This window comes from Mus musculus, chromosome 11 (genome assembly GCF_000001635.26).
Source record: "Mus musculus strain C57BL/6J chromosome 11, GRCm38.p6 C57BL/6J".
NCBI lineage: Eukaryota > Metazoa > Chordata > Mammalia > Rodentia > Muridae > Mus > Mus musculus.
The window spans coordinates 52,560,053-52,704,231 of NC_000077.6; the positions used below are offsets into that span (position 1 = coordinate 52,560,053).

Here is a 144,179-nt window from a genome sequence, read left to right on the forward strand (position 1 = left end):
TAGTTACAAATGCCTGATGCCGAAAATGATCTGCCTAGGACCATGGGATCAAGAGCCATGGGCTGAGCCTTCTGAAGTCGTGAACCAAAATGAATCCTCCTGGGGAGGGGAAAACATCCTCCCATTGCTGTTTCTGCCTGGTATTTAGGTCTCAGAAAGAAATAAAGTAACTATTACACCACACCCCCAAAAGGTATGTCTGGATACTTATCTCCTGAGAGGACTGACTTATTTGGGACAAAAAGGTCTTTGAAGAAGAAGGTAAAGATCTTGAGATTGAATGACCATTTTAACCAAGTTGGGCTGGGTGGGGCAGGGGTAGGGAGGGAGGGCTCAGTGTATAAAGCACTTGGTGTGCAAGCATGAGAACCTGGGTTGAAATCCCCAGCACCCATGTAAGAAGCCAGGTGTGGAAGTGTGAGCCTGTAATCCTAGCATGGGAAGATAAAGACAGGAGGATACATAGGGCTCACACACACACACACACACACACACACACACACACACACAGAGAGTCAAGAGGGATTTAAGGAGAAGACACAGACAAAAGAGACATTGATGGGCCCATAGAAGGAGAGGTTGGCGTGAGGCAGCCACAAGCAAGGGGGTCTGAATGTCTCTGGAGCACTGGTTCTCAGCCTGTGGGCCATAACTCCTATGCATCACCTATCAGATATCTTGCATATCAGATATTTACATTGTGATCCATAACAGTAGCAAAATTATGGTTACAAAGTATCAATGAAATAATTTTATGGTTGGGGGTCACCACAACAGGAGGGACTGTATTAAAGGGTGGAAGTGTTAGGAAGGTTGAGAATCATTGCTCTGGAGACTGGAAGAGGTCAAAGATGATTGTCCCTGGAAGTCCCTGCCTGGTCCATGGCCTGCAGGATTTAAGAGTCTCTAGCTGTAGAACTGTGGGAGAGTAACTTCCTGCTGTTATGAACTACTTAGCTTGCAGTTATTTTGTTACCACAGCCCCAGGAAACAATTACAGTGGATCAACATGTGTCAGGACCTGGGGATTTTTGTTCCCTTACAATCAAGGCATTATCATTTTGAACATTAGAGGTGGCCTTGGTGGTGGCCTGGATGTGGAGCCTCAGTGCACTTTCTGATGACACGGCTAGCACTATAGTGTCTGTGTCCTTCTCGAGCACCCAGGGGTCCCCAACTGTGCTGCACAGTGAAAGCTGACCTGATGTTGCATGTATTCTTTATGAATGGATCTTGCTCAGCATGGGGGTTGCCCTTATTTTTGCCTGGGGGGATTGGCAGGAACTTAGTGCTGCTTTGGGTTGCCTTACCCGCAGCTGACCTCACAAGAGGGTTAAAAATAGCATCCAGGGATGGACTCGGAGAGGCTGGAAGTTGAAACACAGTCACCTGATGACAGCTGAGCACAGGGGAGACAGTGTGAGGCTGGGAGCCATTGCGTCTCCTCTGCTCTGATGATAATCGGAGCAGGCAGATGTCTCCAACAGCTGCGGCTAATGGGCTGTCAGACAGGACTGGACCAGCCTGGGACATCCTGCATGCTCCCTGGCGCAGGTCCAGGCCAGATGGAGGGTGCTCAAGCATGGGGCTGTTGGAAGGATGGTATTGGCACCTACTTGACGAGACTATACCCTGTCTGGCCCAGTGAAGCCTCATGAAGAAGTAACCGTCATCCCAAATGGTTTTATTTTTCCATTTGTGGGAAATGGTCATTTGAATTATTGATGAGAGATTAAAAGTAAGCTAATTCAGCTCAATTTCTCCGATAGACAAAACTATTTATAATTAACCTGGAAGCAAAGGTCAGGGAGGAGGCAAGCGGCTGCGCGGGCAGAGGAATGGAAATGAAGGGCGAGTTTGTGTAGCCGTGTAAAATGTTTGTGGACCGTGGTTGCCGAAAAGGATGTAGAAAGGACTTTGTGAGTCGAGTCTGAGGTTTGTTGCCACATGAGAGACCTTTAGCTTGGTTTGGAGACTTTTCTGTTTTCTCTCTTTGAAGCTTGGTCTTGCTGTGTAGCCCAGACTGCTCTGAAACTCATGGTCCTCTTGCCTCAGCCATTCGAGGGATGGGATTATGTGAGGGAGGGCTCACTAGGCTTCAGCCTCTTGGAGACTGCTTTTCAAAACATACATTATTCTTTTTACTTTTATTTTATGCATATGGCTGTTTTATCTGTATGTGTGTATATGCAGTGCCCAAAGAGGCCAGAAGAAGGTACTTGATCCCTTGGGACTTGAGTTACAGGTGTTTGGTGAACTGATCATGTGGGTGCTGGGAATTGAACCCAGGTCCTTTGGAAGACTCCTCAATGCTTTTAACTTCTGAAGTATTTCTCAAGCCTCATGTAGTAGGCTGTCTTCTTTTTCTTCTCCTTTTCCTCCTCCTCCTCCTCCTCCTCCTCCTCCTCCTCCTCCTCCTCCTCCTCCTTCCTTTTGGTTTTCCAAGACAGGGTTTCTCTGTGTAGCTCGGGCTGTCCTGGAACTCACTCTGTAGATCAGGCTGGCCTCGAACTCAGGAATCTTCCTGCCTCTGCCTCCCAAGTGCTAGGATTAAAAGCATGCACCACCACTGCCTGGACGATGACTCCTCCTCCTCCTCCTCTTCTTGTTCTTCTCCTTCCTCTTCCTCTTTCTCTTTCCATTTTTCCTCTTCTTCTCCCTCCTCCTCCTCTTCCTCCTCCTTTTTTTCCTCTTTATCACCATCATCTTGATAATGTATGTGTGCATGCTTGCACAAGCTGCCTCACAATGTGCTGCCTCCTCCACTTCATCTTGAGACAGGGTCCGATGTAGACCAGGTTATCCTTAAACTCACTGTGTAGCTGAGGCTGGCCTTGAACTCCTGATCCTCCTGCCTCTACCTCCCAAATGCCAGGATTACAATTGTGTGCTACTATGGGTGTCTTCCAGGTGTGCAACTGAGGACATTCTTGGGAGCAGATGCTGTGGAGAAGTGCCAGGCTGGGTCACACAGGGACTGCAAGCCAGGAAGTTCTTTCTTCATCTTATGGGTAGCAGGGAGTCACTGAAGAGTCTTGAGTAGGATAATCCAAATATGGTAAGATGTGCAGAGAGAGCAGGAAGTGTGGTGCTAACAGTGAGGAGACCGTGCATGAATTCTAGGAGCCTGTGGGTACAGGAAGACAGGCTATGGAAATCAGGAATGCCAGATTCCAAGTGTCTTTTTGGAGAGTAGAGGGGGTTTGGTGGGAAGGGAAGATTGAAGACAAGTGAGCACAAGGCCAGATTTGGGCACATTTCGAAGTCAAGCCTGCTGGATTTCTGATTGACAGCAATGACTTTCCTTCAAGACGAGGTGCAGGATGAAAGAGGAAAGCTGATATGACAAAATGCTAAGAATTATGTCTTTGATGTATGAACACTCCCCGCCCCTTTGGACCCTTATAAACAGAGTTCACACCAGGGTCACTAGATGGGTCCAAGGGGAACAACTTCAATATCAAGAGGTCCTCCAAGGTAGATTTCCTCTTGTAATTGCGGGGTAATTTCCATTTTGAGGGGTTTGGCGTTGCCTCTGATTAATTGTTAAGTTAGCCTTTGGAGACCTCAATTTCTATGCAGCATTGACCGCTGTCTGCAGATGATCTGAGCAGAGCCCAGAAAGGTCCTTACGATATTAATGTAATAGTTTTGGCTCATTACAGGACAGTGTGTTCTCAGAGAACTTGGGTGCCTCAGCTGTGCCCCGCCCTTGTTCTCTTTCTCCAGGCTGATAAGCTTGGCTCAAGCCTCATTCATGGCCTCTACCCCGGAAGCTTTCTTACAATGATGTGAGCTTCTAAGTTGAGGTGATAGTGGTGGTACTCCTCTTTGTCTTCCCTAAACTTGGTGCGTTTCATTGGGTAACATCCAGTCAGTGGGCAGTGGAGTCTGGATTTGGCTGTTGGGGTCTTTGGCAAGGTGGGTTATAACTCTGAGTACCAGGAACTGGGTCACAAGCAGTGTCTTTCAGTTATGTATGTATGTTTGTATGTATGTATGTATGTATGTTTGGTAACTCTTGCATGTGTACATGTGATGTAGGCATGTGTGTGTGTGTGTTTGTTTGTGTGCATGAGTGCATGCTCACACATGCCCTCATGGACGTGTAGATCATGTTGGTGCCTTTCTCTATTTGCTCTTGTATTTATTTTTTGAGATAAGCTCTCACTGAATTGGAGGCTCGCTGATCTGGCAGTATTACCTAGTGGTCAATTTAGATGGATCTTCCTGCCTCTGTCTCCCTAGTGCAGGATTACAGGTATGCGCCACCATAGTTGGCTTTTTATATGGGTGCTGGGGATCTGAACACTTCATGCTTGCCCAGCAAGCAGTTTACCAACTGAGCCAGCCCTCAGCACATTGGAATTCTTTTGTCTTTCTCAATCTTTCTGTTCTTAAAATGTTCATTTAAGAAAGCAGAGCCGGTTTCTTCCCACATGCAGTTGAAAATGCCTGGTATGGTCTTTCTAGCTCCCCTTGTGACTGGGTTGCAAGAAGGCACCATCTGGATTCTAGACTGGTGTGGATGGCAGCAATAGAGTGAGCAATAGTCTACCGACAGCACCCTAAAGAGGTGTTGGTGGCTGCCGTGACATTGGTGGTGGCTTCATGGGACCAGGTCTGGAACGCTTGTGGAGATCTGTCCTTGGTGACGTGATGCTAGGCCTGTTCTCTGGCTTCCTGGTGGCCCTGGAAAGGCTTCATTAGAGTCACGTTTAACAGTCTGAGCAAGACTGTTTCATGGTGATGTCGTGGTCTTAGTCTGTGGAATATCTAGAATCTCATTATGCCTATGTCCTAACTCATAAGGTTACAGAGTCTTATCAGTGGGTTCATTTTGTTACTGCCTGAATCTTTCGCTGAAAAATTAGATTTCCCTCTTGGAACAGCAAGTAACTTATGAATGCTATTTTTTTTTAAAACTCTGTGGGCCTCCATGCTCTGCCCCACATTTGAAATTTTCACCAAATTGAATACTTGTTGATCATCTAGTTAGTATCACTTTTTTCAGGGGGGGGGGTGGGGCTGGGAGTCAGGGTCTCACACTGTATCCCGGGTTGGTTTTGAATGCACTATGTTCCTTGGGCTGATCTTGGGCTCATAGTGATCCTCCTGCTTCAGCCCTTCAAGAGATGGGATTTCAGGTAGCGCCACCATGCCTGCATGGCCTTATCAGTGTCTTCTAATAGGTTTCTTTTCTCCCTCTGTTTACGAGCGTGAATGTTATGTAAAGTCTTTACTTGGGGCACAAGTTAAAGAAAGAAATCCTCCTGGTGCAGTTATTGCAAGCCTCTCTTTTAAAGGAACATTGATTTTTATGTGTGTGTGTGTGTTCATATGTGTACATATATGGAGGCCAAAGGCTGACCTTAGGTATAATCCTTAGGATTTGGAGTCTTTTGTGTGGGGTGTGCTTTCAGCCCAAAGGAAGCAAAGCCATGTTGTAACTAAGAACACTGCTCCCCTCCTCCCAGCCATCTCCCCCACCCCTGTGTTTGGTAGCCCTATAATAGCATAAACAATGACAAGCTTTATAAACATCATGAATGGGGAAATTTGCCTTGAAGTTCCTCCTGGGATCAAATTTAAAGGCTCGTTGTGATGAAACTGAGGTCAGGAGGGAGGCTGACATCAGTGGAGAAAAATGCAGAGTGACAGCTGCCCCCAGCCTGCAGAGCTGTCTGAAGAAAGGACTCTGGAAATAGCTGCTGGGGAGTGACCCTGGACTAACCCCTCTAGACTGCTAACCCCAGGGGCTCTGGGACAGGAGCCATGTAGTGTTGCAAAGAAGAAAAAGGACCCAGAGCACGAAGAGCCAGGTTTGAGTCTCCCATCTGCCATTTACTATAGCTGATCACCAACCACATGACAAATGGCGCTGGAACTAATAACGCCTGCTCAGGCTGCTGGGGGCATTGAAGACAAGGATATATCTGAAGGCAGAGTGGGGCTGTCATGCTGTCATCGGATTACCATAGAAGACCTGGCTGGGGACAGTTTATATTGGATTACCCACCCTAAAATCTTCTTCATGTTTAAGACCCTATCACTTTGAAGAAAACAGTTTTCCTTATGTATAATCAGAGTTGGGAGGCTGAAGCTGGAAGCTGTGCAGGCGTCATCTAGACTCTAGAACAATGTGCGTGGGCAGCTGCACATTTCCTCTGGAGCTGTGCATGTGCTGTGATTTTCTTGGGTCACCTGAACCTGTCTGCAGCTCCAACAAGGCGTGTAGCAAGCAGACGTGGAAGGCAGAGAGACTCGTAAATTAGAGCCTTCGACTCAAGGAGGCCCTCAGCCTCGGTGTCACTCGGCAGCCCGGGGCCCAGTGAGGTGCCAAGACCAGAGTTAAGCAAAAGGTTGCTTTGAGCTCAGCTGAGACATATCTGTACTTTCTAGCCACCTACTAGGGAGCTGAGGCCTACAGCTCTCAGGTGCCATCAGGACCAGTTATCTAAGAATCTGTCAGATGTTTTCTCTCAAGGGCTCCACGCTATGTGCTCTCTCTGTCTCTGTGCAGCTGGGGGCCAGACTGACTGACTGACTATTTTCAAAATGAGGTTGACTCCCACTTCTGTTATAGGTGGTTCTTATTTTAGTGGCTCCCTGTGCTGACCCTTCCCGGGGCTGGAGGGAGTTGTGTGCTGTGCACATGACATGGGGACACAGGGACACAGGCAGGATTGGAGCAGCAGCCATGTCTGCATGTGGAGTAGGCGTATGAACGAAGGGCTGGGGCAAGTCTGTTGAGTTCTAATCCTGCAGAGAGATGGGGAGATGGCTCAGTCAGTAAAGATCTCGCTGCGTATAATGAACATAGTAAAAATGCCTTTTTAGACATGTATACTAGCTTAGTCAGGAACCCCACTATACCCAAGGCTGTATCTGATAACCAGAACCCAGTGATGTCACTCACTCAAGATAACCAGTCCCATGATTAGAACTCCACGATGCCTACTGGACAGTATATAAGCAGAGACTAAGAGCAATGCTCTGCTCTGCACATTTTCAGAATTGCTGGAGAGATGTTACCTTGATCTGACCTACAACTAGAAAGTCTTCCCAGGGATCCTGATGCTGGCACTGGAGACTACCATGAGGGATTAGACTTGACCATCAGCTAAGATATGTCACACAGCTGAGCAGCCTTGGAGAGATAGGCTTAGGACTGTAGTTAGGAACGTAGAGTATGAACTTCCTGTGATGACCCTCAGTGTAATAAAATGGAACTTTTGTTATACCAACTAGACATATCTACCTTCTTTCTCAAGACACGGCACAAATGTAAACCTGAGTTTGAGCCTTAGTATCCACATAAAAAGCCAGGTGTGGTTGTGGATGCTTGCAATCCCAGAGTTGGGGGAGTGACCTCTGGGATTTGCTGGCCAGCCAGCATAGCTGAACAAGAGAATTTCCAGCCAGTGAGAAATTGTGTCTCAAATAAGAAGATGGGGGAATAGAGAGATGGCTCACCTGTCCATACCTCTTGGTGTTCTTCTGAAGGCTCCAAGTTCAATTCACAACTGCCTGTAACTCCAGCTGGCTTCTGTGGGCACCCAGAGATACATGCATACACTTACATACTCATAGACATGTGTATCGGTGAGTTTAGCTAAGCCACACTGCTTTGGCTCCTGGCTGGTTGTATTGCACCTGCCCAGGAGCAATCTGGATTTGAGAATGAAACATGCATATGTATATGTATATGTATATATGTATATGTATATATACACACATACATACACACACACACACACACACACACACACACACACACACACATATATATATTCCTCAGCCCTATCTCTCCTCGAAATTTTTTAGAGAGAAGGGCTGCTGCTGGTTGTGTGCGCGCGTGTGTGTGTGTGTGTGTGGGGGGGGGGCACTAAGCCACGTGCCTGCCTGAGATGAGCAAGTTCTCTTTGTGCACACAATTGTGGCAATGCTTTCTCCCTAGAGGAGTCTGCGGGAGTGAGATTTGGTGTGTTGTTACAGAGAGTATAGTGCTGCACAGATCTGTTCGTTAAGGTAGATTAGACAAGGAGCCACCCCTGGAATCAGTGGGAGATGTCTGCAGCCTTCTGTGGTTTGAAAGCCTACGCAGCCACCACCGCGCACTGTACAAACAGGCGGCGGAAGCTGGCTTTAATTTTCTGTCCACTGGGAGCTCCCAGCAGTGTTTCCGTGGTGCAGAATCGTTATTTACAATGAAGCACTCACGGGAAAGTAGTAAAGTTAATGGAGGTTTCAGTGGAATTAGCCTTGTTAAGTTCCCTAGTGACACAGCAGGCTCCTTTCACTAGCAATCGTATGCAGCAAGGAGACAGGGCTTAAGGAGGGAACAGTTTGGGATGTGGGTAAAGTGGGGAGGGACCCGAAGCATTAAACCATAGGCCTTCTGATCCTGGCCTATGGCTGAGCTCTGTGGAGGCTACCTCCATGCAGATCACCTTGGCCAGCCTTGCTGTGTGTGCCAGGCCCCCTGACAGTGTCTGCAGAGAGGGGCTATGGATTGTATAGCTTGCTCTATAGTCTTTCAGGAGGGCTGGGAACCACTGAGTACAGATGGGACATGCAGGTTGTTTATGCATGCATCCTTTGAAGGGGCAACATCAAATAAAAGACAATTCACCAGCAGGGCATGTGATGTGAGAGTCTTGGGTCTAACTTTTCCCAGGCAAGACTTCCATGTGCATATCCAATTTCCTGGGTGTAGGAGCCAGGCAGATGTGTGTTTAAATTGGATTCTCCCAGATGACCTTGGACATGTTATATAAGCTCTTGGTTTTCCTTTTCTCTGTCTCTAAAATAAGGACAGCCACCACATGAGGGACAGAAGTTATTGGGAAGACTTGACTCTGCTGCTTGGGTGCTGGTACTCTTTTGGCTCCTCTCAGCTTCTGTTACCTGTCTATATGCCATGAGGCTGGGCCAGAGTACCCAAACTACATTTCCCATCATCCATTTCTCATCTACTTCCTGTTAGGTTCTCCTCATAGGAGGCCAGAAGGGTTGAAAGCCCTCTCCCTTCCTTTTTTTCATCCCCTTTTTCTTTCATGTGATATCTTCAAAGCAGGGCGGCTGTGGAGATGCTCTGCATACTTTTACCACCCCCATCCCTCACTCACACTTACTACTTACACTCCATGTTTTGTGACACCATCTCCTCCCTTGGTTACCCCCAGCTCTGGGAAAGCTTCTTGTATTTTCTATTCTCTAGACCTTTTGTCCCCCCCCCCCCCCCGACCTTGTAGCAGCTGGCTGTGCTAACCACCCATGTGAAGGACTTAGCCCAGGTCTATTCCCTGCCTGGCTTCAGCTGGGTCCAGTCCATCAGTCACTACAAGAGTCCTGGGATTACACCAGGCAGAGTTCATATATCCTGACTCTGCCCCTCCCTTCCTGTGTGACCAGTGCACTCATATCTGTTTCTGACACTGGGGACAGTAATAGTGTCAACTTTGTGGGGTTGTGGTTGTGGTAAGTGGAGACATGGGCAGAAACAGACACCCAGTTAGCCCGGCATTCTCATGAGCAGCAACATGGCATGAGGACATGCTTCTGCAAGGTATGTTCTGCCACTTTCTCAGGTTAAACAAGGATGCCACTGGATAGAACAGGTGAGGTGCTAGGCTTGGGCTGAGGTATCTGTGGACAGCAGGAAGCTACTACCATGGGCAGCCTGGAACAATCTTTGTGCTCCTCGTCGTCGTCGTCGTCCTCCTCCTCCTCCTCTTTCTCCTGTTCCTCCTCCTCCCAGTTTAGCTCAGAGCTCCAGCTAAGCACCAATGACGGGACCTCCCTGGGGTCACCTGGTAGGAGAACTTATAAGTGCTGTTGGCCTTTTCTCTCAGTCCCCAGGGCTCAAACAAATGAGCACGGGTCAGTGCCTCAGTCTGAGGAGCATGTGGTAACATGGCTTTTAGAAGCTACTTAGCCATTCATTTTACCTAATTACCCAATGACCCAACACAACCTATAATGTCATTTTCCACTTGGAATGACACTCACGGGACTTAGAGAGCCAGAATATTTTATCTGCCACTTGACGGCCAAACTTCTAGCACTTGCTCACTCAGAACCCCGGTGGGACCTGGTGGCCCTGGCCCTGCTTGGCAGGTTATCTGACAGTTGCAGGGCCCGGGAGCCAATCGATGGACCATCCTTCAGGTTTTGGCACAGTACCCAGGTCAGCATCCTTGCTGCAAATGACTTTTCCTGGGTGTTTTATCTTTGGAGGCAGGGAGGAGAGTTGTGCTGAACAGACTCAGACTGGTGAGCCTTGGAAGGCTCTGAATCAGCAGAGATGATTCGCATCCTAAGCAGATACCTGGACAGTAGAGACCTGTCTACCTGGCTACAGCCTGGAAGACCCTGACTTTTCCTGAGGCTCCTGGGAAGCCCGCTGCGGCTGTCTGCTACGGCCTCCATCTCTGCTGGGCACCCACCTGCCTCCTGAGTGTGTCTACGAGGAAGGCTAGATTCTCGGGTTCATGCTTCTGTTGGATTTTGACCTTTCTTTTCACTTTGGTGGGAATGTTCACATCTCTGAGAACACAGATTCAGTTTGTTCTTCCGGATTCTAAGGAAACCTCTGTGGCTATTTCTACCTCACTTCCTCCACGCCCTCCTCTGAGCTGTGTGATGGATGTTTTTACATGCTTCCTTTTCTCATTACATTGAACAAATATAGGGCGGGACGCAGCTTAAGGAGAAAGGGTTTGTTTCGGCTGGTTTATTTTGTGGCTTTTCTCTATCATCCTCTTCAGTCTGATGACTCTTCCTCCAAGGTGTGTGAAGGACACTTGTCAGGAGCAAAGGTTTCTCGTTAGCATACTAGTCCCCCCTCCAGGCCTGTCTGCCCCATTTGACTTCCAAAAGAGGACCGTGTTCTTTACATCAAAAAACAGGGGCAGTTTTCGTCTCCTAACCAAGCATGGCTCCTTTATGATTTCTAAATAGAGACTGCACGTTTTGCCTTTTCCCCCCTTCATCCTCCCCACCATGCCCTGAGCCTGTATAGAGACCCAGCTGGCCCTCAGGAAACACTCCTGTATTAACTGCGCTGTCTGAAACTCACTCTCCCAGGTGGGGCGGGGGGGGGGGTCTCTCTTGGAAGGAAGTATGAGGGATATTAATTAGTGCCAGGCTGTGGGTTCTCACTTCAGCAGGCTGTCGCTGTCCTTGCTGGTGACACGCCATGGTTTTGCAGCCCCTGCTGTCGGGTGCTTGCCCCAGGACAATAAGCTTGCTGAAGGATAGGCTTTATTAATATTGAAGTGTGTGATTGGAGCTCACGGTTGCGTCTTGTGTCTTTGAGAAGGAATTGTTTTCACCTCATGTAACTGGTGTGTAGGATTCATCAATCCTGTTAGAAACACATCTGTATTAAAGCCAGTGAATAGACTGTGACAGTCTCCATGTGGACCTGACACTAGGAAAGTTGGGAGCTTGCTTCTGTCTCTTGTCGTGGGGGAAGACGGTTCCTATCGCCTGCACATGCAGCAAGTTCAAGGCACCATAAAGGAGTTTGTTGTGATGTAGAGAAAAGTGTGTGTGTGTGTGTGTGTGTGTGTGTGTGTGTGTGTGAGAGAGAGAGAGAGAGAGAGAGAGAGAGAGAGAGAAACACAGCTCTGTTTTTAATCTTAAGACATTTCACAGAAAGGTTAAACATGAATACCATATGCATCCCAGCTTTGACATTATGCTTGCCTCTGATCTGCCACACACAATGCTTGCTCCTTCATGGCCCCTAGAGCCCATGTAGCAGCCTCCAGCCATGTGTGGTTACTGAGCCCTTGAAAGGTGGCCCCATTCATGTTGAACTATTCTTCAAACACAAAACACACTGCAACTCAAGTACAGCACAGGAAAACTAGACAAAGCAAGTAAAACGGCCAGGGGATGTTTTAGATGGACTGGAATACTGCCTTGCATACGTTGGGCTAAGTCAAACATGCTTCTAAAAATAAAACTTTTACATTCTGGCTTGCACTGGTGAATTATGATCCACTTGTGTGGGGCAGCATGGGGAGTGGGCTGCCCACTTGATGGGCAGGAGGCTGCTGACTTAAACTGGAGATGGAAAAGCCATGCTGTGTCCAGAGTTTGCCATTTCTGGGAAAGAAAGCCTTAGAAAATTAATGCTGTATACAGACTGGAAGGGCCAATATAAACCGACATCCATCTCCAGTGTTTGCAAGGCAGAGTCGCACTATGTAGTCCGAGTTGGCTTGAACTTCCTCTGTAGACCAGGCTGGCCTTGAACTCACAGAGAATCACCTGCCCCTGCCTCTTGAGTGCTGGGAAAAAGGTGCGGGCCATCAGGACTAGCTATATAAACATACCCCTATAATTGACTTTGTTTCTTTGCTTGTTTTTTGTTTTGTTTTGGCTTTTTCCTGACAGGGTTTCTCTGTGTAGCTCCAACTGTCCTCAGACTCACAGAGATCCTCCTGCCTCTGCCTCCTGAGTGCTTGGATTAAAGGTATATGCCACCACCACTCGATTTATTCATTTATTATTTTTATTTTAATGTGAATTGAATTCAGATCCTGTGCTTATAATAAGCATTTTACCCACTGAGCTATTTTCTCAACCCTTACTCTTTGTTCACAACAAGACCTGAGATGGCCACATGTCTAGGGTTTAGGAAACATCGGTGTCCTGGGAGAGTGGCAGACGCAAAAGAGAGCAGGCACACTGAAAAAGATGGCCTCCTTGAAGGAGCTGGGCAGGATCTGCTGTTGTGAAGCTGTGTCATTTGAGCACTGTCTTGGGTTTCCAAGGATGCAGATTGTCTCTTTGAAATAGAATTGCAACTGGGGGATTGGAAAAGTGATGAGGGGACACTTGGGCTGAGATCTGAATGACAAGGAGTTCATCACCTGGAAATACAAAGGCAAAATGCTCTAGGTTGGCAGAGGGGTAAGCCATCGGAAGGGGCACCATAGGTGATGTGTTAAGAGGGACCTGGCAGCCTTGGTGATGAGTTCTGATAGTCTGGGAACCCTGCTTGGCTCCCATGATCACTGTGGATCTTGGAGGACCTTGGAGAGACAAGTGTAGAGCCGGAAGATGAGAACCAGCAGCATTCCTGGCCAGGGCTTAGTAAGTCAATGAGAAATACGCCATGGAGGGCAAAAGAGGGGACCGAAGAATAGATTTCCTCTGCTGGTAGAGCCATCCGCAGGGGCTGATTGTGTGTGCTGTGAGGTATAAGGCCAAGAAACATATGAATCCCAGCTGGGTTTTTTATCCTGAGCACGTGGATGTCTGGAAAGGTGGAGCCCTGTGCTGAGGTGAAGAAGTCAGGGATGGGGATGGAATGGACTTTTCAGCAGGAGGGAGGTAAGAGAGTTAACAAAAGGGTGGTTTCAGAGGTTCCTTTAGAGCTTCAAGGGGAGACACCTAGGAAGATCTGGAGCCGTGGTCCAGTATAGAGTGTAGGGTAAAACTTTGCTGCTGGTCTGTGGCATACATAAATATGGAATTCAGTGCTCCTCACGGGGCACTTAAAGCTCTATCTTTAGATGGGACCTCAGATGAGAGGGTAGATGGGGGAGGGGATGTGGGTGAGCCCTGAGAGTGATCTAGATGCTGAGCAGACAGAGGGAAGCTGGAAAAGGCAATGCAGCCTGAAGGCTGGGGAGCGGAACCTTCAAGCACCTCCACCCAACGTGCCTGGTGGGCTGTAGGGTTGAGACCATATCTGAGGAGCTTCCCGGTGTAGGGAGACCTCAGGGCTGGGTGGGGAAATGTGGAGTGGAGAGGAGGCAGACTGTGCAGAGGCCTACTGTGGAAATAAAATGATGTATCCAGTGTCTTTAACAGAATTCAACGACATTTTTAAAGTAGAGGATTTGCATGGGTGTGTAAGGGAGCCAGGCACAGGCTCACGGGTGCAGGCTTAGAAGTGGCAGAGCATGTTGGAGAAGCAGAATGATGATATAGGAATCTTGGGGCTGGCTCACCTGGCTTGGAGTTCTGGAGAAGGCAAACATCATGTCTTTCATATTTATGGGTGTGTGTGTGGAAGAGTGGGGCTGGAGACTGAGCCCTTAGGAGGCCAGGTTATAAGAACAGGAGGACTGTGATGGCCTGGAGGCTCTGGATCAGCAGTTGAGGAGGACCACCCAGCAATGGCAGCTGAGGACTCAGAGCCTCAGTGGCCAGAAGCCTCTCCAGGATGGTTTCTGCAGAGGGGTCCTGAGTGTGGTTCCCATGCCATCCGTGTCTTCAACAATGGGTGGGGTGTGTGGAGGGAGAGTGGCTTCTATCCATGGGCCTTGATACTCCTGTCCCGCCTGCATGTGTGCTGTTCATTTGTTGGATGATTCATGAGACCCTGTGTCAACAGCTCAGTCTAGTGACATCAGGTCTGTTTGGTTTTGTCTCTGGGCACTTGGTATTCGCAGATCCCAGAACTGAGACTGGCAAGCTATAGTTGTTTACAGTCTAAGAAGCCAACCACGGCTCCTAGATTTGGTCAGCCAGGTGCAAGTCTCACAAAACAATGTCTCACAGTAACACTGGAGTGACTGTGAGCCCTGTATCACCCGCAGGTAGGGCTCCTCCTGACACCCTCTTGTCATTGGTCTTATCTGAACACAAGGTCATTAGGGATTTGTTTCCAGTGTTCTTTTTCTCTTTTTTGGTACTACCTTGGTGTGGGGTGGACACTATTTCCTTGAGTTCCCGAAACTCCAGGTCTTGTGCATTGCACTAGTTAGCTTCAACAGTCACTTTGACCTGTACTAGAGTTATCTAAGAAAGGAGTCTCGCCTGAAGGATTACCAAGATCAGATTGGCCTACAGGCATGTTTGTGGGGGGACTGTCTTGATGATTAATTGATATCACGAGGCCAGCCCAGTGTGGGTGACACCATTTCCTAGGCTGATAAGGATGACAGCTAAGCAAGTGTCTGCCTGTGAGTGAAGCCAGCTAGCAATGCTTCAAGTTCCTGCCCTGATTTCCCTCAATGATGGACTGTGGTTTGGAAGTGTAACCTAGATAAACCTTTTCTCCCCTAAGTTGCTCTTGGTCAGTGCGTGTGTGTGTGTGTGTGTGTGTGTGTGTGTGTGCGCGCGCGTGCATGTGTGTTTAATCATAGCAACAGAATGAATCTAGGGCATTCATTGAGGCCAGTTTGATCGAGGGTGTCATGCAGGGCCAGGAGGAACATGACACACAACACTTGGGGGTGGCAAAATAAATTTGCACCCCTTTTTCCACTCCACATCAGTGCAGCACCTCTGTTACAGTCTGAGGTTGTCTTAGGTGGCTGCTGTGGAGGTTCATGTTCATAAGATCTTTCAAAACAGCTGCCCTTTAAGTGCCAAGCAAGCTGGGGACTGACCAGTCCACCCTTAGGTGCCACTGTCTCCGTCATTTTCCAGCTCCGTCTCTATGTCTGACCAAGCTCTTTTTGGGGCATGCTTGTTCCTTGTGGTATTTGGGTTGTCACATAATTCCCCAAGTCTCCCCAACTTCTCTTCCAGCATGGAGGGGGCAGGCAAGTGAGATCCTACCAGCTTTTTATATGTGCCTTTTAATGACTTTGAGGGACACATGAGGGAGAAGAAAAAAAAAAATCCAGACGGCTCAGTTTCACCACCATGCTTTCAAAGTCATCCTGGAGGATACAAGCCAAGACAGTATGCTTAACTTTTCTCTTTAATTTTTTTATTTTATTTTTAATACTGCGAAGTTCACACAGAAGTCCCTTAACATCTGGGCTTCCAGCTGCAGGTGTTCTCGTTGGTTCCCACCCCACGCTGGCCCTCAAGCCTGGATGGGTTTTAGGACAGGATGATGAGAGCCATGTCTGGTAGCAGTTAATTGGCTTGGACCATCAGGACCTGACTCTGAGCTTTGCCAGATGTATTTCTGATTGAGAGATGTGCTCTATCTGAGCCTGCCTCAGGCTGTGCTCCGCCCCTGCCCACTCTCCTTGCATCTTATACTGGAGGTTCTACCCTGACTCTTTGGAGAAGCCACAGGTCCTTTTCAGTTGGAGATGGGTTGGGTCCGCAGTTACAACATTTATAGAAGTTGAATTCCTGAGGTGGTGAGAGAGATAAATATTTGACTATATTCAGAAGTTGAACCTCAGTAAAGACCTCATATTTACGCTGTAAAAATCAGATGTTCATGGAATAGAGGGACAGCTCAGTTGGTAAAGTGCCTGTCATACAAGCACAAGGATGTGAGTTCAGATACGTAGCACTTGTGCAAAAAGCCAGGCACCATGGTGCTAGCCTGTGATCGCAATGCTTGGGAGGTAGAGACAGGAGGATCCCAGGGGCCAGCCAGCCCAGCTGAAGCAAAGAGCTTCATGTACTGTGAGAGACCCTGTCTCAAAAAAGTAAGGCAGAGAGAGAGAGAGAGAGAGAGAGAGAGAGAAAAAAGAGAAGACTTCTAACATTGACCTCTGGCCTTACACACATACGTATTCATGCACTTGCACGTGCACACACACACACACACACACACACACACACACACACACACACACATGCTGAGAGGTTAGTATATAACCTAGCAAGGATTGGTTTGCCCCCACCCAGGGATCCATCCCATAATCAGCCACCAAACGCAGACACTATTGAATATGCCAGCAAGATTTTGCTGAAAGGACCCTGATATAGCTATTTCTTGTGAGGCTATGCTAGTGCCTGGCAAATACAGAAGTGGATGCTCACAGTCATCTATTGGTTGGAACACAGGGCCCCCAATGGAGGAGCCAGAGAAAGTACCCAAAGAGCTGAAGGGGTCTGTAACCCTATAGGTGGAACAACAATAAAAATAAATAAATAAAGGATTGGTTTGCTACTGTGTGGTAGGAAAGCTCTTTAGCTTAAGGAATTTGTAGTGTCTTGTGGGTGGAGACAAAGATGGGAACATCTGATGTCCTAGTTGCCATGAATAAATATTCTGAGAAAGCACTTATTTGGCTCAGGTTCCTGTCCATCATTGTGGGGATGTCGAAGCAGTAGATCTTGAAGCAGAGAGCAGGGGCTAATGCATGCATGCTAGTGCTCAGCTTGCCCCCTCCACTTTATACATCTCAGGATGTATAAAGCTTATCCTTTATACAGCTCAGGGAGTGGTCCCACCCATAGTTAAGATGGGTGTCCTCAACATCCAGCATTGAAGAACTCAATCAAGATAGCACCCCACCTCCCCACATTCGCTGAGGCTAATCTTAATCTAGAAAAGTCTTCACAGGGTACCTAGATGCCCTCTCCTGAGATATCAAGCTGACAGTTATTTGGCTGGGCAGGGGAGGTGGGTTTTAAGTGCCAAGAACTGAGGGCAGGAAGCCTGAGGACCAGAGGGCTTCAGGGTGGAGATGGAGATGGTCCTTCTAAAAGTGATAGCCTGAACATAAGAAGAAGTCATAATCTCAGCTGGGAGACATTGTCTCAGGTGTGAGCAGTTCCAACCTCAGTTTGTGACTTGGGTTTTCTTCAGTTGTCTTTAGGTAACTCTTAAAAGATACATCATTTAATTGGAGCTGATTTACAGTTTCAGAGGTTCAGTCCACTGCCATCGTGGCTGGAAGCATGGCAGCATCCAGGCAGACATGGTGCTGGGGAAGGAGCTCAGAGTCCTACATCTTGGTCCAAAGGCAACCAGGAGAGACTGGTTTCCAGGCAGCTAGGAAGGGGGTCTCAAAGCACATCCCAGTGCCATACTTCCTCCATCAAGACCACATCTGTTCCAACATGTCCACACCTCGTCATAGTGCCACTCCCCGGGCTAAGCAAACCACCACAAGGACTTTAAAAGTTACTTTTTACTTATCTTTATTTGAAATATTTATTTTCATTTAAAATTATTTGTATGTGTCTCTATGTGGGTATGTGCACATGGATGCCGCTGCCCTAGGATCCAGAAGAGGACATCGGATCCCCTGGAGCTAGAGTTGTAGGTGGTTGTGAGCCACCTAATATGGGTACAGGACACTGAACTCTCAGGCCCTTTGCAAGAGCAGCAAGTGCTCTTAACTGCTGAGCCATCTCTCCAGTCCTACATTGTGTGTGTGTGTGTGTGTGTGTGTGTGTGTGTGTGTATGTACATGCATATGTGCACATGTGTGCACATGCACTATGGTTCTTGTGTGGAAGTCAGAAGACAATTCTGTAGAGTCTGCTCTCCACTTTGACCTTCACATGGGTTCTGGGAATTGAACTCAGGTAGTTAAGTTTGTGCAGTAAGTATGACACCCTCTGAGCTGTCTCACCAGGCTTAGATTATGAAAGCAGCTGCCCAGCTCCCACATCCCAGAGCATGTTAGCTGTAAGAACTAAATATTAGTCTAGGCTTGCTGTTGGGAGACAGGACCAGAGAAGTACACTTCTACTCTCCTAAGGAGAAGCTTCCAGGTTGATGGGATGCTCATGCATATTTATGACGCTCATGCATATTTATGAAACTTAGCTCTCACATGTACGATATGGGTGTGATTGAGGGGGCCATACCTGAGACGTTTCCAGGACACTTGGGCAACTATCCCAACCCGGTGGGCAGAGAAGACAGGGCTTGGTCCAGTGAGACCTGCCTGCAGGCTTACTTGGAGTATTTGCCATCCCATCTGTGCTCAGCAGGTGGCTCCAAGTCCTGCTTGACTCCTTGACCGCTAAGAGCTCAAACTTCCCCGCCTTCACTCTGCAGCACCTAAGGGTCCCTCGGGAAAGAGCATTTCCTGTCCTCCATCTGTCCCCAGCACTGAAGGTCGAGTTCAGGAAGAGTTTCCTCCTGTTGTTTCTTGTCACTGTCCCCATCTGGGTTGCATTCGGAAGACAAATATGCCCAAGTGGGGGGTCGGTTCTCCTGAATTGGTTGCGCAGCTTTTGAGGGGTGGAAGCACAAATCATCAGGGCAAAACATACCGCGATATGGAAGCCTGCCCTTTTGTTTACTGACACACATCTCTGCCTCAAGCTATTTTAAAAATGACTATTTCATTTGCCAGGTGATAAAAGAATGAATAGAAATTTACCTGTGAGCGCCTCTATAATTGTATGCCTATCTGCAGTATGAATAGTGGAAACAAATTACCCACAATGGGCCAACTCTCTGCTTTCCTAGGACTGTGTGTTCTATTCTTCCTGTTCAATAGAGGATGCTGTCTACTCTACCAAATTAGCCAAACACAGATAATGTTGTCAAAGAACAGCTCCATTAGGTTTCACAGAAGCCTGACACCAATATAAAAAGCCGCCTCCCCTCGCACCGTCTCATCTTCAGGTTTTTTTTTTTTCTACGTGACTCAAAAAATAAATTTGTTTTGTGGGCCAGGGATGGTGGGTTTGACAGGTTTTCAGAACAGAAGATCAAAGGAAAGTTAGCTGTGTGGTCTGGGGGGTAATTCCACCGGACGGCATATCCTATGTAGGGAGGCAGGCCTTTAGCCAATCAGAAAGGACCTTCCAAGTGCAGCGTCAGGACCTGGGCCCCAGCTTGACTGTGACGTTGGCTCAGCTTGTGAGTTCAGCCACATGGAGATGAATCAAGTGACTACTACTAAGAGAACACATTAGGAAGAAAACCGAGGCCCAGGTCAGCTGTGGTGGTGCTCAAATACCAACCAGCAACAGGGTGGGACCCAGTTTCCACTGGGCCACTGCGGAACTGGGCAGCTTCCGTGAGAGAGGGGGCTGGGAAAGGACTTCTTCCACAGCACAGTGTAGGTCACTTCACCATTCGCCCGAGCCCGAGAAACCCGAGGGTGAGAATCTTTTTCATTTTGCTTATTTTCTTTCTCTTTTTTCTTCTAAAATACAAGGCACAATGACAGAAAACCTTTTAAAAAAACATTGCCACAACTACACCTTTCTGGTAGACCGGCTCCCACTCTGCACACTTCTTTGCATATGTATAACCCCGCCCCCTCTCTGTGGGGCAATGGACTATGCATAGACAGCCTGGTCTCTAGTGGAGCCTAGGTCTTGAACCCCGATGGAACCCGGTGGGTGGTGATTTTTTTCCACCTACATGGGACAGAAGGCGTTCGATCATGTCTCCTGCCCCTGGCTCCTGTTGAAGTTACCGCTCCCACAGCCCCCACAGGAGAGGCATGTGGCTAGCAGTCGCGTAGACAATGTCCCAAGCTTCTGGCATTCTAGCTAGACTCCTCCCCACAGTTACCTAGCTACAGCAAGATAGCAGCCTACTATAAAAGGGGCTGCTTGGCCCCTCCCCACTCTCTAAGTTTTCTTACTCTCTAGCCCTCCTTCTTTCTCTTTCCCTCCCCACCTCTCTCTCTCTTAAGTTTTTACCTTTCTTACTCTCTAGCTCTCTTTCATCTCTTTCCCTTCCCCCTCTCTCCACGTGGCCATGGCCAGTCTCCTTCTCTATTTCCCCCTGCCTTTCTACAATAAAGCTCTAAAACCATAGACTGTCTGTTCATCAAGGCCCGCTGTGCTTGAATGATGGGATAGGCTTTCTCCTAACGAGCCTTGTCTAATCTCCGGACAGAAGGCCTTCCTACACTACAGCCATGGACGGGACTAAGGACTCTCACCTGCGTGGGAACCACCAAGCACCCCCCACTCCCTCTGCCCTCTTCCCTTATCTCTGGGCTGAGTGCTGCCCCGGGGCCCCTACTCTGTTCTCAGCTCATCTGCTGTATCCAGAGTGGGATGCCGGAGGCTGAGAACCTGGTAGCTGGGGCTGCCCCTTGTCCACCACCTGTTGTGTGGGGTCAGTGGCCTAACATAGCCAGATGCCTATCAGGGGCCCTGTGGAAAGTGTCTGGCAGTCCTCCTGCGTCCACCCACCCAGAACACCAGAACTCTGACAGGCTCTCTTCTACTCCCCTCCTTCCCACACAGCCATGGCCCTGCACCTCTTTTTTCTTTCTTTGGCTGGAGCATGGCACAGGCCTCCCTTATGAAGTATATATACTAAGTTGAGACAGGTGAAGAGGATCTTGGATAATAAGGGAAGAGATAATAAGGGAAGATGGGAGGCAGGATCCTTATGCGGAACAACACACAGTATTGTCCATGTCACAGGCTCTTTCTGTGTGTCTGTTTCCATCTCTCTTCTCTCTGTCTCTTGTTCTTTCTCTCTGTGTCTCTGTCTCTGTCAGTCTGTCTCTCTTTGTCTTTCTCTCTATCTGTCTCTCTTTGTGTGTGTGTATGTTCTTAGCCATAGTATACCTATGCATTCAAGTTCACTTACCTTTTTTTTTTTTTTTTTTTTTGGGTTTTTTGAGACAGGGTTTCTCTGTATAGCCCTGGCTGTCCTGGAACTCACTCTGTAGACCAGGCTGGCCTCGAACTCAGAAATCCGCCTGCGTCTGCCTCCCAAGTGCTGGGATTAAAGGTGTGCACCACCACTGCCTGGCTTAAGTTCACTTACCTTTTTCTGGTGTGATCTTATAATCGTTTGCTCTGTTTCCAATGATCAGTCTTCAGCCATGCTGCTTTGATTGCTATAGCAGGCATACACTCCATCAGTGTTGCAATTTCGGTAGCTCCCTAGGACCATGTATGATGGTTTATGTTGATTGTCCACTTGACGGAATCTAGACTCACCGGGGGAGAACTCTCTGGGACGGTCTGTGACACGTTTTCTAGACTAGGTCAATGGAAGTGAGAAGACCCAGCAGTCTGTGGGCTGGGGATCTGAATTGAGCTAAAAGTGGCTGGGCATGAGCATTCATGGCTCTCTGCTTCCTGATCATGGATGTTCTCTTAAAGTTTCTACTGCTGTGATGAAATGCCACGGTCAAAAAGCAACCTGGGGAGGAAAGGGTTTTCTTGGCTTAAGCTTCCACACTGAAGTCCAGCATTGGAGGAAGTCGGCATAGGAACTCAAACAGGGCAGAAACATGGAGGCTATGGAGGGTGCTGCTTACTGGCTTGCTCAGCCTGCTTTCTTATAGAACCCAGGACCCCCAGCCCAGGGATGGTACCCAAAGTGGGCTGGGTTCTCCCTCATCAGTCACTAATTAAGAAAATGCCTTATGGCTGAATCTTATGGAGGCATTTTCTCAGTTATGTTCCCTCTCCTATGACTCTAGCTTGGGTTTAGCTGACATGAAGTGACCAGCACATGCAGAGTGACCAGCTACCTCCTGTAGCTGCTATTTATACTTTCCCTGCCATGTTGGACTGTGTCCTTGGAACTGTAAGATCAAATAAACCCTTTTTCCTTGGGTATTTTGTTTTAACACAAGTGACTAATACAGAAAATTGGTAGCAAGAAGTGAGGTTGTTACTGTGGTAGAACTGACCATGTGGTTCTTGGACTTTTAAAAGTGGTTTTCAGGAGAAATGTAGAAGAGTTTGGAACTTTGCACTAGGAAAGCATTAAATGCTGTAAATTGAACTTAACCAAACTTTCTGGTGAGGGCTTAGAAGACGGAAATACTGAAAAATGTGGACAGTGGAGGCCCCATTTGTGATGTGTCATGGAGGAACAAAGATTCTGTCAATAAGAGGATGGGAATACTCTGACAAAGAATCTTGCTAGATTCAGCCTGTGTCCCAAGAGATTCAGTGACTTTGAATTTATAGGCAATGGACCAGTTCCCTTGACTGAAGAAGTTCCCAGACAGAATAGCGTTTAGGCTGTGTCATGGTTATTAGTGGCAGCTGGCATCCAGGTCTACAGTGAAGTCTTTCAGAGAGTAGAGCAGAAAATTAAGAAAGATGTCAAGTTTGGTGAGAAGAGATGTGTGACCAACTTTAAAGTTCTGGATAAGGAGAACAAAGATGACAAATTATTTATGATTCTTAAAGAGAGCAATGGAATTAAAATTTGTACCTGACACTCTGAACAGGGACAACAGAAAAGGTACCCTGAGGGTACGATCCCTCATTGAAGGCTCCGCCTTGTAAATATGTAAATTGATTAGGAAGGAGAGAACCTAAACAGAGATGTTGTTGGAGGGGTTCCATGCTCAGGAGCCTCCTCTTAGCACACAAAGGCCCAGGAGACTGTGGTTCAAGGGGACCGACCGTGCTCCATCCCAAGCTGGCAGCCCAACTTGGCAATATTGCCCAGTTGGTACTAACCTTGTTTTATAAGCATTAAAGAAGAAGGGATGAGGAGTTGGAGGGCTGCCTTAGTAGTGGAGAACACTTCTTGCTCTTCCAGAGGACCAAGTTTGCTCTTCCAGAGGACCAAGTTTAGTTCCCAGCACTCATAGCCCATGGCTGCTGGCCATCTGTCACTCCGGATTGTTTGGATCTGATGCCATTTTTCTAACCTCTTATACACACACACACACACACACACACACACACACACATAACAAATGTTCATACATACACACATACACACCACATGCCACATGTTCATACACACACACACACACACACACACACACACATACATGGAAGTAAAACTTACAGTAAATCTATTTTAACAAGATAAAACATTGACGGGGTCATGGAGTCTTGGATCACAGTTCCAGAGGGCCACTGAAGCTAGTGTGTGGCAGAATCCCTGCAAGGATGACATGGGAGAGTGTTGTTTAAAGCTGAGAGATCAACCCCAAGACACAACAGAAACTTTAGGTTGACGAAGATATCAAAACCATAGAATTTCTTCCAAGGAAAGTTGAAGGCACAGAGTAGAGCTGGTTGGAGAGAGGTGACATGTGTGCTGCAGGTGGCTCTTTGGAGCCTGTACAATTCCATCATAAGCCTCACATGCTGGCTACAGAGCTGCAGGACTTGGTGAGTTTTGGTCTTGCTTTGGTATGATCACTCCTTGTTAAATCTTCATCCTTCCCTTTTGGGATGATAATGCTTTCCCTGTGCCACTGGTTATTGCAAGCATGCAACTTTTGATTATTTTTTAATTGTTTGGGGGCTCACAGTTAAGAGATTGCTTGAAACTCAAAGTAGACTTAACACATACTTTAGAACACCTTGGAGACTGTTAAGGACTGGGAGGGCTTTGGAAGTTGTATGGAAGGCATTTTTGTATTCTGAGAGGGCCATAAGCCTACAGGAGCAGTGGATGGAAGGCTGTGGCTTAAAGTGGATATGTTTAGGTGTCAAGTTGACAGGGTTTGGTAGGCTTATGATGATGTCGGTTGTCAACTAGACCGAACCTAGAATCACCTGGAGACAAATAGCCATTCAAGCGTCTGAGGGGTGGGAAGAACCACCATAAACTTAGCAACACTGTTGTATAGGCTGAGACTCTGGGTTGCATGGAAAGGAGAGGGTAGGCTGGAACTAGCATCAGTCTCCCTCTACTTCCTAAACACAGACACACGGTGGATGTGACCAATCTTAAGCTCCAGCTGCCATGACTTTTCCACCATGATGGACTTTATACCCTTAAGCTGTGAGTCAGAATAAATCCTTCCTTTCCAAAGATGCTTTTGTCAAAGCAAGGAGACAAGTCACCAACACAGCCACAGGAGTGTTGTGACTTTCCCTAGAGTTCTAGGATGGAGCCAACTTTTCATCTAGGCAGCTTGGGAGGAGTCCTGGCCTTGTGGTCCTGCTCACTCCTTTAGACAAATGGAACCAAGAAGCCCTTGAAGCATTTCAAGAAGAACGGGATGGAGTAAAGTGAGGTAAAGGCTTACCCAAGTGCTCGGGGTGGGGCAGGAGGGAGCAGAGAAGATTGAGCCATGTTTAGGAAACCCAGAAGTACAGGAAGCTCTGAGGTGGCTGCAGCTCCTGATGCCGATGGCCTAAAACCTCCGAGCAGGAGTTGCTCAGCGAAAACCAGAAAGCTCCTGGCAAGGCCCCTAACCACCCACTCAGAACACTTGCTTGACAATCAGGGCTGCTTCTCAGATCTCGTATGAGTGCTCCTCTCACATGAGTGAGTGCTCCTCACTGGCAGAACCTCTCTAGAACCCTGCTGGTTGACAACTTGGCACAAGATGATGGGGCATGTTGACTGAAAGGATGAAAGACAGGGAGGAGTACCCCATATAGGGGCACCCCATTCACACACACAAGAGTGAGTGGTTGGCCTGTGGAGAATCCATTCCTGTTTAGAAGGCAATCCTATCTCTCCCTAGGCCTGGAGGAATGGAAACTATGTGTCTTGTATGTAGAACTTCTGATTCCAGAATAGAGGAGACAGTGTGGGAAGAAGTATTTCCTTCTGGGGTGCGTGAGGTATAGAGACTGGTCACAGTGGTGATTACTCTTCTTCTCCCTTCCTGGGCACTGCCAGGTCTATTCACAGGTTCTGTCTTTTCTTTTTTTCCCCCAGTGGCTGTAATAAAACACTGTGATGAAAATAATTTTTATACCATGGTGTAGAAGTCAGAACAGCAGGAACTTGAGGCTGCTGGTCACGTTGCATCCATTGTCAGGAATCAGCAACAGATGCTTTCTAGTGCTCAGCTCATCTTCTTCTTTGTATACAGTGCAGGATTCTAACCTAGGGAATAGGACCACTCATAGTGGGCATGCTTTCTACCTCAATTAGCCTACTCAAGATATCCCTTGATTATTGACAATATTTCAGGTGTGCCTGAAAGATTGTCTCCTAGGTGAGTCTGGACCTTGTTGACAGTGAACACTAAAAGTCACAGGCTCTAAAATTATTAGTCCAGGGGTTAAAGAGGCAAGTTCATTCAGAGATATCTTGGTTGGTTTAGGCAGCTCCTATGGAGAAACACTATATTCTCTGATTCTTGCTTTTAAAGAGCAAATTCAGAGGCTTCCTTCAGGCAAGGCTGGATCCAGCAACAAATGTTTTTTCTTTCTTTTCCCACTTTCTCTGATTGCTTAATCTCCCTGCATTCAGGTGGGCTTCTGTCTTATTGCATTGAAAATGGCTAACCACTTGCAGCTTGGCACACCAGTGGAACGAAATCTTCCTTTAGATGTATGAACCAAGAGACCTGGAAATGATTGGCCTCACTCTATTGTATTCAATTAGATCCATAACAGTAGGGAGTTTCAGTTCTGTAATTGTTTCAGCTTGGACTCACACCAATCTCTGTGCCATAGGCTGGGTCTGGGAGGAGGGGCCTATGATTGACAGCTTTACAAGACCATTAGTTGATGCAAGGTTTGGGACTGAAGGAGAAGGCCAGCTGAGTATCAGCACTTTCCTCTTTCTTGTTCCTGACTGGGAACAAAATGTGACCAGCTCCTCACCGTCCTGTCATAGCTTCCAGGCCATAACGGACACAGCCTCTTTGTACATCTCTCTATTCTGCAGCTCAGCAATTTCCTACTTGGGCATACATTTCTTCAGTCAACATTTACCGAGAATACCCTGAGTGCTCTGGGAGTATCCTCAAACCAAACAAATGAAGTTCTTTAGCAGAGCTGACGATCCGCAGAGGAGTCAGGTACAGGACTAAAAACCAAAGACATCACCCAAAGGGCTGACAGGACTCAGCATCAGTCGCTTTTCTCATTACTGTGCGCTGCAAAATACCCGACAAAGGCCATTTAAGGAAGGTAGATTTACGCTGGCTGGCAGGTGGCGGTGCACATCTTTAATCCCAGCACTCAGGAGGCAGAGGCAAGCATATCTCTGAGTTCAAGGCCAGCCTGGTCTACAGGAGGGAGGTTTTATTCTGGCTCGCAGTGTGAAGGTCCAGGCCATCGGAGTGGGGGACGTCACCACAGTAGGAACTTGAGGCTGCTGGTCCTAGACATCCTCAGTCTTGCAGCTGGCAGAGGGGCTCAGCTTGCTTTCTCCTTTGTATGCAGTGTGGGATCCTACCCCATAGGATGGTGCTCCCCACACAGAAGGTGGGTATGTCCCTCTTCATTTAAACCTCTCTGGAAACCGTCTCACAGACACCCCCTGAGCGGTGGGGCTCCTGGGTAAACCCACCCAGTCAGGTCAACAAGACAATGAAGAATCATCATCTCTGGAGGTGAAGCAGGGAGTGTTTAGAGAAGCCAGGCTGGCTGCCCAGGATGCTAAGGAGGGCAGGAGGATGGGGCAGACTGGGAATGCTGAGGGAAAGGAATGAGGAAAGAGGAAGCCTGAGTGTGGAGCACCAGGTCTGAGGGAAAGTGGCTGGACATATTGATGGAGGCTCACTATCCTAGGGTCCCCACTTGCCACTCCAGTTCTCTCTAGTGTGGGAATACAGTCTGCCCCTTTAGAGTGCTCCACAGTGAACATGAGGGAAATGGCCACTGCCTGCTGACCCATGCCCCTCTGTCTCTGCAGCATCCAGCCCAGCTGGCAGGGCAGGGATTGGCTCCTGTAACTTTAATTTTTAAAAATCTTATCTTTAAGGATGGTTTTTAAACATTTTAATCTTTCTTGTAGCCCACCACCCACACCAGAGGTAGTGAAAAAGAAAGGTTCCAGGGTAGGAAAGTGGACCTGTTTAGAAAGGTTCTTTGGAGCAACTCCCATCTGTGTTGTCTGGAAATCAGCAGTTCAGTTCACAGGTTAGCAGCAGCCGCAGCAGCAGCAGCAGCAGCAGCAGCAGCAGCAGCAGCAGCAGCAGCAGCAGCAGCAGCAGCTCGATCCTCTTGCAAACACTTCACAGATTCACCAGCAGTCCAGTTCTGTACAGTTGTGCTAGCAACATCAGTGACTTGACCTATCAGAGCATCAGTCTTGGCTCCAGCCAGCAGGAGGGACCAGGAGGGACACACCAGAAGTTGTCAGCTGTGCCTCAGGGAAGCAAAGATCAGCGAAGACAAGAGACTCACAAGTGTGGCACAGCTAGCTATACCAGCAAGGCAAGCTCTGTCTCCATCACTCCAGCCCAACAAATGCAGCTCAACTTTGCAATGTAAGGCAGACCAATACATATGTGTTGTTAGCAAAGAATCCTTCATCACATGTCTTTCCACGTGTTTGTTATCCCCGAACATCCTTTCTCCTATGTCTGCTTCAATGAAACATTCCTTCATGAGTCTGCCTTAGTCTTTCACCTGTGTCCACTTCAGGAAAACACTTCTTCACGTGTTTGCCTCAGCAAACCACCATCCAACTGACTTTCCAAAGAACCCTTTAAGTTCTTTGGAATCCTTCAGGCTCCCTTTGCTGCATGTTGAAATGTGTGTCCTGGCACTGGTTGGAGGTGGGGTGAGACTTGGGTTTGCCAGATTAAGGAAGGAAGAGGAGGCAGGGGAGCCCTGCAGGTTTAGAAGTATAGTGGTGCAGGGATGGGAGGTGGTCCGCTCAGAAAGCCAGGCAGACTCTGGCTGGAGTCAGATTGAACAGAGGCTAGGCCAATGGCAACGCTTGTGGTTTTAGGAGGTGGCAGGGTAGTGATGGGGTGGTGACACACCTCTTGATGAGACCAGGGCTGAGAGAAGGTGGCTGGAGGAAAACGGTTCTCTCATGTGTGTTTTCCTCAGAAATTCTGGGTTCAGGAGACCCCAGGGGGAGCAATTGTACACACGGGGTGCAGCATGGACGGAGGTCATGGCTTGGATACCTGTGTGGTGAGGTCAGGAGAGGCCAGGCCTGGGTCCCCAGGCATAAACACTTTTGGAGGTTAGCGAGAGAAGGAACAGCCACCAAATAAGCCTGATAAATCACAGCAGCACTACACCCGCTGCAGATGTGTGCTCAGAGGACCCCTGGGCACCCTGGACCTGTCGCGGGGTGATGGATGATGCTCTTCCCCACCTACCCACCTTCTGCCTGTGCCTGCTTCCCACCGTCACGGAGGCAGTCCCTCGGGAGCAGAGCAAAGAGCTGAGCAGGCTCGCCACCGTGACAGCCTTTTAAAAGTGACTTTTCAAACTTCTTATAATTGTTGATTAAAAGGCCCATTGCCCCCAAAGGCTCTGTTTGTGGCAGAAGTAAAGCCATTTGAGGAGAAATTTCCGGGGAGGCGAAGGGTGCCGGTAAATTGGCCAGGCGGTATTCGCAGCTCCGGGTTTGTATTTTGAAAGCCATTAAAAGCCCCTAAGAAAGGGCTGCAAAGTAGTTGTTTTGAGAAAAGGAAAACCCTTTTGGGGGCGATGATAATGGCAGCTTTGGGGTCTGCAGAGGCATAGGAGGACCTGAGTCTTGGTACAGGTCTGTTCACCTCTGGCTTTGGCCAGGGAAGCAGTTCTTGCGTCTCTCTCTCTCTCTCTCTTCCTCCCTCCCTCCCTCCCTCCCTCCCTCCCTCCCTCCCTCCCTCCCTCCCTCCCTCCCCCCCCCTTGGTCCCTTGGTGAGTCCCTTTCTTTTCCCACCCTCACAGCTGCCTGGTCTAGAAAAAAAAAATTGCTTTGCACAGCACCTTACTTCCAGAAACCAATTCATTTTGTAAATGGATGCCTTTCCCTCTGGCTTCCTGCCCTTCTGTAGGACTCTCAGGACTCTCCCACCATGACACTGTGCCATGACACTGTCCCCCAAACCTCTGTGGCCCATGACAACTTCATGGGCTTATTTATGTCCATGACCCTTCATGTTATGATGTCATACAAGTCTGCAGATTATCCCCAGTGAGGTGAAACATATGGAGAGAGAGAGAGAGAGAGAGAGAGAGAGAGAGAGAGAGAGAGAGAGAGAGAGAGGGAGGGAGAAGAAACCTCAGGGTGCTGACATGGGATTTGTGCTCAGCTGACATAAAGCTGATTTTCTTCTTGCTGAGTGGCCAGGGTGCTGCAGTGAAACTGGTCCTTGGCACCCATGGCCTCTGTCCTGGCTTTGTTATGTGGTCTTAGCAATACAAATAAGAAGAATGAGTAGCATGGTACGTGAGCGCGCACGTGCCTGTGTGTGTGTGTGTGTGTGTGTGTGTGTGTGTGTGGCCTTTGACCTCTCTCTGAATGTCAGGGAGGAGTCAACCAGGAGAGCTGGGCCACTAGAAGCATCCTCCGTCTGAGAGACAGGCAGATGAGCTCACAGAGGGCTGTGGGGCACATAACCTCCCAGGTGAAGGTGGGCAGAGGGAAGACTATACACCTTCCCAGCAGTGAGCTCTGAGTGTCTTCATGTTTGGCTTTGCCCTTAGGGTCATGTCAGGTGGCAGACAAGAGGGCATAGCTGCTTTCCTAACAGGCATATAGGCTGGGCACATGACTGTGGCTGAACCAATCTCTGGTCTGGAGTCTCTCCAAATTCCCTTGTAGGTAATGGGGGGCCTCTGGTGACCTGAGATTTCCTTGTGCTCAAATCAGCTTGGCGTGAGAATCAAGACCATTTCTGGGTGGTGAATCTGAGCCTCCCTGGAGAAGAGGCAGGGTTTCCCAGCTTCTCAGAGGGCCTTGATCCCTGGGGGCTCTTGTGTCTCTTGTTGGAGCCTTCTAAGCTCAGATTCCATAAGGCCCCTTTGGTCCTATAAGAAGCTTTGGAGGAATTACCTGTGGCAACCAAGTGATACTGGAAACAGCCCGTTCTGTCCTTTCTTCCAGGAGATTCGAAAGGGCACAAACATTTCAAAGTAAAAGAAACCTTCCTTAATCCTGTGGTTTTTATACTTATTTAACCACAGATTCTTTTGGGGAGAGGGCTGCAATACAAGGTCTCTCTATATGGCCCTGGCTGTCCTAGAACCCACTATGTAGACCAGGCTGGCCTTGAACTCACAGAGATATGTCTGTCTCTGCTTCCTTAGTGATAAAAGACATGAGACACCACATTAGCTGTGACTACATATTCGTTTTGTCCCAGAAAGTCAGGGGAAATCCTCTGAGAGTCTACACACCTTACTTCCTACTCTCATGGTAACTACCATATAGGCTGACCCACTAGCTCCCACAGTGACCCTTAGGCAAGCCAGTACCATCTGGCTTGCTGTGGCTTCCTCTGAGCTTTGGGAAGGCCTGCTAGAGTCACATATACATCTGCTCACACAGCCTTCAAGGCCCCTTTGAGGGTCTTATCAGGGACCTGTGATTGCGGGCTGATTGCTTCCTGGTTCAGTGGGAGCATCAGGCTGGACATTCACCTTCACAGCCAGATGGAGCTCACCCAGGACCAGGAAGCCCCGTGGAGGGGAGGATGTGAGCAGAAGCACTCCACCTGTCCACTCCCCTGCAGCAGCTCAGGTCCCCGGGCTGTTGGCTGCCTTGTTTTGCATATACTAATAAAATATTAAAGGAAATTCTCCCAGGTTTGAAAAATCTTTCTGTCAAGGTTTGAGGTGATGGTGCATAAATCCCTGGAACGAGAGAGAGGAGGGGAGCAGAGGTATAAGAGGAAGTAGCAGGGCCAGGGATAGCTTAGAGACTGTCATCTTATCCATTTTCTTCCTGCCGACCGAGGAAGCTGGGTCCTGCTGATCCAGAGTCTGGGAGGTCAGTGTTCTGATGAGTGCTTGGGAGAGCATGGATTGGGAGGGAGCCTTATAGTAAGTTATCCTTCAGCAGATTTGTTTCTTTCAGGGCTTGGGTTTTGTTTTTTTTCCTGACTGAGGCAGACAGGTGACCACGTGTTCTCTGAAGTGCGTCTTGGTTGCAAAATAGGATTCTGTTTAAAGCCTTCTCCTCACACACTCCCCCCGCTCCTCCCATTACTACCTTGACTCCAGGGAGAGCAGTTGAACCCATTGACTACTGAGGAAAAAAAAACGAGCTCATAGGACCCACTAGATTGGGGCCTACTGCAACCAAGACAAATCTCAGCTTTGTTGCTTATGGAGACAGTATAGTCTCACTAAAGGGCACTGTGGCCTAGGCCAGCCACATGTCTGAGCTAGGGACAGCTTCATGACTCAACTGGTGATGGATGTACTTGTAGTGTTGTATCTGCATCCTTTTGTGTGGGACAGGGTCTGCCCAGGGTACAAGATGTGTTCCTGGCTCGATATACAAACTCCTCCAAGGTCTCTCCAGCTTTGGCCCTGTACACATCTCTGACTTGGACAGACCGGTCTTGTTCCAAATCAGAGATGATTCCAGAATGGTCAGAGCATCTGTAAGATCTAAATGTGAGCCTTCCTGTGAAACAGCCACCACGTTCAAGGGCATATGCACATGAGTCTGCCTGAGAATGAATGCGTATCTCCCTTCGGATGATTGATGAACATCTCCTGTTTCCGTTTGCCAAGGCGGCTCAGAAGCGCATGAACAGATGGCTTCTTAGGAATTCCTCCAGGGAACTGGGCTTCTAAAATCCAACACCACGTGGAAATCAAACATGCAAATGAGAGAGGAAGTCAGGAAAGGAAATGGGTTGTCTTTCTCCTTTCATGTTCAAACCTAGATACAAGGCTGGTCAGAACAGGGTCTCCAAAATCCCTTGGTTCCTTCCCAACCTCAGGGAGACAAGGCACTGGTTATGGTGACTAAAGCCTATGATCTCAGCACCCAGGAGGCTGCACAAAAGATCTCCAGCTCAAGGCCAACTTGGGTGACATCAGAAGAACGTGTCTCTAAAATGAAAGAGGAAGAACAAACATGGGGCTATGTCTTATGTGGGTGGTTGACCCTGAGGGGCCTCAGAGTGAAGAGATGTGAGCCTGAGGGAGAGGTGTTCAATTCAACACCATGACTTTGCTTAAGCAGCTACATGTTCAAGTCCTGCACTGATACTGTATACAGTTGGGCCAGACGGTTTATGGTTCAAAAACAAAATTGTCAACTCAGAGCTGGGGAGATAGCTCAGTTGGTAAAGTGCTTGCCATGCAAATATGAGGACCCTGAGTTCAAGTCTAAGGCATCTCAGTTCTGGGGAGGTAGACATGGATGGGTCCCTGAGGCTTACTGGCCAGCCAGCATAGCCTACTTGGCCAGGTCCAGGCTAGTGAGACACCCTGTCTCAGATAAACAAGATGGATTGAAGTGGAAATTTCTGCTTTCTTTGGAGACTCCGTTGGGCCATGTGATATTTTTCTGGAAACTGTCTTATGAGAGGATGTTTTTGCTGAAGCAGACACGTGGGAGAATGTTTTGTTGAGAACAAACATGTGGTGTTTTTCTGGAAGCGCCTGGAAAAGGGGCATGTGATGTTTTGCTAGAGTGGACGCTTGAGAGAATGCATGATGTTTGGAAAGGGTATTAATAAAACTCAATATATAGTGGACAATGCTATGTGGGGTATACCTTCCCATTCTTTGCTGGTCATTGTTGGGCCTTGCTGATGCTGGTCTTTGCTGATGATGCTGTGTGGTATTGGTTCGCCTTGCCATTCATTATGGGTCATAGTTTGTCGCAGCTTCATAGAGAGGAACACACTAAAGAACTTCTGGTGGTGTTCCTGGAGATTCTATTCACTTCTGCAGACTTGGGAGAAACTCACAGTTTCTTCTGGATCAAACTGGTACTGCTGATTCCCAACTGGTGTTGCTGATTTGTGAATGGTGTTTGCAAGTGGATCGCGTTACTGCTGTTGATTTGTGTGAACTGATCTGCTGATATCCTGACAATGCAGATTGAATATACTCCAAAGAACTATTTTTAAACCAGTCCACATCCTCCTTTGCCCTATTAACCTCGCCTTTTCACTACCTCTGGTGGATGGTGAGCTAGAAGGGAGGTTAAAGCATTTAAGAACCCTTATTAAAAGTAGGCTTTGAAAAATATAAATCTACATGGATAGCACCTGAGGTTGACCTTTGGCCTTTACACTTGACCATGCGTGTATGTGTTAGTATGTATGTGTGTGTCTCTCTCACTTCTCTGAAAAGCATAACCTCTTAGAGTAACTGGGCTCCAGCCCTGATTTGTGATGCTGAACCTTGATAGCCTACACCACAACCTTCTACTCCCAGAGCCTTGTGTATCCTGATCTGGTTGTTGAAAGGATCAAATGAATAGTGCATTTCAGAGCTCTGTACAGTACTTGGGTTAGAATGCATGCTCCTGAACATATGATGTAATGCTTTGTACCAGTTCCCTGCCCCCTCAGCAGGGTCTTCCCCCAACATGAACAGGATGAAGAGGAGAGTAGCAGACATAGTTTGAGTTTTCCAAAAATTTCTAGGATCGTCATTGATAAGTTGAGCCTGGGGCTGGAACCTTTGAGTTCTTTTAGGAGCCCTGTCTCCACACCAGGACATCTCTGAGCATGTCTGAGGCTGTTCTGAGTGGGCCTCAGTGGTCTTGTTTCCTTTTGTCTGAGCAGAGAAAATATTTACTTTATCTTTAAAGTTTTCTCTTGCACTCCAGGAAGAGCCCTTCTAGAACCCCAAAGACTAGGAAAACCCTATAGATGCCCAGAAGTCTCCAAGGCCAGTCCATCTGTGAGGGAAGGTTCTCCCTTTCCAGTGCTCCGACCTTTCCCCTCCCACACAGAGTCCAGGTTTTATGGCATCATGCACACTCCATGGCATTTAGCTTTTCCTGTTTCTTTCCCCGAGGTTTGGTCCCATTAATGTTTATGAGCAAATAAAACTTGGATTGCTGCTTTGGGCCGTGGGACCACTGCTGGCTCTGGGAGGGATGCCTAATTGAACCTGTTCCTTGAACAGAGTCCTGCTTCCTCCACTTTCCTTGACTTCCACTGTGTTCTCTAAGAATATGGCCAAATATAGAGAAGATGTGAGAGCAATTGGGAAATTTGGCCTTCCTTGGGACTCCGTGTCATCAGTCTGTTCCCAGCTCTGAGTGGGGATTAAAGACAGTGAGATCTGGAGCTGCGGGAGGAACAGAAGGTGTTTGCTGTGTCCAGTCTCAGCCTGGATGAGCAGAGATGAGACCATCTTTGGGGACACATGAACCCTGAAGAGCAGGGCTGGTAGAGGTGAGTGACAACTCCTCATTTCTGTTTGGGGGAGCAAGAAATTGATCAACATAATGCATTGCTTCAAGGATACAAACCTGTGGGATTTGTGTGTAGTGTGTGGTGCCATGTCTCATATCATTGGAGTTATGGGACTCAGGGCTATGCCTGGCCTTTTATATAGGCGCTCTGGATTTGAACTCAGGTCTGTTTGCTTTCACAGCAAGTGGTCTTTCCCACTGAGCCATCTCCCTAACCTCCTGAAGTCCTTTATGGTAATGCTTTTATTCTTTACCACACGTTTCCTTCATTTTGGCTTTCTCTTGGGATCTGTTGCTAGAGAGTCGGTATCTTCTTTAGGTGCCATCATCCTAACTTGCTTTAAATATATGCTGTCTAGTGGATCAGCTGTCTCTGCCATCTACGGTTGGCTTTCTTGTAAGTAGCTCTTTCTCCCATAGAACAGTCTTGGGCATTTTGATCTGCACAATGGGCTTTGGTTCCAGATGAGTATTTTGGAGTTCTTAAGTTATAATAGATAACTTTGGGCACCGTAAGCGCTATAGTTGGGATCCAAGCATGGGTGGGACACACTGTCAACTCTTGGAGGTGTGGAAAAGAGCAAGGTGTATGGGAAGCTTACAGGTGCTGTCACTCTGATAACTGGGAATGGTGTCATTGCCAGGCATTTCCTCAGACATTGCCCAGGCTCTGGTGATGGCAAGGACCTCTGACCACTGGCAGCCCCAGTGATGGTAGGGGACCCGATGCATCTGTTGTCAGACCAGGCTGTGGTATGGACAGACACTGCATGGGTCGAGGTTGCACTGGGGACTACAGCAGTAGTCCTGACAGCAGTATACACAGACGGAATTAAGGACAGCAGGATGATGGTGGGGACCATGTGAACACTTGCTTTCAGTCACGCATTGATACAAATCCATTAAAAGTTTGCTACATTCTGCATCCTACAAAACAGGCACCAAAGTCTCTCGTCCTTAAGGGAGACCCCTCCCCACCCCCACCCTGTTCTGTGTGTGTTGAAGCACCAGTGTTCTGAGGCACCAGGCAACCCAGGTGCTGTGGCTGCAGTTGTCAGCTGATAGGTTCATGAGGGTGCACAGCTCTCCGGGAGACCACGGTGGGACAGCTGTGTGGTCACAGAGATGAAGCTTTCCAGGGCTCTCTGACTCTACAAGAGTGCTTGGACAGAGCTTTCTTCTCAAGTTGCCACCTAGCTACAGTGTAGCTTGGCTCTAGAAGTTGGTAGGATATGGGTGGGCTTCTTCTCCAAAGCCAAGCGACTGTGTTGAGTCCAGGTCAGTTCCTGGTGAGGCTGCAGGCCTGGGTGGCTGTGTGGCAATTTGGGAACTGCGATCATGAGCGACTACACCAGAGGAGCTTGGGCTTTGCCCTATCCCTGCTCACCCACAGCTAGAGTTCTGTGTGGTAGTTACTGGGGAAATTCACGTCTCCTTCTATGCTGTTGTCTCAAGACCTCTGAATCTTACAAGGCTCTAGCCTCTTTCATACTGAGACCCAGCTCCCTCCCCAGTCACTCACCTCAGGCTGACACTATCTACTGGGACTTTGGCTCTTATTTGTGGAGGAGGTGAGGTCTGGGTACCTCTATTCAGCTTTACTGGAATGGATGTTGTTCTTTGGTCCATCTTTTCTTCTTTTGAAACAGAATCTTTCACTGGCCTGGAACTTGCCATGTAGGCTGATCTGGTTGGCCAGTGATCTCAAAGGGCTCTGCCTCCCAGCTCTGGGATTATAAGCCGGAGTCACCACATCTTCCTTTTGGTTTGGTTTGACTTTTAGTGTGGGCTCTGGTTCTTGTGTTTCAAAGGCAAATACTTGATGGACTAAGCCATCTCCCTAGCCCCTAGGAAGGTTTCTTAATGACCACATGGGTCAAGAGAGAGGAGAATGTGAGGTGACTCTGTGGGTTTGGCCTCAGGTGCCAGGATCGAAAGGCTGTAGCTGTGTAATGAGATGGGGTTGCTAAGAGCTGCTTTAGCCTTGGTGACTGTCCTAGTTAGCTTTCTATTGCTTTAATAAGCATGATTACCAAAAGCAACCAGGGGAGGAAAGGATTTATTTCAGGGAAGTCAGGGTAGGTGCTCAAGGCAAGAACCTGGAGGCAGGAACTGATGCAGACGCCATGAAAGGTGCTGCTTACTGGCCTGCTCCTCATGGCTTGCTCAGCCTGCTTTCTTATGTAACCCAGGATCACCAGCCCAGGGTGGCACTGCCTACAGTGGGCTGGGTAGTCCTCTCTCAATCATAAAGTAAGAAAATTCCCCACAGACTTGCTCACAGGACAATCTCATGGAGAAATTGAGACTCACTCTTTCCAAATAAATCTGGCTTGTGCTAAATTGACAAACATACAAAATAAAACAAAACAAAAAATGCAACAACAACCAAAAACAACCAAACCAAAACAATAGCAACAAAACAAAACCCAAACCACCACCACTGCTGCTGCCACCCCCCACCCCACCCCCACCCCCGCTAGTCAGCAAGCACAATGAGGCTTAGCTCCCCTTTGACACAAGGAGGGTAGGTAGCTTTCTTTGAAAGGAATTCTAGAGAAAGGTCCATGCTAGGGCTGTAAATTTAGAGGCTGTCTGCCTCTAAGTGATGCCAGTACCAGAAGATGAGATGAGACATCTGTCCTGGCTGGTTTTGTGTGTCAACTTGACACAAGCTGGAGTTATCACAGAGAAAGGAGCTTCAGGTGAGGAAATGCCTCCATGAGATCCAACTGTAAGGCATTTTCTCAATTAGTGATCAAGGAGCGAAGAGCCCATTATGGGTGGTGCCATCCCTGAGTTGGTAGTCCTGATTCTAAAAGAAAGCAGGCTGAACAAGTCAGAGGAAGCAAACCAGTAAGGAACATCCCTCCATGGCCTCTGCATCAGCTCCTGCTTCCTGATCTGCTTGAGTTCCAGTCCTGACTTCCTTTGGTGATGAACAGCAATGTGGAAGTGTAAGCTGACCCCAGTGGATACCTGTGACTTGCTGGCCGAACAGTCTAAGTGACATAGCAAACCTCAGCTTCAGTTAAAGTCTCAAAAAAAAATGTGGATGAATATTAATCCAGCAACATAGGTGCTCTGAAAACAACCAAAGACCTTTTAGGTCTGTGAGGTAGGGTCTGCCCAACTCTCAGGAGAAAAGCTATTTAAGAGCAGCACAGGAAGAATGAAGGCAATTCAGCTGTGTGGAGTTGAGTTTGGCTCAGTTTCGTCAGATGAGTGCAGTGCAGTGGAGTTTAGTCAGTTCTGTGCAGTTTAGAGTGCTTCCTTTATGCAGTTCCATGCAGGTCCCCAGAGGCAGTTCTACCTGGATAGTTTTACAGAAACAGATTGCAGGTAAAGACAGAAAGAGCCAGAGAAGGAGAAGGAGCCAGAAGATTAGAAGAAATTGCCAGAATTAGTTTGTGTCCAAGCAGAACATTTCAGTGAGAAGCCAAGAGAATCCAGTTTGAATCAGTCATCCTGGAGAGGAGTTTGAGGCAGAACGGCTGAGTTAACCCAGCCAGCCAGAGCTCAGAAAGAGCTAGAAAGGGTGAGCTTATGCGGCAGTAAGCCTCAGAGATGACAATGACATATGGTGAATAAAATTTACTTTTACAAAAAAAAAAAAAAGTAGAGGGTTATAAAAGAAGTGGTTTGACATTGGCCTCCCTTGCATGGGTAAACTCTTTTGCACAAGCACGTATATGTACACCATGTGCTTCCAGGTGCCATACCTCCATGTAAAACACACACACACACAGCACATTAAAAAATCCTCAGGATATCATTAGAACATTCCTTGGCGTGTGTTATGAGGGTATTTCCTGAGGTCATTGGATACTGGGGTCCTGACCCAATGCGTGGATGAATCCCTTGATGGACGATAGGATGTGGTGAACTGTAAGGAGCAGGATCTCTCCGGGGGAAGGAGGTCCCTGAGGTGGGTTCCAGGACTGTCTTATCCCCACTCCTTCCCCCTTTCTCCCTTCTCTGCTTTCTAGTTGCCATGATGAGGAGCAATCTAGTCAGCTCCATTTTCCCCACCATGAGCCCAAATAAACAAGTTCAAGTTTTGAAATGTTCTCAGACTTGCCAAAGTAACTAGTGCAGACATCTAAAAGGTGTGGCCATGATCTGATAAGAGGCATGCTTTTATGAAAAGATACCCCAGGACCCCTCCCACCAGCACACACACACACACAGAGACACAGACACAGATACACACACACACACACACACACACACACGCACAGACACACACACACAGACACACACACACAGACACACACAGAGACATACACACCATGCCTGTGTGTATTACAAGGGTGAGTTTGGGAGAGAGGGACATCAGGTAGTACCTTAATCTTGAACTATAACCTTGCCGAAGTATGAGAAAAGACATGTCTTAGATTTAAGGCACGCAGCCTGTGCTATATTGTTCTGACAGCTCTGGCTAGCTGTGGTACCAGTCTTCTTAACAGCTGCTTTTTTTTTTTTTTTTTTTTTTTTTTTTTTTTTTTTTTTTTTTCTAAAAATGTGTTCTGCCAAGTTGCAGGTCCCTGCATTTTGGTAATTGGTCCCTCAAGGGGACTTCTGCCTTTCCCTCTCTAAACAATTCAATAGATTTGAATGGACCAGAAGAGCCATTGAACAATTATCTAGTGATTAGCTTCCGTGCAGAGTCCAGAGAGGATCGCTGGGAGAAAATTGGTAAATTCCTTTCATTCTTAATAAAACCCAACATTATGTTGCTAATGCCTGATATTAAGAGTTCAAAGTCATCTCTATACCATTGATCTTCAAAGGAAGAGAGTTCCTAATTTATTTGACAGGCCTGAAAATATGTGAGTTGTTGCTCCCTTCGGCTGGGGGCTTTAGGATACTCAAAGGATTTGTGAGGCTCCCAACTCTTGTCATTGCTGGTTCCTGATTCCCTTTGAATCAACAGGTTCAGTTGTAGCGCTCATTTCTCCTGAGCACCCCGAGAAGCCAGGACCTCTTCTGCGGGGTCTGAAACCTTTATTTTCATCTCTAGTCTGGCAAACAGCATGCTTTGATACAGTTTCATAGTGCTTGTATTGACGGGGAGACAGAGACGGTACCTAGCAACAGTCAGACTGTTAAAGGAGTGGATGTGTTCTGGAGGCGGTAATGTTTTCTCTCCCCTTCCTGAGAGAAACCCTCTCTCAATAAAAATGAATCGTCAACCGCTCTTGAAGCCCTATAAATTGATTTCGGCTCTGTCCATTTCAGGTGGCTTCAGTGTGAGAGACCCATATAAATCTCTTTCAGTCAGGGAGTGTTTAAAATGGCAAACTTCAGAGTAAAGGTTTAACAAAAACCATAAATAAAACTTCAGAAGTAATGGAAGTGTTTATAAGCATCTGTGGAATTCCACACAAGAACAATGAGCCTGCTTCCAGTGCCAAGAGATTGACTGAGGGGGTTGTATTTGCTGAGGGAGAGAGCATCCATCTTGATTTGGTCTTGGCTCAGGGATGGCTGAGCTTGGAGAAGCCACAGAGCTGTGATTAGTGCTGTGTGGCTGGGTCCCTGGAGAGAGAGAGAGTTCATCACGGTTGGGCAATGGCTGGTGCCAGAGCACTGGGCCTTGCCAAGGAACAGGACCCTGGGCTCTGTACCTCACTGCATGAATTTGAACTTCACCACTTCTGTTTCCTAATTCTGGGAACTTGAGCAAAGAATGTACCTTCTCAAGCCTTAGTTTTCTTACCTGTAAAATGGGAGCATTCCAGAAGTCCCTAGCTCTTGGGTGGAGACTTCACAGGATAGTGCCTGGGAACTGCTAGCTTAGTGCCTGGCCCTTCATCTCTCTATGTGGCAGCTGCTAACCTTTCACCATTGTCTTTGTCACCACCTGATGGGGCCAAATGGTGCTCCATAGCTGAGCTTTGCAAGTCTCTACTCCCCTCATCTCCCTCTTTCTTCCTCTAGGTGGTCAGTCCCCCTTGCTGTCTGTCCTTAGTTCATTTTCTAAACTTAAGGCTAGGTTTTCTCAGCCTCTGCCCTAGACTTCCATCCCTGCCTGGAACCTGTCTTGCTTCCACAGAGCACAGCTTAGTTTATGTCCCCAAACACAGCTTGGGTAGCAAATCCTTTGGTGGACTTTATAATCGGACATAGATCATTACCGATGGGACTCGGGCTTTACATAATATTTTAGGAGGTAGATAAATTAGATCATGAAAAGTGCATAAGGGACATCAATTATGCAGGAACCAGAAGAATTGTTATAAAGTGATCTGGCCTCAGTCTTTGCCCATGAAACATTTAACTGAGGCCATTAAAATAGAAAACATCTCTTGCTTGCTCCGTATGTCAGGAGGAGTGGGCTGGCCCAGATGCAGGCCTTGCCCTAGGGATGCTGGAAAGTACATGATGGCCTGCTTTTGCTGTGACACCTGAAAAGGGTCTCCTGGGTAGTGTAGGAAACTGGGACTGGGCTGGTTTGAGTAAAGAAGGATCTGGAGGCTCCGGGAGTGTGTGTGACCTGCTGGAGATCTAGGTGGTGGTTGCTTCTCTGGCTCCTGTGACCTAGGGTAGAAAGATGCATGTCTGAACAGTGTGGGAAGAGGGTCAGAGGTTGATGACGACCCCAGGGTTCTCAGGAACCACCCGAAGTGTCATGTTTGCCCTGTGTCCTCCATAGCAGCAGTGGAGTCTGACTCCGGTGCACTTCTGCTGGTCCTGGCAGATCTACCTGACCTTGAGGCTGCCAGTGACCATGGGCCTGTGAGAGAAGGCGTGTGTCATTGTGACCTTTTGGATAAACTGTCCATGCTGCCTTTCTCCACTAGGCTTCTATGATCACAGCTGATCCTAGCCTTGGCCCAAGCTACACTATCTGCCCCTTCTGCCCACCACGATTCTACCATCCTCTTACGGCCCTATGACCATGCCTTTGCCTTAGTTGTTGTTGTTGCTGTTGTTGTTATTCCCTTGCTGTGATCAAATGCCCTTACAAAGGGCAACTTGATGACGAAAGGGTTTATTTTGGCTGGTAATTCAAGGTACGGTCCCTTACCGCAAGAAGGCATGTCTGCTCAGTTTTTTCTTTTTATGTAGTCAAGACCTAAGCCCAAGTCTCCCATCTCAATTAACCTAATCAAGATAATGTTCCTAGGCATGCCCAGAGACTAACCTCATCAGACAGCTTCTTACAGGTGTGCTGAGAGGTTTGTCTCGTAGGTGATTCTAGACCCTGCCAAGTTGACAATCAGCATTAATCATCACAGTCTTGTCCTGGTCCCGGTGGTGTATTACTGTTGTATTACTGGGAGGTGTGTGGGGGTGGGGGTGGGGGTGGGGGTGGGGAGGGCCTTGCCCCTCCTCGCTATAAGCATGAGCTGGGCACATTGGTAACACCTCTGAACCTTTTGGGGGTGGCTAAGGAAGTGTATCTTAACAAGCATTCCTAAGCTCTCTTTCCCTGTGGCACATCACCCCTTGGCTTATCTGGCACTTTTTCAGGACCTGCTCTCTTGGCTTTCAGCCTTGGTTCCCACAGTGGCACCGCTACAGACAGCCACAGAAAGAGACAGAAAGGAGTACCAGTCACTGCAGGACACACAGTCCCGGCAGCATGCCCTCAGTGGGAGAGCCCGGCATGGATTCTGAGATTGCCTGTGTCACTGGAGCTGAAAGTTTTACAGGGGGAGGCGGAGCAGGTGGTGGATGCAAGGGGCAGGTCTGTCCCTTCTGCAGTGAGAATATGTTCCTCGCGGATAGGGTTGTGATGGTCCCCTCTAGCCCTCTTCCTCCGGAACGTCTGTCTTTCCTCCCCCAGAGTCACCGCTTCGGATGGGTCTTACTCAATTCTGCCAGGCTGAGGGAACAAAAGCGTCTGCTGCGTGAAAGTTGCAGGCGTGGGGTTTGGCGAGATAATATCCCCGTTCTGTTGTGTGACTTGGGAGGAGTTTCCTATACTCGGAGTAGGGAAGCCATCTCACGCTGTGTGCAGAAGTGTGTTCTCTGACTAGCATGCTTCAAAGCATTCCACGTTCTCACCTGGGTAGAGATGTGGGCCTGGAGCCTTCAGTCCCACCTGGCCTTTTATAGGTTGGAGTTTAGGAGCAAGGACTTGGTGTTCCTGCCCCCACTCTTCTGTTCACGCATGCATCCCTAAAATAAACTCAGTAGGTGGACAGGTTAGTCATAAATACAAGCAAGTCACCTTTTCAAATGCTAAAGCCCATTTCTCACCAGGGCATGCCCTCCTCACCTACGTTTAATCCTTTACTGTTGCATCCCTGACATGCCTACTCAAGGCAATAGCTGGCATTTAGGCAGAGTGGCTCATGGTGCAAATCCCTGGGCTCTGAGTGCACCAACCCTGCCCCTGAATCTACTCTCCAAAGATAACAGAGTTGAGCATCATCTGGCATGCTACACAGTGTGCACGAGGTCACAGAGCTAGCGCAGGGGGGAGGAGTGCTTGAACACAAGCAATCTGGTTACAGAATAGAGAACTAAGGTTCAAACTATAGCATTCTAGACGTTTCTAAATCACTTCTCAGAATTTACTGGGCATGTCCAAACCGTGCCCATGCATTGGCTCCGATACGCAGGAATGCTGCCTAACATAAAATTGTAAACTTAACATTCTAAGATTTCCCCCCCTCCACCCCCCAGTGCAATTGCTTAGTTCTTGAGTGTAAACTTTGTAGCTGAAAACACTCCTTTGTGTTTTCAAGAGTTTGGCTATACTTAAAACCTCCTAATGTTTTGGGTGTGATGTTTGTGGTAGGGGTCTAGTGAATGACATTGAAAAGCCATGATTAAAGGCTGTGCTTCAGGGAGTCAGTAGGGGAGGTGCCTGATTGGACTCTCCCAGCAGAGGAAGAGAATGGAAAGAGCTCCTTGCCCCCCCTTTTTCCCATAGAGAAAGATCAGGGCTCAATTCACCTTTGCTGTGGCCCCTTTGATTGTCTTCATGATTGGGCAAAGGAAGCCTTCAGGAAATCTGCCCTTGTGAAACAAGGCCTGAGGCGTGTGGGTCGCTCGCTGCTACCTGTCTGCTGTTGTGTTTGACACAGCTGCTGCTCTCTGCTATTCCACGTTTTGGGTTGTGTATACTATGGCTGTGTCACAGTTCACTTGGCAGAGTGCTCCACTGGGGTATCTTCTTATCTAAGATCTCAGAGCTAGCCCATATGCTTGTCCCTGGTCTCTCACAGGGGGCTGAAGAGGTAGAGATCAATGGTGGCTCTGTGGGCTACTTCTGGCCATTTGGTGTAGCTGGAGGTAACATTGAAAATTAGGGGGCACAGTGGTGTGTGCCAGCAATCCTATCACTCAGGCAACTGAGGTGGGAGGGTGGTGAGTTCAAGGCCAGACTGGATTACATGGCTGGACATTGTCTCCAACCAAACCAGATCAAACCAGAAAGAAAAAGAATCAAAGCCGCTTCTTGCTTCCTGCCCCGTGATTGCAGAAGGCTGGGTGGGAGGTGACTGCTGGCAAGGGCTGCATTTTCCATGAGGGAAGAAAGGGGCAGATGAGGAGGCGGTGGTGGCCTGGGACCCATTTTAATCAATAGCAGCAGACGTACCAGGGTGAACTGTCAGTCAATGTGCTGAATATACTGGGTGTCAAATTTAAATGAATGTTGCTCAACTACCAGTGAAACTCAAAATTTCCCTTTAAGTTTGTTGGCACTCACATTTCTCCTTCGGAATGGCCCACCCCTTAGCCCATTTCCCCTAGCTGATACTGAGCCTTTTCCAGCACAGGGCTGCGTGCATCCGAATCAGCCATTTCCCGCTGCATTGGTGGGTCATGGTTTTGGCTGTGTTTACTCCTGTTTGGGATGAACCCAGCTGAGCTTTTCAGAGACCACTATGAAAATTCAAGGAAAATGTTCTGTCCTGTCCTTAATCAAATTTCTTGTATTATGAATAGTTATTAAATATTTTATGTGAGCTTTGTAATTACTGATTAAAGCTAATATCAATAGCCTCAGATAATCAGTGTGTAATGCTAATTAGAAGGTAGCGAGTAAACCCCAATGACTTGTCTGCAGTTTCCGAATTGATGTAATTGTAGCCTGCTGGGCTGGGAGGTGGGAAGGCTGGGTGGATGAATATCTGTGCATGCATTTGTATGTATGTATGTATGTATGTATGTATGTATGTATGTATGTATGCATGTGTTCCTATCTGTGATGAACTGAGGCAGAAGAAACTCAATGTGACAGGGATCACTGTGCTGTCTCAGGGGTCCTCTGGGTGAGCTGAATCCCCCACTCAGCCTCATGGGGACCTGTACCACATCCTTCCATCCTCCAGAAGGTAGTAACTGGGGTAGTGAGGTTTCAGAGTCAATGGAGGGAGCTCTCCAGCCTAAGAGGTGGGATAGCTATCAGTGCTGAGTGCCTGTCCCTCCACTCCAATTCCCCTTCCAACACACAGGCACACGGGCACACACATGAGTGCCCACACACACTTACACACAGATCACAGATCAGATCACACACACACACACACACACACACACAGATCACAGATCACAGATCACAGACACGTATCCTACTGCAGTGAGAAATTGTACTCCATCAAGAAGTCAGGGTAGGGTCCTGACCCTGAGGGCTTTCACTTCTCCACAACAGCCAAAGACATCCTTGGAAAACCACAGAAGCTGGCTGGCAGCTCACGTTAGCCCCCCTACAATCCCCCTCCCCTCCTCACAGTCTCCTTTTAAACTCCTAAGCAAGAGCCAGGAAAGTGACAACCCACTCTTGGGGCCCCTCTTGTTGAGCAGGAACTCTGGTAACTCTTGACCCCACTTTACCTTTGCACTACTTTGAGGCAGTCTCCTTTCTCCATCACTTGGTAAAATTCTTTTGCTTTCTGACTTCCCCATTGTAGTGTCAGATCTTGAGTCCTGAATTCAGTGCTGGCTTCTGACCCCTCCAGGGTCTTTTGCCCAAATTCCATTCAATCAGGGAGAACTCAGTATTGCTTAACACTTAATGTTGTATTATATCTTTTCCACTAAAAACAAAACAAAAACGATATGTGGTAATTGTGCATAGAAGACTCGGTAGGATGATTTAGTATGTCTATAACGTGTAAAGATCCAGGAGAGCAATTGGTGTCTTCTTTGTAGGGATGACTTCTTTGCATTGAAGTTTCAACCTCTTCTCTGCTAGGATTTAATAAACTCTATGATAAGTTATGACAAAGGGCCTTGAACTTATCCCTCCTGTGGTAATTACATTTTGGTATCTGTCTTCTGCACCTCCCCAACTCCCCCACCCCAGAACTTCAAGCTCCCCACCCCCAGCCTCTATGTGTGTTACAATTTGACTGTGACACTTCCCCCACAGGCTCATATGTGTGTACTGTTGGTCCCCAGGCCGTGCTGGTGTTTTGGGGGAGTTGTGGGAAACTTTAGACATGTGACCTAGATGGCAGATATAAGGTCAAGAGGTGGGCTTTCCGGATGCTAGGCCACGCTGGTTCTAGCCTGAGCTCTCTGCTTCCCAACTGTTGATATTACTACCTAGCTACCTCACGGCCCTGATGCTATCCTTTCCCGCCATGACGGACTATGTGCCCCGAGCCATGAGCTAGAATAAAACCTTTCCTCCTTCAGTTGCCTCTGTCTGGTTTTGTGTCACAGCAATAAGAAAAGTAAGCAGTTGCTCCTCTTCCTACCCCCCAGTGGATATTACTCTGCCCTTTGCTGTATGGAACCAGTTTTTTGTGGACTCTTTCTTTCTGGCGTTTTTGGGGCTGAACAGCTACTGAACTTACCCACAGAAAAGGCCCTACCTTGACCCAGGTTGGTAAAAGGCTTTGAGTGTGAGACAAAAAGAAGGCTGAGGGACGGTGGCTATGCTGAGTTAGGGACAGTGTAAAACAGGGTACCGTGGCTGACGGCTAAGAACCAAGTCCTATGAAGTCTTTCAGAGGCTTCAGAGAACAGAGAGGAAGGGAACAGGCACTCACAGCTCATAGAGCCTTCTGGTCTGACTAGTCAGGACAAGTCCTGTTGTCTCTGAGCAGGGCTGAGGTAACATTAGGTGGACAGTAGCCATTGCTGCTTTCCCCACTGAGTGGAAGGGGAGGTAGGCTCAGGCTCTCCAACTGCATGCAGATAGACCTCTTGGTTGTCCTGTGCTAAGCCTGGTCTCCCTCCATTTTTATCTGGTGAAGCTCTCCTGTCTGTGCTTAGGGCATTTGTTACAGTTTTCTGGGACATCTGGTATACCCCCTGCACCTGTGATTTCACCAACTCAGTCTATAAGTTTATGTGATTCCTGGTGTTTATAGAGGTCTGATGGTCTCAATCTCATAATCTTAGTCATCTCATAAGATCCACTGCTGTCATCTAAGTGCCCCCCAGCTTCAAGGATTCTTGTTGCTTTGAAGTCATTCAATTCTGGCTCCTCTGATCTTTCTATGCTTCATCTTCTCCTTGGGAACTAGAGCCCATTTCTCTAAGTAGACAGGTAAATTGTTGATACAGCCTGAGGAGTGGGCTCTGCACACAGGGACACATCACATGCAGCCAATACAGTCTGTGTTTTGTCGGTTCTGAGAGGCAGGCAGTATTTTCTAGAGCTAGTCAAGACAAGAACATATTGTGTACCTGATTAGGGACACTACATTCCAAGACATCCTTTGGTAGGAGAGCAGCTCTATCTCCATAGATACACCAGGCCCCCGCTTTAAAGGCAAAAGTCACTGACACTGGACATATATGTAGTATTGCAGAAAGATCCTCAAATTTCATTATTTAGTTAAAAGAAATGTGGAGTTGAGGCTTGGAAGATGGTCCTATCAATGACATGCTTGCCACCAAGTACAAAGACATGAATTCAAGCCCCAGGATCCAGTTGTGTACAACAGCACTTGCTTATAATCTCGCTGCTGGTAAAGCAGAGAGTAGTAGATCAGTGGGCCTTACTGGCCAGCCATATTAGCTGAACCGCTGGAATTCCAGGTTCTGGTGAGAGACCCTGCCTCAAGAAATAGACAATTACCGAGGAACAACACTACCTTCTGCATGCATATGCACCTGTCTGTATACATGTGTACAAACAGGAACACACATACATGCCCACACACAATATACACACATATAAAAGATCCTGTGGAGTTTTATACTGTCATATAACATCCTATGTATATAACTTTCTTTGTGTACACAGAAACCAGTTAAAGCAGACAGAAGGCTGATTGTCTTAGGAGGAGACCAAGATTGGATATAGTGTTGATAAGAAGAATTCTGGTTCATATTATAGTTTGAATATTCAAAAATATTTTTAAAATAAATATATAACTAAGATTGTGACAAGATAGAAAGTAACTTTTTTTTCCCTGTTTTTTGTTTGTTTGTTTTTGTTTGCTTTTTTAAAAACAGAATCTCACCATATAGTACTGGATGGCCTAGAACTTGCTATGCAGTAAATGGTGGAGGGAAAAACCAACATTTTTGTGTTTTTACAGGGTCTCTGCCTGTATGTTCTGCATTATATTACTCTTAGAAACCTCACTTACATGACAAGCCCTTTGAATTCTTTGGAGGTTTACTCATCCTTTTCTGGCATACATATGTCTTGTATATATTGTGATTATTCATTACTGCTCAATAGATTCAATTAGCAGAATGAGATAAATGTAACAGACTGCTGTGATTTTTTTTCTATAGGCTAACAAGACAGTTAATATGGTATTGTGACAAAATACAGACTATATTATGGCAGAGAACTGGAGAGTTGATGACAGCTGACAGATAAGACAATGAGAGTGTACTGTTGCTGTGCCATGTGCAAACAAGTGATTCTTATTATTTGAATTGACTTGGATCTGTTGGGTCAATAACTGAATGGTAGGTTCTTATGCAAGGGATGATAAAGAACCAATTCAGTGAAGAATTTCATTTCGGCCAACAAAGAAGTTTCTAGAAGATTTTGGAATTCAAAATTGCCACCAGGGAGTGGCACTATTTGAAAGGATTATAAGGATTAGGAAGTGTGGCCTTGTTGGAGTAACTGTATCACTGCAGGTGGCTTTGAGGTTTCAAAAGCCTGCGACAGGGTCTCTCTCTCTCTCTCTCTCTCTCTCTCTCTCTCTCTCTCTCTCTCTCTCTCTCTCTCTCTCGGTCATTATGTAGTTTTCAGCTACTCCTCCAGTGTCTGCCTGCATGCAGCCATGCTTCCCACCACAATGATAATGGACTAAGCATCTGAAACTATAAGCTGTTATAGTACCTAAAATCAGGAACTAACATTGAGATGTTACAAGGTAAAATTTTTATTTTGTGCCTGAGCCAGACTTATGCTCTCCTTAGAAGTAGAGGAATGAAAGTGGCTTAGACCAGAAACAGGGAGAACTTTTTATGCCAAATGAGCAAGTGATTAAAAAAAGATTTTTCAGTTATTTTTATGATTATGGGAAAGGTATACATAATAGGTTTATGATTAGATAGTTAACATACTATGAAACATTTAGTGGTCAGTCAATTCTTGAAACAATGGAAACAATTTATGATATGTAATTCACAAGACTATTAAGGAAGAACAAATAAAGAGACAAACAGACAACCCCTCCACAAACAAACAAACAAACAACCCCCCCTCCCCAAAAAGACTAAGTTGTCCTCTAGCTAAGGACATGATCAAAGTCTAACATTGTTTAACTAAAAAGAAAATAGTTAGCTGTCCCTTAACATGAGAAAACCCCCAATTAAATGCGTTCCTTTATAAGAGTTACCATGGTCATGCTGTCTCTTCAGAGCAATAGAACAGTGACTAAGACAAAAGTTGATACCAGGAAAGGTTATTGCTATGACAAGCCTCACCATGCTGTTTGTTGGAGGAATATGGAAGACTTTGGGACTTTGGACTAGAAAAGTGACTGGACAATTTATGTGAGACTTAGTGGACAATCCTAGTAGGAGCATAGAAGGTAGTGATGCTGAGGGCAATTCAAATCACAGTGGCCTGGTCCAAGAAGTCTCAGACGGGAAGAATATTAGTAAGTGGTTTAGAGGCTGTACTTGTAACATTTTGGTGAGACATGTGGCTGTTTTCTCCCCTTGTTAAAAAAATCTCCCAGAGGCTAAACTAAAGAGTTTTGGATTAATGGTGTTGGCAGAGGAGATTTCAAGAAGCCTAGTATTGACTGTGTCATATGGTTATTAGTGGCCACTCTTCTGCAGATCTATAATGAAAAGGAGGAAGCTATTCAAAGAAAAATACAAAATATACAGTTTGAATAGAAAAGGAGCACCAGGAATGTAATGTTGGAGCCAAGTCTAATGCTCAAGGAGATGTAAAAATTTAAAGAGATGCCTAATGGTGAATAGAATAGGGAGAGTGGTGATCTCAGAATAAGATCCCATTCAGCTAAGCTTTCAATTTGTGAAAAGGAATTAAAGAAAAGCTTAAGCAGCAAGGGAAACCATCAAAGATAGAAAGCTAATGTAGATGCAATTGAACAATAGGGCCATATTACAGCCCCAGCAAGCAGCAGGACTTAGCAGCTTCTGACATAGTTCTGGTTTTAGAGTCAAGGTTACAAGAAAGGAGTTGTGGAATTTCCCTCGAAGGAAAGCCATTGAGGCCAGAAGTGTATCAGAGAGTCCCAGAAAGACCATTGTGTGAAGGCCCCTTCTAATGGAAGCCACAGAATCCTGGCATGTCTACGCATGGAGGTTTAGAAAGGCCATTCTGTGAAGCTCTCAAGGTGAATCCTGGATTCTGTTGTAGCCCCCAATGTTGGATACACCAGAGTTGTGGGATACCTGCCAACGAAAGCTGTAGATTGGGTGTAAAACCAGCCCAAGAGAGAGGCGTGTGTTGCAGTTAACAGAGCTGAAAGGAGTTGGAGACCTATAAAATGTGCTTTGCCATCAGTCACGGAGATGCAGAATTTGGAATGTTTCCTGTTGTCTCTTTGGTCTTTCTTTGCTTCAGTATTTTCCCACTAGGCTCCCTTTCCTACCTTTTAGAATGGTAATGGATATTCTGTGCCAATGTATGTTGGAAGTATGTGATTTTCATTGTTTTAAATTTTGATTTTACAGTTAAAAGATTACCATGAGTCTCAGAACAGACTTCAAACTTTGGACCTTTAAACAGTGTTGAGACTGTGATAGACTTTGGGGACTTTTGAAGTTGGACTAAATGATTTTTGCATTATTATATTGATACAAGCCTATGGAGGGCAGAGAATGGAGGGTGGTGGTTTGAATAAGAAAGGCCCTCATAGGCTCATACAGTTGAATGCTTAGTCATCAGGGAGTGGTACTATTTGAAAGAATTTTAAGTATTAGGAGGTGTGGCCTTGTTAGAGGAAGTGTGTCACTGCAGGTGGGCTTTGCGGTTTCAAAAGCCCACATCCTACCCAGTCTCTTTCTACCTACAGATCAGGATATAGCTCTCATCTACTGCTCCAGCACCTGCTTGCCTGTCATCATGCTCACTATCATAATAATGCTCTAATCCTCTGAAACTGTAAGCAAGCTCTCAATCAATGCTTTCTTTCCTAAGAATTGCCTTGGTTTTGGTGTCTCTTCACAGCAATAGGACAGTGACCAAGACACTACCCAACTAACTGCCTCTTCCCATGTCTTGTGTTTTTTCTAGTATTACCCTGATCTTAGCACAGTGGATCTGAACCTTGGTACCCATTAACATGTTACACTGATTATTTTGGAGGGTTGGGATAGCCTGTGGATTGTTTATACCATCTCTGGCTTCTCGCTGATTGTACCAACAGTTCTGTGGACATTGAGTGTCTACAGACGTTTTCATGTCTCTAGGAGAAAAATCCAAGTTGAGGATCAGTGCTTTGTCATAAGAACCCCAGGAAGGGCACACAGTTTTGAGTGTGCCATGCTGTGACATTTAGGCTTAGACTTTGGGCTTAACCCTAAGCTACAATTTCCATGCATCTCTAGCAATCAGGGCTACTGTCATGAAGTCTTTCTGGATCCTACCGATCATTTGCTCAGGAGTTCATGGTTTTCTTGTGTGTTCCCTTGAAAGCAGTCAGAGGCAGACATTCTGAGGTCACCATTGCTACAAGAATGAGGACATGCAGAGCTAGTGACGTGTCAACAGTGTCTTCTTCCTGCATCACACCACATGGCTTCCCCAGTGATTGTTTGAATGTTGTGACATAAAGGACAATCCTATCTATTCTCAGAAAGAAGAAATTAGGGGTTGGGAAGATGTTTAAATGGGTAAAGCACTTGCCATGTAAGCTTAAGGACATGGTTCCATATCCCGAGCTTTTGTCCCCACCGGCAAGAACACACTCAGGACAACAGGAGTCTTCTGTGGCCAAGCTTTATTGCTTACTTCTCAGGAAGACCCCGGGAAAATGCTTATGCTTATAGCCCGCAGCATGACGTTTCAGCACCTGATGTGGCGTGACAGCTCCAGATTCATTGCTCGCCCATCACCCCACTATTACGCCCCGAGAATGGGCAGTGACTAGGAGTGAGTTCACTCTCGCGCCTGCGTACAAGGCTTGTTTACTAGTTAGACACAGCGGAGGCCAGCGCCATCTTATAATGGCGATTGCTCGCGGCACGGCACGCATGGCTCTCCTCAGCGATTGCTCGCGGCACACACTCGATTGCTTGCAGCACGGCTCTCCACAGTTTCAAATCTCAAAATCCACACAAAAGCCAGACAGAGCAGGTGCACACATCTATAATCCCAATGCAGACACAGGAGGAACTCTGGAACTCATGGGCCAGGTAGCCTAGTGTACAGAGCAATGGACAGCAAGAGAGAGACCATCTGAAACAAGGTAAAAGGTGAGACCCGACACCCGAAGTTTTCTTATGTCACATAAATGACATGCACACAGATTTTAAAAATAAATGAAAGGATCTTATCAAATAAATGAGTAACTCAATTCTTAAACCTCGCTTTGAGGACCCATTTCCTGGAGTCACTTCTAGTAATTGGACATTATAAAATTCAGGAGGAAAATGGTACCCTTAAATAGTTAAAGTGAGTTTGGGGCTGGCATAGGTCAATGTGGCAGGTGCTGAATAAGCAAGCTGGAAGCCCTAGGTCCCACCCCCAGCATCTTGGAAAGGCTGTGTTTGTGGAGGGAGGTAATGCAAGGGCTATTCATAACGGTGTGGGAAGGCTGAACGGAAACAAAGGGGAGCAGGACCTGGGATAAAGAAAGATACATGAGAAAGAGCTGATTCTAGAATCCAGCAGAATCTGGAGGAGGTCCTTCCAGATTCTGTAGCTTTAGGCAGGGAAATAAATGTAGTTATGGCTAAATTGATGCTTGCAAAGAGAGGAGGGAGGATTAAACTCTGATATCCTTTCCGTCCTCTCTCTAATCTTCTGGCACAGTCTACTGGCTGGACTGGAAGCTAGAGGGGAGAAAAACTCACTCATGTTTCCATGTCGGGCAACTCCTACGGTGTCAGCAAGACTGGAGAGAATGGTTATGAATCCATGTAGTCCTGGCTGTCTTAGAACTCACTCTATAGACCAGGCTGGTCTCAGACTCACAGAGATCTGCCTGCTTCTGCCTCGTGAGTGCTTGAGATTAAAGGTGTGTGCCACCACACCCCAGCCATTTTTTTTTCTTAGTGACTGTTTCTTAATTTCTTCTTTGATCATAAAACTTTCTTTGCATTAAGTTCACCCATTGGCCCTCATAAGAATTTTCAAAATTACTGAATAGGCTGAGAACCCTCATGGGGCAGCCACAGCCTGGTAACTGCACAGGGGCCACACTAACCCTTTCTGCATCATTCCAGTTTTAGTCCATGTGATGCTAAAGCGAGCAATGGTCTGGTAACTGCAAGCCCTAGGGTATACCTCCAGATCTACAAACTAACAAATGCTTACGTGGAAAAACTCCCCAAGCCGGGTGTGGTGGCACACACCTTTAATCCCAGCACTGGGGAGGCAGAGGCAGGCGGATTTATGAGTTCGAGGCCAGCGTGGTCTACAGAGTGAGTTCCAGGACAGCCAGGGCTACACAGAGAAACCCTGTCTCAAAAAAACAAAAAACAAAAAACAAAAAACAAAAAAAACCCCAACCCCCCCCAAAAAAAACAACAACCCAAAAAACCAAAAAACCAAAACCAAAACCAAAAACCTCCCCAAATGACTCAATAATGTTTGGGGGTGGGGGTGGGGGCTTGATGACCCAATGAATTTACTGGGATTACTTAGAGAAGCACAAATGACCCAAAGGTACAAGCCAGAATTCCTTTTGGTGACTAACAGGCAGCGATACCACTCAGAGGTCCCAGCCTGGTCAGTTGTGTTACCACTTTTTAAGTTTCTTTAAAATTGAAACATTTTTATCTACACGTGTGAGTGCCTGTGTGTACATATGAGCACCATGTATGTGCCTGATGCTCTCAGTATCCAGAAGAAGGTGTCAGGTTCCCTGGGACTGGAGTTACAGGTGGTTGTGAGCTGCCAGTTGTGGGTGCTAGGAATTGAACTCATGCCCTCTACAGATGCTCTTGAGCCGTCTTTCGGGACCCAAAGGTTTATTTTATCAGCATATGTTAATAGTACATTATAATGGGTTTCTTTGTATTTCAATACCTGTATGAGAATGTCCCATAGGCTCAGATGTTTGAATACTTGGTCTGTAGTTGGCAGCACTGTTTGGGTAGGCTTCAGAAGCACAGCCTTGGTAGAGGAAGAACGCCACTGGGAGGGAGCTGTGAGAATTCAAAGACTCAAAGCTGTTCCAGGTGAGCTCTTTGCCTCTTGCTTTCCCTTTAAGATGTGAGTTCTCAGCTTGCTGTTCCAGCTGCCATGCCTGGATGCTGCCACTCTTCCATCCTGTGATGGTGATGGACTCTTACACTTGGGGAACCATAAGCCCAAGTAAACTCTTCCTTCTATAGTTTACCACGGTCATGGTGTTTTATCACAGCCAACAGAAATCTAACCAACACAACATATATTGTGATCACATTCATTCTGTTACCCCTCCATGCCCACTGATCCTCTTCCCCTTCCCAGCTGGTCTTGGTCCTTCATCTACTTTCATGCCTTTTATTCTTTCTCTCTCTCTCTCTCTCTCTCTCTCTCTCTCTCTCTCTCTCTCTCTCTCTTCCATTGAGTATTGAGTTTGATTAGACTTACTCATAAGAGTATGAGTGAGGAGTTCTTTAGAGGGGTATGGGAAATGCAGCAGAGCTATACCATTGAAGAAAACATCTCTCCAGCCACTGTTGACTGCCTGCAGATCCTCATGGAGGGGCGGGGTCTTGGGTTAGGTCTTCTTAGCAACCACTGAGCATCTATGAGTTATCAGAGAGCAAGAACAGATCCTTGACAGAATATCGATGGATCCAATCTTATGTTAAATTTATTGTATTTTAAGTGTGTGTGTATATATATGTGTGTATTTCTTTTCTCTCTCTCTCCCTCCCTCCACTCTCCTTCCCATTCCTCTCCCCATATATGTGTATGCAAATGTATGTGTATGCACATGTATGTGTACGCACATGTATGTGTTTGTAAACCAGGGGTAGATCTTGTATTTTCCTTGGTTTCTCTCTATTTTCCTTTTAAAGACAAGATCTCTCTCTCTCTTCCTGAACCTGAAAACCACTGACTTTGCTAGACTGGCTGGCCAGAGAGTCTCTGTGCCTATCTTTGCTTTCCCAGCACTGGAAAATTATAAACATGTCACTATACCTGGCTTTTTTTTTTTAAATTTAACATGGATCCTGGGGATCAAACTCAGGTCCTAACATTTGCATGCAAACTCTTACCAAGCCATCTCAATCCGGCCATTTCTTTTTTAGTTTTATATAGTAAAAGACATTTTTAATTTAAAAGTGAGATCAGTATTGTTAAAATTTCTATTAGAATGTTTCCACAAATAGTATTTAATAATACTAATTACATACCAGGATAAATTGAATTTCTCCCCATTTAACAACTGATAATACTTTTATAATAGAAATGGTAGCTAACATTTATTTTTGTTTTCTATATGTGAGATGCCACAATAAGTGCTTGGTAGACGCTGGTTAATTTAATTTCTTTTTAATTAGTTATGCAAGAAAAAGCATGCTTTGCCAACACATAAATTATGACATGTTTGTTGGGGACTGAATCCATATTAAGATGCAGATTGGAATTTAGCAGAGAAGTTCAGCTCAAGCAGAGAGCAGCTGCTTCTGTGACCTGGCGTTTTGCACTAAGGGGGGTTGGGGTGGGGACCACAAATGACTTATTTCCACAATGTTTGCGTTTATGTTTTAAACAACAAGATAAGAGAAAGAGCCTCATGCTGTGTTTTTGTAAGCACTTTGCTATGAATAACATATTGCCTGTGTAGGCTGTTTTTATTACCAACAAATGAAAACCCCAGTAGGGTATAATTGTCACTGCATTTTCGTTTTTAAACATTGTAATTTTGAAGCACTGAAGACTGCTAGATAGATGTGCCATATGTGATCTTGGATCAGATGGTCATGGCTAATCTATGTGGCAAAAGTCTTTTGGGGGAGCTTTTGCATAATTATAATAATTTTTTTACCATCTTCATTAATTTGCTGTATTTTAACATCAGTATCTCATATGCTTCCTGATTGCAACCAATGGTCTATTGTTAAGTGTAAATTAAATAATGTATGACTGAGAATAAGGAGGTTTAAAAAGAGTATAATGATCAAACTCACTATGGCAGTTAACACTTGTTCAGCTAAATTACAAATCGATTTCCAAACTCATTTGTCAGCACGTTCATTCGTCTGATCTCCACAAAGCGCTCTCCCTGCTCTCTGGAAACATAGGGAGATCCTTTATGTTTCGGGCAGTGGGGCTGAAGCTCAGTTGGTGCAGCGTTTGCCCAGCACGCATGAAGCTCTAGGTTTGTTCTCCGACACTGCATAAACCAGGTGTGGTGGCACATGTCGAAAATGCCAGCACTCGGGAGGCAGAGACAGGAGGTTCAGAAATTCAAGGCCGTCCTCAGCTATACAGCAAATTCAAGGCCAGGGAGGGCTAGACAAGACGCCGTCTCAAGGCAACACAGAATCAGGATCTTTTTAACTTTTAAAGAATGAATTCCAGGATTTGTTTCTGTTTAAGAACGAGAATGAAAATCCTTGCTTACGGATGTGACTGTGTGCCGCCATCCGTGACCTTGCAGAAGGTTTGGGAAGGCTCGCCTGTGGCCAGCTGGGATGAGGGGAGCAGCCAGGGCAGGCATTTGTCTTCAGAGTTCAACAGTGTTTCAAATCCTAGCTTCTGATGCGCACCTAGACTCACTCTCGGGTTTGCATGTGGTTTTCTTCCAGATTTAGAAAGTTTTGCCCACAGGGTCTTCTATGAAGCCAGAAGTTGCAGGTAAGGCCAGGAAGCAGAAGTCTGGATGACCCGATGTCTTAGGAGTGGGATACATATCTTACTTGGAGAAGCAACGTGAGTTGCCATAGGACAGACCTAGGAAGGTTTGGATGTCTGGTGTAAAATGCAGAGAAGCAAGGCTGCCTTTCTTGAGTGCTAGGGTGGCCCTGTGCCCTGGTGCCCCTGGTACCCACCCCGGCAGCAGAATTGACTTTGTTGCCTTGAAACACATTTTAAAGCCTTTTAAAATTGAAGCTTTATTCTCACTTGCCTTTTCCAGTAAGAGAAAGCTCTCTGTTCTTTGTGAGGAGATCCAGAGGTAATCTGAGTGTTGCTGGGTGGCTCTGTCTGGCATAGCAGATAAGCCAGGTTGGCTGTTGGCTTGGGGCAGGAATAAGAGCAGGTCTGCTCAAAGATGAGCCTCTCTGGACACATGCCTACAACATCGACAGGATAGTTGCATAGCTCTGATGGCTTTCTTTAATGCCTAGGGAAATTTTGACTCCATCCATCCTGAGAGGCCTCTGGTCTCTCTCTATTCCACTCTGGGCTACAGCTGCATGCTGGGAAGAGTGGCTGGCCCTTGGCTCTCTGGTGCCAAGGTTCTTGCTTTTCAGTGAGCTCATGGTGGGGTGGTGGTGGTGGGTAATCTTCTGTGCATAGAGCCCCCTGCAAAGGCACATGGAGTCTGATGAATACTTCCATCTGGGAATCCACACGTTCGGAAATTTCGAAGGAGGTCCAGACAGCTGGGACTCCTCATCTCTAGGCTGGCTCCCAGGCTGAGACATGACCCAGGCTCCAACACCTACCTAAGTCTGTGGCCCACTCTACTTGCAGCAACCCTAAGACTTTTGAGTGTCCTGTCCTGTCCTGTTCTCTCTGCCTTTATGAAAAAATCAGATTGTCAGTGTCTGTCACCTTTGTGTCTAAGGATTCAGTCACATTTGGTCTTTGCAATAGATAATAAAAATAATACTGTTGGCCAGGTGTAGGAGTACATGCCTGTTGTCCCAGTCTTCAGGAGGCAGGGGCAGGGGCAGGGTGGGGGCAAGGGTGGGGGGAGGGCCAGAGGAGGGAGGGGCTGGGGTAGAGGCTCTCAGAGGTAAGATTGTTGTAAGTTTGAGGCAGCCTGATCTATGTAGAGAGTTCCAGGCTATCTGGAACTGCACAATTCCTTACCCTATCTAGAATTGGAAACAGTTGCATGTGGTTGGAAACAGTTGCGTGTGGTGGTGGGCACCAGTGGCATATACTGCAGGGGTGGAAGCAGGAGGATCACAAGTTTGAGGTCGGTCCCGGGCTACGTCTAGGCTCAGTGGTTAGGAGCCTGCTCTGTGCTTGTACAGGCCCAGAGTTTTATTGCTGGCACCCACACCACACCGGGCAGATCACAAATGCCTTTAACTCCAGCTCCAGGGGTGTTCAACACCTCTAGCTTCCATAGACACCTGAATCCACATACAACACCCCCGCTTCCCCCTCACACCCCAGCTCTCCACACACAGAGAATTAAAAACAATAAAAATAGACCTTAAAAAGCCAAAACCAAAACCAAAACCAAAACCAAAACCAAAACCAAACCCCAGTAACAATAGTATCAATGCAACACTCTTCTTGCACAGAGACACACAGCAGTTAGAAATCTCATACACTCACCACCACCCCCTCCCCACTGGTTTGTCTTCTCCCATTCTACAGAAATCTGCTTTGACAAAGGAGAAATAATTTGCACATCCTGAAGTGCCCCCTGCCTTGCAAGAGAATTCACTGGCAGCTTCCACAAAGCAGCCAGCTCCCTCGGTGCATGTTAAGTGGTTTCCTTTGCAGGGTTTTGATTCAGGAAGAACTTTTCAGGACCGCGCGCATGTGCGCTCCGTGCACACCTGGAGAAAATTGTTAGCCCTAGTCCGAGTGAGAGAAGGAAAGCTCATTTGCAAGTCCGATGCGATCTTCTACCCTCAACTCCCCAGGGTCAGTTAGTTCCCAGGCTAGAATGCAGATTTCCTTTCCATTTTATATTAAGTTACTACCATGGAAGAGTTTGCCTTTGGAATGCAAGAAAGTCAAGATCTGAGGCCTGGGGTCGAATGTGATTAGGCTCCATCCCAGGAATTTGAAAGATCAAGTCAGGATTTGAACAGGACCCATAGGGTGCTCCAGCAACTGAAGTGGACCCTGCATCACCTTTCTCTTTTCTCAGTGGTCTCTAGACTGGTGACCTGGTCTCTGGGGTTCCACTTTGTGAGCTTCAGGGACCAGGAACCCTCTAAAGCCCAAGAAGTCAGGTGGTTTTGTTTGGGCCTGCACCTGCGCACCTTCTTTTAGGGAGAGAGCCCCTTCATCTCCTCCTAATATTTGCAAAGGAGGTGTGGCTGGTTGTTTAGTTGTCCTGTGGGAGGCTCTGAGAGCTGGACTACAGGGATGCAGGCACAAGCTGTGCTGGACCATAGGGATGCAGGCACAAGCTGTGCTAGACCACAGGGATGCAGGCCCAAGCTGTGCTGGACCACGGGGATGCAGGCACAAGCTGTGCATTTGTGTGATGAATTGAATCAGGAAGTGAATGAACATAATGCCTTTAGCTTGGTGGCCTTAGCAGGATGGGAACCTAGGTGGCTTTGCTCCTAGAGTCCTCCCTGTTCAGCACCTTCCCAAATGGAGAAGCTACTCTGCTATCACCTTCCTGAAGGAAGAGGATACTCTGTCCAGCATCTTCCTGAAGGAAAGGGCTACTTTGGTTTCCTAGGAAATATCTGTACTCACCAAAGATTGAAACTGTGCATCAAAGACCCAGATCACTGCAAAAGAAATCTCAAAGCAATAACCGAAGCAAGGGAGAGACAAATTGGATTTTCCAAAGCTGTCTGTTTGAGCCGTACCCTAGAGCCCAGGGAAGGATTGTGCTCTGGCCTGCCCGGCTACCGGCTGACAGGGACCTTAGCACAGAGCACTTGAGAGTGAGTAAGCTGCAGGAAGCAGCTGCCTCGGGCTTGCTTGAGGTGAGGTCCTGGGCCCCTAGGTGCTTCCGTCCCAGACATGCTCTCAGAGATGGCTGTGATGTTGAATGAGGCACTGTATGGAGGAAGGAAAGGGCCATAGGGCTCAGGGTCAGGGTCTGGCTCCTGACGTACATGGATCCTGCCCGCCTCTGTGGATTCCAGCCTCTTTCCTTTATGGAAGCTGATGAGTATCTGCTTTTTTGTCTTCTAGGGATCTCAGCAGAGGTGCTGAGGAGTTGGGACTGGGTTTTTGTAATTTATAAAATGCCGAAGCCAGGGAGCTAGTGGAATATCCTGGCCAGGCCTCTTGTTTGGATGGGTGTGCGTGGACATACTCTATGGCTAGCTGGTCCCGCAGAGGCCATAAGAAAGTCAGTACCCTGGAGAAGCCTGAGCTGTTGGGATTGGTAGGGACAATGGAGAGGCATGGGGGTAGGGGCACTGTGGTGGATCCTGACTTGTGATTCAGGCAAGCACATGAGGAGAGGAGAAAGAAGGAAGAGAAAGGAAGGAAGGACAAAGAGCTCTATTTGGCTTTTGGCTGTAAGGACTCATTCCTTAGAGCTGTTTGGTTTCAAAGCAATGGAAGGTAAGCACAACTGAGCTGGCATGGCCCTCACTGGGCTAGATTGCTAACAGGAATCTTTTTGGCCTCTCCTAGAGCTACACCTGTGGGTGCTGCTGGCCATGGACTAGTTGATAGACAACTCAGTGCCCAAAGTAGCTGCTGATTTCATGATCCCCAGTCCCAGGTGGGAAATGAACACATCTTCATATTTCTGGGTCTCCTGAGGTCTGATGGAAGGCTGCTTGCTTTATGTAGTGATGCTGGGCTCTGAGACCTTTTCTGGGAGAAGAACACAAAAGGAATCACACAAGGGTTTGTGTTGGGATATATTGTGTGAAGGTGTGTGTGTCTGTTAATTGAAATTGTTAATTCTGTAAATTCTGTCAACTTGTTAATTCTGCAAAGAGCTAAAGGCTGGCAGGATCTGGTATTGTTATTTTTGTGGCTCATCACTGGTCTCATGTTCTGTAACTATTTCTTCCTTCCTCACCTGCTTAAGGCCTCTAGAATTGTATCTGATGGGTTTAAATAGAGTTGATGGCCAATAGCTGGGCAGGAAGTGGAAGGCAGATTTTCCAGGCAGAGAGAGGGACTCTGGGAGAAGAATTGAGAGGAGGGAGATTTGCCAACAGACTCTGAGGTAGACAGATAGACCAGAGTGAAGCAGAGGGATAGACCTGGCCATGTGGAAGGATGTAGGACTGGATTAGTCAGGATAGACTAGTTGGGAGACTACCCAGCAAAAGCCCTAAGCTTTAAAATATTAAAAAGACTCTGTATCACCATTTATATCACTGGACAGCTTAAGAAAGCCCCATTATAGGTTTGAGAGTCTAGAAACTTTCTGCTCAGGAGCAGAAGAAATGGACATTGTAATGACAGATCTCAGCCCACACGCCCCTAGGTCTTGACTTGACTGGACCAAATAGTTACAGAATCCTACCTGTTCTCTGCTTACTAGAGAGATGGAGAGATGGTCTGATGAGAAAAAAAGGCCCAGGAATTTAGCTCAGTGCTCTGAGAGATAGCATTCTCTCTCCTTTGGGAGGGATCAAAGAATTGTGGAATCCTGGTGGCAATTGGTGGCCATTTTGTGATCACAAGGGAAGCTGCTGTGGAAACAGCACATAGTGGGTACTGAGGAAACAGCACTTAGTGGGTGGGCACAGCAGAGGAGACCACAGGGGATGGAGCCAGGTGCTCTGAACAGACGGGACTGTAGTCTCCTGTACTCAAGCCAATTCGAGTATACTCTTTCCAAACTCTTGAATTGAGTACTTTCTGATCCTCAAGGCCAGGACAAGTTAGTTTCTGAGGATCATCTTAGTTCTAGAAGTCTCCATTCAACCTGACGTCTCTATAACCTGGGACCAAAGCTGCCAAGGGGCTACCTAGTCCCTGGTCACAGGCGCCATATTAGTCACTTGGCTATGACAAAACTCTTGACAAGAAGCAACTTAAATCAATGAAAGGTTCTCTTCAGTTTATGGTTTCAGAGGTCATGGCAGTCCATCATGGGGGATGAAGGCATGGCAGGGACCAGTTAGATCCCCACAGTGACCTACTTCTTCCTCTATTAGAGTCTGCCTTGTTAGCAACCTTCACAAATACCACCACCACCTTCTGGGGACCAAGTGTTAGGACACAGGAGCCTGCGGAGGACCGCTCACTCAAAGGACAGGCAGTCTGTGTGGGAACCTTTCTCTACCAAGTTCTAGGAACTGTTGCTCATGGCTCTCACATGTGGCCAGGAGGGCCTACCAGATCCTGTTTCCTGGACTCAAGGACTCTTCCTCTACTTAGAGACCCAGGTTGCCTGCCCAGAGGCTGATATCCTGACCTGGCACCTGCTTAATTTAGTTCTGAGAGTCCTTTAAAATCACAGGGTGGCAAGGCTGGGGTAGGTGGGTGGGTGGGGGCTCTTTGCATTGTCAAACACTTGGACTAGAAGCTAATCTTACCTGTAGTACAGGGTTAAAAGCTGGTCTCGATCTGGAAGCATCTGGCTTGAAGATTTAGGTTTGCTTTTTGTTTTCAAATGATCTCTGGACTAGAGAGTACTAGGGCCCCAAGAAAGCACTCTGTTTCCGAATTGTATTCTTGCCTCCCCAAGTCAATTATGGGAAAGCCACCGAGCTCACTCTGATACTTATGATTGCACAGCTCCTAAGCCCCATGCACCAGGGGAAGCCAAACAAATATGCTTCTGTTTTACAGATCCTTAGACATTTCCACAAAGGCTCCCTTAACTGTCTCTGACAGTAAGAAAATTAATAGATGAAGCTGACAGTGTGTAAAATGACTGTGTGTGTGTGTGGAGGTCTCTGAGGATAACATCACGTCTTCACTAGAAATGGCTGGTATGATGGGGATTCTAGCAGTGTTGGGAGATGGATGGGTGGAAAACCTGCCATGGGTTAAACGCTATCATTATGGGCTCTTTCGATCAGGAAATAGCTGTGGAGTACCTGCTTCCTGTGGAACACTGGCAAGGTAGCCAGGAATGCAGGCCAGTGGTGGTTGTAACAGTTCTTTGATCTTGAAGAGCTGCCCACTCACAGCAGGAAGAGAAGGGGCACACACTCAAAGGTGTTCTGTGTTCTAAGAAGCATGGAAGGAGGAAACGCTAGTTGGAAACCTGGGCTTTCTCAGGGGAAAGGGACTTGAATCAGACTTCAAAGGAAATGAACAAATCATTATTTGGAATGGAATTATGTATTATTGAATGAGCCTTGAGGCAGCCATTCATTGGCCAGGGCTTGGAGGTTTTATTTACTGAGAATGTTGAAATAAAATTTATTATAACAAGAATTGGCCTGGCCTGTATTTGTCCTATATTTAAAACATGTAATTTTTCACAGTAACAGCGGAGAACATGAAATTTAAATGTGGGCTTCTTTATGGAGTCTAGGAAATGGCTTCTTCCTGGATGGAATTGCAGTATTGACTGTGTTAGGTTTGCAGGTGATTGAGCAAATAGTATTTTCTATTTGATCTTATTATATTTTAATCACATGGCAAGAAATGTCAGAATTGTACAAAATGAGAAACTTCACAAGCTCGTATTTCACGATACAGCCGATTTGTAGAGAGCTTTGGAAGGGACCTCGCTTGCATTGATTTGCTGTGGTGATCAATTGTGGCTTAGTACTAATGGGATGGTATGGGACCAGCTTCCTCCACGCTGAGCCTGAAGGTCACTTCTCCACATCCCCCTGCCTGGAGCCTGCCACGCTGCTCTGTTTTATGCTGTGACTTGAGTCTGAAGGTCACTGGGTGAAATACCACCTACCTCTGCCTTGCTAACACATCAAACCATCATGGCTGAACAAATATTGCCCTTGGGCCAAGCCATATATCGAGATACCCATTTTTCTTGCTTTTCTTTTTTTTTACTCTCTCTAGGTTTTCCCTCTCTGTCTTCTTCCCAATCTAGGCTCAGGGTTTTGTTGTCTCCATGAGACAGCATGGTCAGGCTAAAGTAAGCCCTTGCCTGAGTTACTGGCTTTTGTTTCTGGAAAGTCCAAACTCTTCCCATTAGAATGGAATTTATGCACAGGCAAAAGTCACAGAATTTCCTCAGAGATCCCACTGTCTGGGAACCTGAAGGGAGATGCCGAGCCCCAGGGACAGTGTTAACACTAGAAATGGGGCTGTAGCTTCAGGATATCATGTCTCTTTATGATGGTGTGGAGATAGAGAGGCCACAAAGATGTCCCTGGCCCATGAGAGGTTCCTGGAAAATAGAGATTCTATCCATTTCATATAGTTCTGTTGAGACTGGGGGTGCAGAGGAGATCATTGTGGCAGAAACTTGTCCTCATAGGGGAATTCTCACAAGCAGGAGCCAGGAATCCCAAACTGCTAGCTGTTGTACCCTGTGATGACCCTTTGACCAGGTCTGGACTTTCCTACATCCTTATTAGAGAGACCCTGATTTGCACGGTAGAGGGGGCTCAACTAGAAATCACACACTACAGTGGCTCACACAAAATGTTCTGGAACTGTAGGTTTGCCAACCTGGACTGCCCTCCCGTGAAGGAAAGGGCACACAATGAAACTCACCTCAATTGAGCAAACACTTCTCACAAGGAAAGATCCCCCCCGTGGCCCATGCCCCACTCTGCTGCTGTGTGGTCCAGAAAATGACCCACGATGTTCATGTTTGCAGTGTTGAATGAGTGAGTTTATTAAATAGACAGCAAGCCCAAGTGTAAGAGTAGATAGCAAATAATGTGTGGGTAGGTAAAAGGCAGAACATCATCCAGGGAGATGCTCGGAACACAGAAGAAGCAGGCTGGGAAGCCCTGTTAGGAAGTCATTTGGAGTCTCCAGGAGGCAGAGTCCCAGGCAGAATGTCTACTTGGGTGTGGCTTTCAAGGAAAAGAACAGGTGACGGCAGAAAAGTGACATCATTGAATCGGAGGCTTGTAGATGTCCAGTGGAAGCTGACTGGGGAAGTTGAGGCAGCTGGCTGGGTTTCCCAGCTGAGCCTTCTCTCCATGGCTGACCTCCCACGCTGAACGTCCAGCTTCCCTCTCCCACGGCAGACACTCTTCTCTCTTAGGACACACAGTCGTGACCTCTGTCGGAGAAGGCTGGCCTCTCCGTCTCAAGGACAGGATACTTTTACCCTTGGGGCTGTTTTGCTGCTCTCTCTCTCCTCCTGTTACAGAACTGTGGTGCTAGCCCATTCAGATGAGGCTAGCCCATTCAGATAAGGCTAGCCCATTCAGATAAGGCTAGCCCATTCAGATAAGGCTAGCCCATTCAGATAAGGCTAGCCCATTCAGATAAGGAGCACTGGAAGACCCTTGACATCAGCATGCTTTGGCCTGAGGTATGGGGATCACCACACTTCCAGAACAGCTTCTCTGTGAGCACAAATAGCTCATGGCAACTTACCAACATTAGGAACATGGCACCTGTTCCCAACCTTCCTAAAGCTGCAGCCCTTTAATACAGGTTCCTCATGTTGTGGTGACCTCCAGCCATAACATTCTCATTGCTACTTCGTAGCTCTAGTTTTGCTACCTGTTATGAATTGTAACGTAAAAGCTGAGGTGCAGGATATCTGAAATGCAGCCCCCAAAGGGGTCTCTCAACCTATAGGTTGAGAACCTCTACTCTAGGTGCTATTTGAATGATAGTCCAGCCTACTCCCTCTTTCAGGGTACTTAAGAAACTGTTTTTTTCCTAGCCTGCTCCAACACATGAATCCACTCACTGCCCTTCAGTCCTTGGTACCACAATGTCTGGATGCCCACTCTTCTGCAGGAATGAATGGTCTAGAACCCCTTTACAGTGCTGATTCTGCCGCTTCCATTCCAAGTCATCTTGGTGTCTACGGTCGTATCTGGAACACTTGCTTCCTTCTACAGACTCATCTCTAACAGGGCTGCTGATCCTTGCAGTCCGTCCCTGCCAACCCTGTGCAGTCTCCTGGGTACCTGCTCTTTTTGTCTGTTCCAGCTTTCTGTAAGATTCAGGGCAGCTGTGGCTTAGCCCACCTGGCACTTTCTGTAGCTAGACACCCGGTATTGTGTTTTCTGTTGTCCTTTAAAAAAGGTGTGCGTATGTGTCTAAATGTGTGTATGTCTCTGGAGACCAGAGGGACATCTGAGCCCCTGGAGCTGGTGTTACAGGTGGATGTGAGTCACCTGTGTAGGTGCTGGGAACCCATATACTCTGCAAGAGCAGAAATTGTTTTAACCGCTGAGCCCCTTCTCCAGTCCCTTCTACCATCCTTTAAAGCAAGAAAGGCATGATGCAAAACAAACATCTTATCTGCAAAAGAATGCAGCAGCATCTATTACAGAAATGGCTAGCTTAGTCACTTACATGTTGTACATGTTGTACGATGAAGCTCTATTGTGTCCTTGCTCCCAAGCTTAATATATCCTGTTGAAGCACTGGAGTTTGTTCAGCACAAACCTTGGGTTACCTTGAGAACGATGGAAGCAGATTACGTTGTAAATGTAAAGAAAACGTCATCTATGTTCAGGGTGTGGTAGTTGCATATGTCATGTTATTAGACCTTATTGCTAAGCTTTAAGGTTATTAGCAAACACTCTCTTTCTCTCCCCCCTCGTCCCTCTCTAGGTGACCTGAGCTAGATCCCCAGTTAAGTTCTTCCCAAAGCTTGGGAAGTCAGAAACGTGCAAAGTAGTGTGCTTAGTGTTTCAAGCTTCTGAACTTGGGGGTGAGCTGTTGTACAGCCAAGATGACGACACCGTGTCTGTCTTTCCTTAATGACAGTAAGGGCTTTCTTTCTATTTGCTATCAATTATGTGTAGACACATGTTGTGAATATCCCTTGGAATTTGTAATGAATCTGCATTGAATTTGTTATCATTTAGGGCCAGAGTGGCATCTTTACTTTTAGTGAGGGGCAGTGAGGGGGAGTATTGTTTCCTTTTGCTCAGGAATATGGATTTAATATTTTTACACACTCTAGTAAATGTGTGTAAAAACTTTTTAGTTTTTCGAGACAGGGTTTCTCTGTATAGCCCTGGCTGTCCTGGAACTCACTTTGTAGACCAGGCTGGCCTCGAACTCAGAGATCCGCCTGCCTCTGCTTCTCAAGTGCTGGGATTAAAGGCATGCGCCACCATGCCCAGTAAAAACTCTTTTATTTGTTTAAAATCTTAGGCATTTTGTTTTCCTGATTGATATATGATATATGATACATGAGATACAATATATGAAACATGATATAGCATACAATATAATATATATTATATAATATATGATATGTGATATACGATATACAAAGTATGATATATGATATAGCATATAATATATGTATTATATAAAATATGATATATGATGCATGATATCTGATATAACATATAATATGTATTGTGTAATATGTATTATATGATATGTCTTATGTAACATATACTATATAATATGTATGATGTGATTTGTATCATATGGCCTTGGGTCTGGGGAGATGTCTCAGTCGGTACTGAGCACAAGGACTTGCATCTGACCCCCAGAATCATGAGTTGCTAAGCCTGAGGAATGAGGACAATAACTGCATTCACAGTGGGTGGTTATTCAGGATGAAACCAGATGTCTGTGCCTCCCTAGCCCAGGCTGCCAACCTTGTTAGTTTTTCCCAGCCGTCTTTCCCAGTCTTTCCATGCAGCCATTGAAAGTGAGCTCCGGCCATTCCTACCCATGTCAGTTTGCATGAGAAGTGCCTCCCATAGGCTCATGTATCTGACACTTGCCCCCCCGCCCTCCCCCCCCCCCCCCCCCCCCAGTTTGAAGTGTTATTTGCAGGAGTGGTGATAGAACTTCTAAGAGACTTGCTGGAGGAAGGACATCACTGGGCATGAACTTTGAGGGATTATAGCCTCTCTGTCCACTTCCTGTGTGAATGGTTGAAGACGTGTTCTCCTTGCTTTCTGCATGGGTTGCCTGCTACCATGCCTGGAAGCTCGTACAGAAAGGTATTCAGGCAGGTGGGAGCCAAGGAATACCACAAAGTCACATGGTACAACAAACCTCACACAAGAGATTTAGTGGGAGGAAAAAAACCCCAGGAGGGCAGCTGCTTCTGCACAGCAGGGAAATGGGTAGAAACAGGGTTTGCATCAGGTTTTTTGGGTGGTGGGAGCTTTCCAAGGTTGGAAGGGACTGGGGGGATTGTGTAGCCTAATCTTTAGCTTGCTCAGTGATTGCTGTTTGTTGTTGTTGTTGTTTCCTTTTTCTTGTACGTCAAGGCCTGGCCATTTTCCCACCTTGGGGCTAGGAATGGCCTTTACAGCCACAGAAAATGGCTCCTCAGATTGGGGCCTGGCAGCTTGTATGCCTTGAGGGCTTACAAAGTTTACCAAGTATACAAGGTTAGCAAAGTTTACCAGGGGGCCTGGGGCAGGGAAGGTTTTCACTTGAATTGTCCTGAATAGCCAACAGTGCCCCTCCCTTCCATTATGGACTTTCCCTCTGAAACTATAACCCCCCCAGCCCCCAGCCCCCACCCCCACCCTTGCTGCCAAAAAACCCAAAAAACAAAAAACAAAACCAGAACCAAAAAAAAACAAAACAAACAAACAAACAAACAAACAACCAAGCAAACAAACCCAAACCCCAAACAAAACCCTTGCATTCTCCAGTTGCTTCAGGTCGTGGGATTTTATCATAGTAACAGAAAAGTCACTAATACACCATCCTCCCCACCAGGCTGAGTGCTCCCTAAAGGTGGCACCACTGGGCTTCATCCACTCAGCAAATCCTTGTAATGAACATCAGACCATTTCTGTTTTCTCAGAGTGTAGCTAAGTACAGGGAAGATAGAAGAAAATTGTAGCAGGGGTTAGACCTGCTAGTCCTTATTCAGATGGGCTATTTGAGTATAAAATACACACTGGATTTTGAAGACTTAATAAGGGAGAAATGGAAATAAAATATGTCCTAATACATACTTCTGCTGAGCATATTGAAATGATCTCTTCACATTCAGAGTTAAATAAAGTAATCCGTCAGGCCCAGCTGTCTCCCTTGGCTGGGCTGTTAGGGGTCACCCAGAGCTACATTGGATTCCTGTGTCCTGTGCGTGTTTACCCTGTGCTGACTCTCAGGGGCTGCAGGCAGCAGAGTGGATACTTCTCAGTGGATTCAGAACAAGCTAAGGATATTTAAGGCTTGTGTGACTTCCACTGAGATTCTGCTGAGAGGAGGGAGTCCCAGACCAAGCCTAGAAGCACTGGGCAGGACAGTGTCCTCTGTCCCCCTTCCCACGGCGGGAAGGGGAGGGAGCTACAGCTTAATGACTCCCACTGTAGAGATAAGCATGACTCTAGAGAGCAAGAACTTGCCTTTTGAAAGATTCTGTCTCAGGACATTGGAGGGCTGAAGATGTCCCCGTTCCAAACCCCAGAATCTGATCATGCCACCTTCCATGGCAAGGGGACTTTGCAGATGGGGTTGAGTTCATGGTCTTGAGATGGGGAGGTCAGCTATCACAAAATGCCTGGGGAGGCTGAGAGGGTCACAAGGACCCTTCTCAGAGGGAAGGAACATCTGTAGTGATCTGTAGTGATGGAGGGATAGGGACCAGCGATAGACAGATAGGTGAATTCACTGTTGGTGTTGAAGCTAGAGGGCGGGGCCTGGAGCTATGGAATGTAAGCTGACTTTAGAAGCAGGAAGAAGCAAGAAGACGTTTGTCCTCAGCTAAGACTTTCCCACTGCCTCAGAAGACTCATTCTAGGTCTGGTCGCCGAGACGGTTGAGATGATAGATCGGTGTTGTCTAAACCACCAAGTGTGTGGTAAGCTGATCAAAACACAACAGAAATGTGTGCTGGCAAAATGGAAGTGACTCTGGACCTGAAAGATGAGCTACTGAACAATTTGGTGGCTGATTGGGGGTGAGGGGTATTGCATTTTTCTGTCATGTCACAAGGGGGCGCTCTCCTGCTCTTTGTGTCTCATTTCCTCGTACATAAATGCAGCCTCTCAGGAATGCTAGCAGCAGCTTTCCTGTTCCTGTTCCTGTTCCTGTTCCTGTTTCCTGTTTCCTGCTACTGGCCAAGTAGCGGTATGAGCTTAAACCCTTACCAGGCAGATAAGGTTTGTCGGGTAAGAATGTGCACTGCTCTTGGAGGGAACTGAAGTTTGGTTCCCAGAATCCATGTCAGATGGCTCACATCTACCCGTAACTCCAGCACCAGGGGGTCCCTTTTCTGATCACCACTGTCACCTGCACTCATGTGCACATACTCCACTTAGACAAACACACACATGCACAGTCACACAGACACACACAGACACACACACACACACACACACACACAGACACACACACACACTTAAAAATAGAATCTTAGCCAGGTGTAGCAGTGCATGCCTTTAGTTCTAGTACTTGGGAGGCAGAGACAGGCAGATCTCTGTGAGTTTGAGGCCAGGCTAGTCTACATAGCAAGTTCAAGAATAGCCAGGGCTATGTGGAGAGATCCAATCTCAATCAATCAATCAATCAATCAATCACTCAATCAAATCTTTTTAAAAATCTTATTAGCAGCCTGGTCTAGAGGCAAAGGTTTGTGATTTATCTACTGGGAAGACTGAAACAGAAGCATCCCAAGTTCAAGGGTAGCCCAGGCTATTAGGTGAGTTCAAAGCCAGTCTCGGCTACTTGGTAAAATCTGGCCTTAAAATAAATAATTAAAAGAAGCCTAGGAATGTAGATTACTGTGGAACACTTGTCTGTTATGTGCAAGGTTCATCTCCCAACACCACAATCCAACAAACATGCAACTCCTCACCTGACTAGCTTATGTATTCTACAGTATTGATACTTTGCACATTATATCCATGGCTGGAGGTTGTACTGAATATACCAGATCTCGTCTGGGGTCTGGACAAGGCAAGGAGGACTACTGGGGCTATGACTTAAGAGCTGGCCTCCAGATCCAACCGAGTAGCCATGCATGATAAGGAAGTTGAAGTTTATCCAAGACACTATGGATGCTCTCCCTACCTCTTCCCAGCCTCTCTTTCCTTCTGCCCCTATGTGGAGGACAATAATACTCTCTATTTTTAAAACTCTAGGCAGATGATAACTGTGACAGGTGAGCTGGAGGCGGGGGCAAGCCAATCAAAAGGGAGGCTGGCATATTCACCTGGGTAGGAGGTGACTAGTATCTCAATGATAGCCAGGGACCTTCTAAAGTACAGCGGTTAGGATCCCGTGAGTTTGGCTGCAGACCTGCTGAGTCTTGAGGTGTGTGGTAGACACAGAGCCTAGAGCTAGCTCTGCTTCAACATTCAGGGCTCATTCTCCCAGCTGGCCTTCAGTTTCTTATCCAATCAGAAGGAAGGGGGATGGGCTCAGACCGCAGGATCGGAGTGTCTGTTGGTTTGGCCATCAAGAGGTCGTGGGTGACCTTGACATGTAGGACTTACAGGAGGGTAGAGCTTGGATGGAAGGAAAGGGAAGCCTAGAAAGCCTTGAAGAAGAAGTTGGAAGTCAGGAGGAGTGGGTTGTGTGAAACCCTGCTGCCCAAGAATGTTGCTACGTGAAGGACCAGGGGCTTCAAGTCTTCCATTTTAACTGAGGGTAAGGAAAAGGTGGGAAAAACAGATGAAAGATGAATGGTACTGATGGGTAGGGGTTAGCAATGCTAGAAACACAGGTGGTGTCCAGAAGTGTCTATTTTGCATGATAGACTTTAAGAGCAGAATCAAACAGATCTTCGTGTGTCCACCAGGTCGAGGATACTGACCCCTAGTGGGAGCTGGGCATCATACACCAGCCTGGGTAAGACCCTTCACAAAGATGCTTGGACCTTGACATCTCCAGCTTGGTGTCCGTGAAGGTAAGGTTAGAAGACATGAGTCTCATTAATCCCATAAAGCTCCTTGATCAGTTTCTTATCCCATCTAGTCAATTTATTTCCAGTGCCTTTTTATTTTATTTTACTGAAACCATTCCAAAGAAGTTAATTCCACGGGCTGTAAATTGCACAGAGAGGATTTAATATGTCAATCAAATTGTATCCATTATAACTTCTGCCATTGTTAGCTTTCTTCTGTGACCATTGTTTCTGTCAAATCCAATTTTCCTGGACAAATATTTGCAGATTGAATTTTTATCAAGACAGTTTGATCTCTCTGCGTTGCTCTCATTCTTGCCAGATTTATATATGTATCTCAGATTGGTCAGTGTGAATTTTTAACTATTATCAGCTCTATTTTAAGGATATTATTTCTTCTAATCAGAGCCGTTATGACTAGGATAACATATGATAACATATTTATTTCCTCACCGACTCATTATGAAATTACAAGGTTCCACTTGGCTCTGCTGTCCAGAGCTGGCTGATTGAATTGTAAATCTCGCCTTCTGACCTGTTTCTGAGTCTTCTAAGTGCTTTGTACAAATTGTCTCCTCTGTTGGCAGAGCACCACAAGTTGGGATTCCCCCAGGGTCAACATGGAGCAGGGGGACTCCCTGTCTGCCTCTCCAGCGGACCCAATGGCTGCACCTCTAACTTGGACTCGGTTACTTAGTTCCCCTTATCCCTACATTAGTTAGTTTCCTCATTACTGTAGCAAAATACCCCAGCAACAGCAGTTTAAGAAAGGAAGTGTTCATTTTAGTTCACAGCTTGAGGGCACCTCCATTGTGATGGTACACTCAGTGATCAGCATTGAAGAAGGAGAGAGAGAGAGAGAGAGAGAGAGAGAGAGAGAGAGAGAGAGATGCAAGTGCTCAGCTGATTGCCCATTTTATCCCTTTGAGATCCCAGTCTGTGGCATCATACCTCTCACATTCAGCATGGGTCTTCCCTCCAAGCCCGACTTCTCTCAACACACTGTTATAGTCTCATCCAGGGGTGTGTTTCTGTGGTGATTTCAAACTCAATCAAGTTGATAATGAAGATTAACTATCATGTCCCTTTTTATTGAGATGGGAACCACAGTTTAGAGAAATTAAGGGGACAGAACTAGAATCTGAGCTCAGGTTTGTCCACGATAAGTTACTTGTCGGCACAGTTAGTTGGACCCACTTGTTACACCATACCAGTCACCAAGGAAATGGCCTCCTAGCTTAAGTTAATAGCCTGTATAATTGTCTATCTCATAGTGCAACTGGTTAGATTCAGAAGCCAAGCACGGTGAGTCTCCTGAGACAGAGGGCTCTAGGATCCTAATCTTGTTTATTTAAGGGAAGCTGGAAGAACATGTCTAAGCAATGCAATCTCATCTGCCAGTTGCCACTGGTCCACCCAGTTCCTGTGGATCTGGGCAGGGTCTCATCTCTGTCTAAGAAGGCATTGAGTGGGCTCTGTAGACAGCTTGAGCCACGTGTTAGGATGCTGAGCAGAGAGCAGGTGAGAAGGCTGCTCCTTCCACCTGTGGTCCAGGTTTCCTGCCTCCGCAGTCTCTGAATTCGAACTCTATTACCTGGAATCTGCTGCGAACCGTGCTGCTCTGTCCTAGAAGCCTGACTGGGGTGATGGGGAAACACGTGCAGAAAAGCTGGGCCAGGTGGGCTGTGCTTGCTGATGGAGTTCCACCACCACCAGCAACAGCAGCCTGGGGACTCCATGCATTTATTCTATACAGCCTGGATGGTAATGAGACAGCCTTATTGCATGCAGATGAACAAGCAGACAAGTTAGCCGATTATAGTAGTCTCTGCAGGGGTGAAGTCTCAGCTTGCAGTCGTCTGGGAAAAGGAAGCCTTACTGGTCACTGGTCACAAACACTGGTCCTTGGACTAGAGGAAAGCTTTGCCACCCCTCAGCCTCATCTGGGGAAGGTTTTACTGCCCTTTCCACGAGTCTCAGGCACTGGAATCCTTGAGATGGCTGTACTCATGTCAACAGTACACGTTCACACAGGACGTCATCTGCTTCCCACACCAATTTCCAGAGAAGCCGAACCTGCATTCAATGTCCCCCAGGGCAGCCTGATTGATTAGAAGCTCAATAATTGTGGAGACTTGGAAAGTAACAAGTCCAGAGCCAAAATATCTTTAGCCCTATAAATACCCATTTATTGTCCACCTCCATATTTGACTTAACATCTTTGTGACCACCACATAAATTCTCTTGGAATGTACAAACAGACCAACACAGACCCCAAAGCTCAGAGTGTCATCAGATAGCTTCCAAGGCCCCCAACAGAGACTTTCCTGCTTTGCTGTGACCCACTGTTTAATGTCTCCACCAATATCAATGTATTTAAAGATTTTATTTTAAAATTATGCAAGCGTATACACACACACACACAAACACAGACACACACAGACACACACAGACACACACACACACACACACACACACACACACACACACACGTTCATTACTCATATAGGCCAGAAGAGGGCATCCGGTGCCTCTGGACTAGAGTTACATGCAGTAGTGACCATACCAAAGTAGATGAGCCATCTACAATGGGTGCTGGCAACAGAAATTTGGTTCTCTGCAAGAGTACTATCTACTCTTAACCATTGAGCCATCTCTCCAGCCCTGTTCCTATCATTTTATTTAAAAACTATCTTGATTTGTGAGTTTTTTGCCTGTTACTATAGAAACCTCATGAAGCTGTTCCCATGTTAGAACATAGTGTTCAGGGTAAATCTAAATCTGTGTTCCAGAATAAGCTATCTCTTGCTCCCTTTGAGGTCAGAGCTGTGGTTTTGGTGTGGACATTTTTGGTCCTGAAATGACCACTGAGGGAGGTCTGTTCTATGTCCTGTTAACACACACACATTTTTTCTTGGTTCTACGTGGGACACTGGCTCAGCACGGCACAGTTTTCTTTCATAACAACCATCCTAGTTCAAGTATAATACTGGGAGGGCTGAACAGAGTTCCCATCTCTTTTTCCCTTCATTGGAGGGGCACCCATCTCTTCACAAAGCCAGAGAGCCTGGACTTAGACCAGGACATATCAACATACTCATGACCTAGTCAGGACAGAAACTGCTGCTGGACCACGGGCTGTTGTGGCTCTTTTCCATGTTCCCTTCTGGGGACATCTGTGGAGTAAGTGCAGATTCTCAGACCCTCCATAGTCCCCCAAAGCTCCTCTGCAATGACAGATCATCACTGCCACGTAGACATTGGAGGGGGCTCCCCAACTCTCCACCTCAATTACCTCCCACTTACTGTAGAGAAGAAAATGTGTTGTGAGTGGAAGAGCCATGGGCATTGGTCATGAGAAAGCCACAGTGCCAGCTTCCTGCTGGTGCCCATGGTCTGGCTGGGCCCTCAGAGGTGCTGGGCTATGGGGTGGGTGTGAGCTTTGGAGCTAGAGAGATAACTCTCTGGTTTATTTTGACAGCTGTCATCAAAATAAGGCGGGATCCTCTCTGCCAGGCTGTGCTTTATTTTCTTCGCAACCCTCTGCTGGCCTAGCATCTCAGGTGACAGATATCTCAGGAGTGTGCCTGAGAGGATACGACTTGCACAGTGACCGCCAGAGCTTGGCAGCCCTTTGCCACCTCTGGAGACTCTAGCCTCCATTAGCAGCAGAGCAGAGGGAGAAAGTCTGCTTGTCACTGACCTGCCCACGACCCTTCTTTTGTTTGATTCCATTAGCAAGGGACCCCCACCACACTTTGTAAGGTGAAAATCTCCAAGCCCATAGCCACCCTAAATGGTTTTCAGTGGAAACAGGTGGTTGGTTAGTGGACGTCTCAAAGATAGCTTTGGGCGGAGGAAGGAAAAAATGGCTGTCACGTCCCCTGAAAACATTTTACAAATGGACTATTTATCCTGGGTAGAGTCTATTTTGTCCGACACCTCTCAGAGAGTCAATAATTCCAGTTTGTTTATGATTATCCTTGCTCCCTCCCCCTCCATCTGCCCGGAGTTTGTGCTTCTTGCCGTAGCCGCCCCAATGAATGAACGAGCATCTGTCTCTCTGATGACGGGCTGTGGCAATCTCAGCTGCTCAATATGGCTAGATGAAGCCAGCATTTAATTCCCTCTCGATGGGGTACTCCAAAGCCAGAGTTGACAACTGTTCCATTGAATACTAGTATTTTACAATTTCCTCAGATAATGATAAGAAATGCTTCCTACTCCTGGGGGAATATTCTTACAGGATGGGAAGTTGATAACTGGGCCATGAGAATGACAAACGCTCCTGCAATGTGCCGAGGCTCCCACTGTGATGAATGGCTGCTGCCTTCTGGGAGATGGAGTTCTTTCTGAGCGTCTTGTGTGTAGCCTGAAGAGCCCACAGGCATGTTAGTGAGGAGCAAATGAGGGCTGCGCCCAATTTCCTGGGGCCACCCTGGGGTCTGAGAGCTTTGGGTAAGAATCACTGGGACAGACGTCATTGACAGGGAGAAGCTTCCAGAAAAGGAGAGTCCAGAGTGCAGGAATGGTGAGCAGTTAGGACCACTGGACGGGAGTTCATGTAGAGGTGGTGGGCGTGCCCAGCAGGGTATGATGATTGATAGCTGGGAGAACAGAAAAGGTGAAGACAACTGAATGCTTTCTGTACTGAAAGTGTAGCAGGGTCCATAGGGAAAGGGGTCACTTGGTTTTCCTTGGCAGGAAAGAGGCTGTGATGATTAATACTGTCAACCAGACAGGATCTAGACTCACCGAGGAGCAAGCTTCTAGACATGTTTCTGAGGGAGTTTCTAGGTCAGGTTAATTGAAGAGGCAAGACCCATCCTGAAGGTGGATGGCACCATTTTGTGGGCTAAGGTTCCGGGGCTGAATAAAAAGGAGGAAGTGAGCTGAGAATTGGCGTCCATCCCCCTCTGCTTCCTGACTGTGGATGCAGCACAGCCCGCTGCTTCAGCTCCTGCTGCCGTGACTCCTGTGCCTCTATGGACTATCCTCTCTGACCATGAGCCAAAACAAAGCTCTCTTTCCTTAGGTCGCTTTTGTCTGGTATTTTGTCCCAGCTATAAGAAAGGCAACTGAAGGAAGGGCTGAGGAAGTCTAGTTTTGGCTTAGAGAACATCTTAGTGCTGTAAGGTAAGTACAGGGTCCGAGCATAGAGGGATCATGGAGGCAAGGGATAACAAATGTGGACCCTATTGTGGGCTGGGCACGGGTCCAATGCTTAGTGGTGTTTTAATAGAAGAATCCCAAAGGTTGCTTGCTGTGATAGGAGATTGGAGCAGCACAGCTCCTTAGAATGTTCTAGAAGTGAAGTTCGTGTTTCCGTTTTAGGTCTTTGTTGGACCCTCAGGCTTCTTCCTTATCTTGAGCCATGACCTCAGCCTGGGATCCAGAGGGGCTCATCTGCCCTCATCTACAATGCTGTTCCTGCTTGAGCCAGCCTTGACTGGTCCCTTCTAAGTCTGCAATGAAGACCAGAACTCTGATGGAAGTAGGGATGTTGAGGCTGGAGCCAGGACGGGCTCTTTGGCTTGTACAGTGGGGGGTGTCCCCAGAGACCAGGCTGGGAGGAAATGGATACAGAAAGTGTGCCATGATTCTCCCTCTACCCAGGGCTTTAATTCCCTCCTGCAGGATTAACCGGTGGAGGGAGCATCTGCCCTGGATTTTGTAGGTAATTAGTAGGTCAGACACCTAACAAAATGATGATTTCTCCGGGGTCCCCCTGGGGTTTGTACATTTCCAGAATTGTCCTCTCCATGTGGCTGGGATCAAAATATTATTTTATTACCTTTTACTCCCACCTCCCCACATAACAGCAGCAGCAGCAGCAGCAGCAGCAGCAGCAGCAAACTTCTCAGCAATCAGTAGTCAGCCACAATGGGGAGGAGTGAACTCCCACAGATGTCATTTGGGAACTCCTGGGGGAGAAGGGGATTTAGAACCCCATTTCCTTCTGCAGAACATATTTAACTTAAGAAGAAAATAGATTAAATACATTTTGTCGTGAGATTTTCCACACGGTCCCCTGAGCTCTAATAGTACCAGGCTTAAGTTGCGTTTTGTGCCCTGAGCCTCCCCATGATACTTCTAAGGCTCAGACTGACACGGTCCTGGGCCTTTGGTGCCTCATCCTTGTTCCTGGCCTGAGGAGGGTGTTGGAGGCTGTGAAAGGGCAGGGCTGGGGTTTCTGCCCCAGTTTTAGATAGCCTGGCTGTGTCACGACATTAAATTTGCCTCTGTGTCACATCTTTGGGGACCCACTCGGCTGTTTCCAGTCCAAAGCACAAGGCCTTTTTACTACCCTTTATCCACCACCTCCATCCAGGATGCACAGCAAATCCCTTATTTAGCAACTGGAAACTTCCTTTTGCCACCTGAACCTAAATTCTTCCCACAGCCCTCTCAGGAGTGGGAAGTAGCTGGCTGAAAGCAGGGCTCGTGAATTCAAAACTGAATACTTGAGTTGACCAGCCACCTCAAAACTCACCTATCTACCAGCCACAGAGCCCATATATCTAAGAAGCATGCTCTGGAATCCCTCTCCTGGACACCTAGGGCCCGGAGGTGATTTGAGGCTAGGGCAGTGACAGAGTAGCCACTAAGTCTATTTCTCAGTACCTCCAAAGAGCTAATGGAAATGAAAAGAAAGCCAACCCAGATCCATTCTCTAAGCATCAGCTCTTATTAGAGCTGATTACATAATCCATCTCGATTTACATGCTCTCTTAAGCTGCTTCTTTAGTTGGTGGTAATAGGTCTTGAGAGCTTTGTGCTGGATTCATGCATGGGGCTGGGGTTGACAGGCGGGGGCCAATTTGTGGTCAGCATAAACCTTGGAGAATCTCTGGTCTCTGCACACTGAAGGGTTGCTATTAACAGTTGCTGGTTTGTGTTACCAGATTTGCGATCAGAATTGGCTGGTGTTTCAATAAAGAATCTCTAAATTACCGGGTGCCACAGACCGGACAGAGCATCGGGTCAGGACTCCCTGGTGGTGGTCCTTCAGCTCCCTTGGCCTGCCGAAGCTATTGAGAAAGTTGGAAAGGGATTTATTTTGTGAAAGGATTATTTAGATGGTAAACTTAGTGCATGGATTGGCTGCAGTGTGTGAAGGTGATGGGCAGTGTCCTCCATGTCCCAACTCCTGGGAGGGGGAAGGGCACGTGAAGCAGGTCCCAGTTCCTAAAGGTTCCTAAAGATCCTTTAGTAGAGCAACATGAATAAAGGAGGTGCCACTGTGACAGGGAATAGCCATGGACTCTAGTGCTGAGAGCTGTAAGGGCAGAACTTAGTGCATTTTCACAGTGCCCCCAGTGGATAGGAGGTGTTACTACAGCATTTCCTTTATCCTCTCAGGAAGGGGTGGGGACATCTCTCCCTTGTTTTGTTTCTCTGGTCTGAGTTAAGCAGTTTAGCAGTTGGCAGTGATCTACTGTTATTTTTGATAGCTGGTTTTGCTATTTTATTGCCTAAATGTCTATGGGTTTCTTTTTGACTTCTTGATGGTAATAGAATAGCCCTTTGGATACTGTCAATGTCTTTAGCAATGCCAGCTTCCTGTTGGCTTTGGTTCTTATTCATTTAGCCCGGGACTAGTGTTTTGCTCTCTGCCAATAGTGGGCCTTCCCACAATGCAGCTGGGTTTAAGTTATCCCTAGAACTGACCTTTCATTTCTACTCCTGATAGTAACGCCAATAAAAACTCAGTGGCTCACCAGTTAGTTGGACATTGGTATAGCAGTTACTTTGGACTATCCTGGGTTCCCTTTCTAGGGTGAATAAATGTGTATGTTCCGAGAAACATAACAAGGGGAAATGTCATATATGAAAGGCAATCTTCCCATATTCAGGAGCCAAACTGAATATTTTTGAAAAAAATTGTTTTTAAGTTATGTGTATTTCTCTATATATGCACACAAAGGTCATCGGGTCCCCTGGATCTGGAGTTGCAGGTGGTTGTGAGCTACCCAATGTGAGTGCCAGGGACTAGACTTTAATCTTCTGCAATAGCAGCAAGCACTCTTACCACCAGTCAGTTCTCCAGCTTCCAAACTGAGGTTTTATTCTTTCAGTATTAAATACAATTTTTTTCTTTTGCCTTGTGAATTAATTTTTTTTCCCTTTTAGAAGTAATGTTCAAACAGCAGATGTCTCTCTGAGAGGAGGACAGAGCCTCACCGTTCCATGAACTTTCATTTATAATCTCCACACTCAAAAAGAGAGCGCTAATCACAGGCATCCTTAAGGGTGCTTGCTGCCTGATGTTCTCTGGAACGATGTGCATATCACACGCTTTCGGATCTGTGATTTGTAGATGTCAAATCCCCTGAAACAGAGTGACGGGATGGTTCCTAGTGCAGGGCCCCACTGTGAATGTCTCAAGGATAATGGGGTTGTCTCAGCTGAGTGGAGGCCGTCAGATGAATTTTCTTGGCTTTATTTTACAAGGTGTTAAAAAACTTGTTTTTGCTTAATGTATTAGCATTCATTCCTCGGCTTTGAAAATGAATCCTTCTTTGAAAGGAGAGTTTTAAATCTGAAATATGAGGCCCGTGTAGCAGTGTTTGAAATCATTAACTGTCCCTTCAATATTAATTGTGGGTACATCCATCACGGGGGAACTTGTTTGCCATTAACGTGAGGGGAGTGCAAAAAGCAAGAGTCTCTGGAACCCCTCCAGGGGTGAGGCTGTCACTCAAAACTTTGTTCTGGAATTGATCCGACCTCAGAAATGGGCTGCATCTATTGACAAAATGACAGTCTGTAGTTTTAACCAAGCTGAGTGTCGGGGGTTTTTAGCTTGTGGAATGGGAGTTGCTTCATGAGGAACCTGCCAGGAAGCTTTGGCCCTGAATGGAGCTTTTAGGGATGGATTTGATGAGCCTGAGGGGGTCAAAGGACAGGGCAGCTATCTCTGCCAACAAGTCTGTTTATTTGCAGTAGGGACCACCTGCAGCAGCGCTTGGGTTGGTTTGCGACTCTGGCTGAGAGGACGTTAATCTGCATATATTATTCGCAGGTACTTGCATTTCTCTGCAGTCTGTCCTCCCTCTCCTGGAGATTTGGTGGCTATCTCCTCATGGGTTCACTGGTGTCCGAGTGGTCAACTCTCCTTGGGGTTGGGACTTTTCATTTTGCTCTTTTTCAGCTCCTTTGCTTGTTAAACTCTAATCTAGGTCTACAATATTTTCTGATAAACGCAAAGTCAGAGCTTCCTCCAGTTGCACAGCAAGCCAAATCCACAGAGCCTCCTGCGAGTGTTTCTAATGGAAGGGCTTTGCCTGCAATTAGGAGCTAGCTTTCCAACTCTGGAAACATTCTGCTCCTAATGGTATGGGCCAGCAATTGGAGTCCTTTTATTTATTTTTAAGTAATTAATTAGTTAACTAATTGTTCTGAAGACAGAGTCTCACTATGCAGTTCAAGCTAGCCTGGACCTTACTATGTAGACCAGGCCGACCTTGAACTTGTAAGGAGCCTCCTGCCTCTACCTCTGGAATGCTGGGATTGCAGGTTTTTTCTACTATGCCTGGCAAGAGTGTCTTTTTATTATTTTATTTTATTTGGTGAGACTAGACACAGATACATGTGCATTTATACAGTAAGAAATAAGAATAAATCTTTAAAATTATGGTTTTTGTTTATGGACTAAGGAACTCATAAAATGTTATTTTCCTGATTCAGAGGAGGGAAGAAAGCTGGGGCTGAGGTTTTAGTCCCCAAAGTAAGCAACCTTGACCCCACTGTGGGCAGAATTGCTCCACTTTCCCTCCGTCCCTCTTTTTTTGATGATCCAAAGAATTTTCAGTAGACTTTTCTATACTTTCCTGGTCTAGGAATATCTAACCTGCCTTTTTCCCTTCAATAAATCCAATCTACCAAGCACCTATTGAGTGTCAGCTCTGTAAAATTACCATGGAAACCCAAGCGGAATCTTTCAAATGCTCTGGGGAAAATTGCTCCCACATCCCGTTGACACTGTAGGGAGATGGGTGCATCTCAGGCCAGGCCAGGCCTGTTCCCCTGCTCGTCTTCAGCGGGAACAGAAAAGGAGAGACAGATGGAGAGGGGTTTCACAAAGCTGATAATACAGCCTTTTGTCCTGGGTAGTGTAACAACTGTGCTTCAAGGGAACCGGGGTGAAAAGCCGAGGCTTTGATTTTGACTGCCGCCAAGAGCCGAGTTCAGTTACAGCTGCCTCTGCCTGATGCTGTCAGCGCCCACACAGCTCTGTGCCAGAGCAGGACTTACAAAGGGATGTCTCGCAGCCTGGTGACAGCCTTGTCTCTAGCACCTTGCAGCACAGCGGGGACCAAGGGCTTCTAAAGATCAAAGCCCCGATTATAGGAGACACTCATCACACAGTGGGAGTCAGGCTCAGCCCGACAGTGAGGCCTTGAAGCCGCTGAATTGTGCTTGGCCAGTTCTTGGAGGAGCCAAGGGACCCCCCATGGCTTGTTTTTAAGGTGACATTAGTTTCAAATGTACTTAGGAAAGTTCTGACTTAATAGAGGGCTGATGGTGGAACTTAGGCAAGAGCTTGCAAGTGACCCCCTCAGTCTCTCTCTCTCAAAATAAAGGGGGCTAAAACCATGAATGATATTCCCTGAGTTAGTTAACAGAAAAATCCATATGTAAGTTTAGGGGACTGATTGACCTAGAGACTGAATGATAACCACTGAGGACACGGTTTCTGTTCTATACCTTCCAGACCTGGTGGGGGTTGCTTGTAGCTCTGACCTGGATGGTAGACACAAGTCACGTGATTACCATTGAACCAGTCGATCACTGGTGGGCAGAAGGAGAGCTTAGGTCTCCTTGGTGCAAGAGTTTGCTTTTGGAGCCAAATGGGAATGGGAAGCTCTTTGGGGGGTGGGGGGGGGGAGGACTTTTTAGGAGGGGAAAGTCATCCAGGAGAGCAAATGACAAGGGGCTGGTAGAATTTCACATGACTCGAGTTTACCGGCCTTTATCTTGCTAATATCTGATGACAGATAACAGTAATAGTAACTTACCCAGGTTTATACTTATCAGCGACTTCTGAATCTGCTGTTTGATTTCAAAGATGCCAATATGTTAGGTGCTTCATGTGAACTGTATCATCCACACTGTCCGCAGAGTCTTATTCCTGTAGTAGCCCAGGCTAGTCTTGAGCCCATATTCCACAGGCCTCTCTCTCCTGAATATTGGGTTACAGATGTGAACTGCGCATCAATCTTTCTTCTTTTCTTTCCTTTTCTTTTCTTTTCTTTTCTTTTCTTTTCTTTTCTTTTCTTTTCTTTTCTTTTCTTCCTTTCCTTTTCCTTCCTTCCTTCTTTCTTTCTTTCTCTTTCTTCTTTCTTTCTTTCTTTCTTTCTTTTTTTCTTTCTTTCTTTCTTTCTTTGCACAGTTAGGGAAACAGAAGTACAGAGAAATAAAGTAACTTTCCCCAAAGTCACAGAAGGCATGAACCGTAGAGTCAGTCCATACGTGAACCCATAAGTGAACTGGACTTGGGCTCTAATGTCTTTGCTTTTCAAGGCCCCACGCCAGAACCCCAGTGTTCTACGTGGTGCAGAGTACTGATTTTCTACCAGCAAATGGCAGGCGCCTTCTCTAGACACTCTGATTTTCTAGAAAGGTGCTATCCAAGTTCCTGGGTTCTAGACATGCTCTATCACTGACCTGCCCCTGGACCATGGTCCTTGCCTTCCTTATCCTCAACACCTCACCAGGAGCAAGAGTGCCGACTGCTTCATGTCTAGGGTCTTTCCCATCCCAATCAGGACCCCTCAAGTCTAAATTGGGCTTTTTCTGCCTCTGATGTGCTGCTTCCTGGCAGAGATGCTTCTCTTCACAGGCTCTTGTTTTGCCCTTAAGTGAAAAGAATATTCAAATATTTCCCTTGCAAATCTGAGAGAACCTGAAGGCAACAAAGGAAGCATGCCCGGGGAGGGATGACTTTCCACAGGATGATGCTCAATCCACTTGAGATGTTTCTGCTCAGCCCTCGGCCTTTGATCTCAGCTGTGTGACTCCTGCTGTTTAGGCAGTGCCCTGTCTGCACACTCGGCCTTGCTGTGCACAGAGTGAAAAACCTGTGTGGCCTCTGCTTTGGAGGGAAGAGAGACCCCCTCTCCATGCTCATGCTCCTTAGAGGAGGAAACAGCTTAGTTTTCAGGAGCTTCTTTTCGTTAGTTCTTCTGCACATGTATGAACTTTTTGCTTTATTGTGTGCGTGTATGTGCTATGGCATGCCTGTGGAGGTCAGAGGACAACTTTTGGGAGCTGGGTCTCTCCTCTTACTATGTGGATTCTAAACTTTGAACTCTTCAGGCTTTGCAACAAGTACCTTTACCTGCGGGAGCCATCTCCCAGCCCCTCCCTCATGTTTATCTGGTTTGGCAGTGAAAGGGCCCTTCCAAGGGTCTCTCTGAGGGCCGAGGGACCTATTGTTCAACATGTTGGGTGCTTTATATCAATCAACTACTCTCCGGGCACCAACCTTGATCACTGCTGACCATGCCTACTGTCCATGCTTCTGAAGTTTCCTCTCCCATCTCTATGTCTCTGTCACTGGCCTTGAAAATAGCTTTTGTTACCTTATATAGTGTCCCTCTATAGTTTGGGGGGAATGTAGTTTTTTTTTTTCCTTTCTCTTTAACATCTGCCTTGAAGTAGGGAATGGCTGTGCTCAGCAGGTGTTCCTGGTGCTATTGGGAAACCGGGACTTGGGGATCATGAGGAGACACTTCTGACAGTAGCTGGGTATGTCTCCCTCTGATGTTCAGCTGCTTAGCAACCCCCACAGTGCAGCCCTGCTTGCTTCTCTGTATCAGTTGGACCAACCACCAGGCGGACTGCCTGTGTCTGTATTTAGATTAAGGAGTTGCTTTTTATGCTGTGTGGACAGCCTAGAGGTCAGAGAGCACTATGGTTCCTATGTGGTGAGGGGGATGCTGTGGGTAGCTTTGTTGACCCCCTCCTGTCTCCAGCTAGTGTTCCCATCCCATGGCTCAGTGGCTGCTGCAATTCTCCACGTTCTGCCTTCTTAAAGACGGGACCTACTTTGCCCAGGGAGTGTTGCCACTTTCCTACCCCAGTGTGAGGGGGGCAGTCCAGGTGCATCTACTCAAGATGAAGTCAACTGTGGGGCAGCTTGTGCTTTACAGGATGGGTCCAGACTCTAGCTGTGGCTGCATCCGACTCCCCCACTCCTACATTCTTTTTCCAGAGAATGTTTGTTAAAACAACAACAACAAACACACAAAACCTAATCCCTATCTTTGGGTCTGCTTTCAGGGAGTCACACCTAAGATTCATGGCCATTGTCAACTAGGACTGTGTCACCAACAGAGGCTTATATAGACAGTTGTTCTAAAGAGTCCTCTTCCATTCACTCCAGCCTTTGCTTCACCTCCTGCCTTACTTTTCTCATTGGTGTAACAAATACTTCACCAAATCAACTCAGAGAGAAAAGGTTTTAACTTAGCTTACAGTCGCAGGGTACAGTCCATTAATGTGAGGAGGTCAAAGGTGGTAGGAGCTAGAAGCTGGTCACACTACATCCACAACCAGCAAACAGAGCTATGGACGTGTGCTAGTGTTCAGAGTGCTTTTTCTATTTTTCTACAATTCAAGATCTCTGCCTGGGGGATGGTGCCACCCACAGTGGGTGTGTTGTCTTACTTCAACTAACTTAACCAAGATAATTTGTCACAGGCATGCCCAGAGGCCCATCTCTCAGGTGATGTTGGGTCTCATCTAGTTAACATATGAAATTAACCATCAGTTTTTCCTTTTTCTTTTTTCTCCTCTAACTTTCTTGCTAGTTCATATTCTTATAGAATACTTAATAATCTGTCCATTCATTTATCTACCCACCATTGCATCTATCCATTCATCCAGAAGCTGGTTTCCAAATCCTCCAATCTAATAGAAGAATCTGGGTGCAGACACTGTTCCATGATGGAGACTGCTTGGTGCCACCTAACTATCTTGGCTGGGCAGTAGGACTATCATTTTCTAGCTCAGAAGAATTCCATCCATCCATCCAACCATCCATCCATCCATCCATCCACCCATCCTGTGTGTTTCATGTGCTTATTTTCCTAGAGCCTCCTCTCTGAGCTCTAGGCGCTGGTAGCAGCAGAGCAGGGAGTGGTTTTTTTTTTTTTTTTGCTTATAAATGGTGTAGGAAAAAAAAAAGGTAAATTTCCTGGCTACTGCATGAGTGCTTTATTGATTACAGAGCACCAATCAAATTAGCTGTCAGACGTGCATGCAGATGGCACTACGCAGAATGGATTTTCTATATCCCTTAATTGCATTATTTCAATCAGCAGGTGAGCATTGCATGGCCTGTAGTGGAGCTGGGGGTGGAGAATGGGTTGGGTTGACACACGATCTGGGCCAGGGCTTGAGTGACACAAGTATTTCAATATCAAGATTGAGGCATTAACAAAATGAGTCTGGTTACTTAATGGATTAGATAGAGGGTAGGGACAGCCTTCAGACAGGAGGCAGAGGCTGTCTCCCCCTCCCTTGGAGTCCAGAGATGTGTTGATCTCAGGTGCAAATAGACTGAGATGACTCTCGTCCATGTTTTGAAAGTGGGATTGCTTAGGAGCTGGAGCAAATCTCAGTTCTATTCACAGCCACCGCTCTTCAGAGTACTCTCAGGACCTCCATAAAGGGGCTAATTACTGCCCCTTCCTATCCTGATTTCATGTCTGTGGCTGTGCTAAACTACTTAAAAAAAAAAAAAAGAAAAACACTTAGGGAAGAAGAGGTTTACTTCAGCCCACAGTTCCAGGCTACAGGCAATCACAGAGGCAGAAGCTGGAAAGAGCTGGCTACATTGTGTCCATAATCAGGACCAGGACAAAGAATGCATGCATGCTTTTGCTCACTGCACATTTTCTACTTTGATAGAGTTCAAGGCCCAGCCCTAGGGAATGGTGCCACCCACAGTGGGTGGGTCTTCCCACCTCAATCAAGACAATCTCCAGAGACATGCCCAGGGGTAAACCCAGCGCCTCATTGAGACTCTCTTTCTAGGTGATTCTAGGTTGTGCCAAGTTGACAGTTAAAACCATCCCATTCCCTCTTTGCAGTATGGGGGTGTTAAAGGTTTAGCAAGCATGTGTGGTTGGTGCCCAATAAATGTTTCTCCCAAGGGCTGTTGTTCTTAGAGCCCAGGTTCCGCTGTAGGGTGGCTGTTTTAATGATGTTGAAAGCAACAAAGGCAGAAGTGTTTCTCAGGAATTCTCTTGCCAGGAAGGGTCAACCTTGGACTTGGCTCTTACTCTGCTGGGGCAAGGGACACATGGCAGTATTTGTAAAGATCCACCTGGAAGAACTACCATTTTTGGGTAGAGATGGGTTTTGTAGTTGTTCCTTCTCTATCACTTAGTGCCCAGAGTCCACTGTTGGGTCCAGTTTTGTGGTGACACAAGGCTCATATGATTATAGATCACTTAACAAAAGTGAAATAGCATAGCCATTTTAAGTGCCTCACTGGGTGCTGATTTACAGCTGTGGTTGTAGGGCTGGCCTCCTTGGCTCCTGTCTATCATGTTTGCCATTCCAGTACCTTCTAGCTGTCTACCTCTGGCCTCTCATGTTATAAAGTCCCCTCTCTTCCCCCCAGGCTCACTCGAGTGCTTTAACCTTTCATGGATAAGTGCAGAACAGAGCTGCCAGGCCAGGGTCAGCTGTGGGACAGCAGCAGGACCCGGCTTGCCGCTTCGAGAAAGAGAAGTTCTTTGGATACGAAAGACAGCTGTCATCATCTCCACCACCACAGCTAAGCTTGGTGGGGTGGGGCAGGCAGAAGGGAGCATGCAGCACTTGCTCCAGTCCATAGAATCATTCCTATCAGTGACCCGTCCTCAGACAATAGAACAGAGAGGTGTTGGGGGTGGGGGTCGGGGCACAAAAGGAGACAGAGGCCGCTCAGCTCAGTCCTTTCTCTATGGCTTTCCCAGATGGGGAATGAAGTTGGGGCACACAACTTGCTCATAGGGAATCCCACAGCAACAAAGATACTTCAGAAAGCTCATAGTTTAAAGTATTGACTCTTCAGAGAGAAAACTCTAAGGACCTCTAATTAGGAAGCTTGTGATAAGTGTGTATACTGTGTTAGGAAGGAGGGAGGATGTGTGTGTATCCCGACATAGACATCATTCATCTATGCATTCATTTGTTAATACAACAGATATGGGAGGGCTTCTGACATGCCCAGGCACGGTCAGGGCCAGAGCTTGGACCGCCCAGGGAAGGATGTAATGAAGGGCTTGAACATGGAGAAGCCATGGGACGAAGGGGCCATGTAGTGAATTAGAACCAGTGATTCACACTGAGAAGTCAAAGCCACCGTCATCAATCATTCAGAAAACAGCTGAGTCTGGCTGTGATTCAGGGCAGCTGTGTGTGGCCCCCTTCCATCAGAGCTATCTGACTGGAGGTGGGAGCGGTGAGCTCAGGGTCTCTGATGCAGGCCCCGGGCTGAACACAAAGATTAAAAAAGAGTGTGGCGGTGGTGGGGTGCAGGGAGGCAGCAGGGAGTGAGAGGCTGAGCCGAAGCTGACAAGCAGGAGCTCGGTGTGCAAAGGGAGTGACTGGCGTGTGGGAGGGAGTGGTCTTTGCTGACTGTTGAGTGGGAGAAAGAACGGAGCTGGTTGGTAAGTTCAGAGGCTTTCTCGAAGCTTCTTACTCTCTTATAGGAACAGGGATGCGAAGAGGCGAGGCGTTAAAGGATGGGTGGAGGGGGCCCTGATAATATGCAGGGAGAGACTAGGTAGTGCTCTGGGCTTCTCCAATTTTACCCAAGTGGTAGCACTGGGAGCAGTGGGGTCCCAGAGTGCGTGGCCATCTTCCTCAGAGTCACCATGCAGGCCCAGCAATGGCTGGTCCTCAGGCTCAGCCTAGGAGCCCCCACATCACCTCCTTTCCTTTCCACGGACCCAGGATGCCCGGGGTAGCTGTGGGTTGTCCACAGATTGGGGAAGCAGGAAACACTAAGGCTGGAACTCTGCTCCTCAGGCTTTGTAGATCCCCCCTCTTGAAATTTTCCTTCCTCAGCTTCTCTCCTTCCCTCATTTAGTAGGGCTGTGTTGGTGGCAGATAAATTTACCAGTTAGCCTGTAGGTGGTGGGGTATTGTGGTGGAGGGATGACTGTCCCCCTGGGGATCTTGAGTCTGAAGCAGGATGTAGGGACTTAGGGATGACTCAGCGCTGTTTCCCTTTGAGAAGACTTGAGCTGGTAATGTTAGCTGGAGGTTTTAAAGAAGGGTGTGGGGGAAACCTTTGCAAGCAACACCTACCGGATACTTGCTGGGTGCCGGGCATTGTGCTGAGCCTGCGACTGCATTGTTTGTTCAGTCCTCTCCAGGCCCTGAATGGGGACCGTGTCCTTGTTCTACTGATTCGGGAACAGTTATATAAACTTGAAACGAACTCTCCCAAGGTTGTGGACTAATCAAGATGGGATCCAAAGCTTGATTCTCTGGCTTCAAAGCCCTTAACGTACATTGTTGTCTGAGTTGGAGGTGGGTGTGTGTGTGTGCACGGGCACACGCCAGACAGCCAAGGGGCTGCCTGTGGTAGGTTCTTGATCATAGATGCTGTATTTGTGACCCTTCTTGTCACAAAAGACCTGACAGAAAGCAATTTAAAGCATTAAAGGTTTATTCTGGCTTATGGCCAAAGGGCATCATAGGACTTCATGGCAGGGCAGAGAGAGCAGCAGACAGCTGGTCATGTTGCCACTACAGTCAGGAAGCAGAGAGAGAACCGGAAATGAGACTGGGCTACCATACCCTAAGGCACTCCTGTAGTGACCTATATCCTCCACAAGTTTCCACCTCCTAGATGGAAACCAACAGCGCCACCATCTAGGGATCAGGTGTTTAAACCTAGGAGGCTGTGGAGGACAACACATGCTAGAACCATGGGTGGCTCGTGCCATCACCTCCTTTTTGTCTGTTGTTTTTTATGGCTCTTCCTTATTATGCTCCAGGAATTGTTGCTCATGGCTCTTGCACGTGGTGAAGAGGGACGACAGAGCCCTGGACCTGAAATGGAGACCACAGCTGTCCAGAGCGCTGTGTCCTGAGGAGGGTGATCATAAGCGCTCCCGGGGCAGCTCGAGCCACTGGGATTCGTGTTCTTCCCAAGGAGCCATTTGTTCTTTTGCTTTTCTGTGTCTCTCTGAGTAAGAGGCTGTCCCGATAGCTTCCTGTTTCTTTTCCCTTTGTACATTTTCCTTCTCTTGCTTCTGATATGCATTGCTTGTCTAACACCCCTCCTTCCTCACCTCCCATCATCATCATCCATCATCCCTGTTGTTGTTTCCCCCCAGTGGTCATCTGGTCACAGACCTCTGTGTCTCTGTTACTTCATACCATGGTGGCATTCCCATGAGGAAATGCCATAAGGACTGTTGGGTGCCAAAGGTTTGCATGCCCTGCTTCCCTTAAGTGAGGGGTTTTCTTTCAGGAACACAAGAGGCCTGTTCCCATTACTGACCTTCCATCCCACCCTGTGCTTCCCTCTTGGAGGCACCTCCCTTAGGGATCACGAAGACCTCCTTCCGGGGATGAAGCTAGGACTACCTTATTCTCAACTCAGACAGCCTGCTGTCTGAGTCCTAGGGCTGCATGAGTCCCCCTAGGGAGGCTTTGAGGATTGCTGTCCCAGCTGAGAAGCACATGCCTTTTAGCTCAGAAATGAAGCCTGGGATTTTTTTTCTCCAGGGGTTTATTAAGGCGCAGTGGGCATTTGACTATATAACGGTTGTCTGCAGCATGCTCACACTTCATGGAGTGCTACTGATGAGCCTCAGCTTGGTCCCTCGTCTGTCTCTAATACCTGCTCATGGGCTGAGCACAGCACTACTCTTTATTGTGACTGGAAAGTCCAGTAGGCTGAGATGTCATTTCCTCTGAGGCCCTCTCCTTACCCTAAGTCATGCTGTGACAATTTCCAGAGCCACCTGCCACCTTCATCCTGGCCCTGTTATCTCCCTATTCTCTGCCTTTGTGCACAAAAGCCACAAAACCTACCTGGACCTTACCATGGCCACCTTCTTCCCACCCCTTCCCACCAGGCTCACAGCAGCTAATGGGGGCTTTCACAGTTGCCAAGGGCTCCCCTGGGGCAGGACTGGCTTATCCATTGACTTTCTTGATACTGGTGGGTCCTGGGAATCTCCAGCCTCTTCATTGTTCCATGGTGCCATATCTCAGTTCTTTGAATTGGATTCATATTTACCTGCCCTTTTAAAACTGGGGAATGGTTTCTGGGTCTAGACATGACAACCGGGGATGGGGTCATGGGTAAGGGATCAGGGAGAAGGAGATAGCCAGCTTCTTACTGGCCTTAGCAGCTACGAGGTCAGCTAGGTCTTTACCCTTTCTGTCCCTAAGGGATTCCTGATTCTGCTCTGTAGTCCCGGGACTATGAGAGGGATTCCCCATGGGATTGTTCCTTCCCAGCTAGATCCATACACCACAATCTATCATGACTGATCCCCAGGTCTTCTAGAGAGAAACAGATGGTCTGCTGCCGCCTGAAGAACGTGCTGACTGAATAAGTTGACAGCAGAAGAAGTGATTGTGTGTCTGTGTGAGTGTCTCTCTCTCTTTCTGTGTGTGTGTGTGTGCATGCAAATGTATGTATTTGTGCACATGTATGTGTGGGTGCATGTATACACACATGGAAGCCTCAGATGTCATTTTTAAGAACTGTCCACCTTGGTTTTAGGGGTAGGCTCTTTCACTGGGACCTGGAACTAACCATGTTGGCTAGGCAAGCTGGCTGGTGAGCTCTAGGAGTCTGGGTTTTTCTACCTCCCAGAACATACATGTATGTTCGCTAGATGGATTTTTATGTAGGTACTAGATGTTAGCATTCCTTCTAGGCCCCACCCAACGTGGGGTTTGAACCCATGACCCTGAGATTAAGAGTATCATTCTCTACTGACTGAGCTAGTTTTGGGCAGAGCCAAGAAGGAATGCTAACACTGGGGGTGAGGAGAACTCAGGTCTTCTTGCTCGTTGAGGCAAGCACTTAATACAACAAGCTGATTCCCCAGCCCCTGGTTATGGTTTAAAACTCATGTTCTGGATCATTTGCTACAATTCCTTCAGCCCTTAGGAAGTCACCATCTTCATTTCAGCTTCTGCTGGGCTCAAGCTAGCTCTCCTTCAGGTCATTGCAGTGTCTTTTGTCGTTGCCGAGTATGCTACCTGCTGGAACTTTTCCATTAGTTTCTGTCCTGCTACTTCTGAAAGCTGATGGCTCTTCAGGTTCCCACATCTTCTTTGTCTGGGCTCTAGTTATCGCTCGATGTAGGGATGTAGTGGATACAATGCAAAGACATGATTGAGAAGAAAGCAATGCTTCCCCACTTGCCACCTGGCCTTTGGATGCACAGTTAGCACGCTGACAAGCCACTGGCTTCAATTTGCAGCTTGGGGAAATAATTCAAACCATAACATTGGGAGGCTTGAGACTTTGAACAGAGCGGAGTTGCCTCTGTTTAAAGCGGCGCTTCATCCGGCATGTGAAAGGAAGGCGCACCTTTCTTAATTTCATTCAGCAGAAGAAAGAATTTTGTTCACACTGTTCTTATTTTCATTATCTGAAGTCTGATTTTACAAATCGAATCTCTTCATACCCCTTTGAAGCTGAAGATGTCTTATCCAGCTGGGATCCTCTTCTACCCTAGGAGACAATGGTACCACCCCTCTTGAGTCTGTTTTTTCCTTGTTTTAGCTCATAGAGCCCAGATATGTGAAATCTCACAAGTAAAAAGGTCCTTTGAAAAAGATGGCCCTTAGAGCCCAGGAAACAGTATCTTTTCTTGTATCTTCCTAGTGGCATATGATGGGATGAGTTCAGTCACAGTAGCATTTTCTGGATGAGAGTAAGGCTTTGCCGTATGAGGTATGGCTCCCTGAAAGAGGACATGAATAGAGATGCTTCCTATCTGCAGGGACGGGGACATTCAGAACTGTCTTGGCAAGAGGAATATTTGCAAGCCAGTGAAGATGGTTGTAAAGTGCTTGTATTGAGAACATAAGGAACCCAGTTCAGATTCCCAGCACCCACGTAAAAGCCAGGTATAGAGTCATGCACCATACCCCACAAGCTTTGGGGAAGACAGAGTTCAAGGTTCAGTGAATGTGATGGTTAAGTTTTCACTGTCAACTTAACACAACGTAGGATCACCTAGCAAGAGATTCTCAATGAGGGTGCCTTAGTTAGGGTTTTCCTGCTGTGAATAGACACCATGACCAAGGCAAGTCTTTGAAGGACAACATTTAATTATGGTTGGCTTAGAGGTTCAGGAGTTCAGTCCATTATCAAGGCAGGAGCATGGCAGCATCCAGGCGGACATAGTGCAGGCAGAGCTGAAAGTTCTACATCTTCATCTGAAGTCTGCTAGTAGAAGACTGACTTCCAGGCAGCTAGAACAAGGGTCTTAAAGCCCATACCCACAGTGACACACCTACTCCAACAAGGCCACACCTACTCCATTAGGGCCACACCTTCTAGTAGTACCACTCCTGGGCTGAGCATATATAAACATCACAGAGGGCTTGTCTATACTGCATGGACTTGTGGGTTAAATGAATTGATGTATGAAAATCCAGCCACCATGGGCAACACCATTCCCTAGGCAGGTGGTCCAGAACTGTGTAAGAGTAGAGAAATTGAACTGATTACAGACAGGCATCCAGGAATCCAGGAATCCATTTCTCTCTGTGCTTTTGATGTAACTAGCTTTCTTGAGCTTCTGTCATTGTGAGTTCCTCACATTAATGGACTTGTGACCTGGAATTCTCAGTTACAATAAGTCTTTTGTCCCCTAAGTTGCTTGGTACCAGAGTATCTTTATCACAGCAACAGAAAGGAAACTAAAACCGTGAGAGCCCCGATCTGAAAAGTAAGGTGAAGAGAGACAGAAGATGTCTCAACCTCTGGCCCTGACACATGCATAAACAGATGAGTGGAGACTGCTCTCCTAGTGAAAGATAAATAAATAAAGGAACATTTGCAGGGTCAGAACATTTGCTGGGCTCTGGGTAGCATTTCCCAGTGTCAGGAAAACCTAGCATCTGCTGGGTTTCAGTGAGGTTTTGATGCGTGCCATGGCTGAGCTGGGTCACTCAACCACTGTAACCTGGTTCCTTCAAGCCTGTTGTCAAGTTTGAGGGCACTGCCTTGCTCATATGGTCTTAGATTCTACATTGGGGCTACATCTCTCGATGGGACTTGTTCAGCCAACAGTGAACAGAATCATTTTGTACCCTGGAGGAGAATGTAGACAGACTCTCCTGGCTATTACATGGTACTTAGCTGGCTTGGTCTAGACTTTGTGTTTCAGAGCAGGAATTGAGGTTGGAAGATGATGGGAAGGGGTAGTTATTCTTTAAAGTTTCATTTGAAGAATGGTGAGTGCTAGCAAAAGTCTTGATCCAGATTTCTTGTTTTTGTCAAACTGGGCATCCATTCTCAGGGTCAACAAAGGGTGTCCATCGGATGTCGGTGAATACGAAATTATCACGATAGTCTGATTTTAGAGTCCTGAAGGTGGCTTTGGTCTCTTTTGTGCATCCCTTCCCTTAAGTCTCATGGAAGGTGCTATTCATCACAGCTCTTACTGCTGGCACAGAGCTCTGTCTCCTCTCTCTTCATGTCAATTGTAGTGTTGCTCTGATCACACCCCTGATGGTCACAGTATGTGGTCCAGGACTCCTTCCCCAGAATCGAGAAGACTCCAACTGCGCACCCAAGCTAGGAGTCAGTATTTGGTAAAAGACAGAGCAGTAGAGACAGGATTTTTGAAGGTTGATTGTCTTTTCGATTAACAATTCAAAATCATGACATATGTGTCTAAGAGATATTCCTCTCCCAAACAAAACAAACAGATCCAAGGAGTGGGAGGCTGGTGGTGATCACAGCTCTGTGCAAAGCGTCATTTACTGACAGGGTAACGTTGTGTCTCAGTAATAGGCCATTTTCCCCATCGCTGCACAGAGCTAACCAACCTCCACTTTGCATCTAAGTTTTCATCTCTGGATCTCGGGTAAGCTTCTTTTTATTTTCCTGGCAAAGTCAACACAATGAAATCTGCGGTACTTCTAACCATCTTTTAAAATGGTATTTGAAATTTCATATAAAACAGGAAGGACAAAGAATAGCTAAAAAACAATTTAGAAGGAGGGTTTATGCTTCCTGATTGGAGGCTCTGCTCCAGCTGCTGCAAGCAGGACGTGAAGACCCTGGCATCAGCTGAAACAGACATGACCCAAACAGAGCAGAGTGCAGGCGCAGACCCTCACATATGTGGTCAATTGATTTTCAACTACAATGCCAGGGCAATTCGAGGGAGAAAGGATAATCTTTTCAACAAATGGTCCCGGGGCAGCTGGATGCTCATGTGGGGAAAAGAAGAGACCTAATTTTCCCTCATACGCAAAGATTAAACTAGATCACAAACCCTTGTCTGGATCAGATTGGCCTGTGAACATGCCTGGGAATTGTCTCGGTTGATAATTGGTGTAGCAGGGCTCAGTCCACTGCGGGTGGTACCATCCCTAAGCAGGGGGTCCTGGGTTGTATAAGGAATCTAGCTGAGGCTCAGCCTGTAAGAAAGCCAGTGAGCAGCTTTCGTCTGTATTTTCTGCATTAGGTTCCTGTTTAAGGTCCTACCCTGACTTCCCTCAAAGACAGGCTCTGATCTGGAGATATGAACCAAATAAACCCAGTCCTTCCTGAGTTACTTATGGCTTATTTTTATCACAGTGTTGGAAAGTGCATTAGACCAAACCAAATATAGATGTTAAAAGTATAAAGCCTTCAGGGACAATCTAATGTGAGACTGTCATTGTGACTTTAGGATAGGCAAAGATTCTTCATCTGGGAATCTAGAACATCAAAACCATAAATTAAGGACAGGCAAAAACCTCCAGTAAATTGGAGAGATGAATCAGTGCTGGAGAATGTGTGCTACTCTTCCAGAGGTCAGAGTTCTGGTCCCAGCAGCCATGCTGAGTGGCTCACAGGGGCCTGTGACTCTTGCTTCAGACATCCTCTTTTGGCTTCCTTGGGCCCCCTCACTCACACGTACACCTTGACATGCACACAATTAAAGATAAGCCTCAAAACCATCAATATAGTCAACTTCCCTGAAATTAAAAGCATCTGTTCTTTTTAAGGCACCATGGAGGAAATGAACAAATGACAGATTGAGAGAAAATATTTTCAGTGCATTTTTCTGACAAAGATTTTTCTTGTACCCATAATGTGTGTTAAAAAAAAAAAAACCCATGACTCAGGCATACAAATAAATACACAATCAGCAAACTGGGCAGAAGGTTTGAACAGATACTTCACATATTTGAATGGAATATGAATGGACAATGAACATCCAAGAAAACACATAACCTTATTAGTCATCAGGAAATACCACAAAGACCACAGGGAATCAGGCTTCTCATTTACTAGAGCAGCTACAGTTTAAGAAATGCCCACTGTGGAGAGAGTACGGAGTAACAGAAGGGTCATTCCTTCATGGTGGGCATGGACTACAGTGAATATACTGTGATCCAGTTTGGAAACTTTTTATAAAACACTTCAAATAAGATACGCTCGTTTTTCTTTCCTGCTTACTTACCCACATGAAATGCAAACATTGTACATTCTCCAGGCCATACTGTCCCCACCTTCAGGAGTTCTGCTGTGTCTGCTTCCAAAAGATCCCCCTAGTCCGTCCTGTTGGCTGTTGACCTTCCCTTACAGAAGGAAAGGATGGAGAGGGCTGCAGATTACCCACGCCTGAGAATCCAGCTTCCTGTCTCAACCTGGTACATGCAATTTTGTTTTAATTGCATCTGGCCTTGGGATGTTGGGGTCCTGGAGGGAAGCTAGAGGTATAGGCAGAGAAAGAATAGGAGAGGGGGGCCTCTGTCTATAAGGCTATTGTAAAGTCGGCACACCTGTTTGGGAAAGACTTTGCTGTGTGACCTTTGGAGTGGTGAAGACCCACGCTCCTGTGAGAAACCCATCACCTATACTATACTGTCTAACCAAATAAACCACCCCCTCAACTTCCCTCCCCATACCCTAAATAAACTCTACTCCAGACTATACCTGTCATATGGCTGGTACCTCAGGGGGAAGGGATGCCTCAGCATGGGCCTGCAGAGACACCCCCTTCCCCCTACACCATATTGTGTCTCAACCAAATATACCCCTGGTTTCTTTTTCTTTTTATAAAACACAACAGGTATGTATGTCCATACAATGGAATATGGTGGCACACACCTTTAATCCAAGGACTTGGGAGGCAGAGGCAGAGGCAGGGGGCAGGGGGCAGGGGGCAGGAGGAGGCAGGAGGAGGCAGAAGGAGGCAGGAGGAGGCAGGAGGAGGCAGGAAGAGGCAGGAGGAGGCAGGAGGCAGGAGGCAGGAGGCAGGAGGCAGGAGGCAGGAGGCAGGAGGCAGGAGGCAGGAGGCAGGAGGCAGGAGGCAGGAGGCAGGAGGCAGGAGGCAGGAGGCAGGAGGCAGGAGGCAGGAGAGGCAGAGAGATCTCCAAGTTTAAGGTCAGCCCGGTCTACATAGTGAGTTCCAGGCTAACTATAGCTACACAGTAAGAACCTGTCCCAAAAAATAAAAGATAAAACCAAAACCACCCAAACAAACACCAGACTAATTCTTGATGTACAGTGTGATGGATGACATTAAAGAGCTTGCTGATTTGAGAGCCAGAACCCAGATGCTGGGTAGCCCAGAGACTTAAGATCGAACCAAACATGAATAAAATGAGTCCTAATGATATCCTGCTATACTCTTAGATGGGTGCCTAGCCCAATTGTTATTAGAGAGGATTCATCCAGCAACTGATGGAAACAGATATAGTGACCCACAACTAAACATTAGGCAGAACTCAGGGAATCCTATGGAAGAGGAAGAGGAAAGACTGTAGGAGCCAGAGAGGTCAAGGACACACACACACAAAAAACCCAAAACAAAACAAGAAACAAAAACAAAAAAACCTACAGAAACAACTAACCTGGGTTCATAGGGCCTCAAAGGCTGAACCATCAACCAGGGAGCCTACATGGGTGGGTCTAACCTAGACGCTTTGTATAAATGTTACAGTTGTATAGCTTGGTTGTCCTGTGGGACTCCTAACAGTGGGAGTAAGAGCTGTCTCTAGCTCTGTTGCCTGCTTTTTGGACCCTTTCCTCTTCTGGGGTTGCCTCATACAGTCTCAATATGAGGGGAAGTGCCTAGTCTTACTGCAACTTGATATTCCGTATTTGACTGATATCCATGGGAGGCCTGCCATTTTCTGAAAGGAAATTGAGGAGAAGTGGACAGGAGCAGAGGGGAGACTGGCGGGGGGCGGGGGAGGGGGAGTACTGGGAGGTGAGGGAGGAGCAGATGTAAAATAAAAAGCATGAGCCAGGCATAATAATAATAATATTGATGATATGGTTCTACCTACTTGCAATTTTAGGCAAAGACAAATCTGATGTTGGGCCATAGAAAGCAGATGGGCGTTGACCTTGAGTGAGATGAGGCACTAAGGACATTTCCGCTGCAGTTAAACCTTTTTATACTCTGACTGTATTTGGTAGTTACATGTAAGTGTACAAATTTGTCAAAACTCATTAAATTATTTGCTGGAATAGGCATGGTATGCAAGCTTAATCTAAGTCAAAATTTTAATCCAAATCAAAGCTTGATCTCAAAACTGAAAAAGTACAAAGCCCATTGACAACATGTTTGTTCTGTCCTAGTGAAATAATAGAGCCATTCTGAAGGAGAACCCCATAGTTCCCTGCAGGCTTTCTTTAGACTTCTGTAGTCAGGACTCTCTCAGGAGTTGTAAGGGCCTTTCTGTGGTGGTTCAGATGCCCCGCCATGTGTTTATCCATTCACCCAGCGCTGTATGTTTGGACTGTTCCTACTCTCTATTTTGGGTAGTTGTCTGTGATAATGAACTCCCAGAGCTTGCTCGGTAGATGGGAGCCACAGGAAGCTGTTTGTAAGAGAGAAGTGAATGGGTCCCTCTTGTTCAGGATACACCCTAGCTAGGGGTTTTCAGAAACCAGGAGTTGTCAAAAGTCCAACTGGCCAGTGGCTGAGGGATAGATGCTTAGATGGATGGGACATCCACCTAAGAATGCTTGGAGGATGCTGTCTACCTAAAAAGTGCCCAGATCTTCTAAAACAAAACAAAACAAAGTTAGATTTTATGATTTTTATAAATAAGTGAATACTCAGGGTTGGTTTCCACTTGAGTACAAACCTCAGATTTTTGGTTCCCAGTGCCAAGGGCAGTATCTGGCCCACAATGGGCTCTCGTGTAACACCTTTTCAATAATGGTATGGATTTGTAGAGTCAGGGTATAAGGAATGCATGTGCCTTAGCCAGTGTATCAGTCAGTATAGAATAGACTTTGCTGTAGTGACAAACATTCCTTCCAGTTTTGTGTAATTCCATGGCCGAAGTGTATCTTTCACACAGAATTGGTTCCATGGCTTGGGGCTGGTGCGTATGGTGGCTACAATTATCGTTCCACACATTCCCCAAAAACGGCAGCTGGTAGGTGAGATTTGGTTAACAGGCAACACCATTTCTGCTGCATGGATTAGGTTCTACTACAGCTTGACTCCCAGGTCGGCACATGGCCTGAGGACTTGAGAAGAATGTGTCTTGCATGAAATGAACCTGTCTTCCTGATGGGCCACATGGAGGTGATGCTTATTTTTTAATATACTTTTAATTATACGAAGCCCTCCTTCTGGGATGCCTCCCATTTCCTTGTTGGGTGAACATAAATTCATCCACATTCTTAGATATGTAGTTAAGAGTTACTTCCTTCAGTGATCCATCTATGGTCCTTGGCCTATGCAGTTAGATACCATCTTAGTCCATCTGTCTTTACTCTAGCAAAACACCCAAGACCAGGATCTTATAAAGCATAGAAAGTTGCCAGATCAATAATAATATGCAGGTATCATGGGATGGGGATGGGTGGGAGCCAGATTAGCATAAGAGGTTAAGGTAGATCATTTAACTGCTTGGCTATTGAGGTGCAGTTTTAAATAAACAATTAAAAACGAGCAAACAAACAAAACCCCCTAAAGAATGGAAGCGTATTTGACTCATGCATCTAGAAGCTGGAAAGTCCAGAAGCATGGTGGGCCTCTGGTGGGAGTCTCCTTGTTGCACGGTGACATGGCAGAGGGCAGTGAATGCTGGCTCTACTCTCTCCTCTTATTTAGCCATCAGTGATGCCACAGAGCCCCATCCTCATGACCTCAGCTAATCTCCCTTGCCTCCCCAGAGACCCATCTCCAAGTACCATTAAGAGAGGAATGTGGGATGAAGTTTTTAAGACATGAACTTCTGAATTCTACATTCAAAGTGCGGCAGATACTTATTAGCTACTTCCCTCATTGCTGTGACCAAGTACACGTCAAGAGGTAGCTTAAGGAAGCAAAGGTCTATTTTGGATCAGTTTGTAGACTCCCCCTGTCCTTCATCATGGGAGAACCTAGGCAGCAGGAGCGTGAGGTAGGAGGTTGTGGTGTTGGCCACTAGGAAGCAGAGAGGGATGAAGAGCAGATACCAAGGTCACTTTCTCCCTCTTTTTGTTTTTGTTTTTATTTTTTGTTTAGTCTCGATGCCAGCCTATGGGATGGTGCCACCTACACTGAGTGGATCTTCCTTCCTCATTTAAATGTCTACGAAAGAACCCTCATAGACCCAGAGGTGCCTCCCTTGTGACTCCAAATGCAACTAAGGTGACAATCAATATTAAGCATTGTAGGATGCTTGTGTATATCCACACCGTTTCTAATATTGCTACATAGCTGCCTTAGAATCCTTTCTCCAGCCCAGAAATTAAGAGTCAGCCCCATGCTTTATTCTGCTTTAAGTGATCCATCTGTGGTTCATTGCCTTTGCTAACTGTATATACGGTTAGAGCTGTCTTCATCCATTTACTCTTTCCCTAACAAATACCCAAGACCAGGCATATTATAAAGAGAAGACTCCTCCGCTGAACAGAGGACTGGGAACATAGTGAGGGCTCAATCTATTGTATTTTCCAAGAACATCAGCTGAACAAACCAGAGACTGGAAGCAAGCAGCTGGAGTGGTGGAGTTAGGAACGCAAACCTGCCCAGCTCAGCAGACAGGTAAAAGCTCCACCAGGACTTTCCTTTTTTATTATTTCAGAATGTCATGTGGTTGGGGCCTATGTCCTCTCACCTTCCATGATGTTAACCGAGGTAGATATTTCTTTACTGGTCTCACAGCTACCAGTTCTCACCGTACCAAAGCGAACCATGTAGCAGTCTCCTGGGCAGTGAGGTCAAGTTCTCTGCACCATGGAGGAGCTCCGGCCCCAGACTCCCCTGAGTACCTGCCGAAGAGAGAAGAGAGATTCGTCTACCCTGAGCCTCCCGAGTCCGTGCAGGGGCATAATGAAGGGAGACAGGATTCATGCGCTCTGGAGCTGTTCCTCTCTGTCTGTGCCAAAGTTCTTGGGTGTATGTGTGGTGCGAGCCTGCCGCTCTCATTTGCAGCCATTGTTCTCTCTAAATGAGAAAATGCAAATGAGGCACTCAGGGTATTGCGCCATAACTCGCTGCATAAAATTCTTGACATCAACACGAAGCTACTTAGCATAATTTCCCTGTTAATAAACTGCCAATTTAGTCATTTAGGTTTCGGCTTCAAAAAGAAGCAACAGTGTCAGGCTGTAGATTTTTTTCCCCTCCCCAAACATGCCTGAGTTTATTATTTTGATGTTTATGTTAAAACATAGGAAATTGGAGTTTACGCAATTATTTGGGAATCTTCTACCCTAATTTGTTTGCTTTCATAGTTCTGAAAATCTTTGCTCATTTGAAAGGCAAAATGTAGGTGTGTTTTTTTTTTTTTCCCCAAAGCACTTTATTCTGTTTGGGATAAAATTTCCATATTTAAAATGACTGAGAACCATTTTGAGGGTTTGACTGAATAGAGTCTAGGCTTAAGGAGCTGAGATAGGGCCATTCCTGCTGTGAATCCATGCAGAGACCTGTAAGGAGATGGGTCAATTCAAGCCCTTGAGGGGCATGGAGCTACAGGTTGGCATAGGGCTCTTGTCTCTGCCATGTCTTACAGCCCCTAAGCTATCCATCCACGTCTGTCTACCCTGCAATGGTTATCTACGGTCTGCTTACCACGCACCAGTCATTGAGAGCATGCCAGGGCAGCACATGCCCAAACAGGGAGCAGATGCCACGAAGGGTATCAGTATCACGCAGCCACACGGAGCAGGAGCGGCACATGGAAGGGAAACTGAGGACCTGACTGGATTCCTGCCTTCAAAAACCTCACAGCAGAGGTTGAGAGGTTTGGCAGAAGTTTTTATGGAGCGCAGCTCACTTGCCACGTTTTTCTGCGTTGTTAAGCTGCCGGGAGGTGTAGACTCAGCCTAATTAGGAACGACATGCAGTGGGCTTTTAGCAGCTGTCCTGGGCCAGACACTGTTCAGCCACCCGCTAATATAAAGCTCTCTCAGTTTGGCGTGAGGTGACTGACTGGGCTTCTGAGCCAGCCTGCCAGAATCTGGGCTATGCTGCTTGCCATACCTGCGCTCACCCATTGATAAAGTGGACCATGCTTTTACTGGTCTTTGCATCTAGGCTGGTGCTGGGTCCACACTGTGTCTAATCTAGATGGGAGGTTTTGTGGTGCTGCCTCTGCCCATGTCATCACTATGAGTCCCCAGCCTGGAGTCTTGCTGGGTCTCTGGAGCTGTATGCAGTGACTTACTTCTTCTGTGGGCACATGGGCAAAAGCCTAGGAGAAGCCAATGTCCCTGTCCACCACCTTGTTACTGTGTCTCTGGTATTCTACCTGGTAAGGCATCCGGTGCCTGATGGGGCTGGACTGTGGGAGTTCCCATGCCTCATTACCACCATCAAACACCCAACCAGAAGCAGCATAAGGGAAGAAGACCTTGTTTTGGCTCGCAGTTTGAGAGAATCCAGTCCACCATGGAGGGGAAGGCATGGCAACTGGTGGCTCCGAGGTGGCAGGAGTGTGCAGCTGGGCCACTTAATTTCATATCTGGGTAGAAAAGGAGAATGTGGACAGGAAGTGGGGCCCAAACCTTGTGACCCTCTTCCTGTAGCAAGGCTTCAGCTCTTAAGAGTTCTTCTGAAACAGCGCCATTAGTCAGGGACCAAGAGTTCAAAATGCAGGAGCCTGGGAAGGAGAAAAGGGATTTCAAACCAACAAAAAGCCAACAGGTCTTGGCCATAGCTCTAGCTCTGTCCCTGACTTCAGTTTGGGGGAGAGAGAGAGAGAGAACACATGTTTCCTAGCTTGTATGTTTCTTCTCTGAAGTCTTCAGATCTCATTCAGGCAGAGACCTAAGATACACTGTTCTCTGTCACTGCACTGTTCTCTGTCACTGAACTGTTCCCTGTCACTGCACTGTTCTCTGTCACTGCACTATTCCCTGTCACTGCACTGTTCCCTGTCACTGCACTGTTCCCTGTCACTGCACACTGTTCCCTGTCACTGCCCACTAGGACCCAGCTGTTTGGTTCATGCAGCCAGATGAAAGCTTGCTGGTTGGAGGGTATATTGGCCCAAACAGGGCTGTTATGGAAATAGAGGACTTTCCTTGTGGGGGAGGGTAAGGCTGCCTGATAGCCACCCAAAATGTGTGGTTCCTTGGCTCATTGTATGAATCCTTTCTTCTTGGGGATCCTGTATGTCTGTGGGATTTTGTGCCCCTTTGACTTTTATCTGTATCCCCATTATGGATGGCTGTCTATGGCACAAAGTTGCATCAATGAGTTCTGGACCTGTCCAGAGGTCAGTAAGACCAGAATAGTTTCCCACCCACAAACTATTACATTTGTTATAATAATTAGTGGGGTTGTAATTATCACATAAATTTTAAAATAAAACTGAAATGAGCATCTGTTCACAAATTTTTAGTTTTAATTTTTGAAAGATAAAACACAATGAATGGTTCTTTTGACTTTTGACTTTGAGATGATTCACCGAAGCCTCTAGATTTAGTGTCTCTTGTCCTTGATCTCTTTGTAGATCCCTGTCTCTCTCTCTCTCTCTTTCTCCCATCCTTTCTTTCTGCTCTCTTTCCCTTTCTTTTCACAGTCCCTCTGCCTCTCTTCCTCACTATCTCCTTCTTTTCTTCCTAGCCTTTCTTCTCCTTCTCTACCTCCTACTTTTCCTCCCTCCCTCCCTTCCTTCTCTCCTTCTTCTTTTTGAAACAAGACCTCACACATTCCAAGCATGCTCTGAACTTGTTCTTCAGCTGACAGCATGACCTTCAATTTGGATCCCCCTGCCTCCTGAGTGCTGGTACCACAGATCTTTGCCACCACTCCTGGTCTTTGTACAGGGCTGGGTGTCTGACCCAGGGCTTTGTGCAAGCCAGGCAAGAACTCTGTCAACCAAGGTGCATCCACAGCCCTGTAGATTTTTTTGTTCAGATATTTAATCATTTGTTAGATTTTGTTAGATTCTTGTTTAGATATTTAAGTATTTGTTAGATTTTGACATCAGAAGCAGGACTTGATCTAGACTTCCTGTGAGTATTGATGAGAGGGTCTTACACAGTGGCTCTCTCTGATGTGTGAACAAAGAAAGGAGAACATGGGACAAGTGACTGTAAGAGTCACATGCCACTCATGACCATTCAGGAATGGAGCCTGGTGGTTGGCCATCCCACACTTGATCTTCTAGGCACTGTACAACCTCAGGGGAGTACCCTTCAAAGTGGCTTCTTTGGCAAATTGAGGCCTCTATGCCAGCTGGGCTTTGTGGTAAATTCTACCTGGAAGGTGGCCAGAGGAGCCTAATGACTTTTGGGCTCAACTGTGTTTGTGACCAAGCTGGATAATTCCCCTAAGAATGGCTATGACAAGTCTTACCTTGGAGCCAGGAGCTGGTCTCAAGGGCTATACGCATTTGATGCCCAATCTCAAAGACGCTGACACTCACGTGTCCTTTAATAGCTTGTTAGGTCAAGTGACTGCCAAGAGTGGGGCCAGGATTTGAACCCAGTGTCCCGCCTCTGGAATGATGCTCCTATCTAGGCCCTTAGCCTTTCTATCTGGGAGCACCACCTCCTTCAACAGGAGCACCAAAGACACAGGCTGCAGCAGACAACCTCATCAGGCCCGTTTATGAAGCAACACAGCGCTGTATCAATACCAGGAGAATGCCATTGATTTTAGTGGCATTTAGATCACAAGAGCCTGTCTGAAGCTGCGCCCCGAGATTTATGCTCCCCACATCCATTAGAGCTAATGGGAAATGCCTGCATAAATCATGAGCTGTGATGGGGAGTTACAGCTCCGAGTCGCCCTTGGTGTATTTTAACTGCCTGCGCTGAAGTGAAGTACGCATCCTTTCTGACTAGCATGCACCCCCTTGCTAGTTTCCTAGCAGAAGCTTGGACCTGGGAAAAAAAGTCCAAAGCCCTGGGCTCTGGGTATTGTGTAGCTGTGTGTGCTCAGGTAAATTATGCAACCTCTCTGAGCTATACTCATACATCCCATCTGGACAATGAAACCCACATCTCAGGCTGCTGTTGCCAGGAGAATTAAGGCCCAACATTCCTTTCCTTACACCATTTCTCTCTCCTTGAGGGACGTGGGTGGGCATGGGGGATGGTTGGGAAGCTTCCAACATGATGCCCTAGTTAGGGTTTCTATTGCTGTGGTGAAACACCATGACCAAGAGCAAGCTTGAGAGGAAAGGGTTTATTAGGCTTATGCTTCCATATCACAGTTCATCATCAAAGAAAGTCAGGACAGGAGGCCAAGCAGGGCAGGAACCCGGAGGCAGGAGCTGATGCAGAGGCCACGGAGGAGTGCTGCTTACTGGGCTGCCTCTCATAGCTTGTTCAGCCGGCTTTCTTATAGAATCCAGGACTCCCAGCCTAGGGATGGGCACACCCACAGTGGTCTGAGCCCTCCCCCCATCAACCACTAATTAAGAAAATGCCTTACAGCTGGATCTTATGGAGGCATTTTCTCAGTTGAGGTTTTGGTTTCGTCCTTTCCAGATAAGTTTAGCTTGTGTCAGGTTGATATAAGACTAGCCAACAAACGTGAGTTGAAACTAAAGGTTTGTATGATATAGAAGTTTTGTTGGTGGGGACAGTGTGTGTGTGTGTGTGTGTGTGTGTGTGTGTGTGTGTGTGTGATATCTTGTGTATAGAGATCAGAGGGCAATATTGGATTTTGATCCTGTTGTTCCATCTGGTTGAGATGGGGCCTCTTACTCATGACTAGTCCAGGCTAACTAATTGCTTGGGAACTCTCCTGTCTCTGACTCTCATCTTGGCTCATATGAGTCCTACAGAACACTATTTCTACTGTGTCTGGTTTTATTTGGTCTCTGGGGATTTTACTCAGGTCCTCTTGATTGTGTGGCAAGTGCTTTACCCACTGAGCCATCTCCCCAGACCATCATTTTCTTCTCTTTAATCTCTCAGTGTTGTGTTCTGTGCCAGCCTCCAGTAGAACCTAGCTGTGTAAAACCATACTCATTCCCCTTTCCCTGAATGCATGAGAGTGTATGGTAACCCCTCCCCGAGAGCTGATTCCTAGTCGGTTCAGACTGTCTTCCCTCAGGACAGATGCTGCGGACGAGCTGATGAGCCAGGCTGCTGTGTTCACTACCCCTGGGACTCACATACAGGTCTGCTTAGCTTTCTTTCAGTCCCCTCTGGATTTCCTATTAGTGCTGAGTCAGGGTGTTCCCACTGTGTTTGTGTGAGGGCTGAATTTACACAACCACCACAGACCAAACGCCTGGCAGGAGGCATCTAAGGAGAAGAGAGGTTTATTTTGGCTCCTGGTTTGATGGAATGGATGACAGGAGATGGTTCTGTGATGTCAGGTAGTTTTGTGGTTCCACAGTAGCAGGAGAGTGTGGCTGGGACTCCTCAGATCTTTGTGAACAGAAAGCAGGGCCAGGCTGTAAACCTCAAGACTCATTTCCTCAAGGCCCCAGCATCTCCACCTGGGGACCAGGTGTTTGCACAGGAGCCTGTGTGTATGTGTGTGTTTGTGTGTGTGTGTGTGTGTGTGTGTGTAGGGGGTGTAGTTTACACTTATATCATAATAATGTCCGGTCAGAAAAATCTGGATGCTTTCAAGGTAAAACTCATCACAAGCATTGCCCTTCTTCCTCTGGAAGTGTAGCCTTCTAGAAATGTAGGCTTCTGGTTTTTTTTCTAGCAGTGACCCAAGAGAGGCTGTGGGTTTGGTACCTGAGGGTTTTGACTGAGAGAACTCCAGGGCTCCTGACCTGACAGACTAAGCCAGATTGAACATTTTAGAAGAGAGGTGGGCCCTGTGAGCATGGTTTGATGCAAAGGGCATTCCCAAAAGTATTTCAGTGCTGGACAAAGGGGAGGTGATGGTATCCTGTTGAGGTGAGACATTCTGCATTTGTTGAGACTTCCTGAGCCTGTCTGCTGTCTTCCAGGTCATAGATGTGAAAGCTGGCCTTCAGAAGACCACTCAATTTGCCATTTCCCCAAATCTGTATGATAGGCTATGCAGCCAGATGCCAACATCTGACAACGGATGCTCTCTTGTTGTCCAGGTTAGCCTTGAACTGGCTACAGAGCTGTGGATAACCTTGGACTCTCAGTCCTCCTGCCCCTATCTCCCAAGTGCTGGGATTGCAGATGTGTGTCACCTTACCTGATTGATGCCATATTGGGGCTGGAACCCGGGGCCTCACGTGTGCTAGGCACACACACTGTCAATTGGGTGTTATTTCTAGCCTTGACCATCCTTTTTAGAAAAGATTATTTATGTGTGTCTCTGAGCACATGAGTGGAGGTGCCTATGAAGGTGAGGCAGGTCCACTGGCTCCTTGGCAGCTAGCATTACAGCCAGTTGTCACCCGCCTCATGTGGGTGCTGGGAACTGAACCGGAAAAGCAGTATGTGCTCTTAACCACCAAGCCAACTCTCCAGGCCCACTGGCCATATTTTTTAAACCACCTCAGTGGGCGCCTCACACAGCCACATGGCTGAGTGATGCAAAAAGAAGAGTAGATGACGAAGGCGAAGGCTGCGTTCGTTCCCTGAGCACACCAAATCCAGGGAGGGGATTCATGTTCCGTGAGGCAGTGCACAAGTCCCTGAGATGGGGGCATCCATTCTTGGTCCAGGTCCAGGGTGAGAAGGTGTGAGAAGGTGTGCACACATGTGCGCGTGCACATTTGTGTATCTGTGTGTGTGTGTGTGTGTGTGTGTGTGTGTGTGTGAAGTTGATATAAAATGGAATAATCTGGGAAGAAGGAATCTCAACTGAGAAAAATGACACTATCAGATGGCTTGTAGATTAAGTCTGTGGGGGATATTTTCTTGATTAATGATTGATATGGGAGGGCCTGACCCACTGTAGGCTGTCTTACCATGGTCAGGTGGTCTTGGGTTGTATAAAAATACAAGTTAAGTGAGACGTGAGGAGCAAGCTGGTCAGTGGTATTCTGCCATGACTTCAGCCTCAGTTTGTGCCTTGAGATCCTGCCCTGACTTCTCTCAGTGGTGGACTGTGGTGTAGACTGTAAGTCAAATCAGTCCTATCCTCCCCAAGTTGCCTTTGGTCATGGTGTCTACTCAGCACTAGAAAGCCAACAAGAACAGGACCCATCATGGTTTTCATGCCACCTGGGATACTTGAATGACACAGGTAGTAGATATGAACAGTTGGGAGAAACCAGGGTGGCTTTGGGGAAGTGGGGTATTTACCATTGGTCTTAGCCAGTGTGCTGTTACTATGAGAAAACATCCAAGAAAGATCAGCTTGAAACTGGACAGCTTTTAGCCCAGTTTCAAGAGGTTTCATTCAGTAGTTAGTTGGTCAACCCTGTTGCTTTTGGTATCATGATGAGGCAGATCGTCATGGCTGATAACATGTAGTGGCAGATCATCATGGTGGATAGTAGGCAGAGGCAGATAGCATGTGTTAGAGCAAAGCTCCTCACCACATGACGGCTGGGAAACAGAGAGACAGAAGGAGCCAACCTCTTTCCATAGGCTCACCTGCAAGGGGTTCGATCATTTCCCAACCATGCCGCAGGCTAGTAACTAAACGTTTACTCAGTATGAGCACTTCAGATCCAGCTAGGGAAGGCTGAGCCTAATGGAGGCAGGATATGGTTGTCTGGCTACAAGTCTCCAGGAAGGATGGTTTGGTCTCATGGAAACAAGTGTGATACTGAACTCTCAGTTCATTTCTGTGGCTGTGACAAGATCCTGACAAAAGCAACTTAAAGGAGGAGGGTTTATGTGGCTCACAGTTTGAAGGTGCACAGTCCTTTGTGCCAGGGAGAGGCAGCCTAAGGTAACATTGTATCCACAGTCAGGAAGCAGAAGGAGCTTGAGGCAGCCAGTCACATTGTATCCACAGTCAGGAAGTCTTAAGAGCTAATGGCTGTTGCTCATCTTGCCTTCCTCTTTTTATTCATGCCAGGATCCGTACCCATGGAATGGTACTATCTGAAGTTAAAGTAAGTCTTCTCTCCTCCATGTACCTAATCTAGAAAATCCCTCATGGACACATCCAGAGCTTTGATTCTAGATCCTATCAAATTGGTGATTAGTGTTGACCATCTCAATGAGCATATTGGAGCTCTCTTACCAAGGACTAAGCATCCCCGAGGGCTGATGTGGAAAGGCCACATCTCCTATGTGGTAGGCTGAATCTCTGGCCCTCACTTCCTAGCCCCACCATGACAGCAAGAAAGGGGATGTATAGGCTCTGTGGGAATTGCTCCCTAACCTCTGGTCTTTCTAGCTTCCTTCGCTGAGCATGCCCCAGGGAGAGCACTTTGGATACCTGCAAATTTACAGAGACATGTCAAAGTCCCTTCATCTCCAAGCCAATAAAAATAAAATTGATGGCCCTCATAAAAATGATTGCTCTGCTCTCAGATGGCTCCTTTAGAGCTGACTGGGTGGGGTGTATATTCTGTAGATCAGCCGGAACCTGATCGAAGTGGGGTTTCTGGCCCTTCAGGTGGCTACAGATGGAGATGCCACTTATTCAAGCATCTGGGTAGTGAATGTGTAGCAGGATGAAAGATGGCATGACCAGGCATCTAATGTATCAAGAATGTAGACATGTGAGCTTCAAGGCTGCTCGGAGGTGCTATGGAGAGGTCTGAGTGCAATGCCTAGAGGGCTGATGATGTTATCTGTGCACCGTGTGTGTGTGTGTGTGTGTGTGTGTGTGTGTGTGTGTGTGTGTGTGTGTGTGTGTGTGTGTGAAGGCTGGAGCTCAACCTTGTATGCCTCTCTCTTCCTCTCCTTTGTGTTTTGAGATAGGGCCTCTCAGTTTCTGCTCAGAGAGCACTGATTCCGTTATGCTGACTGGTCAGCAAGCCCCAGGAAGTCCCCCTGTCTCTGCTTCCCAGCATCAGGGTTAATACAGTGTGTTGCTGTATTGTTTTTTTTTTTTTTAACGTGGGGTCTGGGGTTCAAACTCAGGTCCCTGTGCTCTTGTGGCAAGCACTTCACTCGCTGTATTTTGTTAGGGCACACAAACATCTCTGAGAATGGTCTTTCTGGTACCACAATGGGGAAATATATTGACGCCTATGTTTCTGGATGAAGTGGAGCCAGGCGTTGTGGAGCTCATATCTCAAGCAGAAGTCAAACACAGAGTTTATGCATATGGAAGAGGGCGTAATAGCTGCTTTGATAAAGCTGCCAGCTGCTATCTCAAGACCAGCTAATCCCAGTGACTAGATGGGCTCTCTCATGGGTGAGGTGTTTGATGCAATCTTCATAGAAACTCACCATTTCCCCGTCTTCCCAGCAACTCCGAACGTGGTCAGAATCAGTTTGACACAGGTGCTCTGTCACCTGGACAGATGTCCTTCCTGCTCACTTGGAACAGCTATCCTCACTTTCAGTTTAGCCACGTGTCTAATATGTGGCGTCTAAAATGATTATAAGCTGAATCCCTTTTAACACTCTAGGCATCTGGTGATACATTGATATTGTGATAAGTAATGATGGGCAATATTTACTGAGCGTCTACTGTGGGTTAGAGATTGCCCGGGGAGGGGGTAGCATAGACTATGAACTTCAAGTCTCCTATTCTCATGGAATAGGTGTTCTAGAAACATCACCAGCTTCCCTTTCCCATAGAAACCAAGGTCAGTTCTTTCCTTTTGCCCTGTCTTTAGTGGATCCTTATCAGGGTGATACCCCACATCAGAGGAGTAATACCAAGTCCAGTGTGTAATAGACTATGTGGTACAAGAAGGTCCTAGAAGACACAAGAAGGTAGAAAGAATATTCCCTAGACCAAGGAGATGGACTCAGGGGCGAGAGACAGGATGGCAATGGCCCCTTCCCACCTGACCTTCAGGTCCCCTGATAAGAGGCCTTCGGCTCTGAGCCTTTCCCAGGATGGCTTACCTAGACTTCCCTATCCCAGACAGACAGGGATCCCCAGCTCTTCACAGCATATGAGATAAGGCTCAGGGGCTCCTCCTTGGGTTCCATCTTTAGAAAAGACAGTTACAGAATTTCTTCTGTTTCCTACAAAGCTTACTAGGAAGGGACTTCTATTCAGTCTTCAGAACGCAGCATCTTGAAGGCAGCTCATTTTATCTCTGAGGAAAGAGGATTCTCAGAGCCAAGGGCAGAGGTGGGATTCAAATCTTGAGCTCTGGGATCCAGGGTCTTGTGTGTGCACCAAACTATATGAGTTGTTTTCTGAGTCTTTCCTGGTGTGGGCATCATTGCTTTGTCCTAATTGTTTGGCTCTATTTGGTTTTATTGTTACATTAGGTCCTGGGAGATGATTACATTTCATGAAATGGAGTGATTGATTGACCTTTTGAAATGTCAGCTGCCGCTCCCGGGCTCCAGGGGATTTTGTGAGCCTTGTGTATCCACGCTAGCAAGCTGCTCCTCTAATGGGAGAGATACCAGCAAGGGGGGGGGGGCTTGCAGTGGAGCACCTGAGGCATAAAATCATCCATAGAGCTGAAACAGATCCTGCCTTGACGTGGGGTCAGAGCACAGGAGAGTGGCAGCAAGAAGGCAGGGGAGTCAAGGAGCTGCCAGTCTGTTATTGAGCTGGATGCTAATTCAGTTCCTGACACACTCCTTACAGAAGAGGGAAGCTCTTCTTCCATGGGAACTACCCCAGATAGTTACTTCCTGCTAAAACCATGTCATTGTGGTCATGACCTGCTGATATAAAATAAGAGAGGCCCTCCCCACACCCTTCCTGGACACTCCCAGGCCCTGCATACCTGCTGCATGGGTGATTGTGGTCTGACAAGAGCCCTGTGTAGTCATAATGGCTTCCAGAGACTCATGGATATCACCATTCGTTGGGAACTATTCTTCCTGTTTTAAAGTACCTCCCCTGACTCCTCCTCCACCACCACCACCCTTCCCCAGAGAGCACATGGCTTCCAAATTTTAAGATTCTGTCAGATCAAGAAAGAAGACTAAACTATTTTGTTTCCTGTCGTGCCAATGGCAGTGGCCAGCAGTACATACTTGTGAGTATCTCAGTGTGTGTGCTGTAACACTCACAGGGGCTTGTGAGTATCTCAGTGTGTGTGCTGTAACACTCACAGGGGCTTGTGAGTATCTCAGTGTATATACTGTAATGCTCACAGGGAAGGCTGCCTGTAAAAATAAACTGTTCTGGGAAGTGACATTTAGGAAATTTCCCAACACAATGGTTGGCAATGTTATGATCTGGATGCATTTTGTATATTCCCTCTCCCAAAGGCTTACAGGCTGAGTGCTTGGGCCTTTGCATTGTGTAGTTCTTTGGGACCCTGGCTAGTTCCTGTCAGAGCCAGTTGATGTCAAAAAAAAGAAAAAAAAAGACTAGTCCTTGCCTACATCTCTGTCTTCATCTTTTATTGCATAATGTCTTTAACATCACTCACCCTCATCCATCACTAAGGCCTAGCCATAAGCAAACAGTTGAAGCCACCATGTCTTAGACTGTCAGCCTCCAAACTAAGCAAAGTAAACCTTTCCTCTTTACAAAGGAAACTACCTCAGGTATCTTGTTACAGCAACAGAAACAGACCAACATAATACATGGTGTCTGAAGGCCTCCAGAAAAAGTCTTTACTGTCTTCAGATTGTCCACTCCTTAAGGTGTAGTCTATTTTATTTTTTTCTTTAGAATGCTGTTAAGTCTAGTATCTCAATGTTAGTGTTTTTCTTTTCACTGACATGCTTAACCAACCAGGAAATCCTTTTGGTAGCCATACTTAGTAAATGAAATATTACCAATCAACTTTCCAGTATTGATTATAATAACACCACACAAGTAATTATAAGCATGATAGCCATTCTGACAGGGATGAAGTGAAATCTTAGTACATCTTTTTTCCCAAGTGAGAGATTTATTTTCAACACCAATTGTAAATCAGACAATTGATTGTGGAATCATAGAATAAAATCTGAAGCGGAATATTCAAATCCCTACAAGATACGAAAACAAGTGGCCTGGCTAACTAGGCCAGTGGGTACAATAATGATACACACATGAGTGTAAGCAACTGCTTTGTGATTGGATTTGACCCCATTCCACAGGGGGAAACTGAAGGCTGGGAGCTCATAGCCACTAGGGGAAAACCTATTACTATTATTTTATTATATGGACATAGTCTCAAACTGTCTTCTAAATATGTATCTTTATACACATCAAAAAATGAAGCTCTTAGTCCTCAGCAGAGAAGTGAAGAAGACAGAGGTTAACCAAACTAGTCAATGTGCAGAAAGTAGGTGTCTGTGAGTGCTCAGCTACAAACAGAACATCTGTAGTACACCTTCATACTCAAGGCTCATGGACTATCATGGAAAGGCGGGTAGAAAGATCATAAGAGCCATAGGGTTGAGGAGGACTGGGCAAAAGAGTATCTTCTAGACAAGACAGGACCATGGCAACCATGAACCCAACTGCAGCTATGGTTGTCTGCATAAGACCCGCATAATATCAAGCCTGTCAGCATTTCAGCATTGATGAGGGAGGGGGCCACAAGCTCCCACTACTAGCTGAGGAGATATTGACAGTTGATGGCTGGTAGGGGAAGAACAGTCAGTTTTTAAGGGTATAGCCCCTGGTAGATTGACCATACTCTAGTGTGTGGTCCTATACTCATGTACCAATAGGCAACAGTAATTAAACTTAGCTGCTTGAAAACCAAAATAAGTCATGAATTTGGGAGAGGGTGAAAATATGCTGTGTATGAAATTCTCAAAGAATAAAAAAATACATAATTTTATGGTATACATTTCTTTTTTTATCATGAATCCTTTGAGAAGTTTATACAATGTGTTTTGATCATATTTGTTCCCCAATTTCTCCTACATCCATACTACTTTCCTACCTGCCCAGCTTAATGTCAATTAAAAAAAATATTTCCTTGAATTTTTCTTAATGGAAGTTTTGAATTTTTTAAATCAATTCTTCAAAGTCTCAGTGTCTTGTCTTTAGCCTACCAACACAGTGTTGAGCTATGTTTCTTTATAGCTCTAAAGATATTGAGCATAGCGTTTCATGAATTTATTGACCATTTGTATTTCTTTTGGAAAGTGTTGGTTCAGTTCATCTGCCATTTTTAAAACCTGGGTTACTTGTTCTTTTAGCGTTTTGTTTGTGAATTCTTCATACACTGTTGCTATCAATCCACTGATGACAAGCTGGCAAAGATTTTCCCTTCTATTCTGTAATTTTTAAAAAAAAGATTTATTTATTTTACTTGTATATAAGAGTACACTGTAGCTGTTTTCAGACACACCAGAAGAGGGCATCGGATCCCATTACAGATGCTTGTGAGCCACCATGTGGTTGCTGGGATTTGAACTCAGGACCTCTGGAAGAGCAATCAGTGCTCTTAACTGCTGAGCCATCCCTCCAGCCCCTCTATTCTGTAATTTGTCTCTTCACTCTGTTAACTGACTCCTTACTCTGCACAGACATTTTACGGCTGCCAGTTATCACTCTCGTTTTCAGAGCTGGTAGAGACCTACCTATTCAGGAAGCTATGGCCAATGTGTCTTAATACGGACATGCACTTCCCGAGGCTCCTTATAGGGATGGGTGAGGATCGCTGACAGGAATGTTGACAAAACAGAGCGGTACTCCTGAAAGCCCACCCCATCATGGGTGACAAGTCACAAAACCTGGACTCCCGAAGTTCTCTGGATGGCTTACAGACAGCTCAACAGGTCAAAGTGTCTCTGAAGCAGCTCCAGCTGGTCTGGATCAGCAGTCCTTCCTGTTTGTATAACTTTGGTCAGGGAGGAGTTGTGTGCACACGGTTAGTTTTAGGGCCCTCCTGAGAGTCATAAACTGTTCGATTCCCTAGTCTTAACGAACCTCCCTTTGGGACTCCATGACTCTCACAGAGCTTCTCTCCAGAATGGAAGGCTTCAACTTAACTCACAGGAAACTGCTTTACAACCCTCTTACATCCCAGGATGGCCATGTGTACCACCAGGGCCCCATGTGGCCCATCTGACACCACATTTGGCATGAAGCAGAACCTTCCACTTTCAGATCTGTATTGTGCATTGACAGGTATACAACCTTGGTGATGGTGCCTGACTGTGGCTAGATTGCGGACCTCCATGGAAAAAGACCCTTTGAGCATCTGTGCATTTGTACCATGACATATTTGGCTATGACCTTTCTTCATAGGAACATGAATATTTTGGACCTCTTTGGTGAGGAACTGGGATTTAGGGATGGCATTATAGTGCATGTTAATCTGTCTTGTGTCTCGGTCACTGTGACTGTAAGGAGGCCTGGGAAACATAAGGTTTTTCTCAAGGGATCTCTATTTATTTATTAGGGCTGTACTCATAGAAATCCCCAAACCACCAGTCACTCACCTAAAGCTATTGGTTAGGCCAATTTCTCTCTCTCTCTCTCTCTCTCTCTTCTCTTTCTTCCTCTCTCACTCTCCCTTTCTTTCCTTCCTTCTTTCTTCCTTCTTCCTTCTTTCTTCTTTCCTTCCTTCCTTCCTTCCTTCTTCTTTCTTTCTTCCCTTCCTTCCTTCCTTCCTTCCTTCCTTCCTTCCTTCCTTCCTTCCTTTCTTCCTTCCTTCCTTCCTTCCTTTCTTTCTTTCTTTCTTTCTTTCTTTCTTTCTCCTCCTCCTCCTCTTCTTCTTTTTTTTTTTTCTTTTTAAGGTAGAGTTTCTCTGTATAGCCCTGACTGTCCTGGAACTCTCTCTGTAGACCAGGCTGGCCTCAAACCTACAGAGATCCAATGGCCTCTGCCTCCTGAGTGCTGGGATCAAAGGCATGTGCCACCACCACAGTTTCTTCTTCTTCTTAACAATAACACCACCCATCAAAACAAAAAAAAAAAAAAAACAAAAAAAACAAACAAACAAAAAAGAAATCAAATGTAAAACTTGGTACAAGGGAGCTATGGGGCAGGGGTAGCAGTGATGGGGAGGACATCCCACTTCCCTCTTTTTAAGCCCACAGGGCTGAGCTCAGCTGATTTCAGCCCCAAGCCTCCCTACATCCTTCTGGCAGCTTACTCTTGCTGGTCATGGCCCTGTACTTTCCCTGCTGCTCCATCACCGCACCCATCATAGGACAGCTATCTCCCATGTAAGTGGTGGCTATGTAGATGCATACACAGAATACAGCTGTTTCCCTGCAGGGATGTTGTCCCTACATTGTCTTCAGTGGAAGACTGAGAGAAGCTGGAATGAGCAGAGCTAGTCTTGCCACCAGTGTAACCCCATGTCCTGGAGCAGCCAGTGTCTCTTGTTTGGATGGGCGATTTCTTCCACATTACCAGGGACTCACTTCTCCAGAAGCCTACCAGGTCCTGCAGTGAGTGACAATGCAGGACTCCTGAACTTCCCCACCCTTCTGCTCAGGACCCTGCAGCGTTCTGTTTTATCTGCGACTTGTGTCACACGGTCTGTGTATTGTTTAGGAACTGTGAGCTCTCCCTTTGTAAGCTGTTCCACTTCTGGAAACTTCCCCAGCCACTTCCTCTTCTATTCCTTCTCCATGTGGCCAGGACAGACTGTGGTCATTTGCACAGCCTGTCTAATGTTTTACAGAAATGGCTGATGAGGAATGGTCCAGCCAGCCTGCTACAGGGCTAGGAAGCAGATCACAAGGCCTGCATTCCGAAGAGACTCTCCTGGTATCTGATATGGGCTCTTGTGTAAGTGACTGTCCAAGGAGACCATCAAGCCTGGGGCTGCTGTGGCTGAACCTGACCCTGACATTGTAAATATCTTCTCTCAGCCTGCCCATCTGAGCGGCAGCCTGCGCAGGAGCCCCTTTATGGTGATCTAATTGGAGTGGTAACGGATGTAGCATTCTGCCACAGCTAACAGCGAGATTGGAATTTGAGGAGACGCAGAGACAAATTACCTCTGAATTTTCTTGCAGCCGTAAAAGCTTTTTACTGTATAGTAATTTTCCATTTCTGCTGCAGGCATATTTGCATATTGCTTAACAATTTATCTCCTGTCATTTGTCAGATATTATCCATCTCCAGTTAATAAGCTAAGACAGGTCGTATTAAGACTTTGCAGGCTTACCTCAACAGTCCCGCTGCCCTGTCTTCAGGCCTCCCTGCAGGGAGAGCAGTCTGAGAAGGTTGGCTGTGTGAGAGGCCCTGTCCTCAGCACCTTCCACTCCTTGTCCCCATGTGGACAAGAGAGGAGCCATGGGCAAGAAATGCCCGACCATGGCCTTGTCTCTATTACCTTCTGAGGTTCCAGTATCCCAGCCCTCCTCTGACTAGACAGCATTTGGATGTCACTCCTGGCTCTGGCTTCCCTGGCTGCAGAGGACTGATTGTGCTTATTCCTCTTTGTCCTTGGATCTTCTATAACAGGCATTCTAGAATAAGGTTCATTATCTAACATGTGTACATGCATACTCAAGCACACACACACAATACACACACACACACACACATACACACGTATATATTTATGTGCACACACATACATACCATTACTCTCAAGGCAAGGTTTCCATGGAGCCCCAGTCTATGGAATGGGTAAGTGGGGGTGTCGGCAGATAATAGAGGATGGAGCCCTGCATTCCTGCCTGTTAACATGGACCTCAGGGCTCCCCTATGTAGAGAAGCCCCAAGGTACTTCCTGGACACTTGAGACCCCAGGAACAGAGTGGGAATGTGCCTGGCAGAGTGTCCTTGGTCCTGCCTCTGGCGCTGAAACTTGATGTTTTAGAGTTGTCAATGTACTTGCTGCTTCAGGAAGGGAGCAATAGCATTTCCCAGTTTTTAATTAAGACACTAGGATTATGCTCACTTTGAGTTCCTGGATTGGTGGTGGGTTCTGTTGGCTATTGGTAGACAGATTTTGAGAGGAAAGAAAAATGGTTTGAAGCGGAATGTGTGATTAGATTTGCATAATTGAATTGAAATGGAATTAAAGGGTCGTGTGTTTACACAGCAATGCCTAAAATCAGATTGCAGTGATGGGCGCTCAGTACTAAAATGGGATCCTTAGGGACATGTGAGTATCTGCTTCCCAGAATGTGTAAGAGTGGGAGAGAAGCCGGCCTGGGGGCTGGTCTCTTGGAGTGCCAGAATGGGGTAGAATGATATTGGTGATGATGGTAGTGCTTACCAGGTGCTTCCAGAAACCAGAGGACATACCCTGTGGCTGACATAGATTTTTCTTAGGGGTACTCATGTCACCTGAGCCCAGGCAGGGATCCCACAAAATATGTTCTCTTAGCTATTTGCTGTGCATAAGAATGGGCCATGCACCCTCACCTTAAACCGGGAAGAGCCTGTAAACGACTTCTACTGTAAACATGCGGAGCAAGCATGTGCTTTCTGTGTGTCCACCACCATTCCTATTTATACGCTTGCCTTGTGCTGTCATTCCGATCTGAAAATGAAGTGTCAACGCGTGCCAATCAGAGGATGGGAGTAAGGGAACTAAGCATCATCTGTGACAAGTGGTGACAGACCATCATAGACTGCTAAGATGTGTCCTCTATGGTTAAGTGCACTGCCCAGCAATGCCAGTGTGTGCTTAGCCACTGAGGGACCTGAGACTTTTGTGTGTGTGTGTGTGTGTGTGTGTGAGAGAGAGAGAGAGAGAGAGAGAGAGAGAGAGAGAGAGAGATCTTATCCACAATGTGGAATGTCAACAAGACCAAATCTTGACAGTCTTGATGGAGACATTGACATTTCTCATTCACACAGAATATACTAAGGATCTCTGTGTGTGTGTGTGTGTGTGTGTGTGTGTGTGTGTGTGTGTGTGTGTGTGAAGTTGTAGAGAGACCCATCCTTCAAAGGCTATGAGAAAGAAGTTCCACTCTTTCATCTTTGAGACTGTCTCCAACAGAGTCAAAATCCAGTAAAATTTACACAATTTACAACTGGAGCCTGGAAGTGGCGCCCTCCTGAATACTTGGCTGTCCTCAGCTGTTCTACTTTTCTTGCCCAGGGAAACCTGGGGAATAGGGCAGGTCCCTAACTTGGTGATCAAGAACTGAATTGCCTGAGCTGTCTCCGGAGCATGACTCTTACATGCAAAGACCTGGTACCCACGGTTTGTATGGCTAAGTAAACCAAGGCCCAGAGAGATTGCCTGTTCACTGGGTCAGCAGAATGATGACTGATGTCTCAGGTCATTTCCGGGCTCTATGTTATGCGATTTTTCCTGGACAGACCGAACAAACATCTACTCACCCCAGATAGGACACTGAAGACAGACCAAAGTAACAATTACACCAGGTCTGGGTCAGTAGACTGGGCTTCCAGAACTGTGGGTGAAGGAGTTACTTAACAGGAACACGGGTGACTTTGCATCATCAGGAGGCTCACCCTAGCATGGTTGAGGACCCATGAAAGCTCCATGGAGCACCCTGCACACCTTGCAGGCAACTCCATTGGAGGCCATTTTTATTGCCTAGCCACTGGTTTTAACCTCTTATGTAACCTTGAGGAGAGGGTCTTCAATTTCAGGAGCTTCTGGCATCTTTTGTTTACTTCCTGAGTCTTAATGAGTCTCTTTCCTCCTTCCAGGAAGGGAATGTTTCATTTTAGAGGAAATTGCTATACAACATGGCCATATGGGAGCTCTTGTCAGCTGGCAGATGGAGGTATCATGGCTGGATCTTTTCTCCATCCTGGAATACAGTTAGCCATCCTTGGTGTAGCAGAGGACAAGGCTACTCCAGGTATTCTTGCTTTGGCCAACGGAACATTAGCCAGCAGGATGTGAGCAGAAACTCCCGGTATGCTTTTTGAATGCATGGGCTATCTTGTATCATTTGATATGAGACTTAGAAGGCTCTCTAAGTAGCTGCTGAGCCTGCACAGGGGCTTCAGAATAAGGACTAAGGACAAAAGTACACCTATCGAGACACGTGGAATACAGTCTGGGGCAGGTAACCCCAATGGCATGAGCTAGACTTTCTCCAGACTCCAGATTTGGAAAAGAAAATGCTGTTCAGGGTCTTGAGATTTTGCTTGTTGCATGGTGCAAACTTATGAGCCTCTGTTTTCTCTGTAAACAAAAGTTGGCTTAGGGTTATTGTTGCCATGACAAAACACCATGACCAAAACAACCTGGGGAGGGAAGGGTTTGCTTGGCTTATGCTTCCACGTCACAGTTTATCATCAAAGGAAGTCAGGACTGGAACTCAAATAGAAAATGAACCTGGAGGCAGGGGCTGCTACATGAAGGGGGGTGCTGCTTTATGGCTTATTCCACATGGTCTTTTCAGCCCTTTTTCTTATAGAGCTCAGGACCACCAGCCTAGGAGTGGTACCACCCGAAATGGGTTGGGCTCTCCCAGTATCAATCACTAATTAAGAAATTCTACAGCTGGATCTTAAGGAGGTATTTTCTCAGTTGAGGCTCCCTCACCCTGAGTGACTCTACCCTGTGTCAAGTTGACATAAGACTACCCATCAGTGGTAAGAACAGTCTTCAGTATGGGTACTTAGGCCCCTTCTCTAGAAGTTTCCTTCAGGTTCTTGACTTTGGAGTAGCATCCTGGGGGTGTTGTTCCATGGTGCCGTGTGCCTGCTTCTTGTAGGTGAGCACGGAAAGCATTGTACACAATGGTGGGAAGAGCTGTGTTCTAGTTACTTTCTGTTGCTGTGATAAATGCCATGGCCAAAAGCAACTTGGGAAGGAAATGGTATATCTGGCTTACATGCCTTGTCATAGGCTGTCATTCATGGAAATCAAAGCAGGAACTCAAGGCAGGAACCCAGAGGCAGGAACTGAAACAGACAGAACCCATGGAGGGATGCTGCTTACTGGCTTGCTCCTCATCCCTTGCCCAGTCTCCTTTCTTTTACAATGACAGCTTTCCTGCTCAGGAGTGATACCACACACAGTGGACTGACCTTCCTACATCGATCATTAATCAAAACACTGCCCCGCAGACTTGTTTACAAGCCAATCTGATGGAGGCATTCTCTCATCTGAGGTTCCCTCTTCCCAGCCAACCCTGGAATGTGTCATAGTGACAAAAATAACAACCAGCACAAGTTGTTTTCTCTCTGTGACTTTGACTTTCTCATTGAAAGGTTGAGACTGTACTTCTTCTTGCGCGCACTCAACAGGCCAGGAAGAACGACGCTGCTACAGGATCCTTCTGCACACATTTATTCAGTCCTGTTTCTTCTTTCTCCATATATCTCCCTTGTTTATATCTCCCCTGTTTATATCTCCCCTGTTTATATCTCCCTTGTTTTTATATCTCCCCTGTTTATATCTCCCTTGTTTTTATATATCTCCCCTTGTTTTTATATCTCCCTTGTTTTTATATCTCCCCCGAACCCTGGGCCTCTCACTCTTTTATACTCTCAGTTCCCATCCACGCACAGCAGGCCACGCCGCCTCACCAGGCACGCAGCTTCAGCTAATCAGGGCAGCAGGGGCAAATCTCCACCAAATTGGATTCACCTGTATCCTGGTACACCTGCGCAGCACTCAAGATGTTTGTGTCTTATATGAGGAAGTCAGGTGCAAGTCATATGACTTAGCTGCAGTGCCTGGCACCTTTGGGACTGCCGCCACACCCGCTCCCCACAATTCCCCCTTTTTTCTTTTTTGGCAGAGAGAATGTCTGTAGATAGCCCCCAGCAGCCATGCCCCTTACCCGTCCTTGGGAGACAAACAGCATTGGTTTGATCCCTGTCTTAGGTTGGTGACATGCCCAGGGAGTCTTATCACTGACTACCTCTCAATCATGCCAAGCCACTCCTGGGGAGATTGTGTTTTGCTTGCGGCAGGTGCATCAAAAGGCCAGGATGTTAATTAACCTATGGCCAGATCTTAATTGCTGCAAGCAAGCCTCATGGGTGAAGGTAGAGGTCTGATCCCCAGTGTGCAAGCATAGGGGCCCTACACAAAACCATCCCTTAGGCTCATCACCCAGAGAGGTCTTGGCCAGCTCCCGTGTCGTTTTTCCTGGGGGAAGGGAACTAGGACACTGAACCTTCATGCAATCAGACATGCCTTCCACAGGATGCCAACAGCAAGCTATCCTCTGTGCAGTGCTTAGCCTCGCACCCCACGGCATAACGCAGCATAATTTCTTTTAGAGCGGCAAACCAAATCTGAGGAGATTGTCCCGCCTCCACTGCAGCAAAAGCCTACGCTACCATGGCGAAAGTGCGGACCCGCACACTCTGCACCTAACACATGTGCCAAACACAAAACACACACACACTATAACAAGCATACATCCCAGGGCTCTCATCCCCACTCATCTTCCCTGAAGCAAGGGGTAGATAGCCAGCGGGGCTATCTCTTTAAGGGGAATTCAGGGATCAAAAAGGCATAGAAAAATTTGAATGTCATGTTGAGCTGGTATCGGCTTCTGGAATACCGAAAGGATCTCTCATCTCGGCTCCATCCTTTGTGCTTGTGGGATCATCCACCACATCCACAGGGGCAACTGGATCAGGATCCTCATTCTTGCAGCGTCTCACCAATCTCTCCGGCACCCAAAGAGGTTCCGTCTGGTCCTGTGGAAACACACAAACAGACCCTCTCGCCCACGTCAACACCTGATCTGGTCGATCCCAGGGGAGATGGACACAATACCTCGTGGTGATGAGACCATAACCTCAATCACCTGTGTGTCCATCTGGGGAGTCAATATGAGAGTCAAGTTTTTACTAACTTCTCCTCTGTTGGGCAATGATTTCCAAGCCCTTATGGCAATCTGATTCACCTGCTTAAACACCTGCACTGGATATCCTGTCTGTTGTTGTGCAAATCGACCTTGACCAAGCAGCATATCCCTATCCTCTCTGCCCTGCTTGGTCGGTGAAAATAGGACATCCCAGCAAGGAGAATCTATCCTCTTTCCAGACCTCCGGACAGAAGGTCTGCCCATAGATGGCTGCCGAGGAGGCATAGGGAGGGGGAGCAGAAGCTAATTCACCTCCTCCTCCGCCTCGACTCTGTTGTCCTGTCCTTTCTGTCCACCTGATAACATTGTGTCTCCTTTCTTTTTCCTTTTTCTTTTTAAGCCCTTCTCCTCTTCCGACATACTTTCTTGTTGCTCTGTAAGGATTTTCTGACCTGTCTTGACTGCCTCTACACACAGTTTCAAACAGTAACAGAGTCCATATATCAGAACAAACAAGACCAAAACTATCAGACCTACCCACAAAGGGTCAACGGGAGAAAAAAGCATAACTACACAGCGAGGATCTATTGATCACTACACTGAGGTTATCATAGTTCCTTAACTTGTCCCCAAACCAGGAACCTTAATTTGTCCCAAAGCCTGCTTCCTGGCAACTTTATATTTGCCTCTATTTTATCCGAGGTCCTTCCCAAACTCCTGGGGTCGCAAGTTTCACTCACCGTGAACTTACCCTGCCAGCAACCACTGACTGCTGAAAGTTCTGAACTCGGCGGGGGAGTCGGTTCCCCGTACGGGCCACCAATTGCCACGTCTGCTCTCGACCAGCAAGAACGACGCGACCACTAGTCCTTCTAACAGCAGTTTATTCAGTCCTCATCTTTCTTCTTTCTCTTCATCAGTACCGTTCCCCAGCTGAAGAGTTCTGAATCCACGCCAGATCCTTCTCAACAGTCTGTTTTATGAGAACCTTTATTAACCCCTTCTTCCCCGTTATGCAGTTCTGAATCCTCCCTGTAGCAGGGGGTCTTCGCTCATGCCTGAAGATGTTTCTTTTCCCGGGTTTCTCGTCCCGTCCCGGGTTTCGGCACCAACTGTTACGCGCGCCCCCAACTCGCCAGCAAGAACGACACTGCTACAGGATCCTTCTGCACACATTTATTCAGTCCTGTTTCTTCTTTCTCCATATATCTCCCTTGTTTATATCTCCCCTGTTTATATCTCCCCTGTTTATATCTCCCTTGTTTTTATATCTCCCCTGTTTATATCTCCCTTGTTTTTATATATCTCCCCTTGTTTTTATATCTCCCTTGTTTTTATATCTCCCCCGAACCCTGGGCCTCTCACTCTTTTATACTCTCAGTTCCCATCCACGCACAGCAGGCCACGCCGCCTCACCAGGCACGCAGCTTCAGCTAATCAGGGCAGCAGGGGCAAATCTCCACCAAATTGGATTCACCTGTATCCTGGTACACCTGCGCAGCACTCAAGATGTTTGTGTCTTATATGAGGAAGTCAGGTGCAAGTCATATGACTTAGCTGCAGTGCCTGGCACCTTTGGGACTGCCGCCACACCCGCTCCCCACAACTTCTATTTGATTTCTTCCATGGAGCTGTATACGTGCACGTGTGTGTGTGTGTGTGTGTGTGTGTGTGTGTGTTTGTGTGCGCGCGCGCATGCGCTTGATATGTACCCATTAAATTAAATGTGAAGGAATGGGCAGAACCTGCCATCTAGAATGTGCTAGAACTCAATTAGAAATCTGTGTAAAGCTGAGGGTAATGACTTGGAGATGAGTCCTGCAGCTACCAGAGTTCTTTTTTGGTTTTTGAAGACTTTTCTTCCCCAGTGACAGAGACAGATGCTGGGAGGATGCCAAGGGACAAGTGTTCCCCAACAAGAATGACACTGCTAGAGTCACTCTTTTTCCAGTGCCTTAGGGACTCTGCCAGTCCATGCTACCGAATTAACTCACAAGGTCCCTGGAAGGTGGCAACCTCCCTTTGGGTCACAGGCAGTTGTCCCACACCAGCTCTTGGCCTCAGGGACTAGAGCCTGCAGAGAGGCTCACCAAAACCCATCTGCATGAATTATGCAGTGCCAGAGGCGCCCACTTCAGATTGAGTTGATAAATTCAGCATCTTAAAAAGAAATAGGTTCTGACAAGCTGGGGCTCCCATTTTTCACTCCTCATTAGCCCTTGGTAAGCCTTGAGTTTTCTTGGAGAATTTATGTAAATGAGGGAGGAGATGGGGTCTGTCTTTTTCATTACTTCTGAGAGGGAGAATCTGTGGTTTTGTTGGGGCAAGTGGCGGTATGATCTGGGTATCAAGTCTTGCTCTCCAGCAGGACTGTGGAGGGACTGCATCTGGGGTGTGGACATTGGATAAGCTGGGTTTCCCCCATGCTTGGCTCAAGTTGACCTTGGCTCCAGGCTCCTTGTATCCTTCCTTCCAGTAAGAGGAGGATTCTCATAGGTCATCTCCCAGTCCCTGGCTGTCCAGCAGGGCTGGCTTAGCCCCTGCATGAAGCACATTCTCCCTTATGTAATGCCTTCGCTATTCATTGACAGGGACAAAGAGGAGAGCTGCACAAAAGATGTGCCCACCGTTGCCATGGCACTTTCCAAGCCCCCCTTTTGCCCTCTGCTAATTCTTCCTAATCATCTTGTATTTCAGGACCTTCAGCTGCTCACAGTGATATCTGGTCTCAGGAACTTACATTAGGGTGTTGGGGATCCTCTCACACTGAGTGCCCTTTTGGGCAGGCTCAGTACTATTTAGATTGTTAAATCCAAGGTGTAGCTCAGAAATCTGCCTGTGTGTGTACATGCACACTCATGTACATTCATTTGATGCCCAGTGAATATAGAGACTGTTGGGGGTGGAGTTAGTGATGAGGAGGTTTCTCAGTGGGGACTTTCTGTCTTCTCTCCCTAGGATGTGTAACACTGATGTATCTAGAATCACCTAGGAGATCAACCTCTTGACCTGTCTACGAAGGAGTTTCTATATTAGGTTAATGGAGGTCAAAAGACCCCATCCCTAAATGTGGGTTCTCCACTGAATAAAGTGCAGAAAGTGATCTGAGCAGCAGCAGACAGAATATGACCAGCTGTATCACATTCTTGCCACCATGCCTTCCCTACCTTGATGGCCTGTACCCTCAGACAGTGAGCCCAAAGGAACCCTCCTTCCTTTAGGTTGCTTCTTGCCAGGTATTTGGTCATAGCAATGAGAAAAGTAACTCATATACTCCCCGTGGTCTTTCTTGCCTGACCTAGATGAACAATAGCTATACTAAGAATACATATGTGGTGGTTTGAATATGCTTGGCCCAGTGAGTGACACTATTAGGAGGTGTGGCCTTATTGAAATAAGTTTGGCCTTGTTGGAGGAAGTGTGTCACTGTGGGTGTGGGCTTTAAGACCCTTGTCCTAGCTGCCTGGAATCCAGATTTCTCCTGTTTGCCTTCTGAACAAGATTTCAAACTCTTAACTCTTCCTGCACCATGCCTGCCCGGGCACGGCCATGCTCCCACATTGATGATAATGGGTTGAATCTCTGAACCGGGAGGTGACATTATTATTAGAGGTTTTGATTAGAGGTGTTACTTTCCTTGGGGCAAGTTTGATTTCCACTGTCAATAACAGGGACCAATAACAGCCAACATCAACCAATAACAACTAACCAGCAACCTATCCCACCTCTCGGGGGCCCTAACATTATATACCCTCTAGAAAGTCCCCAGAATTCCAAGTGTCACACAATCACAGAAACTATCTGCAGCTGTTAAAATCACACCTTTCCTAGTGCTGCGGTGGACAGTCTGAAGCAGCCCCACACCCCACACCTGGAGTTAAGATGAAAACATATTATTGTAATATTTCTGTGATTTTTTTTTAGGAAACCAACTTTCCAGAATTGTCACTACAGTAGAGGGCACCACGTAGGAGACAGAACAAGTGTAGTATCTCAGGTCTCCTTGCTTTTAGAAGCCACTGATCTCATTATGCTGCCCCATAATCACATTCCAAAGGCCTCACCTCCAACTCCTGTTCATTTACAAATCTGGGGAGAGTCTGACACATAAACTTTGCAGGGATACAATCAAACTATAGCACCGGGTTTGGCTGAGGCAGGGGCCAAATTTCAGTGTTGTGTTGGGTGACATTCCCCACCCTTCCCTTATTATTAGTGATGATAATAAGCAGAAGAGGCTATAGTGGAGCTATAGCCTCTGGTCTCTCTGCTGTTCTAGGAGAGATGTGCTTGACTAGAACTCATGTTCGTGCACAATCTCTTGAACATGATGATTTGAGGAAAGTAACCATTACTCCTGCCTTGTGGCTTTCAAAATCTGCCTTTACTGTTGACGTTTGATAGTGCTTTCCTGTCCCTTTGTGCTTGTGTGTGGGATGAGGGTGCTGCCTGGTGTGCCAAGTGCTGGAGCCATGAGCCATGAATGTGAGCCAGAACCAAACATGAGTGGTGATGGTAACTTCAGAGGGGAGGAAGACGATGTACGGATGCAGCCCTTGGCTGGTGAGTTCTCAGAGCTGCGGCATTGCATGCACCTGATAATGGGAGAGAAGAGGCCGGATACAGAGATCTCCATAGAACTGCTGAGTGTGGCCAACCTTGAAGGGCTCTGGTATTTACTTTCCATGGCTCCTGGAAATGGGAGGCTGACTGGGATATGAGACAATGGGGGACCCAAATCTTCTTCCAACATCACAAAATAATGGCTCAAAATGAAATGTCTTGGGTTGAATGTGTGTTTATTCCTAAATTCACATGTTGAAACCAAGGTGATAGAATGGAACGGGACCTTTGTTAATGATGGTAACTGTCACAAGATGACAGGGATTGGAAGTGAAGCTGGGAGGAGGGGACACTGGGAAGGCACTGGGAGCCTGTCCCTCACAGAGATCTCATGGATGTTAGACTGTAAACTCTCAGAAGGAGGAACCATGGACTACAGCCTGAGTCTGGGAGACCCCTAAAAGTCGATGTTTTGAAGGCTTGGGCACCAGCTTGTGGTGCTTTTGAGAGGTGGTGGACTTTGGAGGAATCTTGGGAAGGAAGTTAGGTCATTGGATGTCCCTTGAAGAAGACATTAAGACCTGGTCCCTTCCTCTCCCTCTTTTATTACTTCCCAGCAACCATGTAAGTAGCCACCTCTGTCCTGCATACCTACCATATTGTATTATATATCCACAAGGTCAAGCCACTGTGGATTGAAATCCTTAAACTCTGAGACAAAATAAACCGTTCCTCTTTTTTTTTCAGTAATGAACTCAGGTATTTTGTCATAGCAATGGAAAACCGACTACCCATGCTTTTTACTTCTCATGGTGTCCCCAGAGTCTAGAGGAGTGCCTGACACAAAATATTTGCCTAATTATATTTTCTGGGTATTGTGGCTTGAGTACGCTATGTCCTGATAGTGTTTGAATGCTTGGTCCTCACCTGGTGACCATGTTTGGAAAGGTTTTTAGAGCCTTTAGGATGTGGAGCCTTTCTGGAAGGGAGTGGTTCTCTGGGGGCAGGCTTTGAGGTTGTTTTAGGTTGTTTAGGTTTCATTGCTGTGATAATGACCATCACCAAAAGCAATATGGGAAAGAGAGGGCTTATTTTGTCTTATAATCTCCAGGTCATGATCCATCACTGAGGGAAGTCGGGGCAGGAACTCAAGGCATGTGCTAAAGTAGGACCACAGAGGAATGCTGCTCACTGGCTTGCTCTCCATGATTTGCTCAGTTTGCTTTTCACCAGCCTTGCCTACAGTGGACTGAGCCCTTTCACAGCAATCAAGGAAATGCCATAGGCTTGTCTGCAGGCCTATGAGGTGATGGAATTTTCTTAACTGAGATTCCCTCTCTCAAAAGACTCTAGCTTGTGTCAATCTATATACCTTGAATTGATTTTGTCAGAGTATCTTATCCTGGCAATAAAAAGGAAACCAAGACAATAGGTTGACCATCCTTAACTCGGAGAAGACAGAATTCCCATGGGGCTGGGCCCAGGAGTTTAGTAGGTTCTCAGGAATAGCTCAGATCTGGCAGCACACAACTGCTCTGGGTCTAAGGGGACATTGGAACATAGATGTGTCATTGTTTGGAGGGCTGGTTAATGGCTTCTTCTCCAAGACACCCCATTTTAGGTGGATATTTCATTTGTAAAATCTTTTGGTGGCTTGGCTGAAAATGGAAAAAGAATTTGTGTTTGGGTTTTGGAGTCTTCTGGCCTCCACACAGATTCCAGTGGGGGCTCATAGGCCTGGCTCAGGAAGCAGTTATACATATCAATATGGTGCACAGAACCGTTTGGTGGACAGAGCTGTCATAACCCAGTGGGTCCTTGTGTCAGCAACTGCCACTACTGACACCAACTAAATGATTTTCCTCAGAACATCAAATTAGATGTCCTTTCCCCCTCTGGGTGAGAACTGAGGTGCAATTTTCCTCAGAAGGTACATAGGGTGTTATAATTTTGGAGGAAGCAACAAATTTTTTATAATTGTGTAATTTGTATATAATTTCTTGTAATAGAGTATGATGATTATAGTTCTGTTCCCATAAAAGACTCCCTAATCCTCTAATTATGGTAGTACAACCAAAAAAATAAAAAAATAAAAAACCAAAAAAAAAAAACTCCAGAATGGTCTATCTTTGAAAGTGTTTTTCCATTTAAAAATTTCTGATGAAAGTTAGCGGACAGCTTGGATTCTGATAGACAGATGCTTTTCAGTGATTCTAGATCTTTCCAAAGACAATGGCCCCATCCAGGGGCCTCATCTGTGACGAGGACATCTTGCAGGGTTGTGGACCATGAGGGGAAGCCTGGTAAAGTCAAGCCAAAAGCTTGAAGTCTCAGAGACCCTGAAGGGATGGTAGGAGCTGCGCTTGCTCCCAGCACCAGGCCCCTGTCACGTAGCTATAGCCCCCCCCCCCCCGGCCCCATAGATTTGTGGCCATCAGTCATGTAAGGGCAATGCCCCAAGCCTTTCCACATGTAGATAAGGCATCCCTAACATCTCAGACCAAGACAACAGGAAAAGAGTTGTGACCACAATCAAGTAGGCTCAAAACAGAGTTCTCCATGCTAAGGAGGTACCTAGAGTCCTGGAGGGCGTGGCCAAAGCATCCCTTCCCAGACATTCCTCCCTGCAAAAGGTATGTAATCTCTGGCCCACCCTGAGAAGTAGGGTATGGTTTTACGCATCCATTTTCTGTCATGACAATAATAAACTGGAAACATGGACTGGCTCTCTTCATCGAGGTCTGCTGTGGGGAGTCATGGAGAAGGCCTTCACCTACAGAGCCGTAGCCTAGTCTCTCACAGAAGGCCTCTCTGCATCTTGAGCTACAACTGCCACCAAGCCTGCTGTCAAGCCAAGGACTTTCCTAGCTGGGACTAGCCAGAGCTCCCCTTATCCTCCAGACCCAGGCTAGACACTGTGCCCAGCCCTTGGGCCCCGACTCTGTTGTTCTCAGCTCTCCCTCGACTCCCAGGAACCCCTAGAGCCTGAGAACCCCATGGCTCCCACCTCGTCTCAGGCCCTGGGACTCCTGAACCAGGTTCAACTTTCCCATGACTCAGACTACACTTACCCAGCCCCAGAGCAATGCCTTGGGGCTTCCCTATGGTCAGCACACCCACCCAGGTGGCAGTCCCACCTCCCCAAGCACCTATGCCCTATGGTGGAGCTGATGTGGGACCCACAACCCAATAACATCTCATCACTGAAGTCCTCCCGGCCTGTCATCTAAACCATACTGAGATTGTGTTCATCCTACACATGCAATATTATTTGTTGAGCACCTACTATAAATTCTGGGCCCTGGCCATAGATCTACCATGCTATGGAGCTCCTCACATATAGAGTGTGAGACCTATAGACAACAATTTCACTAAGTAGTACCACAACACGGTATCTTCGATGTGACCTGCACAGGGCTGTGAATGTGGATAGCACATTTGAGTAGAATCATGAAAGATGAGTAGGTCATCATCAAACAAAGGGTATAATGAGATAGGCTAAGGGAACAACATGCAGAAGGAGGAGTCCGCATTCTAGACACCTGACTTCCTGTAATGTGTGTGTATACCCTGTTCGCATTCTCTTTAGAACCTTCACACCTGACATCTATTCTTTTTTTTTTTTAAGCTGCTACCTTTGTTGTTGTTGTTTTGGGGGGAGGGTGGTCGGGGGGATGAGAATTGTCACAGAAGCCTTCCACGTCCCTCCCTCTCAGTTATGCATCTGCTGTCATGAATATCACAGCAGAAGTGGCCTCCTTGATTTTCACAGTCAGAAGGAGCATGGGTCATGAGCCGCTGCACAGTTTTAGGCAACAGCACAGATCACAAACATGGCCCCCTGCTGCAGGAGGACCTGGGACCCAGATAAGGCCCTCTGAGGCAGCCCAACCCTGAGGATCAGCACGGTCTCACGTGGCAGGTACAAGCCACTCACATCAATCTGGTGCTCAGTGGCAGCATAGCCTACAGAGACCGACAAGGCCTCCGGTGGCAGCAAAGATCACAGACCATAGCGTGGCCTTTGCTGGGATCTCAGACCTCAGCTCAGGCTGTGGTAGGCCGTCGGACCCAGATGTGGCCCTTGGCGGCAGCACAGGTCTGAACATCACTGTGGCCTCAGGTGGTAGCACAGGCCACTCAGATCAGGTTACCCCCTCCCTCCCGGAAGGAGCACAGCCCATAGAAGTGGGTTCAGGCTGCAGCACTGACCACGGAGGTCTGCATGGGCCTCAGCAGTAACGTGCACCACAGACAAGATCCTAGCCCTTAGCAGGGAGCAGCCAGGGCACAGGCAGTTACAGGCCACTTGGCTCAGCCCGGCTGTTGGCTCTTCCACTGAGTCTCCGTTCTGGATTGAGACAGGGTTTTGGGCCCGGTTTTTCACTTTTCCACCAAAGCCTATCAGGGCTGGGGTTGTAGGCCTGGGCTGCTGGCTCATCTGCCTGTGCCCTGATACTTATTCTTTCTGGAACATTCTTCATGCCCCAGCAGGCTCCTGCTTCATCACCCATCTTCAAACATTCTTCACTTTCCATCCTCTCAGGGGGGCTTCCCATGGCTCCACATATACCACATTCCAGTTGCTTGTTCTCTGTGAGTCTAGCCTTACGTGTGTCTTCTTTACTTTCACTATGTAGTCTTCATGGGACATTTGTGTTTATACACTGCTTGGCTCAGGGAAGGTTTTCAACAAAAAAAGAGAGTGAAGGAGCTGGTGTGTGTGTGTGTGTGTGTGTGTGTGTGTGTCTTAGTTGGTAAAGTCCTGACCTTACAAGCATGAGAACCTGAGTTCAATTCCCAGCACCTACACGAACATGTTTGTAATCCCAGCACAGACAGGGGAAGCAGAGACAAGCAGATCTTTGGGGTTCACTGGCCAATGAGAGAGCCTGTCTCAAAAGAGGTAGATGGTAATCCTGAGGATGATACCCTCTGGTTCTCCCTCCCTCCCTCCCTCCCTCCCTCCCTCCCTCCCTCCCTCCCTCTCTCTCTCTCTCTCTCTCTCTCTCTCTCTCACACACACACACACACACACACACACACACACTCTCACACACTCACACACAAGAGCATGAGTTAGGCCACAGTTGGAGTAGATCACCTGTCTACCATCTCTTCTCACTGGGATGCTGTCCAGCACTTTGGAGTGATTTCTTCCAGGAATTGCCCCCATCCTCCCTTAGCTGTGCAAAGGCTACAGCTGATGTGGCTATTAATTCCAGAATGGCTCCCATGCCACACCCTTTCTTCTTGTCAGTCTTGGGGGAAGGAAAGCATTCTCTCCATTGACCTTGGCCTCAGGAGTCCAACCCTACGGGTGAGACTGTGATTAGGTGCGTGGCAGCATCAAAGAGGAGTTCACCAGGGGCTCAGCCCTTATTCCTTCTTGAGCAATCAGAACTGAGCAAGGAAGTGTCTGAAAGGCCCAAGCTCCCCAGTCTGTAAGCTCGGGCATCTGAGAACCAGCCCCTAGTCATATCTGACAGTCTTTCGAGAGTCTGGCAGGGCCTTGCCAGTGGCATAAAGCTGGGAGAGAAGACCTGAGAGCCGCGTTGCTTCCGGAGGCTGCTGCAGAATCTGCAGTTGGCAGTTATGGGCTTCTGATCCATTAAAGAATGCTTTGGCATAGGAAATACAGATTAGAAATGAAATTGCAATATAATCAAATTGCATTTTTATGGAAAGTACTACATTTTTTCTCTAAATAAAATTCAGTAACAAAATTTTATTTGCTTTCCCCCCCAAATGCCTTTCCAAATTGATTTTTTTTTCCCAGACAAGTTGTGAAACCCAAACTGGTTTAAAGGGAAGGCCTGATTCAATGACCTCGGACACAGAACACAGTGTAGGTGTGACTGGGCTTGGGAGCCTCCCCGGATCCCAGAGTCTTCTTAGCTTCTCTCTTAGTTCTCTTGCTCCCTCTGCCATCATGATGTGTGTTTGAGGGTGTGTGTGTGTGTGTGTGTGTGTGTGTGTGTGTGTATGTGTTCATTCAGGCATGTAACTGTCATGATATGGAGGTCAGAGGGCAACCTCAGGTGTCAGTCATTACCGTCCTTCCATCTTCTTTAAAGCAGGGTCTTTTGTTTGCTCCTGCTTATATCAGGCCAGCTGGCCCGTTGACTCTCATGCCTCGGACTCCCATCTCATTGTGGAAGTGAAGGGATTACATATGCACCCTACTGTCTTTATGTCAGTTCTGAACTTCTGAGCTCAACCTCACACAGGTATAGTGTCTTAGTTGCTTTTTCAGATGTTTCAGTTGATAAACTCTCAGATGAGAGAAGCTAAAGGACTTAGTCTACTACGGCCAAAAAGTCGCAGAGGCAGGAACTTAGGACAGCTGGGACATTGCATCCTAGTCAAACAGCCATAAGCAATGAACGAGTGCTGGCCACTGCTCAGCTGGCATCTTCTGTTTTATACAATCCAGGATGCCCTGCCTGTGGCATGGTCCCATCCACAATTAAGCTGGGTCTCTACCCAATAGTTAAGAGGATCTTTATAGGCGTGCCTAGAGAGCCAACTCTCAGGTGATTCTGCAATCTGTGTAGTGGCTGAAACTAACCATCATAGTTAGTGAGTGATTTACCCACTAAGCTGTCTCTCCATCCCCAGCTCCTCTGTCACAGAGCTTTTTGGGAGAATGTGCCGGCTGAGGTGGAGCAAATGGGACAGCAAAGGTGGGTTTGTTTTTTCCTAGTCACCGGTGTTAATGGAGCAGCAGGCAGGGGTGCAGAGGAAAATTATTAGAGGCATATAGAAAGTTTTAAATTTGGAAATCGCTGGAGAAGAGGATTGCCAACCACCATCTCCCGGGGCAAAGGTTTCCAGAAAAGATTTTAAGTGGTGCATACTTGGTGTTAAAATATTCATACGAAAAGTCAAGAATTCAGTTCACACCACGAGTGTTTGCAGTGCATCTCTGTATTTGGAGACAGCTGGATTGTCATCAGAATTTATCATCTGCCCAGATGCTTCAGAGTCCCTTCGTGGGGCCAGCTATAATACACAGACAAAAATTGAAACTGATTTATTCTTTCACTGATAACTATAATCACCTTGCAACTTGTCAATAACTGTAATCAACCATCAGGTATTTATTGATCTCTTTTGTGAGCCACATGCACAGTACAAGTGACATATGCCACGGTGCTATACTTCAGAAGAGAGGCACCTTGCTTTAGAAACAAAACCAGGAAGTGCGGTATAATCCAAACCTGGCTCTTCTCTTGCCCTAACTGGGAAGTCCTTCTTGGGCTTATGAAAGGATCCAGGAATGACTGGGAACCTAGCAGGGCTTCTGGGAAAGGATGTTTAGATCTATATTTGATGTTAAGATGGTAGAGACAATGGATGGGAGAAAGGGTCCTTTTGTGCAAGAGAAAGGAGATGGTGTGCTATTGGGATGGAAGATGACTCAGAGGAGGGGACCATGGGGCTGTATTCACTGGGGTGGTGAGAATGATGGACCGTCATCTGATGCAGTTGTGGGTTGAACTTGGGGGAAGAAGGGGATGTATGCTGGAGTATATAGAACATGCAGGTCTTCAAGCAAAGTTTTCCCTTCATTGAGAGGCCCCTAGAGTGACTGAATTAATGCAGAACATCTTCTCACCTGGATGCCCAGCACAGCTCTTATGTAGGCAGAATGAAAGATGGCGTTCCCACACGTTCCCACAGCTGCGCCTGGATTCACAGACACCGTCATCTGAAGATGCAGCCTCACAGCAAAGATCGACAATAGGAACGTCTGCTAAGCTGTGATTTCTCTCAAGCATCGTGTGATGAATAGAGTTAATGACCGTGGGGTGGAGGAGCTAGTTTGCTCTGGCTGAGGACTTCCGGCCTTAGGAGGATGGTGCATGTGTGTATAGGGAAGGCTTGGGGCTAATACTGAAATCATACGCCATATCTGAAGACACATGTGAAGGAAAGTCAGCTCCAGTCTCAGCTCTGGGCCTTGCACCCGTTCCCATCAGTCACCTGTTTACACAGGAAGTCCGGGTAATTGCATTTGGAAAAAAGGAGTCCCATAAGAGACCTATTTATCCCCCCTTGAAGGTTAAATGCGGGCATCTGGCTTTTGTGTGAGCTCTGCCTACAGCCTCTCTGCTGTCTTCAGAAGGACTGGGAGGAGAAAGGCTAAGAAGGATGGCTGCTCTCAGCAAAGTCTTAAAGCATTTTCAAAGTCAATGACAAAGCACAAAACCCTTTGTTGTTAAAGAGAACTGATTGTCCCCAGGAGCCAGTTCTCTCCCTGAGAGCCATCAGTGGTTAGCAGGGCCCACACTCCATTCTCTAACCCTCATAGCTAGATCAGGCCATTTCCCGAGCTTTAGCCAATGGAATCCAAGGTCAGCAGTGGGAGGGAGCTCTTCTAGGGTGTTCTGAGAAAGCCTGTGCTTTCTCTTTCCCCTGGTTCCTTCCAGTTTCAGCTAGAAGTAGTGATAGTGGTGGTGGGAACATCTGAGCCCTTGGGAGGATAGAACATTCAAAAGTCTGGACACGCCAGCCTGGACAGGTAATGGCCACATAATCACGAAAGGTCTTAATATTTCTCTTAACTGCAGCTATGGTAATCTTGGATCTCTGTTCTCAGAAAAATACTGGATCCTCAGTATTTTTTAATTTTGAGAGTCGAATGCATACTGTTAGAGAACAGAAAAGGCGTAAACAAGACACCTGTAGGTTTTTAGGACTTAAAAATATTTGAATATGCAGGGCTGGGGAGATGGCTCAGTTGGAAAAGTGTTTGCATACAAGTTTGAGGGCCTTCATTTGATCCCTGGTACCCAGGTAAAAACCCAGGCTTGGTGGTATGAACTTGGAATTTGAATGCTGAGAAGGTAAAGAAAGGCAGGTCGTGGGGTCTCCCTGGACAGCCAGACTACCCTAATTGGTGAAGCCTAGGTCCTAGTGTGAGACCAAGTCTCAAAAAACCCACAATGAACAACTTTTGAAGAAAGATACCAAGGTTGATCTCTGGCTTCCATATGTGTGCATGTTTACTCACACACAAATGCACACAAAACATTTGACTGTGTTCCTTGGCATATTCCTTTGTGAAAGGAAGGATGAAAGACTTTCTAAACCTGCAGGGTCACAGTTTTGAAAAACCTCCACTCTGGACGCCCCTCGCCCCTTGAATGTGTACCTGTTGCTTGCCCTTCTCTGCCTAATGACCCCTACCTTGCTAGAAGGGCTCATCACCTCTTGCTGATAAAATGTAACCTCTAAGGGACAGTGTTTGTTCTTGTCATGGCTTTATCCTTACACCACACAGAGGATCCAGCAGAAACTTATGTGATCACCAAGTGCTTCTTGAACCATAAAAACTTGAATCTAGACAGCTGGACCTTGGTCTTTAGGCTCGAACTTTGTATCCCAGCCTCTGAGCATTTCCTGTGATGGTGTCTTGGCTTGATCTAGAATCAGCTAGGGAACAGGCCTCTGGGCCTGCCTTTGAGGGCATCTCCACATATGCTTAGCTGATAGGGAAAGAAATGCCTACCCTGAATGGAAAGGAAGAAGCTGGCTGAAGGCAAACATGAATCTCTCTGCATCTGACGATGGCTGCAGTCAATGATGGACGCATCATTGCATCGCCGTGATGGGTCAAACCCCTTCAACACATGAGCCCAAATAAAGCCATCCTCCCTTGAATGGCTTGTCAGGTATTTGCTCCCAGCAAGGGAAGTAGATGATCCACTACCCTTCCCCTGGCCTGGTCCTTCCCATTTCCTTCCTTCATCTTCCTGTTGCAATACTCTCCCATGCAACTCTCGCCCCTCAATCCAGCATCTAGTTCTCCTGATGGCAGATAGTGACACAGGGATGTAGGGACTTCCTCAGTCCCAGTCCCCCTGCTGTGCCCCTTAGCACAGGCTCTCTCCCCTTGGTGGCTCCCAGCCTTTGGTGCCATCGCTCCTGTCAGGCTGCTGTGTGTGTCCTGTGTACTGCCACTCCCAAGGCCTTCACTGGCCAACTTTATTATTCTATAAGGCTCCTCTTCCCACCCACCTTCCATGCTCCCAAGCCTTGCCATCCCACAGTGCAATCAGATTTCCACTGTAGGATTGGCTTCTGTAGAAGCCAGCCACCCTGCTGTTTCCATGGCTGCCTGAAGCCAGAGAGAGGGCTGCCTATATCTGAATTCCTAGAATGTGGATACAAGTGTTGAAATCAATGGAAGTGGTAACTGAGGTGAGAGCCTGGTTTTGTTCTCTCTTTGGGTGCTCATTACTTTTCTGTTGCTGCAATAAAATACTCTGACAAAAACCACTCAGGGGAGGAAGGATTTACTCTGGCTCACAGTTTCAGAGGGGATATAATCTATCATGGTGGCGAAGATGCAATAGCACATAGGCAAGGCGTGGTGGGCAGGAAGAAGAGAATGAGCGGGAAATAGAACTGGGTCGTGAAAAGTAAAGGTCCGTCCCCAGAAACACACTCTTCTGATGAGGCTCTGCCTCCTGAAGGTTCCACCACCTTCCCAAACAATGGTACCAGGCAGGGACCAAATATTTAAACATGTTAGCGTTCAGGGCCATTCGACCTTCCAAATGTTGAGTGCGCCATCTCCTTTACCCCTCCCACCTTTGTCTCTTTGAATGTGAAATGGAGACAACAACGTTTCTATTGCCAGTCCCTTGTGACCCTGAGGGAACACGAGTGGGTGCCACCTGCAGCATCCACATGGCCATGCATATCAGACCCTGTGAAATCATGTTCTTGGGATCCACAGTCAACTCTGATGCTGAAACAAACAAACCCCACTTCCTTGTGTCAGCACCTACAAAGTACCTAGTGCGTGCCGGACACCACTCAAATATTCTTATACTATTATCTCCAATAATCCTATCACCTCCTTGAAGTCAGGTAGGCTGTTCTCTTAGCTCCACTTGATAGATGAGGATCTGGAGAGAGATACAAAGCACAGCATACAAGACTGGAGAGATGGCTCTGAGGTTAAGAGCACTGACTGTCTTCCAGAGGACCAGGGTTCAATTCCCAACATCTACACGTTAGCACAAAACTGTCTGTTATTCTAGTTGCAGGGGATCTGATGCTCACCCTATCCCCATACCTGTATTCAGGCAAAATACTAGTGCACATAAAAATAAACTTTAAAAAGAACTTAGAAAAGAAAACATTGCTTAAGAGTCAGATTCTGGCCGTGTGGTCTTCACAGTTGCTTTTGACATATAAGATGTCTCTAAGGTGGTCTAGGCACGAGGGCTGCTTGCTTTGCCACAGAAAACAACAGAAAACATGTAGGAAACTCATAATGGTGGCTTTCTTCTGGCATCAGGGATCTCCAGCCCAGTCTTGGGCACTGTTCGTTGGCTTCTTTGCAGCCGCAGTATAGACAATATTCTGCTGCAATGAATACAGACCTCTTAATCAGGGGACGCTGACAACTGTGTCATTTGCTGGGGAAATTATGCCCCCTCTAGAAGTGATTGGGGGGAGAATAGGGAAAATAAATGAGTTAGGAGTATGTCAGAGCTGAAAAGCCTTGGGGACACTGCTGGATCACAGCAAGGGCGGGTGTTTAGAAGGTGATTCCTGACAAGAAGGATGCAGACCAGGTGTGTGGGCATCTGTGCCAGGGTACCAGGGTTCTCTGCATCCGGCTATGGCCTGTCTCCTCTACTCCTAGGGCTTACAGACTTTATTATGACTGTGAGCCATGGGATAGACCCTAGAGAAGAGTATCCTATGGATGTTAGAAAAGAAGACAGCTCCATCCTGGACGGGGGCTGCATTAGCACCAAGTTCTTGCAGTCACATGGAGCAGGGTGCTTTTCTGTTTCCAAGGACTTGGCTTAAACTCGTGTTTCTTTTTCCTCTCTATAGGCACAGTGTGTGGCAGGCCTTTGGTCACCATTGCTGTGCAGAATAGTCTCCTTGGACCATTTCTTTGTTCCTTTCCCAATTCAGCCAACACAGACCTTACTTCTGTGTTTGTTACCTAGTCCATATGAGGTGCCATATGCAAAAAAAAAAAAAAAAAAAAAAGTGGGCTTGGAGCAGAAGGGAAAGAGACAGAGTTTGCAATCCTAAAGTCAGATTCCTCATACACACACACACACACACACAAAACCACAGTGACCAGGCTGGGGTCACTAGTGTGTGTGGCAGACAACCAGAAACCATGGGTAAGATGTGTGGGTGGTGGTGTGTGCCGTGTGATCCTGAGTGATTGCTGGCCAGTCAGCCTAGTCCAATTGGCAAACTATTTAAATCATTGTGGAGTCTGGCTTAGACATTAATGGGCTTGCTTTTCGAGGGTAAGGAACAGAGTTCAAATCCATGGAACCCACCTAGGTGAGCGTGTCAGCTGCTTGGAATTCCAGTCTCAGAAGGTGGAGAGAGGGAGCCAGGTGGCTAGCAAAACCAGACATAGTGGCCAGCTCTGGGTTTGATGGACATAGCCTGCCTCAGGGAGTAAGATGGGAGAGAGCAATTGAGGAAGACTGACATCAAGCTTAGGCCTCTCGATATATGTTTACACATGTGCACTCCCCCACACATATGCAAAACATATATACACAGAGACATACATGACAATGGAAAAAACATGATGCAGGGCAACTGAAGAATGACTCCCAAGGCTAATCTTCACACACATATCTACACAGGTGTATATGCACCTGCACACACCCGAACATCACCTGCATACCCCTGAATACCACCTGCATACACCTGAACACCACCTGCATACACCTGAACACCACCTGCATACACCTGAACACCACCTGCATACACCTGAACACCACCTGCATACACCCAAACACCACCTGCACACACTTGAACACCACCTGCATACACTTGAACACCACCTGCATACACCTGCATACACCACCTGCACACACTTGAACACCACCTGCATATACCTGAACAGCACCTGCATACAACCTGAACCCTGCCTGCATACACCTGCATACACCCAAACACCACCTCCATACACCTGAACACCACCTACAAACACCTGAACACCACCTGCATACACCCAAACACCACCTGCATACACCCAAACACCACCTGCATACACCTGAACACCACCTGCATACACCCAAACACCACCTGCATACACCTGAACACCACCTGCATACACAGAAACATCTACATACTCACATACAACACACACACACACACACACACACACACACACACACACACGCACGCACGCTCGCACACGCACACACACACACACACACTACAGTGACTATTAGAGTAGAGAGATTGCATCCTAGAGGTGGTCTGGGTTGCTGTGGGCAAGTCCCTGACAGTTACTTGCACCTGCAGAGTCACTGGTCTTCAAATTCAGGGCTGTCACCAGAGTCTGGACATGGTCTGAAGTTGAACGCTCCCAACTATTTGCTAGGACACAATTTATAGGCTCTTTGGAGCAGTCCCCTTGCAGGACTGTAGACTCTGGCGACGTGGCTGCCATTTAAATCTTGTCACAGATATGTCTCAATCCCTGGAGCCTCTCTTTGGGAAGGAGCAGGCTGATAAAACAATGAATAATAATTTGGGGATATTCGTTATTTACAGCTGCCCAGGGTCATCAGTAAATTATGCAGCCCTCAATTCTGCCTGATTTCTTTCTTTCTTATGTAAAGCTGTCTCTCCAGACTGCCATCCCATGCATGATATCCGTGCATCAGTTGTTCTACCACCAGGGTGGTTTCCCATTTCTTGAAACACTTCCAGTCCTGTGGTTGAATGCTTATGTTCCACAAACTCTGCCTTCTTGATGATGAGTCCCTAGATACTGAGAAGCTGAAAGAAAGGGCAGGGCTTAGGTTTGATGGAGAACCTGGGCACACCTCCCTGCCAGGCACAAAAGGGAGGCTTCTGTGGGTACTAGGAGGGGAAAACATGCAAAATCTCTGTTGCATGAGTGGTGTGCAGTAAGGCAGAGGTCAGGAGCAGTAGCTGCCTCTCTGGGCTGCTCAGCGTGGTGAGAAGCAACAGGTTGGATAAAGGAGACAGGTTGCATCATTTGCCCAGTGAGTACAGCCAGTTAGAGGAGTTGCCACCAGCACCCTGAATTGACCTGTGGGAGGACACAGTGAGGGGGTACAGGGGCACAGCTGGCAAGGCAAGGTGAGTGTCCCCCCCCCATTATCTTCTGCCTACGCATCACTTCAGTCCTGTGCTGGCCATGTAACTGACAACAAACCCTCTCCCCATTGAAGCGCTTAATGATCCCTTTAATGCCGGAGTACCGGTATCACTCCTATCTCTCGCCTGTTCCCTGTCAGCTATGGGGCATTAAACCGGTGATAAAAATGCCTTTTTGGTACGGTCCACAAACTCACCAAGAGGCTCCCGGTAGCAGTATAGCCATCTAGCATGAAATCAAGAGGCAATCACCTCGGATGAGACGAGATGAGCTCAATGTAGGAGCAATTAACAGATCTGTGTGTCCTGGGTCCTGTCCTTTACCACAATCTCCAGTGCCCGCACCACCTGGCCCACTTTAACCTAAAAGGACTTCACACAAAACCCTGCAACCCGTGTCCAGTCCTGAGACAGGAAACAGCAGGGAAGTGGGAAACACTTCATCATCCGATCTGTGTGTGTGTGTGTGTGTGTGTGTGTGTGTGTGTGTGTGTGTGTGTGTGTAGGGGGGTGGGACAACCTTGGGTGTCAATCATTACCTCCCATCTTGTTTGAGGCAGGGTCCCTGTTGTTTTTCCACTATATAATACCAGGCTAGCTGGCCTGAGATTTTATAGGATTCTCTTGTTCCAACCTCTATCTAGATTATACATATTCCTACCCACATCCAGCTTTATGTGGGCTTCTGTGGATTCTAACCCAGGCACTGATATTTGTGTGGCAAACACATTTACTCATCAAACCATCTCCTCTCAACGCCCCCCCTCACATGCCTTCCCCTCCCCCCACACCCTGCCCCCGTCACATCTTTACTAGCAATGAACACGGCATCCGTGGCCTGCATGGCCCCTGGGATCAGATGATCTTAGTACTTATTTTTTTAATACAGAAAATATTAAACTCAAAAGAGAAAAAATGGTAAAGAAATGCCCAGTTATGAATATGCATTAGCGTGGTGCTGTGTATGGAACTGGGAACAGGAGCCATTTATTTTAAACAAATCGGATCTTGACACATGGCCGAGAACGTGCCGACTTCTCTATCACGCCAACATGCTAGCTAGTTTGATTTATACGGTGTGGCAGTGAGGGTTTTTTTCCCAATTAAAAACGAACGGAGGAAAATCATTAATTTAACTACTGTATATTAAATTTGCATTAAAACATCCGTTTGTCTATATTTACATGTGAGTTATTGAAAACGTGAGCTCATGAATTCTAATTTTTAGGATCACATGTCAAATATTGAAGATAAATTTTATTTATTTCTACAATTAATTCTATGAGAACAAATAGCTCTAATTTAGGGGATGGCATATGTAACTGTCCGCCAGTGCCCTCCCTGAATAACAAACACTGCATCCATCTTTTCTCATTTGGGGTTTCCTGTGCCTGTGGCTATTCCTGAGATGTGCACACCTTGGCTGCTGTTTGTGTGTTCCCAACCTCACTCAACTAGCATGCCTAGAAATCGCTCAGGATGATGTGGACCGTGTCAAATCTCGCTTCTCTGTGTCTTCATGATGTACAAAGATGTCTACCACATCCCAGAGAGGCTGGATGCATAGTTCTTCCAAGCAACTTGACATCAGCTGCTTGGATTCCTCATCAAGATGGCTCTAAGCAGAACTTACTCTTCCAGAGGGAGGACCTGGTGGTTTTTTGCCCAGGACTTTTGTCCCCATGTGGGCCTCGTCACCGACACAGAGAGGGAGCAGTCTCTTTACCAGTGTGCCAAGTCTTCCGGTTGCACACTGGATTTGTTACACACCTTCTGTTTCTGCAAGAGGTCACCTGATTACCCAATTTCCCTGGCTGGGCCAAATGTGTCGAGTGGGTAGGTGTGGGGCAATCATAGCAGATCACATGGCTGCAGGGACAAATGGCACTCTAGCTGGACTGTGCTCCATCACTGCCCACTTGGTCAGAATGGAGTGAGGGAGTGGCAGACTATTCTCAATCATTCCTTCATAGATGTGGCTGCACATGTACCACTTTGGGGTTCAGTAAGCCAAGATGTCAGATGTCCTTAGAGGCCATGTGTCAATGGCGTAGTTCAAACTTAGGGGAGATGTTGGGAATCTTCGGGATGAGGGGACTAAGGGGAGGTATTGAGGTCATTGAGGATATGTTCTTGAAGGAGACCATGGGACCCAACCTCCTGTGTCTTTCTCTATTGCTTTCTGTCCATGAGGTAAGCAGTTAGTTCTATTCTACACCCTGGGACATTGCTCTCACACCCACCAGAGGCCTACAGCAATGGGTCCTACCACATATGAATTGGAACTCCAAAATCTGCCAAACCAAGTCCTTTTCTTTAGAAGCCAATAGGCTCAGGTATTTGATTACAGTGATGGAAAGCTGGCTAGCGTACACATAGAGAAGTGTAGTGTGTGTGTGTGTGTGTGTGTGTGTGTGTGTGTGTTTGGTATGAATTCAAGACAGTTCCTGGCCTCAGTGGGTCAGGT

At 46.9% G+C, this 144,179-nt stretch overlaps 1 long non-coding RNA gene across 5 annotated transcripts; it reads left to right on the forward strand.

Annotated features, from left to right (window-relative positions):
- Positions 1-19,499: 19,499 nt before the first annotated feature.
- Positions 19,500-103,801, forward strand: Gm30366. Of its 5 annotated transcripts, none has more exons than XR_388636.3 (6): positions 19,500-19,739; positions 71,704-71,811; positions 96,516-96,672; positions 98,329-98,455; positions 100,500-101,021; positions 101,142-103,801. It is a non-coding gene; the product is annotated as a predicted gene, 30366 (long non-coding RNA). The 5 variants fall into 5 exon arrangements; XR_003949547.1 differs by lacking the exon at positions 98,329-98,455 and having other exon boundaries at positions 100,500-100,625; positions 100,936-101,021; XR_879838.2 differs by lacking the exons at positions 96,516-96,672; positions 98,329-98,455.
- Positions 103,802-144,179: the final 40,378 nt, after the last annotated feature.